General features: G+C 41.1%; 2 protein-coding genes across 3 annotated transcripts; one reads left to right on the forward strand and one right to left on the reverse strand.

Moving 5' to 3' along the window:
• The first annotated feature begins 6,413 nt into the window (after positions 1–6,413).
• ralgapa2 (Ral GTPase activating protein catalytic subunit alpha 2) lies at positions 6,414–107,098 on the forward strand. 2 transcript variants are annotated; one of them, XM_059352781.1, is made up of 41 exons: positions 6,414–6,593; positions 23,153–23,263; positions 23,621–23,670; positions 32,378–32,435; positions 35,043–35,086; positions 35,180–35,360; positions 35,539–35,654; positions 36,597–36,735; positions 37,607–37,815; positions 38,321–38,566; positions 38,804–38,986; positions 39,233–39,367; positions 40,705–40,853; positions 40,976–41,087; positions 41,362–41,599; positions 43,076–43,255; positions 46,363–46,509; positions 46,966–47,088; positions 48,052–48,137; positions 48,232–48,322; positions 48,536–48,709; positions 50,322–50,501; positions 51,226–51,419; positions 52,130–52,228; positions 52,826–52,981; positions 58,230–58,358; positions 59,701–59,829; positions 60,074–60,132; positions 60,295–60,403; positions 62,553–62,663; positions 62,918–62,986; positions 64,057–64,194; positions 66,494–66,671; positions 68,145–68,979; positions 70,162–70,233; positions 70,964–71,087; positions 71,199–71,354; positions 74,369–74,527; positions 76,580–76,707; positions 98,256–98,377; positions 104,312–107,098. In XM_059352781.1, exons 1-41 carry the CDS (start codon positions 6,488–6,490, stop codon positions 104,467–104,469), a joined length of 6,183 nt encoding a protein of 2,060 aa, XP_059208764.1. In that variant the 5' UTR covers positions 6,414–6,487; the 3' UTR covers positions 104,470–107,098. The 2 variants fall into 2 exon arrangements, with proteins under 2 accessions (XP_059208764.1, XP_059208765.1); XM_059352782.1 differs by lacking the exon at positions 46,363–46,509.
• Positions 107,099–108,952: 1,854 nt separating this feature from the next.
• On the reverse strand, positions 108,953–112,076 carry insm1b (insulinoma-associated 1b). Its single transcript, XM_059354095.1, has one exon. The coding sequence runs from the start codon at positions 111,582–111,584 to the stop codon at positions 110,136–110,138; it is 1,449 nt and encodes a 482-aa protein (XP_059210078.1). The 5' UTR covers positions 111,585–112,076; the 3' UTR covers positions 108,953–110,135.
• Between the last annotated feature and the right edge of the window lie 3,756 nt (positions 112,077–115,832).

The raw sequence follows: 115,832 nt of genomic DNA on the forward strand, positions 1-115,832 counted from the left end.
TTTATGCCAAAACGGTGCATCTGGAGCATAAATAAATGCATAATCTAGTTTTTCTAGAATTATGAAAGCAGGGGAAAGGCGGGAAACACAGCTTTGCCACACACACACACACACACACACACACACACACACACACACACACAGAAGTGTTATGTATAAATAATGGTTTCAGTATCATGCTGGACAGTGTGCCAGCCACCTGCTGATCCAACCACACACAGGTAGAGCCAGCCGGGGTGACACAAGGCTGTGGACATGGGCATTCAATCTGCCAGCAAACTAATCAGTGAAAGGGATGAACTCCAAGCTTATCAGAGGGGGTCATGGATGTAGGTGGAGGAGGCAGGGATGTTTTGCGCAGCCACAGCAGGGTGACATGGGTCCTAGAATAGGAAAATTCACAAATCTCAATGTAGGAGGTTGGAAGAGCACAACCCTTGAGGAGGTGAAGGAAGCTTTGCTGCCTACCACCCACACATTACCTGAACATGTCTGAGTCCAACACCTTCATCTTAACTATGATATCATGAATGCCTGGTTCACTTGCCTTGCAATGGATATCTGGCGGCCACTGTGTGATTGGCATTTCTGGCTCTAAATACAGTGCCGTGATAAAGAGCAGTGTATACCATGACTGTAAAATATTCAATGAAGAAATCAGAAAAAAGGTAGATACCTTGAGCTACTACCTTGATACTACACTAGTATGCTTAAGTATCGCATTGTCTCTCAAGCACTACCTTGTTAAAAACAACAATTCATTTCACTAGATAAATACTTGTCTTTGAAATGCGAGGATCCACAGTTTGCCTCTAAATTCAAGAATGTTCTTTTGCCTCGGCACGCTGAATGGAGGCATTATTTCAGCTCCTTAACTGATCACCGCTGGAAGCCATTCTGTATCAGCATTTAAAGGTACAAGACTGTAATTCAGGAGGTAATTTCACATCTTAACAGAATCCAATTAAAAGCACGGACATTTCAATTAAACGTCCCCCCGGCTTGTCACTACGGTGTCACACCACAAGTGAAATTGCAATCAGATTACGGCGAGAACCTGAAGAAGTATTTTTTCAGCACAATAAGGATCACGCATTTCTAGATAAAGACCCCTGTCATGCATACTGCAGAAAAAAAATAGCCTTTCTTTGCCAACATTAGTCATTTAATTCTCCCTCCTTATTAATTTCACAGCAGATTACCTGAGAAGATACAGAATGCTGTCAGCAAAGAGTTTTAATTAAGTATGGGTTATGTTGCTATGAGTGCCTTATGTGAAACTGCTGCCTTATAATGCTCTTGTTTTAATTACTTCAGAGTGCCCCCTCATTAACCTCTGTGGAGATGTGCTCCAAACTACAGTGTGCATTACAAACACTAGATTCGGAAATTGCTTATATCCATAGACAGAGCTTCATATTTGTAGTGTTTGAAAAATAATAAGTGGAGAATTCAATGCACGAGCACGGGATGTTTCATCATTTTATTGTTAAGAACATTCCCAGCATTTCAAAATAAAATAAAAGAGGATCTGCAATTATAATTCATGTACTTTGAACTTGTTAATTGTGAGATAACCTTGGCGGTTGAGGGCACCATGACGACCCCTGGTGGGAGCTGTAATCTCAAATTACGAGCTCTTGTTTGTGCCTTATTTGTAGACGCTGCTTTAAACAAATGGCAGCAAGGTTTCCAGTATAATATTATATTTAATACCATAATATAACAGCCAGAGTGAAATATATTAAATTAATTATATTTGGTGAATACATTTTCATCAATACATTATTTCTTAATCTAAGGGCTAGTAATAAATGGTTAAAAAAAGAAAAGAAAAAAAGGTTTTCCCGTTAGAAACTATATGTCTGTGGGCCTGGTTGAGTCAAACACAGATTGGTTTTGTTTCATCATTTTATTGCTCTGTAGCTCATCTGTGTCGGTCAGCTGTGGGTGGTCTCACAGCCAGAAAAATCAGCAGCCCTGTGGACATTTCCCTTTTGATCCTTTTCATCCTCAAGTTTCTGAATGGTCCGATATAGATTTCAAAAAATGCTCGGAGAGCCGGCTCCTATTCACAATATGCGGATGGATAACTGTGCCACTGTCCACCCCAACACCTTAATGTGGTTTAACAGGATACATTAGCTTTTAATGGCACTTAATTGTACAAAAAGGAAATCCATAACCACATAAGGAGAAAAGTCAAGTATTTCCAAGCTCTTTATAAGAACAATTTAGAGCAGACAAGTGCTTTTCAAACCTTGGATTGGAATCAGTCCGACAGCCTGGCCATGAGAAGACGGCTCTGCATTTGTAAGGCTACAGTGCCACCATTTGGTCATGATGAGGCCTTCATTTCCCTGCCAGGCCCTGGCAATTGGCTATTCTAGGCCTGTATGAAAAAGAATAAATTATGCTGGTTTAAACTCTGGAAAATCCCATTTTGAAATAAATGATGTCATTCAAAAATAATGTCATAGTTGGCACTGTAATTGTCTAATTCAGCACCGAACTGTCTTTGAGAAAGCAGTGTAGGGCTCTACAGCTATCTATAAAGTTGAATTGCATAAGCCTATAGTATATCATTTCAGAAAACGAGCTGAAAATACTTCCAGGTGCAGGATTAGAGAGGGAAGAAAACATGCAGTCCCATTGTTATTGTTGATAGATTATTGTAGGTCCATGCCATCTTAGATAATGAGCAATAACCTGCACTTCAAGAACAAGGGAGGTTTGCCAAGAAGGAATGGTGATTACAATCAATTAAGACTGGTGACAAAGCACCAACAATAACCCTGTGTGTGTGTATGTGTGTGTGTGTGTGTGTGTGTGTGTGTGTGTGTGTGTGTGTGTGTGTGTGTGTGTGTGTGTGTGTGTGTGTTTTATTCACGCATCCTTCCAAACTACCCTGTTTTGTGTAATCAACATCTGTTGTGACAGGCAACCTCCTCCTTTCTCAGAATGGCCCACTTCAGATAATGAGTGTCATACCAAACTGCAGGGCAAAGGCTGATTTTACTCCTCTTTTTTTACTCCTCCTCTCTGGCCTCCGCTCTCACTACCCTCTGTTCCCTCTCCTATCATTCAAGACATCCATTGTGCGGAACCTTGAAAAAGAGAGACAAACACTCTCACAACATTGTCAGCGCTCAATATATGGGGGTGGTAGATGAAATACAGTCTTGTCTTCTTTATTGAGAGTATAAGATCCTTCACAGTCGACTGCTAAACAATGAAATTCTTGCTTTTATTTTACTTTCACAGCTGAGTTATTGAAAAAAACCTACTTCTTTCTTATTGCCATATGAATCAATTTACTCATATTTTTATAATTATACTTCTATATTTGCAGGCCATGCGTATGCACTTTTTATTCATGAAAATAAAGAGGAACTCTGTGATATATATAGCTTGTATTGGTATGTTTGTTTGCCTCAAATCACCAATGGTTTAGGCGCCATCTCCTGGTAAATTTTGTCATCCAAATAACTAACGGCTCAAATTATTTTTGTCAGTACAAAAAACAGAAAATACATCTATTCTTTTACATTATAATACTTTATCTTATTATATCAAGTCTGAACAAAACCTACAGTATTGCATAAAATAGTGATATTTGATATGTTTATTTCTTTATATTTGCAGACTTTATGTAATACTCAGTCTGAAAAGATTTCTCAGTCACAACACTAGAGTCTAAGCTCTGTCTTCAATGAGATGTGTAAATAAAATCATTTTCCCAGCTTAGCCTCAAAATTAATTGCCTCCAAAATAAGACAGATAGGTTCAGACAAGCGAAAGTGTGAGATTGCACATAATGTCAGTATGTTGGGGTTGATTAACGGATGCATCCAATTTCTCCAAACTTAACATTCATCTCAGAATATAAACACTTTATTTATTTTTTTTCATTTCCAAGATGGAATTTGTTGTCTGCACAACCATGTAGAACAAATTATTTTGAAAATCCATTAAAGTCATGAGCACACTGAACTCTGTTCAATTTAGCATAACCCCTAAGTTTACTTTAACTGCAGGAGAGCTCTTCTATTTAAAAAATCCCTTGTATTCTTATATTAATTCATCAAAACCTCGAGTTTAAAGTGTCAAGTGGCAGCGGCTTGAATGAGAAGTGAAGCTGTTCTACCTTTTTTCTCTTTGTAAGTGTCAGTATAGCTGGGTGTGAATATCAAAAAATACAAGTCTCTTTCATCTGGAAGTTAGGTTCCTCGGTTCATTCATGACTGTATTGTAACAAATGGTGCATTTAGCTGTGGAAATTATTCACATGCAGTACTTTTATTACAGGGTTTTACAATAATATAACCAGGTTAACATACAGTCAATATGCATTTATACAGCACAAGAAACAGCATGGATAAGCATGACTATTTCAAACTTATACTAAATAATATTGTTTCAAATGAAAGACCAAGAATGAATAGGCCTCTTTTTCACTTTCACCCTGTTTATGCTTCTCTTAGCTGGAAAGTAACAGGTGTAACAAAGAACATGACTGTTCCCTTTAATGCCAACATGTACCAACATGAAAGTTGTCAAACCCCTTAAATGAAACACTTAAATGGAATGCAGCCATCCTTATTGTTAATAATTACACCTGTGCTTATCATGCTATAACAAGTCTAAATGTATGCTGTCTACATACAAATAAAAGTACACATATTTTATTTGTAATGGTACTTTTCTGCTCTTAAAGTGTGTTAAAACATGCATGATAATTTGAATGCACCTTTTCTTGAAGCCCTTAGAGAAGCTGAAAAGTTTAAATGATTAGTTTATTAATAGATTAGTAAATTGACACAAAATGAACTAATTTACATAATTTTTAAGTAAAAATGCCCTACAAATCACCCATTCCAGCTCTTCGAGTATAAAGCTTTGCTTCTTTTTCCCTATGATATCAAACTAAAGATGTTTGGTCAAAAAAATAAGATGGTTGGATATTCATTTATTTTTATTGAATCTTTATTTTTCCAAGTATTTTCTCAGCAAGATATTTAACAAAATACTGCTAGCCAAGGCAGCAGCATAAAAAGTTTCACGTAAAACTGTTGTTATTCAGTTATGTAAAGCACTTTGGTCAACCTCAGTTGTATATAAGGTGCTCTAGGAATAAACGTGACCTTGACCTTGATAAAAGCACCCATAACAGACTAACCATAACTCTGTTTTCATGATGTGATATGTATTAATTGATGACAACTTGGGGTATGAGAAATTCTGATTGGCATTTTTACATGTTTTCCTTATGTTTTACGCATGAAGAATAATCTAGAAAATTGCAGAGTTATTCCAAACATATGAATTATCTGATCTCATAATACATGTTGGCTGTTTCCATTAAAGACAGTCCACAACCAGAAGTGCAACAGCATATGTGGTTGTTCCCATTTAATTGTGATTACCTGTTTCAAACACCAGAGGGCGCATGGGAGCTATTATAACAACCAGACCCAGACCACATTTGATCAAACCTCTATTTGTATTATTCAAATCAAATAACAAAACAAATATCCAGTATACATGGAATTCTATAGACATAGAACAGTCACAGACAGAGAGCCAGGGGGTTTATGAGACAAAAACACTGAAAAGCATACATACACTGAGCATCTTAATAGTCTTCAGGAAACAACAAAATTAGGTTGTTTTTATTGCTAAATCGTTAAGTTTATTATGAGAATCAGAATCACCTTTATTGACCAGGTACGTGTGGACATACTAGTAATTTGACTCCGGTTTGCCTGCTCTCATACAAAAATAGAGAAATACTAATATTAAAAATAGGAAAAAAGACATTAGAAAATATATGTACAAGGTCAGATTGGTAGAAATGTGTACAGGTAGTGCAATGGTAGGAATAATAGATTATAAAAATGTCTTGTTACAGGCACAGTGGTGCTGAGGGTTACTGAAGGAATCATCAGAGCGACAGCCTGGGGAAAGATACTGCTCTTGAGTCTGGTGGTTTTGTATATATATATATATATATATACATATACACACACACACACACACACACACACACACACACATTTGTCTATTTTTCTTGGGGTTTTAAAGAAACCAAACACCACATTTCCCATAACAAATTAAAGTCTTTAAAGATATAATCAATGACAAATCTGCAAATTACTTGTCAGAATTTGAATATCACAGAAAGAGCAGTTTGTATTTATGTTTATTATTATTATTATTATTATTATTATTATTAACTTACTGCAAGTGCAAGGTAGAGCACTTATAAACAAGGAGGCGTATTCATATGATATGACCACTCCTATCTGTCAGGCTTTGCTTCCGTGTTTACACACCCACACAAAAAAAACAGGACACTAGCGGCCGTCGGATGAATGTTTACCGAGCAGCATAGAGTGGTGGTGAGGAAAGTGACAGTCACACTGGAGGCTTGGTGTATGGTGAAACACAGGTGAATTCAGCTTCCACGGTTGCATTTTACAGCGGAATGTTCACTCGAAGGGGGCATGGAGACGTCAAGAAATCTACACAGAAAGTTCTGGACCCAAAGAAGGATGTACTGACCCGGCTCAAACACCTCCGGTCACTGTTAGGTGAGTGAAATGTCACCGGGCTTTTGATGCTGCATCGCCGAGGCTTAGCTAGCCGAGCTAGCTAGCTAGCTTGATGGCACCAGCCGACAGCTAACGTCAAACAAGGCGTCAGGTTAGCTGGCTGGCTGTCACTGCGGTGACTAATGCAAGCTAGCTGACAGGTAAATGAAAATTCCCACTAAAAACCACCTTCACAATTTCAAGTGTTTGCCACTCTCATTTATTATTTTACGTATTAATATCAGACGCAGTCGCAATGTGATAAGGCATGGATGCTAGCTAATGGGAGCTAGCTCCCCTTGGTGCTAACTAGCCAGCCAATGCTAACTGATGCTGCCTTGTCAGGGCATCAGCCGCTGACAAACAGATGCTCACCACAACCATTGTTGTCGTTTAGTCCTATGTCACCCTGGTTGTTGATTTTTAGTTTAAAAGTGTAGAACTTGCTGCTCTCTGGCTCGTCAAATCACAAACATATGTCATCATTAATATATTTTAGGCTGAAGTGAGAATAGAGCTTTCCTCTAGGTGGTTGCCTGGTTATGCTGCTATCAAGTTACTCTGCCCTAGAGACATTTGGTTTGAAGAGTATGATAAATGTGGGGAAAGTAAGCTGGTGTGAAGCCCTTTGTTTCTTTCACTGGACAAGGAAGTGCAGTATATGATAGTCATAAAACTTTTGTGTGGCTGCCTTCCTCCACTATGATAATCAAAAGAGGCATGAATTTGCACTGTAGTAGCCTGACTTGTGCTGCACATCAGAGTTTTGGATTACACATAATGGAACCTATTACCAATCCACTTTCATGGTTTCGCTCATTGATCATGTTGCTCTAAAGAGTCCATATAGTGGATTACTTTGCCCCCATGACTCTTAATGCCACTTTGCAAAACGTATAAGTAGAAAGCAGATGACATGTAGTTTATGACCATTCTGCCTTGCTGAATTGAGACCAGACCACATGACTGAACAACAATCGAAACAATACAGATTGGCAATTCTTTGGTATAACTTCAGCTTTATTTTAGGTATGCAGGCATGCATTTTTCATTGCATCCCACCTGAGTAGACTCATTCTGTCACAACAAAGATGACCTTCATTGTGCTGGGGACTGTAGCTTATGTACGTACACACTTCAGCTATTCTTATTGTATTGCAGATAAAACAGGGTCAGTGGGTACTTTGGGAACATGTGGCAAGGAAGAAAGGTGTCAGGAGGGAATTGTGAGCTATGTAGGAAAACTGCTATGAATTCATTATAAGTGCAACATACTATATAATGTGCCTTCTCTCCATATTTTCAGTCAAAGTAGGTCACTTTTGCTCAGGTATGGCTCTGTAAGAGTTTATGTCTTGGAAGGATGGACATCTTTTTTCTATTGATATTCTGACAATTATTTCTGCTTTATCTCTATGATATTTTGACATTTACCAATATTTCGATAATAGCCAGGTTTAGTTGTATTACTTTGAAAGAACTATTCCCAAATCTTTAAGATGTGTTGTGACTGATTTGAGGCACCTTTTCAGCTGTTTAGTGGTTAACCCATTTGTTTTGACTGATACATGCTTGCATCAGACAGACAAGCATGCATGTTTTATTGATTTCTTGCACAGTGGCTGTGACAGCCAGTATCAGCTTTTTAGTTTTCAGTTCGCCCGAACAAAACTGTTGGTAGTTAACATGGCTAAATCTCTCAGTTGTCAAAGCGCACCTTCATTGTCAAGGCTTGTACAACCAAAGTAGAGGTCAATACTGAGCTCTGCATGTCATCTGTGTTTTTCTTTCCCTCATGTGCAGTTAAAGATAAGGCTGGTCTGTTTGTCCAGTAGCTGATAGAAGGGCCCCAAAAACCTCCCTGATTTCACTGTGCTTTCAGCTAAGGAAGGACTTCCTCCTGGTGCTGCTGTTTCCTGTGTGGACAGGAAGCAGTGATGAGAGATGGGGTGCTGTGGAGGACAGGACAGGGACTTGAGGGAACTTAGTTGGCCTCATTGAATTGCTGACAACGTTTTATTATTTTGCAAATCATACTATTTTTAATATTTGCAAGTGAAACATCTGGCTGAGATCTAAAGTAAGGCTGCCAGAATAATTCCTTTAAATGATGATTGCAAAATGTCAACAACTACAGTATAGCATATTTCAGTCATGTTAAACAAGACTGTCATAGCCTGTGATGGCAGAGAATTTGTATTATGTCAGCTGGAATTTCTAGTATAAGTGTCTCGCTAATATTTGCACAATACTTGAGTTATTGGCAGCTTGTTACCTTATTGTAGAGAACTCCAAATGTATATTTATTAGGCTGTACAAAATTGTAGTAAAATATTTTGTAAGTTGCATGTCATTGTCTTTTGAGCTTTGTCGTACCAGGACCAGAAATCTGTAAAACCAGCTTATTGTCACTAGTAGTAGTATTAGTGTTATTGGAGTTGAATGGACAATCAGTGGTCTGGGCTATTTTCAGAGTGGCCCTGTATTGGTTTTCTGCTCACTGAGCAGATCTGTGGGATAGAGTGTGAAAGCTGCTGCATGTTAATTTGCTGGTCATGCCTGGCTGGATTTGGCCGAGGTTGTTAATTACAGGAGCCCAGCAAACCACCTGATCATTCACTGCTTCTCTCAGTGGAGGCACAAACGACTCTTTCCTGCTATTAGTTATTCTTAAACTCACTCTGCATTTGTTGTTTCACACAACTACCCCTACATCTCTAAACACAAGTTCAAGTGGATCTTGAAAATCTCTCACTAATTTGAATGTACACAGGAGTGTTTGTCTCTGGGAATACCCATTGATTCCTGAAGATGAGATTTTTCACTTGCTGGCTCCACAGGGAGGTCAGAGTGCCAGGTCAGCTGCAGACCAGTCAGTGCTGCTGAAGCTAGTTGGGATTCAGGATGCTCTGCTGTCATGAGGATTTGAGCTTGGGTCCTATGGTTGTAGGACAAATAACTACATCATAACCAACTGAATAGAACAAGCCATATCCTAAAGGGGTATTGTTTTGTTCCTTTTGTTCTCTTCAGCTGCTGTAAACAAGCTCAGCTTAAACTTGTTAGTGAACTGCATGGGAACAACAGTGAATGTGTGCAAGTGTTGTTAGTGATAACAGTCAGGTGTGCTTGATCTTAAGTGTAGACTGTGAGTTTGTTGCCAAAGGTAATGCTTTTTTTTTTTCAAAAGGAAACTCTGTAGTCATCTTTAGAAGAAATGAAATATAGTGTCATTACACCTTACTTTTGTGTGTGTGTTCCAAGTGTTGCTGTGGTCAGGGTCAACTGAAAGCGCCGCTGTTAGAAGATGAAATCACAAGGTGAAGCACCAGAGGAAACAATGAGCACAACACTGGAAGGGCTCTCAACAGGGTCCTCTGTGTGGCGAAAGTAAAGGCTGAGATCACTCGACTTCTGATTCTCCCCTTTTGTAAAACACTCGGGTTAAACTTGTGAATAACTTCAGCCTCTTATCAGCTTCCATCCCACACTATGTAGGCATGGTGTCCACACTCAAGGGTGTTTTAACCACCAGACTAGGCAATCACAAGTGGGTTTTATTAAGTTTTTAGGGTCTTGAGCTTTTCTCTTGCAGGCTATCACACACTGAAGTTGAAGTTGCCATGTTCTGTTTCACGAGAAAATAAAGTACCTATAAATCATAGTTGATTAATGAAGCTGTTTCACCAAGATTAGTGCAAATAGACTATTGGATGGCAAAGTGAAAATACATCTGTACAAATTAATTTCAATTAAACAATGGGGAACATTATAAGACAACCTTTAATATTAGACAAGAATTCAGCAGTTGAAGCAATATGAGACTTATTTTAATAAGTCAAGGGCATAAAATAATTATTATTTTGCTATTGCAACTGTTAATAGCTTCTAGAGCAAGACTGTCCGCAGTTGAAGTTAGGCGACACTAGACAACCATTAACAGGTCTTTGTCTGGTGTTGCCTATTATGATAACAGCTTGTGTCATTATGGTCCCGGCTTTTAGCATCTTAGCTTTTGTCCTCAGCATGATGAGATCTGCAGAGCTGAACGAGAAGAAGATTTAATACAAGAATTAAGGAATGAGCCGCATAATCAGCTGTTCTAAACATTGAAATTGTAATGTTAGATTGCATGGTTTTAGCTTACTGTAGAAAGTTAGATAGAAATTGTAGAGAGTTTTTACACATGCTTAATTTGCTCTGGTTTAAAGCAGTTGTTTGTTTATCCCTTTGCTTTCTTTCACACTGAGAAATCACTACAAATCTGTCTTGGTAGGGCTGAGCGATATGGCCCTAAAAGAATATCACGATATTCCAGGCTATTTTTGCTATAACGATATTCTTGACGATATTATGAAATACTTAAAAAGATATAGAAAATATGATTTTTTTTGTCTGTATAAATAAATAAAAATCTAAAATGTAGTGTGAAGTCCAAATCTCAACAGTTGCCAAATACAAAAAAAAATTACTCTTGACTCTTGAGTATGAGCAAATAATAAAAATATCCATTTAGGGGTTCCGGGGGCATATTTTAATGACATTTTGTAAAGGAGAATAAAGGTTCTTGTTTGTTTTATTTAAGGCATCTTATTTTGACAGTCTTCTTGTAAATTCTGTGGTGGATTCTGTTAACACACTGTGCTCTTATTTTGAAAGCTGCATGTGTTTAGCGACAGAGAGTAAGTAGCTTTTTGTGATTAAAACAACTTTAATTGTTAGTTAATATTAACCTTACGCCACTACATCAAGAAGTAGGAATGTTTCCAATATCATGATATGCATTTATTTTAACCATAAAAAAAATATACCGATATTATCGTGAACGATACGATATGGCACACCTCTATGTCTTGGTCTAGTACATATATATGTTAGAGAAACATTGATGCAATTTATCATAGAGCAACAGTAGAGTAAGCATGTGCTCATCACATGGTATTGATCTGGGTAATATACCAGGCTAAACTATGCCGGCAGAATGCTAAACGAACTTTGAGGAAACATCTTGAAAATATTTCTTCTACTTCTCCAACTTGCTGCTACTTCTACTACTTGCGAGCGCTGCCACATCCTAGCATGCAAAGCATGCCTGGCTGCAAGAGCCACTTGGTCCAATCATGTCCCTACCACAAATTAACCACTCCAGGGTTTGTTTGTAACCAGACCAAGACAGTCCAATCTCAAGGGTCTTGCTGGTATCATGCGTGGCTAAACAAATAGCTCTAAGGGGTGAAACAAAACAGAGTCAGATTTACTTAAGAGTGCAGGTGTGAAAACACCTCATTTTAAAATAAATACATTTAGATTACTTTAGTTAATGTTTCAGTTTATTTAACTTTCCCTGACCATATTTGATACTTATTACCAAGCAGTTAACAGATAGTATCTGACTGCCTGGCATGAAGCAATCTGGGTCTGCCTGCACCTCAAATTCAAAGGCAGGCTGCCTAATTGTTTCTTGTTTTAGTTTAACAGCCTAAAATAAGTAGGAAGCGAAGAAAACACATTACATTAGCGGCAGTGCTGCTAAATCAAGGGCCTACGTTCTGTCCTCTGTCCTACCCAGCTTTAGTCAGATTAATCAACCTGTTTAGTGAAATGGTTAGGCATGATTTAAGAATAGAAGGGGAATATTAACTCTATTATTTATAAATTAAATTCCTCTCCTGTCATTTCTTATTCCTGCTGTAAGGTAGCTTATGTGAGGCTTCCTCTAAACTGGTGCCAGCGTCAAGATAAGCATTTGACAGTATAAATAAGTGCTGTGCTGCAATCCTGGCTCATTAGAATTGCAAACTATGCCATGATAAAAACAGAACACTACCTTATATTTATTAAGGTGTGCTGTGTCACCATACTTCATAATTTCCGGTAAGAGCTTACTGGTTTGGGTGGATGCTGCACTGTGTTTACACCACAATTATAGCTATTTGTCAAATTAGTAACAGGTCTTTTACAGTCAACAGACTTTCCAGTGAGCTTGAGTATTTGTTTTTTAAAGCACCAGAGGTCCATCTTAATGCTTTATTATCAGTCTCCCATCAAAATGGGATCATTTGTACTAATAGATTAAAAGTAATGGTTAAGTCTTTTTTCATGTTTTCCAACTAAATAACACTTTTTACAGAGTATTTTCTCTCTTTTTTTAGCCTCCGTGTCATAACACATGACTTCTAAAAACATTTTGTTAACCTTTAGGATGTTTTTATGTTTCTGAACTGCACAGAAAGCTTTTGAAAGGTTTCTGTTTTCAGTCTGTGCGATTACTGTTGAGTGTTTCAGAGCTTCCTTAAAACACGCTTTTCAGATATGATATAAATCACATGGTGTTGAATGAAAGGCCTTTTCTTTTAGTTACTGGCCTGCTGAAGAGCTAGAGATAGGAGAAGCTCTGTGTTCTGCGGTGGATGATATCTGAGTGATTTTGCACTGCACCCGAAAAACCAGTTTGTCTAGTTCCACTGTTTACCTGTCCTGCCTTTATAATAGCCAAACCTAGCCCAAGACCTGCAGTTTACTGTGACTCCACTTGTTATTAAGATTTTATCTCAAAGTAGATTTATATTGTATGTATGGACAGTCTTTCTGAGTGTCCAAGCTCAGACTAATCTGCTATGGGTTTAAAGCCAAAAGAAAATAAACACTTAGCTTTGGCTTACAGTATAAGCAGATTGCTACACAGAGTTGTTAAAAAGCAAATTTTAGGTTGGTAGCCCTAGAGAAATACTGTGTGATTAAAAAAGGATCTACATATGCGCCTGCCTCTTGTTTTTCATTTGACATGTAAAAAGAAAAAGTTAAACAGCCACTTTTTTGGTTATGATGGCAGGGTTGCTGTAACATTCAGTTTTAATTTCATGAAAAGATCGGCTTCCATGTTTGAAATGTTACTCCCCTGAGAGTGTCGAGTCAATAATGTTGGTAAAACATTGATTATTTTGTTTGTCTGAGAAATAAGAATTATTACCATTACATTTGTTGTTTTGTCTTCTGTCCCTTATTAAATGCATCAGGCCTCTCTTTCTTTTTGACTACCACCTGTTTTTATTTTAGCATTATAAATTAACAGACATCAAGCACAAGATTTAACTACATTTTAGAATTTAACATTTGGATTTGGCAATGTCTATCAAATTGACATATCACAATGTCCACAGTAAAACATTGCCATGGACGATGATATCCTTGTATTTAAAATTCTTTTATATGTCTATATGTTGGATTTTTTAGCACCTTTGAGCCCGTTGACAGCCTATCCTCACTTACTCACCTGGTCTTTCTCTCTGCTACTTTTCCTCCTTATTTTTCATGCGCGGGTCAGCGTTTTTTAATACACTCCCACCCAACCCGTTTTGAGAGCCAGTCTGCAAAAATATGCATTGATCAACCACCTGAACCAAACCACAAGCCAACTTTTATGCATTATAGTAGCACTATTGTCAGGACTGTTAGGACAAAGACAAGGGGTTTGGTGGTTGATGACTCAGCCATCGGCAGAGGACGATGGCTTCGTACATCGACTCAACCCAATTAAATAACAATTTGTCGGCAGAGTTTCTTGCATGCCTACCTCACATTGTGGTAACTTGTTGTGTTTATACCTTTACTGGAAGGGAACAAAAGAGATCTTACTTGCTTTGACTGTGTATACTGAAACTAAATTGTTTGGTGTCCATCTAATTTGGAATTTTTTTCTGTCTTGTCTGAGAAAGGCAATGTCCAGATGAACTCATTTTATAGGGAAACCAATATAACCCCTGTGTTGATAAAGATAAGATTTTAGTGCTACCTGAAGAGGAAGATTGAAAGTTGCCAGTTTAACAGCTCTTCAGTGTCGAGCTGCCGAGATAAGCCACCCTCTAATGTGTGAGCTCAGACTGGGATAAGGTCAGGCTTTGCCAGTTCTACCATGACTCTTTCACACTGTGCTCTGTGTATACCCATAGCCCCCAATCTGTTACACAGCTAGACAGACTGCAAGTTGAGAGGCATTCATGGAGTGTTTGGCACAGTGGCATCATAATGAAATTATATGCACCAGAAGTGTTGTGATTGGAGGAAATGCCCCTTTCATAATGATTACATTTCGTGGATTTGTTTTAATGCAGCTGCAGTTTGTGCTGATTCATAAACAATAAGACGACGCTCTGCTGAAGCATTTATCCTGAGCTTCCCATTACTTATTCAGAGACATTACAAGCCTGTTGACATTTTAAATAAGGTTTAGTTATTACAGACTGGCATACCTTATATGAATTGTAGCCCATGCTGTGCCTCTGTCACCTCAGAAAGAGCTGCATGCTTTGCTCCATTGCTTTAGCCTGGCAGTATATTAATCATTGTCTGTGGATACATTGCTCACAGTGGACGATGCATTGCTTGGCCAAGCCAGTTATTAATATTTTCTCATGACTAGCTATGACACCTCGATAGCGGCGAGTCCACTACAGGCTTACATGGCTGTTAATCAGAGTCCACAGTTGTCCAATGCTGCAAAGTGAGAGCTTCATAAGCTAAACTGATCCATGGAAGATGAGTCTCTTGTCAATACTGATAGAGAAAAGTAAGTGAATTGGCTCCAATCGACCCCCTGATAAGGAACATCAATTTGGCCCAGCAAGTGCTAAATTATGATTGACATCTCCAGACTGGCACAGCCTGGAGCACATTCAATGGCATAAGAAGCAGCTGTGTTGTATCAAGGCCTCAAATGAGGCTCATACAGTCTGCTACCTATTGTAACTAGTATCATGTGACAGACTTGCCCTCCTCAGCTGGTTTTCACAGATTTATGATTAAACTGCTTTTATTATGGTCAAACATCAACCTCCTCACCCAGCCATTGGACACAAAGTGCTATCCACAGCTTTTTTTCATTTAGTCTTCTCTGTGACCAAAGAAATGTAACTACAGAAAGCACATAAAATTCACTTAAAGGGCACTCGGTTAGCGCTGAGCTCTGCCAAGGCCTTTGTCTGTCTTGCTGTGTTAAGAAAAGCGAAAAATAATTTGTGTATCTACCCATACATCTTACATTCGCCCCAAAACTGTCCACCCTTCCATCAAGTTTTATAAGAATTGGGCCAGTATTTTTTCCATTGTTCTGCAGACGGACAACAAACAAACTAAACCAAAAACATAACCTCCTTAGTGGGGGTAAATATAGAATTTAAATGTCCAAAACATACATATAAGTATTGTATTTGATCTTTATTAAAAAAAATATTATAAATGTCACACCTTGGGAGGGGAAACAAAGTATTTGCTACAATGCAGTGGTAAGGGTTGCTGTGCAGCTTTCTGTAGGTCAAATAATCCTAAAAAATCCAGAGTCAATGTTTAATATATTACAAGCTTGATTCCAAAAAAGATGAGATGTTGTCTCAAATGCAAAACCCCCCAGAATGTAATCCTTCGATACCAGTTAGAGTTCTGTGCCTGTCAGTGTGTTTTTGGGGTCTTCCTCATGCATATCCCCAGATGACTGTCAAAAAAAAAGAGCAAAAGAAACACCTCTGTAGTGTTTGAAATGACCAATCTCGTGCGGTCTCTTTCAGCTGGTCCTTCTTTGTCTGTAGACAACCATTTAGGGAGAAAAGGGCAATCTATGGAGCATCCACCAGCGCCCACATTAGCTACCACCCCCGCATCTCTTCTACTATGCGTTGGCACCCTCCAGGCATCCCTCTGCTGGAGCTCTTAAAGAGTCCTCTGTGTCTGATTTGAACTCACTGCCAAAGCAACATATCAGTCTTTTCTCTCTCCTCATCTCCTTTCTGGCAAGTACATAGTGCACCTGCAGTGCTAGCTAACCCAGAGCTAATGCAAATGAGTGTATGTCTGATCAAAGGCCTGATTAGACTGCTTTTTGAGTATGACATGGCATATTAATGATTCTGCCTCAGGTGGTATAAATGGCATACATTGTAAGTTGCCCAGAGGGTTAAATATGGTTTGACACAACGTTTGAACATTAAATGTGAGTACTTATTATGTGTTGTGTGCAGATTAGGTTTGAACAGGGAGCTGTGGGCAGAGTAGCCAGTTTGGTTTTGGTTGTGTAAATATGCCATAGGCTTCAGCTGACTCGATGACCTTCACCCATTTGGCTAACAAGCCCTTTGTGTACACTGCTGTGTGCACTCCCTTAGTGCTCGCTGGGCAAACCCAGTTTAACCTCAGTTCATTAGAATAGCAAGCAACAGAAAGAGACACTAATTATTCAGATGAAGCTTAAAACTATGCTGCTTTGCTGACTAAATGGATAGTGTCCTTCTTTTCATAGTATCCTTTTGTGAAGTTATTAGATACTAATGGCATGCCTTAGGGTAACATAATACTGTGTTGGACTCAGCAGTTCAGTCCATCTTCTCACCTTTGGCCCCAGAAGTCACATTGAAACCTCTGGTGACGTGATGTAATCCGAAATATCATAACTTTAGTCAGTGGTTGTAAAATACTGTTATAATCTTTGCACTGACATTATCAGTATCGTTTTTTGGTTTAGTCAGCTTGCATTTTGAGTAGTTAAGATATGCAGTTATAGGTCAGTTTAATAATGAAAATGTGACCTTAAATAATAAAAGCTGTCAAGGTCTATGTTGTACATTCTTTGCAATAGCATTTTCCATCCAGTTCAAAGATGTCAGGATCTTTTGCCTTCCAAGATTTCACTTATTCCTTTTGTTTTTTTGTTAAGGTTTATGTAGTTATTTGTCAGTTGATTCAATTTAAATTTGTTTGTAATGTTGACAGGTTAGTCTACTTCACTTGACAGTCAAACAACTTAGTTTGCTTTGTCTTTGCCTCTAAAACGGATGCCTGTGCACATTTGCTTTCTGGTTCTAGCTGAAATAGCAATATTTAAATATCACTAATACATCTTACTAAAAATTGATTTATTAAGTGTGCACATTTTGCTGTCCCTATCTTGTATTTGTTAAAAACTGATGACAATCAAAGACCAAGAAATGGTTGCCAATTCCTCAAAATAGAGCTTCTGGGAGCCCTGCTGATGATGAAGATGCTGTGTTTTTTTGCCCTTCAAAATATTATGTTATGTTGGCCCTTTAGCTGAGGCTGCACATTATTATTTTCCAGCTGGTCCTCTCACACAGGGCTTGAACATCTGCACTTCCCTGACAGTTAACAGGAAACATATCACAATGGAGAACAGTGTCATCTGACCCAAACCTGCCACGGCTGCTCTGTTTGGCATGTGTTTATTAACTCCCCTAAAGAAGATTGCTGGTCTCTGCGCCATTAAGTGATCACTGTCAGCAGAATCTAGACCAGACCATTGTTCATACACTTTTTGGTTAGTTAACAATGAGGCTTAATGATCCCCTTGCAAAATCGTCCATTTACTGTAATTCAAGCAGTTGATGGGCAATAGCTGACTATTTAGCTTTAGTCAATAAGAAATAGAATTACTTGGATCATTTGAAGCAACAATTGACCCTTGGTTTGTTTTGTTTCTGAACTTGGCTGGGTTTTCTTAGCACCCCTCTATGCATTCTCTATTCCCTTTTATTAGTTGTTCGGCACTCTCCTTTCTACAAGAAGTGCTATTATGGGTGAATCACATCACTTAGTGTTGGCATTAGCTTTGCTTCCTCAAACAGAGGGGTTTTGAAAACAAGGCAGCCAAGCTATCAGCTCATTCAGCTGCAGTCACCAGTGTTAAGACACATGGTTTCCTCCCACCATAACAGCCCTGTGTGATCACAACTCTGCTCTTCATCCAGCACTCTTTTCCTGTCTTTGACATGGGAGTCTTGTGGATGAGGGGTGTGTCAATTGAAGGACACAGTTATCTTGTCGGGCTCAGAGGATACAGTGTCATCCCCTGCATTCCCAGGACCCAGAAAACAGGTTTTGTCTCTTTCTGTCCGCATGCTGTCACCTGAGAAGTCAGTGAAGCCCATTGAGCGCAGGGCCTCGCTGGATATTGCAGAACACGATGCTGACAACTCCTGTACGGCTTCATCTTTTCAGCCAAACATTTCCTTTAAGACTGATCCAGAGAGCAGAAAAAAAGGAGAATGTGTGCTCAACATTTAGATAATTACTGGAGCATGTCATCATAAACACACGGCTAAGAATTATTTAATTGAATAATTTGTTATAGTTCTCATTGATTTTACATACCTTTTAACTTGTATACCTTCCTCAGGTGAATCAGAGGTAATAATTAAAGGGACTTACTTATTCAGCCTAATGCAAGTGTAATTATATTATTTTGTGGTTGAACTTCATTTAATGAACAAATGGCTTTGTTGATGCGTGAAGATTATCTTTTTTACCTTTGACATACTTTATGCAGCCTGGACAGAAACCTGTTTGTACGGATACACCTTGAATTTCAGAGTTTCACTGTCTCTGTCTGTATTTCACTACTGGGAGGCTGATCAGTGTCTTGTCAGCCTTTACTCAGATGGTTACCATCCACCTGGCATTCTTGCTTGCTGTCAGAAGGCATGTAATATATATATTTTTTTACATTTTCTTTTCTGCCTTTAAGGCCTCTCCCTCTATGCGTCATGCTCCAGTGGCTGGTTAGTGGTATTTGAGCAGATGGGGAGCAGAGAGGCTGAAGGCTGGAGAGCACAAGATGATGGCCCTGTGACATACAGCATGAAATATGAAATTGACCCACCTCCCATCAACTCCTCATGCATGCAACAATATTCAAATTAGAGCTGCATAAATATCATACAGACTTCGTCTTTGTTTTTTCTCTATTGTTGTATTCGAAATGGTCTACTACATACTACAGAGAAATGTTGTATGTAACATGCACTACATACAATGTTTGTCAGTAGTATGCAGTATAAAACCATTAAATCTATTTATTTTTGCAGCATGCTAGATTAGGCTAAGCCAGTTTCTGGTTTTGGAAAGCACAAGAAAACAGTTGCAGGGTCGTTTCAGTGTTTTTGTCTTGTGGAACACTGTAGGCGATGTAGACTGTTCTGAGGCATACCGGAGATTATTTTCTGAATCAGTATGGCATGTGGGTATTTTTGGCATACTGCAGATTTTGCTTCTCTTTGCAGACTACATGCAGTGTCGGAAGTGTTGCTTTTAAAACATATTCCAATACAAATTGTTGAATACATACCCAAAATTGCAACGCATTTTATAACATTATTAAAACTAAGTAATGTATTCTAAATAATTTGGAATAATTCAAAATCATCTTGCTGAGCTTATTTGTCTGAGTCTTAGTATTTCCATGCCAGATGCACATTCCTGACAGTGTCCTGGCAGCACGTCTCCTCTACTATTGTTGTGTGACAGGCTCACTTCATGTGCACAACTTGTTGCACTATAGAAAGGTTTTATTGGAAGTTTGACTATTAATTTGAATGTCATGTATTCATACAGAACAATTATGGTATGTGAGTAATGATACGGTGCACGCAGTTGCATGCATAATAAAATGTATATAAACTGCTGCACGTAATGTGGAACTTAAATTCACAAGCACAAGTTGTGGCCTGTGAACTGATCAGACCTGTTTGGTATTAACAAATAATTTTTTTTATTGTGTATTTGGACATGTTCCAGTCTTGATTAATATAAGGCGTTACATTTTTTTCCCCATGGAAATGATCTTAAAGAGACAGACTTAATACTGATTTAATAATGGAGCACTGGTCAAAGTACCTCCGTGTCTGTTGTCTGAAGGATTTTGCTGAATGTGAAAGTATTAGGCAAGTCAGCTGTATTGTGGCTCATACCTGTTTTATCTGAACAGCCCCCGATCACAGACATGCATGATAAACATGTTCATGCTGTCTCAACAACAACACAGATACACTGACCCTTGCGCCCTCCAAATTTAGGATTGAGGATTTTCCCCTCCTCTCCTTTCCTCTCCTCCAATGTTTTCCAGAGCTTTCAGCATTCAGGAAACCCTCCCAACAGAATAACTAGTATAAAAAAACTGAACCATGCAATGGTCAAAGACTTGAACACTTTCAGAACCCAACCTTCTGGTTTTGACTTCGGTCACATTTCCAGCTTCATTGCAAAGTCCCATGTATGACTCAAAACATTTTTAGTTTTCCAACAGCTGTGAATTAATATGTAGAACATTTAAATGGTGAAAAAAAATGCTTCTAACCTTAGAGTGGCAGTCAGCTTTCTTCTTAGCCACATTTAACAATAAAGTAGTAGTTTCTTATGTCTTTGAGGGATGTTTCTGTGACTGTAGGCTTTAGTTCATTCTCTACAGTTAGCTGCACATCTCCAGTGTAACAGCCCTTTGGATTTTCAGGCAGGAGTGTTGTTTTAATTTTGCTACCTTTACTGAACACAAGCCAGCTAGGTTAGCGGATGATGCCAGCTCAGAGATAAACACTAGAAAACCAATGCTAACATCAGTGAGAAGAAACCAGTCAGTGTTTTTGTAACAAATCTCCATATGAATGGTGTATGCATTGCATATTTGTCAGGCAAGTACAAGTCAGACAAAATATTAGCCACAGCAGGCTTTAAGACTAAGTCTCTGCACGCAGCATCCACTATAAAAGTTTTCCTAAATGTTCAGAGTGTGTGAGAGGGTGTGCTACTGTGAATGCTTGTGTGTGTGTGCTTAAATGTAAATTGAACGTATGTAAATAACTTAATTCAAGCTGCAAGGTGCATCTATATTTGGGCTTTTTTGAGGTAGTTCGAGCATTGGATGTGTTCTTTCGTGTACAAGACACATATTATAAAATCATAATGATTGCTTTTATGCGCATCTGGAACCGATGCCTAGTTTCTGTACGAGACTACTTACATTTTAAAGAGCCAGTCGACCATTTGGAATCCTCAGAATGATGCTTTGCTGGTTTTTCATACGTCAAGGCTGTAAACTAATGGCAGGCATGCCTTTGAGTTGATCTTTCCATCATGCATCTTCATTATCTTTGCTTTAATCTCCGGGCAAAGATAAGTCATCTGAGTCTTTGTCACACGCTACAAAAATCCAGCACTCTCCATGAGCTAGACCGCTTCTGGGAGTCTTCCAGTTTGCCATGTGGCAGAGGGGGAATCGCAACAGAAGGTGAACCTTAATTGCTGTTACTGTGCCAAGACTCCTCCTGGCCTATATTTGATTATTCAGAACAGGCCTATCTCATTACCACAGATGTATAAACTATGACAAATGATAGGAGTTCATCACAAGCGGAATGTGGGATTTTGTCATGTGTACCGTCACTGGTTGTGACGGTACACATGTACTACCTATTTCCTATATTAAGTGTTGCAGCTTGAGCTTGTGTGGCCATCAGCGTATATTAGCCTGGGCTTGATCCAGACGATCTCCTCTACATAAAACCACACAACCACAACAAATAATCCCCAAACTCCTTCAAACTGAGATGAGAAACTAACATCCTAAATGGTGACTGAAAACAATACCATTGTTGTGAGTCTTCCTAAATGTGAGTCTACCTAAATGCTTATATTTCCTGAGTGTAAGTGTAAAAAACATATTGTGGAGCAGCGTTGCACATATGCGAGAGAGATGAACATAAGTTCAGTAGCACACTGATCAAATGTGTTAATATGCTTCTCTTTACACCATAGTATAAATTATACTGTCTTACTTCATCAACAGAAAAGGGATGTTTAAGAAATCTCTACTAGACTACACTCATTGTGAAATGATCAGTTTGGGAGGCAACATTGTTGCTCAACACCTCCAAAAAGCCTGTCTTCATTTCACTAATGATAACAGGTGTGAAGGGGTAGTGAAGTTACGCAGGATAAGGAAGTGAAGAAATTTGCCTTGATGTAAAACAGATGTAGTCTGCAAAATGGGAAACAAGTGGAAAGTCATCTGCACAGCAGTGATGTTAAACAGTGTCATTTTTAAATAAACAGACAGTCATGTAGTAGCTTTAAAAAGAAATACACTCACAGGACTGCTCAGAGGAATTCAGCTATCTCAAAATAGTTTAGTAAAATATTGGTCGTGGCAGTTTTGTTCACTTCCTATTCACTGAAGAACCTTGACACACACTCCTAACAAATCCTTGTACAGCTTGTACAGAAACATTGGCAGCTTTTATTTTAGACTATAAAACATTCAATGTGACAGAAATTGGTGATAGTAGTTGATGGTTGTTTGTTGCGAAGATGTACAGACATTTTAAGAAAACAATAGAAAATCATGAGCAAAGTTGATATTATCACCAAGCAAATAGCATCAGCTATCGACTTTGGATTATTGTATTATTAGCTGTAATGTTACCCTCAAAACCAGGAAAACATAAATGCAAGCTACACCACAATATTAGCATTAGTGAGTTATTACCCAGATCCAGATTTGTGTGTAGGATTTAGTCGCATCCTACTGGTAAGGTTGCAGTAAACCAATGATTCAGGTTATTATGCACTAATGAAAATATAATTCTGAATGTTATATTCCATTTCTGCAAATAGATCCCCCTAAATCCTACATATTGGTCCGTTAAGCTGTAACTCTCTAATGAAAAAAAAAATCTGCCTACATGAATATAAACATTGTTATTGACGGTGTTTCCCTCTTTTCACAGATATCATTGACAAGAGTGAACTGAAGGCGTTCTTCGAAAGCAACTGTTCTCAGATTTATTTTATCTTCTATGAAAATTTCATTACACTGGAAAGCAACTTAAAACAAAAAGGTGAGTACAAATGACCACCCTAGATGGTGGGTCAATAATTAACCCTTTCACTGCTCTCTATAGTATGCGACAAGGCCTTATTTCCCTCTGCCCCACATTTACAGAGCAATAAACCAGAGCCCACAGAGAAGCAGTTTCTTGTCATGTCCAGTTTAACTCACAGTTTGAGTCTGACTCCTGCACTATTGGGGGTTAGGTGGTTAATTCCCACAGGGAGTATGCTCTCATTGTAACACAAGTTCCTTTGAAAAAGTATTCGCAAAATGGCCTGTATCATTGTTACATTATTGATGAGGCTAATGCAGTCTAGCTCCCGGTTATGTGTTTAAAAACCTAAGTACTTTCCTTGTGTTTCAGGGAACAAATCTCAAAGGGAGGAGCTGGACTCTATCCTCTTTATTTTTGAAGTAAGTCATTTGTCTTTTCTGTGCTACTGTCTTCATCTCTGATTTCCACTGATAGCTGCTAGAGCCTCAACCTGTTTACTGCTGAGCTCTGAGGCGGGACCATAGTTTCCATGGTGCCATGCTGCATGCTACTCTGGCTACTTCCTGAATTTGCCTCAAATAGCCCTGAAATCATTTGGAGATTGCAGATTATAGTCATTGCAATCATTTTTTTCAGCCTTCAGTGGATTGGAGGATAGCTCTCAGTTCATTTCTTGCTTTTAAAACCTAGGTGTCAATGCAAATCAGAGGAGGTATGTCTCGTGTCTGTGTGTGCAACGCATTGTTGGTTCTGTGTCCCCTCCCTCTGTTTTTCTGAACACTCTTAAGTTGCACATGCAGGTTAAAGTCCCCTACCTTGTTTTCCCACCTGACTGTAAAAGGCAGCTCCAGTTTCCAATACAAACAGCCAGCTCTCCAGTTACATTTGCTCAGGGCAGGGTTGTAAGGATGGCAGCACATCAAAAAAAAATCAGTGGGGGCAGTCTGTGTGTCCCTCTCTGTACAATATGTCTTGTCCTAGTTTTCTCTGATCACCTGGTAGCTCTGTATGGGAGTATTCTTCACAGTATTTCTAATATAGAGTAAGTCATTCTACAGAAGAGAAGCTTTAACTTTGGATTCCGAGCATTCTGTTTGTTTGTTAAAGTAGTGTCACTCCAGACACTACTGTTTATCTGTCTTTAGCTATGGATTCCTAATTTGTTAGTCAGGCACATTAAGTACAACTTGGACTCTATTTTCATGTTGTCACGTTACATCTTTTTGCCTTTTGGTATGTCTGCAGATGTTAGACTTAAGAGGTTTGTAAGTTAAAGCCGTCTTAGCTTGCTGTTTTTAAAGATGAAGTTCATCCCCATATCATAAATACATATTTATTATACAATTATTATAGAAATAATCAAAATGACTATATATCTTACTAAGTTACTGATATCCATCCAGTATTCTCTGCTCACCAAGACTGCCTGTCCGCTTACATCCAGTCATCTAACCTGTAAATAAAGCTCAGATTCATTCCTCCTACATATTTATGGAGTCATCTTTAAAAATAAAAAAATTAATATTGAAAGCAGCTTAACCCTCATTTGTCCCCTTTTAGCCCCTGGCTGTGACGACGTGTGCTTTTACCCGTGCACTGAGAAGATAAGCTTGCCTTGAGTGGTGTGTACAGGACAGATACAGGGTCGCTTTGATCCTGAGCTCTGCTACAGTCTGCAGACTTTCTCTTTACGCCACATTAGATTAGGTATGTTGGATCTTATGTGGACGTGAATGTGATATCAAAGGATACATTTGTGCTCACAAACACGCGCGACTAATATGTATCGTGTTGTCCCAGAGGTTATATTATGTAACACAGGGACATGACAAATGCGGTAAAAGATTAACTAATGCAATATTTGAGGCAAGTGGATTGTGCAGGATAATCATTCTTCATCTCTTTTCTGCAATAAGCACAGTCATGTGTAAACCAAACTCTCAGGATAGCTACTTTTCTAAACCTGTATCATTTGTTTTAATCACAGAGGTCCACCAAGCAAAACATAGGCTCTAGCAGCCTTTGTCCAGAAGGCCTCAGAGCAGTGTGTAAAGCAGGCTGTGAATGGATAAAGGCTGAGACAAAAGTCAGTTTGCAGCTTTGTTCTTTGCAACACACTTTAGAGCGGTATGACATGGATCATTCAAACGGCGCCGCTCAATGTTTTTTCCCCTTTTTTGTGTAAGAATTTCCCTGGAAGACCACAGTTATACCCTCATCTCATAAGGCTTCTGGGAAATACAGCCCCCCTGCACTCCCCATCACCTGCCTCCCTTCTTGCATTCAAATCTGGCTGACCTATACAGTACATGTCTCCAGTGTGTGTTTGTCTTGAGCTGGTTATGCAGGGATTACTTTGCTGTCATGATGAGGTATGTGACCCCTTTTTTTTCCATGGGTTTCTGTGGGGGAGTATGATCCCCCATGCTGAGCCTGTTTGAGTAATGGATATCTAGAAGGGGTAATCTTTTGTCCCTCCCCCTAAACTCTGCTGTAACACCCCGCCCCCACCGCCACCAGCAGCCATCGCCATTCCCTCCAAGATCCCTTTGTGTCTGCTGCCACGAAGGCATCCCCCATCGTGGCAGTGATGCCGTATCAGAACTGACAGAGATGAGAAATCCGATCTTTTTGAGAATGCAACAGCATGGCTGAAGATGCTGAAAAGAAAAGTCCCTTCTAAGCATTCACACAATATTTCTGTACTGTAGGCTTTGGCTTTTTAACACTTAACCCTCTGAACTCCAAGCCGTTTCAGGGCATATTTTTTGCATGCTTTGGCCACTGTGGCCTCATATTTCACCGGAATATATAAGTCCTGCACCACTATGAAATCAGTACAGTCCAAACTAGAGTAGGAAAACATGAAAATGTTTTATGCACAGGATAATTTATTAAAAAAAAGAAGGAAAAGCAAGTTGAAATTGTTTGATTATTTATTTTGCAAAAAATTGGTTTGTTTTTGCTTTCTTGATGGAAGCGCATGTCACACATGATTTGATTTAAGAGCCATTGAAATTTGAAATCTTAGGATAATTTCTGTTTTTACAGTGTTTGGCTATGATAATTGGTGTAATTGTTGCATTTCTTTCTTTTTTTGTTAGAAAACATGTCTTTTAAACCTGCTGGCAGGTTGTGAGGTTAGAAACTGCAGTTGACCAACAAATTAATGTAGTGCTGTACTTTTAGTATTGTCACAAAAAAATAAGTTTGCTCCCATTGATCAAATATGAAAAAACTGAGAAGTAAAGGGGTGTAAAAAAGTATCAAGTACTACTTTACTATAACTCACCTAAACCATCATTGGTGCTTCTAATTGTTTTTCACAAGTTGAATTGTGAGTTCAGTGGAGACCTCTGTTTAATCAACTTGTGACAAGTGACATTAGATACACTTGTACATAGAACTGCTTGTTAGTCAGTTCCCTGGCAATAGCTGTCTCATGAAAACAAAGAGATATTCAAAGAAATTCAGCAACAGGGCCAGTGAAAAGACAATGAAAAACCTTTCAAGGTGCTGCATATCCCTCAGACAATGATAAGGTCAGTCAAAGGAACTGAGCCTCAGTGAGGGATGGGCAGTAGTAATAGGAGGGCACCAAGAGCAACAGGGCCTGGAAGGCTTGTGAAGATAGAAATGCCATATCTTAAGGAAAATTCAGATGTTCTGAAATGTCAAAGATGGCAAAGATCTGAGTTCAGAACTCAGTCCAATTGAAATGTGTGTCAGGACTTGAAAACTGCTGTTTGCTCATACTTTCCATGCAGCTTTTGTACAGTTTTAGCATTTTAAAGCATCAGTTTTAGACAGGTGACTGAGACATTGTCAATGTCAGTTGAATAATGTCTGTCTCCTTTTGGCAGCCATTTATATAGAAACTTTTGGAGTCAAGACGTTCTTTCTAGTTGCCTCTAATGTCAGCTCTTGCTGCTGTTCAGATAACAGGCTAGAAAATGTAAATGCTTAGCGAGAACGGGAACGAAGACGGCAGGTGTGCGTACGTGTAGTCTGACACTCTGGATGTAGAGTGTTGATAGAAGCCTGCAAGTGGCCAACTATTTCACACAGCATTCTGCCCCCCTCTGCTATCTATTTTTCAGGGGCACCATCGCTGCATCTTTGACTGCCCAAGACCATTGAAATTGGTTTAAAGAAATACCATCAAGCCAGAGCATTTTTCCCTTATTGTTATTGTTATTGTTACTTAAGATAATGGGTGCTGCCGGACAATTCTCCAGTGCTGACAGGTCTTGCTATGCAACACTAGTGAATGTGTAATTCCAGGAATGAAACCAGATGAGACTTTCTGTATTAGAAAACACTTATTCCTGTCACAAGACCAACTTGAGCTTCCCAGGACTTGAGTTTGTTTATGCTCCCGTATGACTGTTAATGACCTCTTGATGTCTGAAAGCAGTTCGATCCTGGTGCCACTGAGGTTGTGGGACAGGTTAAGGGACAGCTTTGGGACCAACACAACTCAGAGGGAAGTTTGTTCATATCCACTTTCTCTTCAGGATATGACCTCACCGTGACCCGACGTCTGTCATCCGGACCTGACTCAGCATTTTGAATTCCCCTTGCCATCCTCGTAAAAGCCGCTCGACTAGATTTGAGATTTGACTTACTGTGTTGCCTTATTTGGTTATTTCTGATTATATCTAGTTAACCTTTTTTTTATTAATAATTTTGAATTTAATTCAACGCGGAGGGTAATGGACAAGCTGTTGTTTAATAGAAAACTGCAGAAAATCTGTGGTTTTCAATGGAGTTACCTTTATTTTACCAAGATGGTCACTTGAGATTGAAATTGAAGTGGTGTCCTGGCCAAAATGACATCACTTTCTTTCTACTACCAGAAACCGGAACAGAACTGGCATACACACTAAGCAGTGGAATACATAACCAAAACCAAAAGAAAAGCTTTATGTTCCGAACAATTGCATTTGTCCAGTTAAGTCAGAAACTTATCATTCATAAATGAAGACTTATTATGGAGGAATGAGGCAGATTCCTTTCCACCTGTCATAGCTTATGGCAGACAGACAATTGATTGTGACTCATGTTCATTTAAATGCCACACAGAAATGCATAATTTAAGCCCTGTGTATGTAAATGTTCAGTAATTAATAAATAGGTAATTAATAACATAATGTCACTCTTTAGTCTTTGTCACCACATTAGCTCAGGTTCTTGAGCGGTTTGGTTCAGGATGTTTTGAACATTGGTGCTGTCTAGCAACTATCCCACATTTCCACCAGTGGAACCATTGTAATCAAGGCTGCTTCATCAATGGAGGGCGTTGCATAAGTCACAACTGAAGTAAACAGTAGCACCAAGATGGCGGATTGCATTGATTACCTGCAAGCTTTTGCTCGGTTATGACAGATATATATATATTTTAGTGGAGACCAACTATTAATGATAAGAAGATGTAGATAACTATTATGAGCAAGACTCTAGAATATGACCTGCTCACTGTTACGGTCACAGTTTGCACTGCAGGTCAAGGAAAACCTGCTATATTTTTGTTCCAGCTGGGAACCAACATTTTGTGTTCCAAAGTTAGGTGTGAAAAGCAGACAGGAAGGCTTTTTATGATGGTGGAAAAGGCCATCTCCATCATGAACACCCATCAACTATTTTTCTCCATCTGTTAATGGCATCATATCCCTCTCGATGCATATCTTGGGTTGAATCACTGACTCTCTTCTCCATGTTGGCTAACATGTTGCTGAAAAATTAACCCAGGGCCATTTAGCAAAGTGATTCATTTTACCTCCCTGTTTCCTCTTTATGCAGTCCTAGTTATGACTGACAGTTCACCAGCAGGGGGTTATTGGTTAATGCATAAATGCAAATTTACTAAGTGTAGCTCGGGTCTGCTCTCGGAGCAGGCTGACTAAATTAATCTTAATGTTTGAGGCTACGCTTTAACCTGTGTTTATGTTTACTCCTCAAACCTGAGCTGATTTAAAGATCTGCCGCACATTGTTCAAAACTATTCATGCCTAATCATGTAAACAATTTCATAATGGTCCTGGAGGAAGCTTGCTGCAGAGGAAAACCTGATAGCTGAGCTACCTGACAACCGGCTGCCCTAGAGGGAATCTGAGTGCACTCTGCTGCTGCCACCCACTGGCTGCAGAGGAGAACTTTTTTTCTTCTTGTACTTAATATTTATACTCAGCACTTAGCATTTATACACTGCCAACCACTTAATCGTGAGACACTGCAACAAAATTTCGTTGTCAAGTGCACCATTGTGTAATCTAGTGAATGACGATGAGAGGAAGTCTAAAAAATAAAACATGACAGTAAATGTGGTCATAGATCAGTGTAATTTGGTTAATAATTATAGAATAAAACTGCAAAAATGTGCTTTAGGCTTTAAACTTTATTCGGGTCATATGAGATGCAGCTTCCGTCTACCTAGACCTTTACCAAAAAAAAGAGGGGGAAGCTAAGAAATTTGGTTAGCATGTAAATAAGTAGTCTGTGTTTGGTCTACTGTGTTTGGACGAACCATGTAAAGTATTTTAAGCAAAGTAGATATGTAACTGACGTCTCTCTCACACTATTCATGAACCCTACAAGTGATATTAGCATCAAGGTCTCATTTCCTTTGTAGGGCAAATGTATTTCAAAAAGATGTGTTGCAAACTTTATTCTCTACACTATTTAATGTGTTTTGCACTCTTACATTGCCTTTGTTTTGTTATATGATCGACAATGTAATTTTCGGATTACTGCATGTACATCTTGTTTTTAGTGTCTATGTGAGTAGGCTAGTGCTTTGTGTCTCTCAGGAGATTTCATTGTCTTTAGATGGTATAACCGTAACTTGTAAATGAGTACATTTCTCTTGAGAGTACTGCATGTCTCTTTCTGCCTTCAAAAAGCCCTTGTGGACCACCTCTTGGAGAAGTGTATTCTGTGTCATGTTCAGGCCCTGCGACTGGAAACCTAAGTGCGGATCATGTAAATGCGTTAAAGCTGTAGTTGTACCACAGTAATGCCCCCATCTTTATGCTGGAGTATGGCTGCAGATTAGAGTAACTCCACCAACCTTCAGTCCGGCAGACTCTCCATTCGCCTCATATCAGCCAGTAAATTCCTCATTGTTGCAGCCACCATTCCAGCTCCGCAGGGAGTCTTTCTGAGCTAGCTTCTCCATCTCATTCCCACTCTCCCATCCTGGTGCTCTGTAAGGAGAGAGAAAGACGGTGTTATTGTGTCTGCTTGCGCACACACACAGGGAAAAGCTTAAGCAGGCTACCCTGCTGTGTTACCGCCTAGCATAATGCGTCCGCTGCCCCAAGGAGACAGAGTGAAGGAGGCCGGTACGAAGCCTGTACAGAGATGTAGTAATCCCACGTGGGATCAATAGCAAGGTGCAGCCCCACGCCTGTACACGCATACCATCACGTTTGTGGATCAGAGAGAAATTGAACAGCAGAGATAGTCATCTAGCAGCTCCTTTTAAGTAATGTATGTCTTTCAACATCTCCGCTGTCACTGATAATGACAGGGATTTAGTGTCAGAGGACAAGAAGGGAAAGTTAAAGATGGAGGATGACAAGGGAAGAAGGATGTTGTTGACGAACTGAGATACTCAAAACACAAGATGACTCCTGGACCACCACAGCTCTCAGCATCATGTGGTGTAGCACAAGGCAAAAAGAAGTCGTCATATGCCATCACAACAAAACATGATAATGTTTTTGTCTAAAGCAGCAGCACTATGTAAAAATAGCATATGAGATATTGTCAGGGACATTATTTGAAAATGACATGTATTTTTATATGCTACCTAACATTCACTCAGTTATCAACTTTGCTTTTATTAGTTAATTTAAAAAAATGTTTTTCTTAAAGCAACAAAGAAAAAAATCCTTGAGATTATAAAAGCCATCACTTGACATTTTCATTTATCTGCCATGCCATAAAAAGATGCTGTATAACCTCTTTACTTTTTTGTCTTCTTTATTCCTCACTCAGATGCTGCTGTAGCACTTTGTATCTGTGGCTGGAGAGGACTTAATCTTTCTAGCTCTTTCATGCACATTTTTTTTGTTATGCTCTGTATCCTTCTCTTGTCTGTGTTTCTCACTCCAGGGCAGATGAGCTTTTTATCATGCCGGCCAGAGTTGGTTGTCTGGCTGAGTGGGTCAGAGTCGCATACGTAAAGTAGTAAAGGACAGACTTGACCTCTACTTTGCAATCATGAAGTCTCGTTGGGTCAGTGATTAGGATTTGATGAGAATCGAGCCATTGGGGGCATCAGTTCCTCACAGTGCACCGACTATTAAGTAGCCAGGCGTGCACGCACACACACATCTGCCGCCCCCCTCCCTCCTACCCCCTCTCTCCAGAGGGACCCAGTTAACCTGTCGCTGCATTCAAGAATAATGATAGGCTGCTGAAAGGTTAGGGTGCTCTAATTGAGTTGTAAAGCGGCTCTTGCTGAGGTGATGACATTTCTCAGTGCTGTCCTGTGTCACAGGGATCCGCAGACATGCTAGGCCAAGTGGAGGTAAAGGGCAAGGACGCTGCATTCCTTAAGTGTATGCTGCTTTGGCAAAACAGTGCCACTTACCAAAACAAACTCAGCTGTTGTTTCCTCCTCCTTTGTTAAGAAAATAAGGCTGCAATAAACAATTGTTTCCATTATTGCTTAATCTATGGATTATTTCATTGTTTAATCGATTCATTGTTTGGTTCTCAGACGTCTCTCTTTGTTCAACCAACAGTCTAAAACCTAAAGATATTCAGTTTACTATCACATAAGACCAACAAAAACTAGAAAATATTCACATTTTAGAACCTGGTACCAGTGGATGTTTGGCATTTCTGTATGAAATAAATTATTATGATGTGTAGAACAGGTTATTAAGAGCTTGTTAGAGAATTGAATTCATGATGTCTAATTGATTTTTGATGTGTGTTTATGATTTCTTTCTGATGTTGAGACGAGGTCTGGTGTTAAAATCCTCTCCTGAAATATTTATAATTTTTTCATAATCTGGATTTTATGCAGCCATATGTGTATCCAAATAAAAAAGACTAAAATAAAAAAAGCGAATCTTCTATTGCTCGATCATATTTTCTCTCGTTTTCCATCAGAAAATTCTACAACATCTGCCTGAGAAAATCTACAACCGATGGCAGTTTCACAGTATAGGTATGTATTGATTTTTTTTTTTTAATTCACCATAAGAAATACTTGAATGCTAAGCTGTTTCTCTCTGTTCCGCCCGACAGGTAGTTATATACTGCGTCTGTGTCCTTATGTTTCTGTAACCTCTAAGATACACTTCAGGACAAAAATGGCCACCACAGCCAAGCCTAAGCCTTTCATAATGAAGAGAAAATAATTAGTCTTAGAAGGGGATGTAAATGGGAAATGCAAATGAGCACTTCATTTGAAATGCAAATAAGTAATTGAATTATGCTGCCATGATTTCAGTCCCACACAAAAAAGGAAAACCCCTTGCAAGAAGCGATAACCCCAATTATAACTGTTGTTTGTCAGCCGTTGGCAGCTAAACAGCCACGGTCTAGATCATTGTTGTAGATTGGCCTTCCCCTCCGGCTTGTAATTCCAAATATCAAGGCTCATCTGGAGTTGGATGCTTCAGACAAATTCACCATTTTCATCGGTCATTGGACAACAAACCATCACAGGCTTAAGGCAGCCTCTTGGCTTCTTCTTGAACTGCCATAGAATGTTCTTCATCAGTTCATGTGTCATTGCTCAGGATGCTTTCAGGATGCTTTCACAATGTACTCCTTTGAAGAATGTGTTGTGGTGGCTAGATAGCTTCTCACCATACCTGAGTTTAAATTGAATTGAGGGAGGTTGTTTTTTTTATCACATTCTACGTCTGGTTGCATGAAGCTGAAAGCATTTCATTGCCCCTGGACAAATTCCTTGTTGTCAGGAATGACACAAATGACTTGTGGTGGTTTTGTCCTTTTAAACTGAGGATCACAAGGTCACAGACATTTGACACAGATTATTAGAAGCTGAAGGGAATCTTAACACCTTGTTATCTTCCTTTGTCTGCTTACTTCTAATTCCTTCTGTCCCGAGCCCAGGATGTTTGAAGAAATCTCTTTCTGTTCCCAACAAAGAAATGTTATTGATTGAACCTGATGAGGACAGCATAAAAACACCAGACAAACACACTTATAAACACACTCACAAGGAAACACATCAGCTGTCCTATCCTTTAAAAAAAACCTCATCCACTTCTCCATGGCTTAAAGAGAATTGCAGTCAGCATCCTGTTGCTTGCACTTGCATCAGCCAAAACAGTAACGTGACAAACATGAGACTGAACATTATTTATTGGAATAATGTTGACTTCATGTTCATGCATCATCATGTTGATCTATGACACTGACTAACTTGTCTTTTGAAAATTACTTTTTCAGCTAACTTTAAAAATCAACCTATGGGAGATCCTTGCTGCCTAGCTGCCTAGCTGAGAGATATAGCTAGATGGATAACTAGCTTAGTTTAGATAAGTTGGCCACCCCTGTCTTGCATCACTCTTGGCTAGTGGAAAGCAACCGTTAGTTATACACCTTTGCTTTGTACCGTTGTACCTTTTTGTAACATAATTTATTATTGGCTGATATCAACACTGTTTGTCATAATGCATACGTTAGTATCAGCTAATTCACTAGCTAGCATGGTGAATTAATTCGGCTAGCTAGTGAATTAGCATATGTACTCGAATAGTATTTTGCTAGCAATAACTTTGTGAGCAACAGGTTAAGGGAATTAAGCCAGGCTTTTTTTCCAAAAGGAAAACTGCCCACTTTGGGTAAATTTTGATCACCAAAACTAAACAAAGGTGTTTGCACAATGTCAAACACAATGCTGACGCAATTTTTTGCCCGACATTGATTACAACACTGATTTCTAACAGGTTTCACTAGTTACTTTACTTTTTTTGTGCTTACATATTTGTGTTAGACTTTATGTTGTGGTGGGTACTATCAGGCTCTATTTCTAAGCTAACCTGCAGTTGTTGCTAAAGGGAGGAAGAGAAGAGAGGAGCACACACTTTGGATTTTCATGCTGCAACCATATTGAGTCATTGAAATAGAAATCACTCCACAGGCTGCATAGTCAACCATGAAAGTCAGGGATGGTCTTAGTTTTTAAGTTACATTACAATTCCAACATAGGCAACACAGAAGCAATCAATACATGTAAATTGCTTCACATAGTAGCTTTAAATATGCCTGGGTCATACACTCAGTTAAGGGCCTTCTTGATCAAGACTTAAAACACATCTCTGGAGTCTAACATAAACCTAACATAATCCCAATTTTATACTTAATCCTAAATTTAAAATCCCTATGAGAACTAGCCAAAATGTCTTAACAGGCTACAGGGACCTCATAAGAACAGTGTTGTCTGCAGGCTGTCAAGAGCATGTCCTACCTCACACACAGAGACCTCTTCTGCCTTAGGTATTTAGCAATCAGAGCAATGTCTTATTTGATTACAGCGGAACCAGTTTGCCTTCATGAATGCATGTCGCCGCCAACTGATGTTAATTTTCATCAAGGAAATGTGAAGCCTTGCCACTCTCAACACTAGGTTTTCAGGACAAGCCATCAAGGTCAATTTGCTTCTGTGGAGATGACAAGCAGTTCCTTCCCTGTCAGCTTTGTGCTGTTTGTCCTGTCTCTGCTTGTTGTGTAGCATACTTCCATTGAACATTTGGATTGCAAAAATCTTTGACAGCTCTAATTTTTTTCTTTCTCTCAGGTTCTATTCTGAAAAAGCTTTTACACACTGGAAATTCATTCAAGGTAATTAATTTCAGTGCCATTTTTCAGACACAAGATGCACTAAAACGTTCATTTTGTGTATCTCTTAATAAATCCCAATCTCCTGTTTTCTAGATCCGCTGTGAGGGGATCCGTCTCTTCCTGCTGTGGCTGCAGGCCCTGAGGGACAACTGTGCTGAGGAGCAGTTCCTTATCTTTGCCTGTCTGGTGCCAGGATTCCCTGCTGTGCCCTCCTCCAGAGGGCCCTGCACCCTTGACACCATCATTTACAACCCCTTCTCCAACCCCCCTGATGGTGAATATGAATGTTTCTACATGTGTGAATTCATAATGACAAATTCTAAATCATGAGAATGGTCAGTGTGGTCACCTACAACATACCAAAGTAAAATCTGATTGTGAAGGTTCCTTCATAGTGGGGAGCTCTCGCTTCCTTACACTTAACTCGGGTCTGTATGTGTCAATCTGAGCAGCCAAGGTGGTGCCTGAGGAGATAACCCCGCTGGTTCCAGCTGTGGTAGGAGAAAAGGTTGCTGATGACCAGACCTGTTACATCCTCGAAACCCTGCTGAAGTACATGGTCATCCAGGTAATAATTAATTATGCTTGGAAAAGGCTGAACAACCTTTTGCCAGATTATCCAATACTGTTTGAAGAGTAATTTCTCTTTCAAATGTTCCTGGAAAGACAGCACTTTAAAATAAAAACAGTCTCAACAATAGTGGTGGGAATCACAAGTTTCATCAAAATAAAACATTAAAACACAATATTTGCTGATTTCACAGAATCTGCCATATGCTTTTTATAATTTTTTTTGAGACTGTGATCAAAATGAGATGATATCATTCCCTTTTATAACCCCAATTCCCAAAAAGTGATGCTGTGTAAAATGTCAATAATAACAAAATACAAGAACATCAATTATGAATTCAGAGTTTATATTTACAAAAAACAAAAGCAGTTTTTGGAATTGGGGATGTAACAAAAAACACAAAAAAGCTCCAATCCGTTTTTTTAAATAAAAGTATATTAAAAGAAGAGCTAATGTTTTTTTTACCATATTGTAGGAATTTCAAAATAACGGCATGTCCTTAAGATGATCATATGAATTGATATTTTCAGTTTGCCTTGGCTGGATTTACTGAATCGTTTCAGATCTGTGTTTTGTTCCACACCTACTAAACAAACTATGCATTAACGATATATGGAACACATTCCTCCATGATGTTTGTTACACATTGTATGTGTTGTCAGGGACATGGTGTTGATGTTAGTACCTGGGCAGTGTGTAATCCCCATCTTGTACACCAGTAAGATGAAAGTACAATATCAGTTGCCAAGTGTGTAAAGTTTAAGACGGTTAATCTTATGTCCTCGAATCCCAAACAATTTTCCCTTTTGTGTACTGTTTGTGAGAGAAACCTTCAAAGTATTGTGTTGCAAACAATATACTGTTGCTTTCTGAGTGATGCTGGAACCATCTCCTCTCCCTGTAGCCTGACCTTGTCTGCCTTTGTGCTCTGTCTGCCAGGCATCCAGTTTAGAATGGAGGAACAAAGAGAACCAGGACACAGGCTTCAGGTTTCTCTTCAGCCTTTTCAAGAAGTACTACCTTCCACATCTATTCCCCTCCTTCACCAAGCTTACAAATCTCTACAAGCCTTTATTAGGTAAGCTGACATATGGTGTACGTACATTCTATTCTAAAGGTAAATATACTTACACTCAAGGGCTGCTGTTTGGGCAGCAACATCTTAGTGTGACACATGTTATATTTTGTATTCAGAAAACTAGCATACAGGTACTTGTATTCTCGTCAAGCATAATAGTACTTAAGGTCACACAGAAAGAAAATGACATGTGCATAGAAAATTTGCAGAGGAGGTTATAAGTTAATGGAGTAAACAAACTGAAGCACATGGACACAGTAAGCTTTTAATAAGAGATGAGTTTAGTGTGAAACAAACATTTTGATATTGGGGTAAAAATAATATTAACACAATTTTATATTTGTACCATTTACCACTTTTTTATTAGATCATTACATGCCGAAACAATATTTAAGTAACAATATTTTACAATATTCATAAATATATCTTAGGTTAGTTAGTTAATTAAGTTAGTGAATGGCTCTTCTCTGTAAAAAGGGGAGGGCAAAGTAAGGAAGCTGTATATCTAAAGGTAGAATCGTTCAATATAAGTTAACTTTTGATTTTTGAAACCAAAAGTTTAACCTTAAGTTACTTTGCTAGCCAGTTAGTAAAACTGCTGTTAATTTAATTTAATTTAAAAAAAATGCTGTGACTGTTTTAATTTAACTACACAAACAAGGTGAGCAATATGATAACATTAATATCATAATAAACGAGCTGCTTATTCAGATCCAAGATTATATTATTGAAATTATTTAATAATAGATATATAGATGACATTTAATGTCTCTTCTTTGTCTTTCTCTCGCACTCTTCTCCTTTTGTCCTTTCTTTAACCCTCCCCCTGTCACCATCCTTTACTCTCCATCCCACTATATTGCTCCATTAGACCTCCCCCACCACAGACCAAAACCCTTGTATGTGCCAGTGACGCGGAACAATGAGAGCACCTTCTGCACCAGGGACCAGTACCTGGCACCCCGTGTGGCCTTCATCACCTGGCTGGTCACCTTCTTCCTGGAGAAGAAGTACGTCAGCAGTGCTGCTGCAGCGCAGAGCGCCAAGAACGGCACCGAGGTCATCCCCAAACTCATCCAGGTGAGCCCGAGGGAACCATTCTATTGATTTCTCATAATGTTACTGAAGTAGGAGGGGATGGGCTGTTGAGAATGTTGCTGCAAAACCCCTGAGCACTAATATTCATACTAAAATATCAGTAATTGTTAAGAAAATATATATTCATAACACAATGTATAAATATATACATTATCAATTTCAGCATTTAAATGTCATAGAGAGGTTTATATACTGTACAGTGCTGTAGATTTCTTGCTTTAGGGGGTATTGGCCACTTTGTCCTACCTGACAGTAAATAAAGTTACAGTAATCATAAAAATAAATATCGTTATGATTGCATGGAGTTGGGAATCAATTTACAGTAATGACCAATTCAGTAGCTCATTCCCTACAGAAATGACCACAAAACACAGCTAATCGAATGAGGAATTTCCAGTCAATGAGACTCTGGCGTCCAATTATTTAACTGTGCAGAAGCAGCCCTGCAGCATACTAAGAGACTCTCATTTTTCTCCGTGGTGCCCAGACTGTCACTGCAGGCAGTAGCAGCCAGGAGAAGGAGAAGGATAAGACATCAGATGGGGATACGAACGGGCCAGCGGGGGAGCCTGAGAAGAGCCACTCCAACAGCAGCACGCTGTCAGATCGACGGCACAGCGACTCCAGTTTGTGTAGCATTGAGGAAGAGCACCGCTATGTCTATGACATGGTGCACGCCATCCTGCTGTCCACCAGAGACAATGTGAATTTTGTCAATGAGGTCTTCCACCAGGTAAAGGGTCAACAAGTAATATTTCATTATTTGATGTGATAAAAGTGAATTACATTGCAGGTATTTTCATTTTTCATTTTGAGGTCATGATTATGATGCAGACTGGATGGTGACACTGTGATAACCTGTACTGTGGTGCCCTCTGCTGGCCATTTGTTAATATAACCAGGAAACCTTTTAAAACTATCCATCATACTGTAATAGTTTAAATTAAAAGTCTCTTTTCTCCCCCCAAAGGCCTTCCTACTGCCGTCTTGTGAGGCATCAGCAACCAGGAAGGTGATTAAAGTGTACAGGAAGTGGATCTTGCAGGAGAAGCCCAGCTTCATGACAGAGCCTGAGACAACTACCCAGAGAGATGAAGTGGATGATCACTCTGAACAGATACTCAGCACAGAGACTAACAACATGCACGCACAGGTAAAACCTCCGAATGAGACTGCCATGTGTATACATTTTAGCAAAGTATATACAACCCTGATTCCGCAAAAAGGAAAAAACAAAACAGAATGCAATGTTTTGCAAATGATTTGCAACCCAGATTCAATTAAATACAGTACAAAGATATATAATGCTTAAACTGGGATTCTTTTTTTTTTTTTTTTAATATATACACTCATTCTGAATTTGATGCATTCTGTTTTTATTTTATTTTCCTTCTACCAGATGGTAGAGAGTCACGGCCACAGACGGTCGTCCAGCTGGGGGAGGACTTACTCGTTCAGCAGCGCCATCAGTCGTGGCTTTCTCACTGAGGAGCAGAACAGGGATGTCAAGGCTGGTATCCAGCCCACACTACAGGTCTGTTCAGTGTGTTTATGTCCATCAGATCACAGTATTTGGCTATTACAATCAGCAATACTAAATAGAGGTGTAACAGTTCACATACTCTTATTGAACCATCACAGTACAGGGGTCACAGTATGGTGCACACGTCTGCATGCAGACTACACGGTATGTAGGTTGATGCGTAATGTAATGTGAAACCAAAGTTCACAAGTGCAAGTTCCACCTGGGAAACTTTAAGCTTGACACTGTTAGCAACAATGCTTCAAGACCTGTCTGTGGGTTCCTGAACAGCTACAACAGCAACAGACAGAGACAATTTGTCAGCATTGCTCCAGTGTTATAGGGTATGTGAACAGAAACACATCCAACATGCTAATGCACATACAGCATCACCCAGATGTGCCAGTCATGTGATCATAGATAGATAGATAGATAGATAGATAGATAGATAGATAGATATACTTTATTTATCCCAAGCTGGGAAATTACAGCGTAGCAGCAGCATTACACACAGAGACAGTGACAACACAATTAAATAAAAAGAACAACCTAGGCATACTTCAAGCAATAAAATATAAAAATACAATAAAATACAATAAAAAATAAAGTGTCTAAAGAAAAAGTGTCTAAAGAAGGAGTATGTATAAGGAGTAGAATAGAATTCCAATGCAGAATAAATATGAATATACAGTATAAAAATGTTGGTGCTATGAAACAAATAAGGTGCAATGAACAGTGTGCATAAAAAACACATAAAGTGCATAGACAGTATGTAATGAACCAGATTATTATTTGTTATTGTACGGTGTGATGGCATGTGGCAGGAAAGATTTTTTATATCATGAACGCGGATCTAATTGAAACACATGCACAAATCTTATTTTTCATTCTTCTATATATTTTGGTATTTTCAGTTTCAAAGCATGAGTAATGCTTTTCAGTTTGATGGCCTGTTGTGACTTGTTGCCTTTTGGAAAGTGTTCAGTGTTCGTACAGCGTAACACCAAAGTGTTTAAAGTGTTCCTTATTTTTTTAGAATGAACACAGTTTACTAAAATTGCCAGTGGGTAAAATGTTTCCTCAGTCCCCAGAAAGACGATTCAGTCAGTCTTAGGCACATGAATTGTCTGTTCAATATAACTAAAAAAAAATTAATTCTTATCCATTTGGGTTTTTTCCCCAGCTGTACCTAAATGTGACTCTTAAACCAGGCTTCAAACAGATCCATGTATTTTGTGTACTGATACATCCCTAATACTTCTAGTATGCACTTTGTCATACTTACTTTGTTTCGTTGTCTTGCTGTTTGCTCAAGCTCACTGTATCTTTATGCATCCTCATGTGTGTAGGTTTTCCTGACCAACTCATCCAATGTGTTCCTGCTGGAGCCATGCCAAGATGTAGCTAAACTCCTGGATAACCAGGTGGAGGTGTGCAAGGGTGTTCTCAGCATCTACCGGCACATGATCATGGAGCACACGATGAATACACAGACATGGTCAGTGACTTATTCTAACACACGTGGAACAGTGTACAAATCTGATTTATCTGACAATTTTATTTGATGATTCCTCTTTGGGTTCATTTTTTTTGTGCTGATTTCCTCTCTGTGTTGTGCAGGGAGCAGATGCTGCAGGTACTACTGAGGATCACAGAGGCAGTGATGAAGAGGCCACAGGAAAACCAAAGAAAAGACAACTTTGCTGAAAGTTTGGCGTCAATACTTTTTAGGGTATGTTAACAGGTGCCAAATTTGACATGATAATGCACAATGTGTGTGTGTGTGTGTGTGTGTGTGTGTGTGTGTGTGTGTGTGTGTGTTTGTGTGTTTGTGTGTGTGTGTGTGTGTGTGTGTGTGTGTGTGTGGACAAATGCCAGAGAGACACTGTACCTAATTAGGTTAATAACTGTGAGAATTCTGCCGTCACATCCTATCAGAGGCTGGAATTCAGAGTTGCAATGCTGTCTGTCAATGCTAATTCATCTTTTCCTCGTCTTACATTCAGACCATCATTGTGGCATGGGTGCGAGCCAACCTGTGCGTGTTTATCTCCCGGGAGCTATGGGACGAGCTGCTGGCAGTGCTGTCCTCTCTTACCTGCTGGGAGGAGCTCGTGACAGAGTGGGCCAGCATCATGGACTCGCTGACGGCTGTGCTGGCACGCTCCGTTTATGGCCTGGACATGGCCAACCTGCCTCTGGACAAACTCAGCGAACAGAAGGAGAAGAAGCAGAGAGGACGTGGTGAGGGGGAGAAATGGGGGTGGGGGGGGACTGGGAATTGGGATGGCTAGAATTTGGGTGAAAAAATGTTTGAAAGTGACTTTTTGGAAGATAAAACTGGTTTCTTTACAGTTAAGCCTTAATTTTTCCCGTATTTAACTTTATGATGGTTGTTAGTTTCTTTCACTTAAAAAGTAAATTCGGTTGACTCCAAATGAGGAAGAATATTTTTTACATTATATTTATAAAGCTTTTATAAACACAGAGTATGTCATTTCTGCCACAAGATGATTCAGTCAAAATGATGACAAAAGATGGCTTTTGATAACATTGTGAAATAGCATGGTATCACAGGAGTTGTTGTCATCATTGTTAAACAACCATCACAGCTAATTAAATTCTGTCTGATGTAACTCCAGCAAGAATAACATGCACAGACAAGTTTTATTCAGTTACATATTGTCACGTTTATTCATGTTATATAATTTGATTCTAATGCATTTGATTCTAAAACAGCTTTGAGTAGCGTCATTTGCGAACTTACCGTTCGGTGAGCCGTCTACCCATACAGCAAACGTTATGTGGCAAAATGAAATTGTGTTGCAGCCCAGCTCTGTTATCTGTGGTCAAAACAATCAGTCAAAAATAACTTTATGACTTTGTTGTAAAGCTATAATGTACAGTAAGTATTAGCTTGGTGGCTGAGATGAGCCGCATGTTATAGTTGCACATTGTAGTAAACTTGATTGATACTGAAATATCTGCATTACTATGTTGCAAAATACCAGCAACATTCTATCATTTACAGTAACTCTCTATCATTTCATCTGATACATGACATTTGACATTACAGCAACTAGAGGGGGCAAGAGTTATATGACAACCACGTGAAAAAAAACTGATTTTTCTGGGTTTGAACATTGTTGGAAACATTTGGGATAATGTCAGGTCCAGTTGTCTTCAGACATACATTTAAAGATAAAATGTTTAACATTTACGCATTAAAATAACAGATTTGGCTCAGATTTTTGTGCAATTTCTGTATTGATGTTAATCAAATAATTTGGATGGATAATCACGACCCTTTGTTCGAATTGCCTTTTAAATACCTGTTAAGTGCTGACAATTAGAAGAAACAGAACATTCTCTTTATTTCAGTTTTTCAAATGAAGATATGTGCCTTTTTCGGCTCGTGTCATTGTACAATGAATACCATATATGACCTTACCTTATACCTTATATAGTTTTTTTGCCTGTTTGCTACAAAAAGCACCTGTGACATTTAAACTGCCCAACTTCCATCCATAACAGAGTCGGAGTGTGTATTTTTGATGCTACCACTGGTGGGCGCCAAAGCCCACTATCAGCCACTTCAGAGTGTGGAGTGTTATTATTCAAAGGACATGTTTTTAAGCTAAATTATCTGATTATTAATTAACGGATTATCAATAAAAATATACACTCTGTACTCAGCAAGTGTTGTTCTCTGAATGTCAGGTGTGATCCAGGATTCCCAAAAGGCAGCAGCAGTGGCGCGTTCCTTCTCACTGAGTTGGAGGAACCAAGGGGAGCAGAGTGGGCCAGGAGTTCAGGAGCCCATGAGGATTCGCTCTGCCACTACGTCAGGAGCTCCTGGTGTAGAGAAAGCCCGTAACAACGTCCGACAGAAGGCATCTGGTAAGTAATATTAGTGATAAAAATATTGTTGTATTTAACTGTATATGACTGTACCATCACAGCACAATTGAAATACAAAAGGTGCGGTTTTTATAAGAACTTCCATATGTATGAGTTGAGTATGAGTTATTCTATATCCATACTGAATTACTCCTCTGGCTTTGTGTGTGACCAACAACACAGCACTGATAAGCTTCCGGAGCACAGCGTCAGACCACAGGGTTTATCAGACGTATTGAAAGCCTGTAGACGGGTCCATGTGTACCCTAGCCCAGGTGTCGTTGAAAGGCCTAACACCAAAGACAAAGAGGCCAGCAGATGGCCCCTATTGTTCCCCTCACATGTCACTGGCCAATGTCAACATGTTTCCATGTCAGCTCGATTGAAGGCATACAGCACAATCCCCTCCCGACGGCATGTCAAAGGCCAGCTTTGGACACTCATTGTCATTACCTCAATTCAGACACCATAAACACCCCTTATCTGATGGCAATGTGGCAGGCTAATTATAAGTTGAGCTGGAAAGCAGTCGAGTAGTAACTAGCTGCAGTGCCTGTCTTGCTTGTCTTAATTTTGTCGAGACAGAATCTTAATGTGGAGGATAAAAGACAGACGATCCCTTTTCCTTTCCTGGCCTTCCGCCTCCCCAATTACCACCAACGTACTAAAATGATGAGCTAGGAGCTTGGAGCAGATGCGTTTGTGCCCGAAGGATGAAGTCTTAGAAGGGATGTGTTTGTGTTTGTGTGTGTTTGTGTGTTTGTGTGTGTGTGTGTGTGTGTGTGTGTGTGTGTGTGTGTGTGCAGACACATCTATTATGTGTCTCATGTGCATGTTTATGCACCTATTCTGTTGGTCTGTTTATTTGTATCTGCGTGCAGGCAAAGATGCACATTAAACACTACCGCTTCAAATTCCCTTCCCTTTCTTTGGCCTAATTGGATTTCTCCCACATTGATCTTCAAAGGCCCGGCAGCCCTCCTCCCTACTCCTCAAGAGAGGGCCCACACATCAATTGCACGGCAGTTTTTGATAGTTTCATTAAGAGTGTAATTAATGCTCATTAATATGCATAAATGGGAAGCAGTGGCGGGCTGTAGCAGAGACGATGTATCTCTCTTACTGAAAGGCGTAATTAAAGTGTGTTGAAAGCAGAGAATAGAACTGTCCTCTTTCATTGCTCTCTTTGAGATTAAGCCTGAAGTGCTATCCAGACACAATGGCCAATGCCTCAGCATTGACAACTGTCAAAACTTGGCTGCACTTCTGCATGCAAATACAAACTAATATTGTTTTGAGATCTTGTCTTGACAATGGAGAAAAAGGCTGGATATTTCATTATGGTACTCATTAACAACTACAGAGATCCAGTTGGAGCAGTTCTCGCTCCCCAGAATATTTTATATTTCCCCTCCATAAGTGCAGACCTAGGCCAATGCCCACATGTATGCACAAATGCCCTATCTCACAATTCTATTGGAAGCGAAAAGTATTTGCTTAGCCACCCCATGATTTGGATCCAAAGTTGAATAGGCTCTTCTTTGGCCGATGCTCGTATATAAGGCTAGTGTTTTTTTCTGTAATCCTGCTAACAGACAAACTGAACCAAAAACATAAACTCCTAGGTGAAATAAATAAAGGGTAGTAGGCTTGGTCTGTATACAGTTAATTATTCTTATACATAAGAACTGAATAAATTAGTCTAGGAAACCGAAGCAATACATTCAGTAAATGTAACTCGGGACAGGATTTTTGGATAATTACCCTAAAAGAATGTGATACTTTGAAGTTATGTCAGATTTGTCAGTTCAAATTTATATATTTTTTTAATATTTTAGCCTTTTATTAATTGGAGTTTTTTTAAATTTTTAATTAATTTATTTATTTTTTTACAGTTTTTACCTTGTCATGTTTTATTTGGGGCATTTTATTCTGTGTTACTTTCTCTCATTTTATCTGTTAAACTTTGGTGCAAATTTGTTGTCATTTTCTTCAGTGTGTAAAGCATTTTGTAACTTTTGTCTTAAGAGGTGCTATATAAATAAAGTTAATTTCTAATTCTCTAATATCAGTATCAGCGTCCAGTATTTGTCAGGTTTTAGGCTAGACAGATGTCAGTGTGATGCATCTTACACCAATACTCAGCAGATCTTTAAATGGTTGTGAATTCTTGAGTTAGATTTTCAAAATCTTATAAGTAAGCAAAGTTTGTTGGTATAGCACTTATCACAGATGTAAATTCACAGTGCTTAACATAAAAAAGAAAAACACAGTTAAACAGGAAAAGTTCATTTAAGGCCGTAATATGTCTTAGAAAGTCTTTTTTAAAGTATAGTGGGTCTTTAATTTTGAGGTGATGCTTAGTTGCATGAAAATTTCTTCAGACACGATTTACTTATTTAAATATGGTTTGGTCTTCGGTCACGGCTCAGCGCAGCTCTCTCTTTTTCTTGTATTGTTTCACTTGATTCTCTACAGGCCATGCTCTCAAAGCGGTATTAGGATTAAAGAGGTACACAAAACAGTGCAGATGATGCTAAGCTAAAGACAGTTGGCCAGACAAAAAGCCCTCTGTTATTTCTGATTGTTGCTAGAATCAAATTAATAATGTTTTAATGCGGAGCATTTTTATGATTTTAAACATAAAGCTCAGTCCTAATGTACATAATAGAGTAATATTTTTTGTGATAGGGCTTAAAACAGTAAAAACCATGTAATATGATTTCAGTATGTTTGCATCAACCCTGTATCGGTACATTCAACAAACTTTCAGATGTACTCTTAAGTTTTGGGGTATTTTTTTGGGGTTCTTATTACTTATTTATTTACTTATTTACCATTCTTTGTCAGAGCTATATTTGTAATTTTTTCAGGTATTTTGCTCTCATATTCATTTCAAAAAGCACTGCATTGACCGTATGAAGGTCAAGCTCTGGTGTGCTTTATTTACTCCGCTTTCTTGATCAGGAATGTTTTATTAACTGAAGCACTTACATGGAGCTGTGAACTTTGCTGTTATTGAATTCTGTCTTCTTCCCTTTACCTCTTCTTTTTTCCACTGTCCTTCTCTTATTGTTTTCCTTTTCTTTCTTTTTCCCTGATGGAAGCTAAGCGAAGCCAGTCCATCAGCAACTGTGTTCATCTATACGAGGCTTTGCCCGCTGCTAAAAGCGTTCCTATGCTGCTCCACACTGTGAGCTCTTTCTTGCCTGGTATCTCTTCTGGTAACTCTGCTTGCTCTCACAGACTCTCAGGTAAAGTGTGTTCTGAGAGCTGCATGTGTTTGTGTGATTGTGACCTCCGCCCTGCCTCTCCATCCGTCTTTCACTATCTGTTATCATGCTGTCAGTTTCTGTGTCTGTTGTGACAGTATCTGGATAAGAGAGGTTTATGTTTCAACAGCAACTTAAGACTGTGTTGTGCTTACTTATTGAGAAATTTACAAATCTCAAGAGCAGCCCCGCAATACGCAGGAGTACGGTCTATAACAAGAGTGTGTCTGCATTATCACTGCATGCATGCATGTCATAATTTCTCTCCAAGGTTCTAATCTGAATGTGTCAAATCTTCATCTATACTGATTCTTCAAATCCCTAAAGATAACAAATTACATATCCTAAAGTTAATGCATTTTAAGATTTGTTTTATGTTTTTTGTTTTGGTCTTTTGGCTCTGTCTAACTCTGTGTATCCTTTTCTCCTGTCTGTCAGATGTGGAGGAGTGTCAGCTGTCAGAATGTGGATTAGAGGAGGAGCTGGGAGGCGGGGATAGCCCTCTTCCACGTAGCAGCAGCACCTCTGACATCACCCAACAAATGTCTGACACTTTACCAGGTATATACAAACTTCCCTACATGTTGCTTCTCTGATCTAAACTGAAATTACCCCCTTGATCTGACATGGGATTTTATTAAGTCATCGGTTAAGGAGATAGGTTGGGTTATTTCAAGTGGGGTTGTATGAGGTACTTATTTATAATCAGTGTGTTGCGGGTAGTAGATGGTGGATGGCACGCCTCCAGTTTGGGGAAGCAGGCAGGAGTACTGGCAATATGGACAGGGCAGCAGCAAAACAAAATCAGAATTTGTCATACGCTATATTTAGAAATTTTCACTGCTTTACCTTGCCGTCAGACTGACCTGAAGCTGTTACATCCATCTATCGTCAGATTTCTTTGACACAAAGACTAAATTACCTTGCAGAACACAGGAGTTTTTATCAAAGGATTCTTGTGGTTCTGATGAGATCATACATACAGGTTTCAGTTCCCCTTGTATAAAATGAAACTGATATTGATAATTTTATGTGCCAAAAATATAAAAACATAAATTTGCTGCTGCCCCAATCCACAGCGGTACATTGCATAGCTTCTGCGCCATTACTCCTGTCTCCTTCTCTAAACTCTAAACATCTACTGTAGTAATACACCGACTATGGATAAGTACCTCATTATACCCATCTCTAAAAAACCTCTTCATCTTGATGAAAAGGAGTCCTTTGTGAGATTAGTTGATATAATCCAATAACATAAATCAGTATTTCTTAGGTAAAGTTGTTCTTGTATGGGTTTATTTGACAGGGACTATGCTCATTGATTCATATAACAAAAAAATTTGTAAGTGAGCCAGAGTTAGCCTTGAAACTAAATTTTATATTTTTTTACTTGTATTAAAAAGGCAATAATAATAATTTCTGCCTATCCAAGGAGATATTGTAGAAATAAAAACATTAAAACATTTTAATATGCCTCAATTTTGGTTTCCCTGCCTATTTATAATATCCCCTGTTGGACTTTAGCCCAGAAAAGAGAGTACTCCCCTACTTCCTGTGGCTCTGATAGCAGGACGTCTGAAGGGAGGAGAGAGAGCAGCGAGCCACCGGTGGTGAGATGAATCATCTTTTACCATATTATTATGTCAAAGTAATGAAATGACCACACAAGTATGACTTCTTTAATGTTTGTTTCTGTTTCCCTAGATCCTCATCCGGCGGAGCAGCAGTCCAGCTGAGACAGAGTGCAATGCTGAGGCACAGACGAACCACACGAGACCCAAGCTCAGAGAGAAAAGTTAGATTACATCAATAATTATTTTTTTAAACTGATAACTCTCATTTCTGTGTAGCTGTGTTTTAATTTCCTCATGAAAAATTGTACGTTTTTAAATTAAGAAATTAATCAATTAAATCAAACAAGGCCCACTCTTTGCTTTTGGATTTATAGTCTTCTTGCACAGCCAGTATGTTAACCTTCTAACACTTTTTATGTCCCCACCCAACCAAGGTGAGAGTATAAGCAGTGAGACATCCAACGGCTACCTCAATGAAGCTGAGGTTACCTGGCAGGCCTTTGATGAGGAAGCTGACACTCAGTCTACACAGTCAGCCCACATGGACGTGACAACCGACCCCCAGAGCCAGGGGAGTCTGCTGCTCAGCCATAATGAGGCTCTAGCAGGTACTGGGACTGATGGGAACTCACCCAAGACAGATTTTGAGCCTCCGTTTATACCAGATGTTAATGTATCTTACAACTACAATCTGTTTGGAAAAAAAATACAGGCAACCTTAAGGGGACATAGACTGCCCCTGTCCCTGCAGGTTTAATACAGGACTTACCATAGATTGCTTGAATTGAGCCCCGTCTTTATGAGCTCTGGCACAAGTTGGCCAAGGTAGGGTGGACAGACAAGAACCACCAACATATGAAGCGTTTTATGTTAAATCCAAAAAGATAGTTGACATGAAATATGTGAAGTAGAAGTGCTTGATTTAAGTTCTCATTACAGGCGTGTTTTGAGGATCTCGTGTTCATGGAATACTTCCTGCTATTTCAGATAACAGTATCTATGAAGATGGAAATGGCATTTTTGAAACGAAGCCTGTATATAAACTGTATCCTGCATTTTCCTACACAGATTTACTATTGTGAATTAAAACGAGTAACATTACATAAGTGGTTCAGTAGTACTGCAGCTTCTACTGAGGTGTGCCATATCAAACTGAGGTTCGGTGTTTCTCTCACTGGTTTAGTCACAGCCAGGTTGAGTGACCCAGTAAGGAAATTTGATCTGCTAGTTAGTATCTGATACAGTACCTCTCTGGTTAAGCCATTTAATCTTTTAAAGCTGCTGACAGAATGTGTGACTTGTGCTCTACAAAAAATGTAATACTTGTTTACGGCAGTTATTTTTACTTTCATACAAAAAATAATCAAGATCCCTCCGCTTTAAATGCACAATATATAATTTTTTGCCCATGCAGGGTCTCTTAGTCAAAACAATAACAAAAAACAGTCATTTTTTTTCAATATGGTCGAGTGGCTGGTAGCACCTGCAGTAAGTTTCTCCAAGTTAAAATACTGTGTTTCTCATTCATGGGGTTTTTACTGGGAGCAAAATTATCCCCAGAGCTCTCCTCCTCGCCAAAACAAACAGACCAGCCGGTAAAACATTGAATAAAGCAGTTCCATGTTAAAAATCAGTGTTTTATCGATTCTCTTCGGTGGACAGCTGCTGCTAACATTTGCTCAGCTTGTTTCACTGATGACTCCAGATATGCAATGTCTAAAATCCTTCATCCTGTTATAATATATAGTTAAAAACGACCAAGATCTAAAATGTGTATCTTAAAAATAGTGGCTTAAGCAACCTACAAGAATCTGTCAATTTATGACTGCTTCTGGGAGACGACCGCAACACTGACGCATGCACAAAGGGAATATGACACCACAACCAAATGAACATAAACAGACTGTTGATTTGATTAAAATGACGGATTTCTCTCTCCCACTAAGTTTTGGGTTAACAAGTACACAACTCAGCAAAAATATTTAACATTTTCAGATGTGGAAAGGTTACATAATATACCTTTAAAGACTTCAGTTTTCAGTTTACCTCCTCCTTTCCCCCATTCGTCATTTCTGATGGTGAGGTTGTTGTTGCCCCACTGCCCTTCCCACCCTGTCTGTGTTGTCCTACATTGTGATCATCATGAAGTTGCCACTCTTCCTTTGTCCCTGTGCTCCCTTCCTCAAACCCAATTTTATCCCTTCCCCTTGTCGTTTTTAGGTCCTGAGTCTGCCCTCCCTCCCCACTCTGCACCCCCGTCCTACCACCACCACAACCACTACCACTACCCCCAGAACCCGCCCGCCTCACCGGCCCTGCTGGTGCACACAGAGTGCCCGCGGGACTGCCCCCTGGACGACACCATGCATCAGTCTGTCTTACACATGCCACACCACTTGGGTACTGCTTCCCAGCTGTTACTCATCATATAGATCTCAGAGTCCTAATTCCCATTGACTTTCCATGCCCTATATTTTTCAGCCTTACCTTAACTTCCTCTCCCTACATGACACTAATCCATGTTGGTTTGCTTTGTTGCCGTTCAATCACTCGATTATCTACATTAAAATCTTTTGGATTCTAATGGAACAAAATGTGCATTCTTGTCTATTTAATTTAGATTCCGACAACATTTTGCTCCATGAGCTAAAATTATCTGTCATTTACTAATCACCTTCGATCTTCTACACACACTCTCCATATTTATGTATTTTCCTGGCCTTTACTCCCCTTCACTCCCCATCGTTCTTCCGCTGCCCACTAGGTGGCACTGTCCTTCCACAAATCAACCCTTCATTTGGATGATGCATGTGACTCGTGCCTGTTTCCCAAAAGTGTTTCAGTGCTTTGATCAGTTTCAAAGAAAGGCAAAGAACTGAGTGCTTGGATGCATTTGGGAAAATGGACAGAGAGGATTTGGTCAACAACTGCTCAAAAATGACAGGATGGCTTGAAATGCATTAGTTAAAGGTGTTCTACATTTGTTGACTGAATCCCATACCCTCTAAAAAAGTTACATTTGATTAACTTTGCATTAGGTACCAGCAGCTACGAAAATATGTGTTACCAAATAATGTATTCTCTAATCCAAACCACTCCAAACTTTCTCTCTCTGACCATGCAGACAGTAGTGAGTGTCTGGCTGATGATGTCAGCATAATTGCGGGTGGGACTCTGACTGGTTGGCATGCCGATTCAGCCTTCGTCCTGTGGAGGAGGATTTTGGGTATCCTGGGGGATGTCAACAGTATCCGCTGCCCAAAAATCCATGCCAAGGTCTTCTCTTGTCTTTATGAGCTCTGGCACAAGCTGGCCAAGGTAAGGTGGAGAGGCAGAAACCACCAACACATGAAGCCTTTTATGTTATAAGTACACAGCGACTTCCTATAAAATAGCATGTGCTGGATTTAAGTGCTCATTACATATAAAACAGGTGTGTTCTGATGGTCTCATGTTGATTAAATATTGCCTGTTTCAGATAACTACATCTATGTAAATAGATTTAGCATTTTTGAAACAAAGCCTTTATATAAACTGTATCCTGTATTTTTCTCCACAACAACAATACTACTACTAATAATAATACATATTTATTTGACATTAAGTGGCTATATATAGAGATAAAATTTCTTATTTTGAAGTGTTGAGTAACAGGGGATAGGCCTAGATAAGTATTTTATACTTCAGCCTACTCCCTTTTTTTATCGAACCAAAATGATATAAAGAAATGCGTAGTGAATATTAAGTTAACTGGTTCTTATTTCTATCTTATTACTTAGACGGGGCAGATGCATGTATATGGATAGGGCTATATATACTGTATGTGTGTAAATGTTTATATGTTTATGTACATCTGTTTAATGGTGTCTATGTGAGTATGTGTATGAATATGTATATGCATCTAGCCTACGCTGTTATAGTTTATGTTGTTTATTTTTTCGGTTCGAAAAGAAGAATTAATAAAATGAAAATGAAAAAATGAACATTATTGCTGTGTTTATTGACCAGAAGTGAACTTGTGCTTACAGATTCGGGACAATCTGGGGATCAGTGTGGACAACCAGTCTTCTCCTCCCCAGCCTGCCTTCATCCCTCCTCTTCGAATGCTGGCTTCCTGGCTCTTTAGGGTATCAACAACACAAAATTACAGCATGCAACAGTCAGAAAACAACAGTCATAATAATGAAACACTTTGAGGCATAAAAGCAAAACTGTGTTAACCAGTGTTACAGTTCATTGGATGATAATGATTTCTGTCAACATCTACAGAATGTTTTTAATATAACCAGGATCCTATAATCATAATCCAAAGCCTTTTCATTGAACTAGTTATTTTACTTTTTCCAACTTCATCAATATGTTAACATCAGCTGTTGTAAACAATATGTGATCGGTGTTTCGCTGGGAAAATCCTTTAATGCTCACATTGATTACATTTCCAGCAGCAACAGCAATTAACAGGACTGAATGGTTAGCTTTAGCGGCAACAGATGTTGTGACTAAACCATAATTATATTAGCAGTATCTAATTGTACTGTTTGATCAAAAACATAGAAACAATAATGTTTCATATTAAAGTCAGGCTCATTTGCCTCATTGATGAAGAACAGCAACTGTGGTCACACATAATTCAATTGGTTGCAACAAATTCCAGTGGTGACAGGTTTCAAAGTCCTCAGCTCGTCATTATGACACTGACCTCAGCACCTCTCCCCCCTCGACAGGCCACCATGCTGCCAGCTGAGTACAAGGCTGGCAAGCTGCAGGCCTACAAGCTGATCTGTGAGATGATGACCCGGCACCAGGATGTGCTCCCCAACAGTGATTTCTTGGTGCACCTCTACCACATCATGCACAAGGGCATCACCAGCGACGATCAGGTACAGCCAGCAGGTGGCACCTACAGTATGGCTGCCAGTTGTTCTTTTATTCACCACTAGATGGTGCACGAGTCAAACTCATGTCATGTACGTGCATTGGCCCTGTTTAAAAAATGGAAAATTATGGTTTGTAGTTCCAAATTTGCCATATACTTATTTCCTGTAGGATGTGACTCTTAGTGGTTCTTATTCACCTGTTCATTCCTGATGTAAATTATGTATACCTTTACTTTTCTTCTAATATGTGTCCAGTGCCAGTTACAGATATTTAGGATATCAACATGATGATTGTAACTGACAAGAATGAGGACAGAGGTCACAGAGGTGCACTGCGATTTAATTTTGTTGAGTCTTGGATTCAGTTGGTGATTTTGAACACAGAGTGCCCAACCAGTGGTGATGAAGGATTCTGCTTCTGTGTTTTGGCATCTTCCACAGCCACACCCTTCCTTGTATTTAAATCTGGTTGAGCTCCTTTCCTTCCAGATGAAGCTGAGTGGAGATGAATGGAGTCCCCCCAAAACAAAGGAGAGGGATAAAACTGTGTGTGGGTGGGGGGTGTTTTGGATGCAAGCGTGTGTGTGTGTATATATATGCCCTCCTGGCTTGGTCTCTATTGCGCCTTGGCAGTGCGACAAGCTTATTAGAATGTTTTCCATGTCGTTAAATAATGTTTTGAGCCCCTGCCGCGTATACGTGATTAATTAAGGATTGACGTCTGTCGCGCTCCGTTAGACTGACATGTCGGCCAGGGGCCCAGAGTGGGCTGGCCTGCCTGTCTGTGTGTATGCAAGTGTGTGAAGGAGCGGGAGGGGAGCCCAGGGAACGTAGTGTAGAGTAGAGCAATGAGGGGGGCACATTGAGGGACGAGGCAACATTCTCCAGCTTTTGTTGTGACTCTGTATAATGCGTCGGGGGGGCCAGAGCCCGGCTGGCCACCGAAGCATGCTCAAATTGGCCGGAGAAAAGAGTCCTCACGCCACACAATAGAGGACAGCCGCACGCCTGCTTAACATAAGAAAGTGGCTCTTACTCTCCCCCTCCTCCTTCCTTTCTGCCTTCACCCGCAACCCCCTACCCCACCCAAATAAAGGAAAAAACATATACTTTTACAAATCCATCATACATATCTCTACTACTATATGTCTGTTTTTCATGCACTCATTTTTCAATTTGCTTGATTAAAGTAACCATCAATACAAGCTGATGATCATCTAATATGATTGTGCAGTTATTTAAACAAATATTATGCGTTTAGTTTTTTTACATGCAGTATGTATGTACATTTTTTTTTTTTTTTAATTTACAGGTTGAGAATTTTCTTTCGACAACCTGTTTATCAGCTGATAAAATGTGACTTAAACAGCCACATTTTTATTTACACAAAAGGGGAGTCCAAGTGTAAATCCTCAACATTCAATTCGAATAAGCTTCGAGAAAAATAACCTTGAGGGATTGTCCTTCAATCTAACAGAGTGCTAAGGTCAGGGCTTTTGTCCTGGTTGTGATCCTCTGGTCACTGGTCTCACAAAGGCACGACCATAGCACAATAGCAGTAATCTGTCTAATAGGTCTACTGTCTGAACTGCACAAGTCATCAGTATATTTTGTGGAATATGGTGGCGCACATAAAATAAGCTTTTTTTATGTAGCTATTCATTTTGGCAAAGACAGAAAACTTATAAGTCATGCATATAAAATTAAACGTCTGGTGTGTAGGTTTTAGTGGAATCTAGTGGTGATTCATCTTCTCACCCCTCCCTTTCCAAGTGTGTCGGAGAACCTATAGTGACTTTCAGCTAACATAAAAATGCAAAAGCCCCTGTAGAGTGAGCGTTTGAATTGATCGTTCTGGGCTACTGGAGAAACATGGTGGTGCAACATGGTGATATCAAGGGCTTATTCTAAGTTACTGAAAACATAAGAATTAATTTCTTGAATTTCTGCCAATAGATCCTCCTAAATCCTAAGCACTGGACCTTTAAAACATCAGTTAACCATGCATAGAAAAGTGCATTTTCTCAGTTCATTTTCTGACTGCAAAAAAAGAGGTCTTGTGTAGTTTATATACTGCCAATTTAAAATGTGACAGTTGACCTCTCAGCCACAAACGTGGCTGTTGATTAATCCTCTCACCATGTAGTTATGCAGGTGGGTTCCTAACAGCCTGTAGGGGGAAAACCCCAGATATTCATAGTGATGATAGCGGTGTTGAATTGCAACAGGAAATCTGGCCCCTATACTAAACTGGAAACGTTGGAAATGTTTCGTAAATGAGACAAAAACTTTCCGATGGGCGATGTAATTGTGGGCTGAACCCTGTCACCCCGGGGGCCAGCAGGTGGACAGAGCGTGATTTCCTCAAGCCGAGGCCAAGTGAAAAGGCATGAGGTGGCTCTATTCAGAGTTACGTTAATGCACCTTTTGTTGATGCAGGGGCCATTCCTATTGCCAACACAGAGCCACATGTGGGGGCTCAATTCTCATTTCTACACACACCTCAATCCAGGTCTCCTCTACCTACACATACAAAGGAAAACACTTTGCATTCTACATTTGCGGCTTCCTCTAAAATGCTCATTTCAGGCAATCAAGCAACAGTTTGCTGCATGCTAATTACCACTGACTGCACTGCACATTATGCTTCAGAGGTCAATTACCAGCAAAATGAGGGTAAAATGGGCCCTCAATCCTAAAGCTTTTCCTTCCAATTTTCCACATGCAGTGCATCTTGTTGGATTGCCTCTGCGTGTTTATTCTATTCCTCTTTTGTTCACCTGCATTCCCTGTTTACCAAAGCTTCAGGTGATTAATGTCCCAGATAGAGGCTGGTACAGTGTGTGCGTATGTGTGTATGAGGCAGAGAGAAAGAAATTTTGTGCATGTGTGTTTGCTAAGGTGCCTTTCGGTTCAGCAAAAAACAGGCTGATGTTTGAACTGTCCGATTTACACAAGTTTATGGCCAAGACGGCAGGTGTTTGTAGCCTGGACCTTGCCTTTGTACACAAATATGCACGCGCATGTCTCAGATAAGAGAAAGAACAATCTTTTTGCCTTACGGTTTTAATGCATTCTCATACCAATATGTTTTTTGGTCTTGTTGTTGTTAAAATAAGAGTTTTTCTTCTCTTGGTGAAGAATAATAGAACCATTTACCTTCTAAATATAGCACGGAAAGCTGTAAAAAGCTTTCTGTGCTATTGTATAGAATGCTAGTGCACTGTACATACTTGAGCATTTTGTGCAAAACCCTCTCCAGTATAGCATATGTCAATGTTGAAAGAGCACCCATCTGCCACTGACCTGCCTGTACCTCGGCAAAACAATACCTTGTCTCTTGCTTTAATTACAGGTTTGCTTGTGTGTATATACAAGGGACTCTCGAAAGTTCAGGTCTTTTGTTCTTCATCTCCTCTGTGAACAATCCATCTGCTGCCCCCTCTCCCTCTCCCTCTCCCTCTCTCTCTCTCTCTCTCTCTCTCTCTCTCTCTCTCTCTCTCTCTCTCTCTCTCTCTCTCTCCCTCTCTCTCTCTCTCTCTCTCTCTCTCTCTCTCTCTCTCTCTCTCTCTCTCTCTCTCTCTCTCTCTGTGTGTCTGTGTCTGTCTCGGTCTGTCTCTCCTATTTCTTTCCTACTTTTTTTCTATGTCCTTTAGTGACATGTACTGTTGAGTGCCATACTCTCCTCAACACACTTAAAATGCTTAGCCTACCTGTTGGAGGAAAAAGCTTTCACCCTGCCAGGTCTCTCACATGGTGGTCCATTTAACAACTATTTCTTCTTGCCTCTAACAACACTAACAAGACCATGTGCTCATACCAAATGCAAAAATCTAATCTTACTGTAAGGAAATGCTAAGGTACTTGGTTTTGCTTCTGATGGAGGATAGCTGTATATTCCTGTATCAAGTCAAGCCGTTGTTGATGGCTGATTACATAGATATCAATATAGGAATTACAAGTTGCTTCCTATAGAGTCTTTCCCTAGGGTGCTTGTCTCCATGTTTACTTATTCAGCTGATGTCATTTACATACACTGCAAACAAGAAGTCTATAACTTTTCTGGACCAAATCACTGTGATAACAACAACAATAACTGATGGTTGATTTGAATTGTAGACATCGGCAAACTCGCTTATTTCTGTTTTCATTAACAGCTATAACCATAATGTTTAGAGATATACTTAAACACCTTTGTTCATCCAATCTGAAGTTTCTGCTGTGCTCATGTATGTACTGTAGCGACATCTCACTGCTAGTTTTGAGTAACACACACAACATGTATTTCAGATAAATGAAATGTATATTTTTCTCACCCCCTTTTGTTCAGTGCCAAAAAATTGTGCAGGATTTTTTGTAAAGAAGCATTGTGATTGTTTCATTAGTTTCCTTGCACTGCGACCAGGGAATTTTTAAAAGAAGGAATGGTCATTATTGCATTGTACGTCACTGGTGCCAAGCCAGTAATATTGCACGTGTTAAAATGTAATAGAGCATCTTTCTTATTAATAACCATCAAACTGTTAATAATATTCAGTTGTTTCCTGTTATTGTTAGGAGGTGATTCTACAACTCTGGATCTTTATTGCTTATCAGTACTTGTTATTGTTAGTCAGTGAACAAGGATGGTGTGATTGCTAGCTAATGTTAATGCTACCATTAGCTAATGTTAGTTAGCAATAATACCGTTGAGATGTCCTACTTTAATTAGTGTGTCCTACCTAAAAAACTTAGACTAAATTACTAGTACGAATGGTAATCACTGAGGCAAATTAATAACCTTAACTATTAAGGATATTTCCCAAACCCTGACAGGCCATGATGTTGACTCATTAATAGAGCTATTAATAAACTGATCTGGCTGATGTCTGGTCAGCAATAATAGGTCACAGCCACCTAGTTTGGTCATGTATCATGATGTAGCTATCTTCAAACAGCGATCTGTTTGTGGATCAATAAACAAAAAAAAATGTCTTTAAAAACCCTCAGACAACATCACTTTGTTGAAGAATTTTTCAGTCATAGGTGAAACTACTCAGGTAGGATGGGTTGTATTGGGACTTGCCATTAACACCAAAGGTACCAAAGTCTAGCACCAATGCAAAATTTGAATGTTGTCACAACAATGCCTTTCCTTTTTTTATGTATTTCTTGCACTGCAACTGGGACACATTTGGGATGTTTCCATTTAAAACTGTGAAATGGTCTGTTAACATGTGTCTGTGTCTGTGTGTCTGTGTATGTGCATCAGGATGTTTTGAGCACCATCATCCGTTCCTGCTCTCCTCGCTTCTTCTTCCTCGGCCTTCCGGGCTTCACCATGCTCATCGGAGATTTCATCACAGCCACCGCGTGCGTTCTCAGCTCCGACTCCCCGGAGGTACGCACACACTTCCAACATTCAGATTTATCATGTGAATCAAACTGGAATCTAAAAATGTTTTTTCAATAACCAGAAAAAAATTGTTAGATAATACACATATTTTGAAATCTTCAGGAATGTCACTAAAAACCTTTCAGAGTTTTTAAAGATGCAAAGTGCTTGTTGTAAGAACGCAAAAAAAAACCCAACAGAATTCCTCCTCACACCTGTTGATCTTCATCCATTCACTCAATGTATAACAACATACTCTGTAATTAATGTCTGGAATGTTTTTTCAGATATAGTAGTTATAAGAGACAAGTTGAGGGACAAAATAACACAAATGTTTGAAACTTATTTGGATTGTTTGGCTTGCAAGAAAATCAAAGATGCAATCTTTTCCTGTGAAACAAATGACCCTGCCCTGCTAGCTTTATTCCACTTTTATATGGGACTTTGCAACTATGACTGAAATAAGTACCACAATAAAAGCCGTAGAATTATTCATCTTTGGGAAGTAAATATGTTTATTGCATTTTTACACAGTAAGCATTGTCACCTCTGCCATAAAACAAATGCAAACAGGTGATCGTTAAAACTTCTCCACACAGTCTTTTGGAATTGTGTGCTGATGTCCCTTAACTGTGTTGACAGATCAATAAGATAACCAGGTTGCCAACTTGCACAGATTTAAACATGGGCATGTTAGTGTTGACTGTCTCTTACTCCTCTGAACTCTGTGAACTGTGTGATATGTCCGTTGACAGTTAACAAGAACAATCTGCTTTATCAATCGCACATTTAATCAGCTGCACGGTGGTGTAGAGGTTAGCACTGACCCTCACAGCAAGAAGGTCGCTGGTTCGACTCCAGCCTACGGCTCTTCTGTGTGGAGTTTGCATGTTCTGCCCGTGTCAGCATGGGTTCTCACCGGGTTCTCCGGCTTCCTCCTACAGCCTGCACTTAGGGTTAATTGGTTACTCTATATTTCCCGTAGGTGTGAATGAGATAATGATTGTCCGTCTCTATATGTCAGCCCTGGCAACCTGTCCAGGGTGTACCCCGCCTCTCGCCCAATGACAGCTGGGATCGGCTCCAGCCCCACGCGACCCGAGTGCGGATAAGCGGTTAGAGATAATGAATGATTGAACATTTAATCAGTCATTTTGTTGTCCAACACCTACCATGTGTCAAGAGAATCTGTCGAGCAGCAGCGGAATCATAAATATACACAATTAATTCTGCTGGATCCCTCCAATCCTTTTTCCCCAGATAGCAACCTTCCTGCTTCCTGGAAGTGTGTTGTTTTCATGTATCTTTAGGGAATGAATGATAACCTTTTCTTTCTTATCTTCCTCAGGCTCCAAGGATGGAGGCTCAGACACTCCTGGGCTCTCTTGTGTGTTTCCCCAACCTTTACCTTCAGATTCCTGTGCTGCAGCGTGTTCCAGGCTCTGATGAAATTGTTATGAACCATGAGGATATCAAGGTAAAATGGTCAACATGTGCCTAATTGGATATATCCAGTAAAGATGTTTCAAGACAAAACTGCTCCATGTATATTTTAAGTGTGTAAGTTACCTACAGTTGAGAGAGTTTTATATATTTCTCCTAATATGTGAACATTAGTATTATTAGAATGATTTAATTTTATTACACCGTTAAAATTGATGGTGTCAGATCTTCACAGATATTAAAAGTGGATTTAATCTTGTTTTTCTTTCGCTGTTCAGGATTATCTGATCAACATCCTGCTGGAGACGGCAACTAAGGAATACTGTGAAGGGGCCAGGTAATGTAATACACTGACTATGTATAAGTACCTTATATAACCCCATTTAAAAAAATCCATTATGTTTAGTTGTGGAATAGTTATATGAATACATTTTTCACAATACAAATTATGAATTACTCTTAAATTTGCATTCATCTTAACTCTGCTTCTGTCTTTCAGGTGCATTGCTGTATGCAGTCTGGGTCTGTGGGTGTGTGAGGAGCTGATGCAGAAGAATATCCACCACCAGGTTAAAGATGCCATCAATGTTCTGGGAGTAACGCTAAAGGTCAGTGAAACCTCTTCAGCTTCATCATATTGCACATGCATTTACAGTTGTATGTCTGCTGTGTGTAATATTATTTATAGAGTACCACTGCACTTTCAGTAAATACTTGCATCATGTATAGATTGGACCATTGTAACTGTAAAAATCTGAATAGAATACATCACTGTTGGTTGCAGGGTCTTTAAACAAATTGATGCTGGATTTCATCACAGTCTTTTTTTGTTTTACCACACAAGCCCTATAGTGTTTAGCCCTCACAGAAATGATAGTTGATTACATAAAAGGACTGCAGGCCAATTTCAACATAGTGAGTGGACAAAAAGTGTGAGAATAAAACATGTTCAGTGATGTGACTCATGGGCATATTTTGGAAGAGCCCTCTTTTCTCCCTGAGTGAAGAGATGCAGAGAACCAGTGGTGGCTGTTTTTTGTGTTGTGTTTTTTTTTTTTCATGGAAAAGGGGTTTGGGGCGGTGGCGTAATTTCCAGGCTGCTCGCTCTCAGTAGATGTGGGCCAATTTAAGCAGCTACATCTCCCAGCTTCCTGCTCGAGCAACCCCCCCTTCTCTAATGGAGCAGTAATCACTCCCCTGTACAACTTGACACACAGACTCAGCCAGCCCCAAAATAGAGGGTATAGGCTGGGTGGGGGATCTAGGGGGAAGAGTGGCACTGAGAGTCTCTTTTCTAAAAGCAGGTGCTGAACTCTCAGGGCCCCTTTTTGTGTTTGGCCATTTCTGCACTCCCCACATTGTCTGCCCTTGTTACATGTTGAGAGGCATTCAGCTGGAAGAAATGGGAAATTCTATTTCTCCAAAGAATTTCAAATCACTAAAGAAATCCACATTTGAAAGAAAATTGTCAACAGCTCAATTCTTTTCTGCAATGAGTCTGGAGAAAATGAGCCATGGTTTGAAGTGGGAATGAAATTATGCTGATTATATGCACAGTAAGGGCAAAACTACATTGAAGGAAAATTACTCCGAATTTTGTCAGCATCCGCCTAAACTTTTTTCCCCCATCTTCGTCCAGTAATGGCGACACAAATCCAACAAGGGGGTCATGTAATAAACAAAATTATTATAAGTGTTACTCTCAGGGAAGTCTGAAAGATATATTTTGGAACATTGAAGTCTGGGAAATGTAAGAATGGACTGTGACCACTGAATTGCGCATCCTTTGTAACTGCTATCTGCCCAATCTACAAAAAGATTTTGCAAGATATTAAATTTGGCATGAAATGTATGCATACTACTAAATATGCGCACAGGAGCACCCCTAAGACAAAAAATGTTGTAATAATAATATAAACACCACACATTGTCTAGAGTAGAGTTTGGTCTTTTATGTGTGTTATTGCAGTAGCTCATGTGGCAAAATATTAATCTGTCCTTCACACGGTAGGCAGAACATTAGATTTTTCATAGTTTTTATCCGTTCAGACGATGCTATTGGGTATTATTAAACTCGATATATGATTTCATCGCAATATAGTTCCACTCAAAGTTGATAAGTTATCATTCTGAATTATAGCCTATCCTAATAGAAAGCTGCAAATTTGCCGCAACATATATGCTTATTACAAAATACATGCAAATAGCACTGGAGCATTGAGATGCTATTTGCTTGGCATTTCACCCTTTGTAGGTACTTTTAATAACTTCTTCATGTCTTAGTTGTGCATAAAAGCCGCAAAATCTCTTTTTTAAATTTGCCTGTAATTTTTAAAACCCTATTTTGTTAAAACACTTTAATCATCATTTAAATGTTTATGTTTTGTGAGTGCCTATTTTCACATTGCTGAGATTGAAAGTAGGTGGCCAGTTCGGCTGCATGGTGAAAAAAACAGAACAGATCCTTTTGTCTTCATTTGGAGGAAGAACTGCTGACTTTTTTAGTTCAACAAGCACACAAGTAAATCTGATGAAAGCCAGTGACTGGAAAGCTAAGGATGTCTTCACTCAGCCAGCAAGCACGACTCCCAGTGAATGGTTGTTATACTCACAGAGTGAACGTGCAAAGTGTCACAGCAGCAATGTACTGGCAGTCAAAATAAAAGCATTCTTCTGCCCCCAAGAATGAACATGTATAACAGGAAAATACTGTTCTGACAGTTATTGTCTTGTCCACCGATTTGTTTATTTGTCCAGTTTGGGAACAAAGCAGTGGCTCAAGTGGCCTGTGACGTGTTTCAGCTGCTCATCTCGCACTGGGAGCATCTCCAGAGGTTGGAGCCCAGTCTGCCTAAGAAAATCATCGAGGTAACACACACATACATACACATGGTAAACTGCCAGTGGCCATTAGAGGCCTGGGAGAACATATTATGAGAGAGAAATTGAGTCAGAAATTCCTGTCAAGCTTTTAAATGTAAGTCTTACATGAGTCATTACTCATGGTTATGCATAGGCTCCATCCTGTGGCATCACATCCATTTTAGCACACAGCCCTGACTTAGCTGATGAATAGGAGTGTGTCATCCAATTATCTTTCTCCTTGTTTTGTCCCAACACAGATCTTTGTGGCCACAATAGCCTTTTTGTTGCCGAGCGCAGAGCACTCAACAGTGGAAGCAGACAAAAAGGTACATGTTGGAAAGGAGGGGACAAGACTGAGATCTAAAGGCCCTTGATCTATCATGTTGGAATGGTGCATTTGCAGAGGAATGTGATTTGTTCTTTTCTCTTTTCCTTTATGCCTCTTTGTCTCTCTATTTTCTGTATTCGCAGTTCTGTTGTTTCTCAGGAACTGTGCAGCTATTTTTGTACTCTTAAAGGAGCAGTGTGCAGGATTAAGGAGGATATTTTGGTAGAAACGGAATATAATCATTATTAGTGTATAATCACCTGAAACTTAAAAGTGTTGTGTTTATGTTGGCTTAGATTGAGCTGTTCATAGCTACATAGGGAACAAGTCTTCTTCCATGGAGTCCACCAGATTTTTTCCACCATAGCCCAGAACAGTCACTCACTCTCAATCACTGGCACTAGAGAGGGCCTTATGCCTTTTTACATTACCCTCCACCTTATCTTCTCTCTCTCCAACATGCATGCACACACTCTGTCTATCTCTGTCCTCCTCAGTCCTGACAATTGTGCTATTTAAAGCATTCATTCGGCAGTTTGTGGGTCGGGTTCGGGTGGTTAAATATAACATATTCTATATCATTTTGCATGTTGGGCAGCTCTCAAACTTCAAAATGTAATTCTTAATTCAACCTTTGTTTTTCGTCAAATAATGATAAAATACAAATCTCATGTAAAATTTAAACTGTTTTAGAAATTACTGGTTTTAGCTAGACTAGATTAATTGAAATGGATGAGATTGACTAGGGGATAACACTTAAATATGATAAAAAACTAACAAGGACATTAGACACAGAACTAAGACACAATTACAATGACAGTAATCACAAAATGAAAAAAATTGCCCATGTGTAATGACAGAAATGGTCAGATAAAATGAGATTAAAACTTTTAAGTACTTTCGTCTAAAAACCAGCACTAAGGATAAATCTAAAATAGTTGCTAAAGTAAGCTGGATGCAACCTTATCAATAGATGCCACTAAATCCTACACAATGTTCCTTTAATATAATTTTTCTGGTTTGTTTGTCTTGATGTTTCATGACCAAACGTCTGTCTCACTTACTCAGTTGATGGTGTCACTGCTGCTCTGCCTGTTGGACTGGTGCATGGCTGTTCCCCTGAGTCTGCTGCTGGAACCAATCACCATGCCTTCACTGGAGGACCGCACATCCCACAAGCCCCCGCTGCTGGACTACATCTACAGGGTGGGTAGCTTCACTGGCAGCTCGGAGGTGGGAAACGCTGAAAGTTGCAACAAACAAACCTGAAGAATGGGCGCTCTTTATTACTGACTGCTTTCTAATATCTACTGCAACATACATAGTATTCGCCCACAGACACAATAACTCCAGCTTTGACACCTCCACCCCCACCCCTAACCCTCCAAAGGGGCTTGCCACTTTAATTAGACTCACCTCCACCATGACCTCATGTCTATGCCTCATTTAACATTATAGTGGCACAACAGCATGGAAGCACCAGCCATAGCTGACGCATGTAGTTGGCATTTATCATATGCAGCAAGCCCTTATAACTTTCTTTGTGGTTGCATATTTGTTTAAAATATGCAGTTTTCAATCTAGTTTTCCGTATTTGTCCCTCTTACTCTATATTTTACGGTCTGACCCTGAGGATGAGGGCCAGGCTTCAGGCACAAATGAATGAGGTATTATTCATTCCCTCCTGTCTGGGCAGATGCGGTCAACGGCAGATCTTTGTAAGGATGTCACCCCTGATAAGAAATGGTCCAATTATTCAAACAGGACCTTTTGTCCAGTTGATAAGCTCAGGCTATAAACGCTTGTCCTGGAGATTTGAATGGAATATGTCTTAATATGAGAGCGACTGCAGCTGCTATGAAAGCAAAGACAATTAGGCGTGATTGGTTGTCTATCAGCACACAAAAGGCATGGCCCCTCTGGGTTTCATTGGAAATAATATATTAAGCAAGGCATCACTAGGTGTGACATAATTAATGCAATATCAAGACTGAAATGTATACATTTCCACAGATACCTTGACTGTTAATTATTCTCGATAGCAAGCAGAGAATAGCCGCTCCAATAGAAAAACTCTCCTTTTTATTCAATCACTGCCAAGTGTCACTGACTGAAGGTAGCATGGAGTATCCATCTATTGTTCATGCTTCACCTTAATTTAATTGCAGTTTCATGTTTTAAATAAAAACCTTATTATACCAAGCCTTTAGACACACAATACATGTGCAACGCTAATGAAAAGGTTTTCATGCTTTTCGTGATGAGATGAAGCAAAAAAAAGCGAAAAGTGGGGAAAGTTTTTTTGGTGACTAATAGCATGCAGATCGATGTAAAAAGCAACATTGCATTAGACCTCATTGGTTCATTGGAGTTCGGCTCAAGCTTCTCCATCTGCTCGCTCAGCCTGCCTCGACAGCCAGCTGCACCATCCCTGTGTGTGTGTGTGTGTGTGTGTGTGTGTGTGTGTGTGTGCACAACTGCATGTTTGCGTTTTTATTATTTGACTGATGTGTGTGCTTAGTCTTATTCATGTATCCATACAATATGTCGCCCTCTAACTACAGTATGCACTGTGCTACCTTCCAGGAACTGTTGCTATGCGAAGTGCAGTCACTTAGTTGTCAAGCACAGCTGTGGGTTACACCCCCCCCCCCCCTTTCTGTCTCTCCACCTCTCCACAGAGGAAGCTCTTTGGGGCTTTGGTGTAGCAGCTGTTTGGTTCAGGTCTTTTCAGCTTCAAGCCTCCAATCCCTCCCCCATGCACCCAGAGGTCTGCTCAGTAGAATCATCCACATACTGTCTACATTGCCCCACACAATACTGTTTCAGATGGCAGGGCCCAGCCTGCCTCTCAGAGCGTCTCTCAGCCAAGTTTGAGCGTATGTGTGTACTGAATGGGATTAGCCTTTGCATGGCTTTACCCAAGTTGCTCTCCTCTGAATGAGAGGCCCCCCTCATTTACATACATTAGGCATATGTTTCACCCACTCATATGCAGCACCTTAGCTCCGCTCAGATTATGCAGTATACAGGTGTGTTTGTGTGTGTAGCTGAGTGTGCATGTTTGTGGTTGGAGCTGAGGATAAAGTCTTAATTAAATCAAACAGTGTAAACCTGTCCAATGGCTGTAATCAACTGCCCCAGTGCGCCTTATCTAGCCCTGCCAACGGATGCTCTGCCATCTGTTATGTAGATCGATACACTCACACATCACAGGAGAAATGGATTAGTGGCAATAAAGACCCTCTTTTCTCTCCTTCTCTCCCTCCCTCCCTCCATCGCCTTATGATGTAAATGGACCATATATTCCGCTTTCATATGCTCCTGGATCATGTCAATCCAGAGCAGGCCAGCAGGAGTGTCACTGTGCATCGTCTCACCAGACACCACCATAACTAACAAGACAATGTCTTTACACATCAAAGTGCCCATCACTGTCATGCTGTAGAAAACTACCCAGACACACTTCATCTGAATTGCAACCCTCTTTCCTCCTGTTCCTCAGGTGCTGCACTGCTGCGTGTCCGGCTCCAACCTGCACACCCAACAGAGCCACTACCTCCTCAGCCTGTCAGACTTGTCCACTGACTACGACCTCATGTTGGGTCAGGTTAAGAGCTTTGAGCCACCACCTTCCCAGACAAACACCACAGACTTCAGCAACCTGCTCACCGTAGCCGAGGGTAAGGGCACGGAGCCTCCCCAATGACACTTTTTACTACCCAGTGTGTGGAAGATTGCACTGGGCTGGCAGATAAAATAGCGACCATTATTTATTGGGTGCATAGTATGTGTGCATGGATGTGTGACAGTTATCAGTTAGTGGTGGCTGTCAGCTGTCACATCATAGCTTATCCCCAGATGGCTATCTCTGGACACTTTTTTGACACATTACTTCATTTCAGCTCATACTGTGCTTCTGAAAGACCAAAAAAAGGATTACAGGGAAAAGCAAACTCTGAGTAGCCCTTCCATTTGGAGCCTCTCCATTAAATGTCAATATCTTATTAAAAGTATGAAAAGGAAATCAACCATCACAGGGAATGGAATGTTCGCATTAGTACTCAGCCCTAGAGAGGAGACCCATTATGGGGTTTAGATAAAAAAAGTGATTTTTTTCCCTTCTTTTTTGTGACCTTGTGATTCCATTAGGCAATGTATTTCTCTCTCTCTCTCTCTCTCTCTCTCTCTCTCTCTCTCTCTCTCTCTCTCTCTCTCTCTCTCTCTCTCTCTCTCTCTCTCTCTCTCTCTCTCTCTCTCTCTCCCTCCCCCTGTCGTGTCCTCAACTTCTGAAAAGTCCTCAGAGCCCAAATACAAAGTTCAGTCTACTGAAACAATGTAAGAATTTTGAACAGTAGCCTTCACCCGGAAAATTTCACCACACCTCTGCTTTCTGGTGCACAGCTGCACAGATTCTTAGTAGAAATAACAAAACACTATCAAAAGGGCAAACCAAAGAGTGCCGGCCTAGTTATATTCATGTCCCCACCTCATATTGATCAAGTCACATCAAAGGGCTTATGCATCTCTAATGCAGCTTGGCCTGCTTTCTGAAGAGCTTTCTCCACTTTGATGGGGGATGATGGTATTGATAGCACTGTCACAATGCAAGAGTGCATCTTCTTGTTTTTTCCCACATCACTGGAGAATAAAGCACGGCATGCCTTTCACTTTGGAGTAAAAACCTGTGCATTTACATAAATGCAATTCTCTAAGTAGAGTCCTATTAAGCAGCCTGTAAAGATGGTGGTTCTCATTAGCACTCAGCCAGTCTCAACGCTTGTCCATTGTAAGAAGACTCAATAGGCTTTTCAGATTTGTCTCTCGTGATTAGATGCTACCTACTTTGAGGTGTGTTGGCCAAGCTATTGTGAGAAATGAATAAAGTAGCCCTATTAGTAATCATAAATTAGATCTGGCTTTGTATGAAAAAAAGAGCTAACAGAGATGATAGCATGTCTACACACAAATGCGGGGCTTTTGAAAAATAGTTAGCAAAGTGCATATTGGACATATTATTAAAGATAGACCCATGTGTGGCTTTATTCTACTAAACCCATCAGTAACTTTAACCATTGACCATGTTTTACACTATCATGTTTTTCTTCAGAGACGGTCTCAGTATTTCTATCTCCATGCCCTCATTCTCCCACCAGAAAAGCGGCGTCGGAACATGGAGCTGATTCCGCTGACAGCACGGATGGTCATGACACACCTGGTGAACCATCTGGGCCATCATCCCCTAAGCGGTGGCCCAGCCCTTCTCCATAGCCTCGTGAGCGAGAACCACGACAACCCCTACGTTGAGTCGTCGGAGCTGTCCTCCGAAGTCTTCAAAAGCCCCAACCTGCAGCTGTTTGTCTTCAATGACAGCACGCTGGTGTCTTACCTGCAGATCCCTGCCGAGACTCCGACTGTTGGACAGCCCCCTCAACCTTCCTCCCAAGTGCGCGTCATCGTCCGGGACATCTCGGGGAAATACTCGTGGGACGGCGCAATACTCTACTGTACCACCCAGGAAGACTCCTTCGATGCAGGAGTTTTTAGTGCAGTTGATCGCCCTCTGTCTTCGACCACTACTGTCGCTCACAACAGAAACCAGCCCAGCTCTCCGACAAAGGGGCCGTACAAAAATCATTGTTCTGTCTCGGACTCCCTCTCTGACTGCTGTGAGGAGGAGGAGGTAGATATTCTGGATACACTTTTAGAGGAGCTGGGCCACAGCAGCCCAGAATGCCTTCCCCAGCCACAACTTAGGCTCAACCAGCCTGCCCCTTCACCCCACGGCATGAACCTAGAGCAAGAGAGCTCCATCCTGGAGGCCATTCTGCGTCAGACTCAGCAGGAGGAAGAGCAAGTGAGGAGGTGGGATGCTGATGTAAGCTTTCGGGCCGCCTGCCAGAGGGAACCCTCCCACCAGGAACCAAAAGCTCCTTTCTACTTCTGCCGGCTGCTGCTTAATGACCTTGGCATGAACTCTTGGGACCGCAGGTACCGACTGAAATTAGCTTCAATCACTGGTCTGCTTTCCACTGAAATAGAAGTTTGGAAAAATGTATTCAGGGGTCATAACTTTAGTTATAAAGCATCTTCCATTTAAACATGCAGCCCACCAAATGTCTTCACAGAGCAAAAAAAACAAAAATATTTAAATTAAAATTAAATTTCACATGACAAAAAATGACAAGAGTAAGACAATAAAATGTTAATAACTAATAAACCTAAGGCTATAACATTACTCCAGATATTCAAAAAACTGATTAAAAAGGTACTGAGAGCTTTTCATAGCCAGTGGCAGGAATAAGAATATAAGAATATTTCGGGGCATAAAAACAGAAGGCACACATAAGGAACATTTAAAAGAAACTTGCAGACATATGAACAAGCTGTAGTTTTTTATAGACTTTTCAGGTACTTCAGTTAAAAGAATTGCAGTAGTCTTTCTCATTTTGCTGCTCATTCACTGGTACTTTTGTGCACCTCTGAGCTTTTCCGTTACTGTTTTGCTCTGCTGTTTATAAAAACCTGCAAAATAAAATATTTGACCATTTTTTTTAAAAAGGTCTGACTATGGCAATATTCCTAAAATATAAAAAGGACTTTTTTTATTACCTTGTTGAAATGACAATTTATGGCGTTTTAAATCAATCCCAAGTGAGAGGTGGTCAATTGTGATCAGCTCACAAAGGGTGCATTTTAATGGCATGTATGGACAGCCTCCAAATTACTTCTTCATCCTTAAAGTAACTCAGCTGTTCGCCCGTTACTCAAAGAGAGGAAGTTAAAAGCACTGTGGAGTCTAGAGTGTCTTAATCTCCTCTCCACAGGGGAAAAGTGCCCAGCTGTTTTCACTAAGGTCTACCTTGCAGAGCCACATCTTTGCCGTGCATCCTTGTAAATTAAAAGCTTACACCTCTTAATGGTGATGGTGCATCGTGCACACAGCTAGTAAGAGATTTCTGTTTGCACCTGTGACTTGTTTTTGACCTTTGTTAATCTTGTCTGAAAAACAAAACTTTGGCTGAAAACAGGTTTCCTTCGACAATTTTCTTGTAGATTAAACCACTTTTTCAAATGGCCTTTCATTGTTGCCACCATGGCAGTTTCCTGAATTTTGTTTTATGTGCAGAATTGAAAATATCACATTTAATCAAGACTGTTTTTGTCAAACAGGAAAAGTTTCCATTTGTTGAAGAAGAACTCCAAACTCCTAAGGGAACTGAAGAACCTGGATTCCAGGCAGTGGTAATACCTCTTTAGATTAAATGTGGAATTTTATATCATGTGTCTATCAAACCTGTTTCCACATAAGTGAAATTAACGCAGGTTATAAATCATACAGTTGCTCCAGGCAGATTATATTGCCCCCTCCCTCCCTTCCTTCCCAATGATCTTTCTTTTTGCACCATCTCCTGTTGATCACAGCCCTGGAAGTCTCCCACTATCACTCTTGCTGCCCTTCTCTTACTGTGTCTCTTTTAGTCCAATCAATAAGTACACCACGCATTGCTAATGCCAGGAGCTTATTAAAGATTTCCCTCTGGACTGGACTTGATTCTCCCAGATGGCCAGCCTTGTTGGGCAATAACAACCTGTGCACAAGCATGCGAAGTGCCCTAAATCTACTCCAGCATGATGTACTGCCATGGCAACAGGGAAAGTAGACGGAGGCCTTTGCTGCCATCTTTTTTTTAAATCATGTTAGAGCTGGAGAGATAGTGGAAAAAATTTGCAGACACGTTCACATTCTGCTGTCCTGATTTTTTTTCCCAACAACTCAATTACACTTACACACACAATTTACCTCCATAATCATGGTGTAGCATTTTGAGTCATTGAATTCACATTTCAAAGCATTGTGATGAGAAGTGGGTAGAGTAGTGTGAGTTTCAAGTTCTGTTGTGCCTGTAAAATTGGCTGCTGCGTGGTTGCTGTTCCTCTTTTAATATCAGCTACTGTATGTTTTGTTCTATAGTCGAGAGACACACAAAATTGCTGTGTTCTACATTGGAGAGGGCCAAGAGGACAAGTGCTCCATCCTGTCTAACAGCGCAGGCAGCCAGGCCTATGAAGACTTTGTGTCCGGACTGGGATGGGAGGTGCCGACAACACACCCTCAAATACACTCTCCCTTTGTATCTGCAGATGCAGCTTAGATATTCACACACTCATAATCAATAAGCTAAATTGTGATTAAATGTATCCCTCAGGTGGACCTGGCCACACACTGCGGCTTTATGGGTGGCCTCCAGAGGAACGGCAGCACGGGTCTAACTGCCCCTTACTATGCTACCTCCACCGTGGAAGCCATCTTCCACGTCTCCACTCGTATGCCGTCTGATTCTGACGACTCCCTCACCAAAAAGGTTTAAAATGTATTTATTTTTTAAAGAAGTGTTTAAAGCATATTTCAGTGTCTCTGGTATGGAGATGTACTGCTTTTCGCCGTTATATATGGTACTAAATTGAATATATTTGGGTTTTGGACAAAACAAGACCTTTAAAGACATTACCTTTTACTTTGAGCAACTGGGATGGACATTTTTTACTATTTTCCAACATCTTATAGACCAAATGATTAATTTATCAATCTAGAAAGTAATTGGCAGATTGATCCATAATAAAAAAGAATTGTTAGTTGCAGCCCTATTTGTGTTTGCTGTATGATCTGTTTTTAACCTCTGATGATAAATCCTGTCTGTCCGTGGTATTTAGATTAACCTCATATGTATTGTATTAATTGCACTTATCAAGTCCAGAAAATGTCAGGAATAAGAGGGAAAATACTGCTTTGCCCGTTTGATGCAGTGACATGGCTACACAGCCCGGCCTGCCTCTGTGTTAAGCTGTGATCAGGAGGTGTGACTCCAGAGTGCGGGCATTGATTAGTGACCCTGGCCAGGCAGGCCTGAGGAGTAGAGAGTCGCAGGCGCGTGAGTGAAGAGAGGGCATGTGCCGCTGCGGTAATGACTATGATTCTGCTAGCCCCTGCCCCCCTCCCTGTGTGCTGTGACCAGGGCCTGGATTCAGCCATTAGCTCTCCCTGCTAGGGCAGGCGCCGGCCGGATGCCGGCAGGATCCTTTTATCCAATTCCTGCTGCCGCCACAGGAGCGATCGATTGGGTTCTGCAGTGGGATTCTGAGCTGTAGTGCACCAGTAGCAGTTAGCACGAAGAAATGAGCCGCAAGGCCCCTGCCCGCGCTGCCAATCTTCTCATACAGTATCCTGCTGGGAAGGGAAATTCATCAGGCTCTCCTCATATCCAACCCCCCTCCAGTCTTCCACAGACCTTCCCCCTCAACGTTTCACAAATAACCCCCTGCTCATTCCAAACCCATCCTGAACCTGTGCTTAGTGATGGCAAAAATGAGTTACATTTTGACTTTGGTTGGCCAGAGTGAGGCGCTGGAGGGGTGGCCATGCCCAGAGTGGAGTGTGCTGCCACTCTTCTTCCATCCATTTCGTGATGAACTTCTGTAATTGCTCATGCTCACCTTGCAAAGATCTCCACACCAGCCACAGGCTGTTCAGAAATTGGCAGGCTAGCTGCATGCATGGATGCGTCGAAAAAAAGATGGCAGGGCAGAGAGAAGAGAAAGTGGTATGAAGAATTGGATTGAGAAACAGGCTTTGTCTGTGTCCAAGTAGGATGTTTCCCTGTCAATTTAAAAATAACACTTTTAGTCCAGCAGTCACCCACTTTACTGCCTGTAACCATAGAGGCATACTGTGGGGGAACGACGAATGGGGGAGCTCTCTCTGGGCAGATTGCCTGTTTGAAGAAGATGGAGAGAGAAAAAAACAGCCAAACCAAAAAGAAAAGAGAAAAAGCCATGAATTCCTCAATCCAATTGTGGGTTTTAGGGTAGTGCAGGCTGCAGCAGTAGCAGCTGGCTTCAGTAATGTGGTTATAGAAGCGACCTGCAGGGTTGGGGTCAGGCCATGTAGACCGCTTGTGTGTATATATGTGTGTGTGTGTGTGTGTGTGTGTGTGTGTGTGTGTGTGTGTGTGTGTCTGTGAAAGAGAGGGAAATAGACGGGTGCCTTAGCTATCACATTCACCCCCAGGCACCGCAGCTTAACTGGGCTGCTGCAGGTTGTTTTTATAAGGAGCCTCTTGTGTTCTGCGGTCCTCTGCTCTGCTGTCTCCATGTGTGTGAAGCCCATTGGTTGGGTGGGAGGTCAAAGAGGGCTAATTGGACAAGAGCCTTTGACTTGAATCACATTTTATAAAAGAAGTCTCAAACATTTGGATGTGATTAACAAGGGAGTAAATAGATTGGTGCAGAAGATGATTGACTAGAGCATAAGCATCCTCATTAAACTTGTGATTAAGCTCATCCAAATGCTAATATCTTAACCCAAATTAACATCCCAGTGTTGATTGTCTACCGCAAATGCATATTCAACATTTTCTCTGAAATTGTCCCAGTGACTGACCCGGTTGGTACCTGCTGATCCTTGGACAGACAGACTGAACTGGCAAGCTCCAGTAATCAGCATGCCGTGGATTTGTTTAAGATTACCGTATTACCATAATTAAGGGCTTATAATAGAATGTGCTAATTGCATTTTTGGTGGCGAGGGCATGTTTCCTAATGGCTCATTAGGCCCACAGTACATTGGCAGATGTTTTCTTCCGAGTAGAGGCTCACTTTTCAGTGTCCATGATACCCCAGAAAACATCATAGGGCGACCAGTTAATAAGTGATCTACACTTGTCAGAGAATACAATGTGGCTGTGTCCCTCTATTTTACTTTGCGAAGCTGTTTACCTATTTCAAATGAGCATCAGGCAATTTCCTGTCATTTAAGTCTACCTTCTTGTCCTGTCCACTTTCATTTGAGTTTGTGAATAGAGTGGAAATGGGAAGCAATTTAATCTGTGATGGGGAAAGTCAATTGGATTTGAATTATTTGGTTTTGAAATGCTCAGTTTTGTTCATTTTGTGTTGGCAATTTGAATTTGTAATGAAAAAGCTATAAAAAGAGTCAAAACCAGAGCCCAGGCCTCTATTTAAACCATTGTTTTCAAACAAAGTTTGTGATTGTAAGCAGTCACTTTCCTCTCACACCTGCTGCAATTATGCGGATGCAACAACAGTACTTGTAAAAAATTAAATAAGATATACCTATATGCAGTGATAAAGCCAGTGACGGCACTTTACAGTAAATAATGTGTTATTATCCCCTTGTACACCTCTTACACCTCAGTTCACTCCTGAGCCTTTTAGAGGTGAAGGATGAAGTACTGTCTAGATATAACCAGTGACCTGCCCTAATCTAACTGAACATGTGTTCTTGTCATCATTACCGTACTGATGAAAATCACCTGCACTTGCCAGGCACTTGATTAGACTGATTTTGTTTGTCTGGCAGCTGCGTCACCTGGGAAATGACGAGGTCCACATAGTGTGGTCAGAGCACACACGGGATTACCGACGTGGCATCATCCCAACCGACTTTGGAGACGTGCTGATTATCATCTACCCGATGAAGAACCACGTCTATTTCATCCAGATCATGAAGAAACCACAGGTAAACCAGTGGAGTTTGTAAAGACTATTGTCAACTATACACATGTGAGCAAACATTTCGCAAATTAACTATTTTCATTCTGTACTAACCTAACAAAGTGTCTTAAGTTCCTGGCACAATAAGCAACCACTCAGGCTATTTTCAGCACTGCACCAGTTTCCAGCCTCTGCTCACAAGTTAAAGCAGTCATTTCTCTTTGCTTCCTATTCAGACTTTGCCAGAGTTGTTTAGGTCCTTTGTCCTGTTGTGGTTTCTGTCTGAAGGCTCTCAGTTTCCACTACTCCAGCTGTGCATTATTACCCACACTGTGGGTATGTTCTCTCAGAGATGGTTACTTTCCTTTCCTGGCTAGCTTTCATCTTGGCTACTCTGTGGTACTGCACTCGATGTGTGGTCTTCCAGAGGATGGCAAAATGTCCTTGTCTGATAGGGGCTGCCTTCAGATGTCCATATACAGCCATGATATTTTGATTATTTGAATTTTAAAAATCTAATCTGTATTGTATTCCTCACTGTTAAGGCATTGATTACTTTTATTTTTTGTTTTCCACTTTTTTTTAGAGATGAGAGAAATGCAAAATATAAAACAAGAAACAATACAATCCCACTTTAGCTTTATTAGGCCAGTGTAAGATATAAAACAGCCCCAGAGCTAGAGGAGCCCCAGAGGAACTTTACATGTACATAATCTATGGCTGATTATAAAGCATGGAAAGCATAATAGGACCATTAAAATTATTGTTCAACCACCTGTATTAATGCTACACAAAAAATTGAAAGTTTAATTCTCAGCTGTGTTGTCATAGACCAGCTCTGTGGAGAATTTTCTGTAATGTATTACTATAGTGGGGTGCATGTGTTTCATATGGCCTTAATGACCTCTGTCAAGGAGGTCATGTTTTTGGGTTGTTGTTTTTTTTTCACTTTTGTTATAATTGTGAGATTGGGTATTTGTGCTGCATTCATATGGTGTTGAAATAATTGTTTCTGAAAAATGTGTTCCTTATTGGCAAATGTCTGTGCTTTCCGTGTGCCCCTCTAGATATATTACTACATTTTTTTGTCACATATTTTATTAGTTTGTTTCTTAATCTTTATTACCAAGTAATATGGTATTTTAATCTCATTGGGGATCAAAATGATCTGCATTCATGAAGACCCTGCGGGAGACTGGATTGTTTGTGTTTGACAATTAAATTTAACAAGTACATTTGCCTTTTACTTCAGCATTCCCTTCAGATAACAGCTTACCTAAACATACACAAAGACAAAAGGTACATCAAGTTTAAATTCTTCAAATTTTAACCCCCACCCACCCCCCAACTCCACCCCAAGCAGACCGGCAAATCTTTCCAAAGTACTACAACATTATTGGCCTCCACCTCCAAGAACCAGTAAAGCTATACACTCAGGTTTACAGGTTTAGATACTAGTCTACACAATGTCACACCCCAGTTTTCTTTTGTGTGATTTAAGTTAATTGGTCTGTGTCATTTCTCAAATCCATTTATTGTATAATTTGACTGGTTATTATATGGGCTGAACTGCCAAGTTGAAGACAGCAGGACCTTTTGGAGACTTTGACATTCACGTCAACTTCCAGGTCAACGACCATTGAGCTTCAGTGATTAAGGGCCCCCTTCCAATATGCATGAACAGACGCGTGTACCCACACACACTCACACGCTGCCGCTAAAATGCATATTGCCCCTTTGTATTTGTTCGGTAGCTCAATATGAGGGTATTGTTTAGTATTGATTGTCATTTTAATTTCATTTGCCTTACATTGATTCACATTAGATATGTGTGGTTGTGATGCAAAGTTAGGTAAAAATCCAATTTCAACTTGAACCCTTGCCCTAAACAGATGGCGAAACGGTTTTTTAAAAAAAGAAGAGGAACAAAAAGATTTTTAATCAACCCTTTCTAATTTTGGGGCACTTATATATACAATGAAAGGACACTGACCAAATTAACTTTGGATCAATGTGGAAGTTTTGATGCCTCATGTTATTATTCTTTTGATTTATTTTTCTCTCTTCACTTCCCCAGGTTCCTTTCTTCGGGCCTCTGTTTAATGGCGCCATCATCACTGGGACGCTGCTGCCAAGCTTGGTGCGGGCCACCTGTATCAATGCCAGCAGAGCTGTCAAGTCCCGGCTGACTCTCTACCAGAGCTTGTATCCTTTACTCCTCATGCCGTCTGCTTCATTTACTGTTCACTATCCCATACGGGCATGGCTCATCAGAGGAATGCAACAATTTCTGAAAGTCAACCGTCGATTACACATACAGCTGAAACCATTAAGGTTATGAGCATACATTAGCTATGTTCTTACGATGATTTCATTAGATGCATAATGCCACTGAGCCTAAATTTTCAGCAACACCAGTGGCCCATTTGGGTAAAATCATTGAGACATGTGGCGTGCTTGTCACGTAAGCCAACGTACACAGCTGAGTGCTGACACTGATCTTTATGGGCTGGCTGATTTACATACAGCTATTAGGCCGGGGCTGTTTCACAGCCTGGAGCAGCATTGGAGGTTATGTGGGGCTGTTTTGGGCAGGAGCACAGATAATGTGTCATCATCTATCACTACTGTTTTATGGAGCGCAAAGAGAGCCAAAATAAGAGCACCCTCAACAAATGCATACAAGTGCACACGCACGCACATACTCGCTCTCATCTCTCCACCCATCCATCCAACAGCGTGCCGTTAAGAGCCTGACTCCAGCTGTAGTTGTCAGTTGGTTTAAAGGGAGTGTAATCACCAATGGAGATGAATTAGCATGTGAATGCCAGCAGCACAAAGTTGGGGGGTGAGATGGGGGGCAGAGTCGGGATGGCCCCTGGAGGGGGAAACCTGATCTCCCTCAACGCCCCGCTCCTCCTCGGACAGCATGTACGGCACCGCCTCACCAGAACCACGCTGCCCCTCTGGTGGTTGCTATAGAAACCTCCCCCGAGGAGGTTTCGTTTGGGTGGAAGAGTAGGTTCTATTGTTTTTCAGACATTGACATATTTTTAAAAAGTTGTTGTTGTTTTTCTAATAATTACGAAGTCCTTGTATCATAGTCATTTACCAAAAAAAAGGCTTTTGCTCTTTAATTATCCTGTAACACACCCTGTGTACGTTGTTTACAGTTGGGTGTGTGTAAGTATGTGTCTGCCTGTGTTCGTTTTCACAGTGCATCACATCCCCTGGCCCCCTACCCCTATATCAGGCCTTGTCTGTGTGTCCCCGGGGGAATCCTGAGTGACAGATGTCTGTTACCCGACGCCAAGTGAATTAGCCCAGTGTGACTCTCAGTGCCAGAGGGGGGCCAGCCACAGGCCTGCCTGCCTCTGCGAGCCTCAGGGGGTGAGGGGGGGGTAGGTGGGTGGGACAGTACCGGGCCTGTGCTCGGGCCACAAAAGCCTTACCTGGCATTCCTTAGCAGAGGAGCAGACAGCACAAAGGCATGATCTATGAGTGGAGATAAGCGCTGCCTCTGGAGTTCTGGCACTGATAGGCTGCCAGGCCTCACGCACTCCAAGAGAGGAGATGAATGAATGTGCCAGGCAAAGCCCACTGCCAGCATGAGTATCTGCATGTCTGTTTTTTCTGCTGTTTGTCTGCCTAGCTTGAGAGCTTGTGAGGGCAGAGGCAATGTTTAAACTAATGAATAGCCAGCATGTTACATGTGGTGTATGCCATGTGATAACCATGGTTTTGTTCTGACTGGCATGAACCACAAAGAAAAGTCTTGAATGGCAGGTGAAGTTCCTCTTTTTTATGCCTCAATCATTGGATTTGCCGTTGCATTATACCAGCCTTTTGCACTTCTCTCTTTCCAGTCATCATTCTTCCATCTTCTCAGGTTATGTGGCTCTTTACCTTTCACAGTTTGGGACAATGACCTGTTTTTTTTCCAGGGATGTGTGTTTTTTTGTGCAAGATGGAAAAATCCTCTTCCTTAGTTTACCCCTTCACAATGCCTTAACAATCCTCAGTCTGCTCTCTGCCTGTGAGGCCACTCTCCAAGGTAATTAGTTGAATATTTCTTCAAAGAGAAGCTATATGACCCCTGTGTGTCCAGATAAAAGGCCAGTATGGCGCTGCGGCCCCCTCTTTTGCTCTGTCACAAGGCTCGAGAGGACTCCAGCAGTCTGCCGCAACGCTCACAGAATCTCTCAGGCTAATAGGATTTGATATTGAAAAATGACCACCAGCAACATTTTCAGAAAATACACAGAAAGGCTATAAGTGTGTTTTGCAGATAGATCCCCCCCTCCTTGCTGTCTTTCTCTCTTTCTCTTCATCACATCCTCTTTCTCCTCTCTCCTTTTCCTTCATCTCTGAACTGTGAGGATCTGTGAAATCTGTGTAGTTGTTTTCTTGTACAGGGTCCAGCTCTTGTTGTCGGTTAGAATTTGTGTCAATTTCTTCTGTCAAGACCCAGCCATGGCCTCGTAGACATCATATCACAAGCCTCTCACAGACAACTCCTAATGTATCATCTATTATTTATATGCCTGATGGAAAATGCAGCTGGTCTGGCTTTGTGTGTACTAAGTGTATTGTCTGCAACTAGTCCGCACTTCACAGTGGTGTTTTGAATAATTGAGACCACAAAATGTTCAATCTAAAACAATTTAAGTTTTTATAAAAAAAAACACCATTCTTTTTTTTTTGATTCATAAGCAACAGAGTAGAATAAATAAGTCTTCCTCTATGAATGGCACTTGCATGCACACAGTGTGTGACATATGGGCTTGAAAGACACAATGAATTTGTTTGCGTCACCTGAACCCAGTCTGTCACTGAATGGCTTTGCTGTCTGCTGCCATTTACTGTATGATGAAGATCCTTCATACTGTCACTGTAGAATTATGTCTTCATCCAGACACTGGGATTCATTTCTCTCTTCAACAAGCACTTGAGTTTGATGTGCCGTCCATCACTCTTTGTGATGGGGGTATTGTTAAGGGTAAAAACTGTCGGTGTGTATGTGTGTGTGTCGGGGAGACGGCAAGTTTCTAATAGGTGAGACAGTGCGGAACTGACCTTGATTCAGAGACATAGCCTCCCTACTGGACGGAATCAATAGTTTTTGCACACTGCCCTTAGTCCCCATCCTCTGCTCTGACACACACGTAAACACACGCACGCACACACACAGATCCATCTCCAGGCAGCGATCAATAACCATAATCTGTTTCTGCCCATCGCCAGTCATGCGAGCCAGGCTTTTAGGTTGTGTGTGTGTGTGTGTGTGTGTGTGTGTGTGTGTGTGTGTGTGTGTGTGTGTGTGAGTGTGTGAGTGTGTGAGTGTGTGAGTGTGTGAGTGTGTGTGAGTGTGTGAGTGCAGTAGCAGAAAGAAGAGAGAGAGGCTTGATCCTTTCAGTGGAACCCAGAAAAGCTGCTGAAGTCTGTCATGTTCCCTCATAGGCTCATGTGAGCATATCTACAGTTCCCTAGCTCCCCTGAATGCCAAAACAACATGTTCGTAATTTCACTGGATGTATACTGAAAACATAATGGATATGATATCCTGTATGCACTCCTTTGTGTGCTATTGCCGTCACCCCCCCTCCTTCCCAGACGCCATCATAATTATTACAGTCACTGCATTGGCAATGACATATTCTCACACCCCTTCTGAGCAAGTTATTGTCCCACTCTCGCTGTGTCTTTGTTCAACAGCGATTCATTCTTTTGTATACTGTAAGATTCCTCACCTAGCGGAGATGAAAGTGCGCCTGTATGCATGATAGGATGTCATGAATAGGATCTGCCATGTTAGTGTTGTCTCACATGAATTATTTAGCATCGCTGATAGGTCTAATTTGCCAGCTGTTGTGCCATAACTGTCGGCAGTCTCATAGATAATACTCAGCAGTCTATATCACTGTGGAACACAGTGCTTGACTGGGCACAGTGAGACGCCAAGCTAGTCATTATATGTTGGTTTCATGTAATGGTCTGAGCTGATATGAGTATAACTAGCCAACTTCCTGTTTATGGAAAACAGGGCTTACCAACTGAAATGATTCAAAGGCTCCACGTAATTTGAATTTACAGTAAAATTCTTAAAGGGACACTAAAGAAAGGACCTTGACTTGTCATGCTATGTATTTTAACTATCTAGAGATCTGTATTACTGGATTCAGGCCTTTTAGTTGGAGGCAGTTTGCAGTTTTTCGGGTGGGTAGGTGGTTGGGGGTGGGGTTAGGGTCCATTTCTGGGTTGAAGTGTCCCTGCTTGGAGTTGGCCAGGGCGTTTTGGGCGGAGGCTGGCATTGGCTTTGATAGAGCAGTTGAGAGTTTACGCAGTATTTTGGGGGCTACACAGAGAGGAGGGGTCTCTCCCCCACTGAATGTTTTAACCTAATCCCATTATCAGTGTAGCGCACTGCCTCCCATCTCTTTCCCCCTCCTTATCCCTACCCCCTCCCACCCTTCTCTCCAGCTGACCAGCTGTTCCTGCCGGGACTCACGACAATGTCCGATGTGTTCAGATCACTGAGTACCCCCCCCTCCTTCTCATCCAACACACACACACAAATACACAGAGCACAGTCCATGCACAACCAAAGCAATTGCCTAGCCCATTGCTGGAGCCTAGGAAGACCTACAGGGAGGAGGGTGTTAGTGAGGGGAGAAGGGGGTAGCTTTGGGGGTGAGGAGGGGGCAAGCACAGGCCTGTCAAACCAAGAGCCCTGACTCAGGAGGCAGCCCAGCTCGGATGGCATATGGCGTCTAGCTTCATACAACATGCAAAAGTATTCTCTCCCTTCGCCTCCCCCCTCATCCACTCCCCCCTCTCCCTGTCTCCCTCCCCTGCTGCTAATGCAGAATGACTCATAGCATTACTCATTTTTTTTCCTCTGTCCCCCCCATGCCCCCCCCTCACATTAGTTCCTCCTCCTCTTGCCACCCAGCCTGTAACAAAAGGCGTCCGCTGCATGGCACCCACACCCTGAAAGCCCTGGGGGCCCAGCCCAGCCCTGCCTGCACTCTGAGGTCTGAGCTTCATGGGGGCCGCCCCTTTTAAACACAGGTAGAGCAGGCGTGGAACCAGACGGCCAACAGCAGGGACCCAGAGCCCCGCCTGGGGTAGCGTACACACACTGCTGGTGTCAAACTGTTGTGCCTGTTAGTGCGTTTGTGTTTGTATGTATATGGAGGCTGCCTTTATTTTGTTGTGCCTGTGGTATTACTAAAACATTATGCTTTGTGTGCTCGGGTGTGTTTATGCATTTGTGTTCACAATGTGTCCTGGTCGTGTCTAACTGCAACCTTTTTGACAAATAAGAATTCTTTTATTTTCCAAATAACAGAAGTGCTCCCTTCAAGTGCAATTTGAGTCTAGCTGGGTTAATTCAGCGCTTTCCACATTTTGATTTATTTTCCTTCACTTGATTACTTGTACTATTAATGAACAATTTTGTGGTGTCAGGGGGCTTTCAGCTGCCAAAATAACATACAAAATCTTTTTTTCACAGAACATGAAATAATTTAAAAAATACAAATTTTCAACTATCTCTAATAGAAACCGCATAGCCTAGTGTAACCCCAAACATTTCATGCTCTGTGTATTTTTAAACTTGAACCCGCACCCTCATGCCCCTCCCCTTCTCTCTCCGTCTGTTAGGTATTCATGTCTGACATCTGTGTGTTTGTGAGCGGCAAAGTGAAAGCCAGCAAGACTGCCAGTTTTTTGTGGGTTTGTCTTCTCTGTCCCATCCCCAACTCAGCCTTTGGGTATCAGGTGGAATAACATTGACAAGACCATAACAGTTATGCAAATTATTTTAATGTATGTTTTGATAACTGTACATCAGTTTTACGGAATACCAATTTGTTTTTTGTTTTTTACTTATTTCAGTATGTAACTTGTTACCACGCCTTTGTGTGGATTCTTGAAAATTTTTCTCTAAAATCAAATTGACCTGACAGCACAGATCTGATTTGCCTCATTGTTTACATGTAAACAAAATAATACATTCTCAAAGTGCAAAGAAATTTCAAGTGTAGTAGTTTTTGTTTTAATTTCTGCTAAGAATTAAAATTATAAATGAAAAACGTGTTGTCAGTTTACAAGAAGTATTTTTCTACTGATACAAACTTACAGTATATTTCAAGTATAGAAGTACTATACTAAATACACATAATTGGGTATTCATTAAAAATCTCATATATTTAATAACTAATGGATAGCTGTCATACATTTTTTTTAATGACAATTGCAACGTTATGACAACCATTTTCATACTGCTGCCGATGAAGAAAAGATCCTATTTCCACTAAGTTAAGGCTCAATAAAGTAAATTCCCACAGATTGAACAGGCAAAGAGGATAGCATGACTTTCATCACATTTATTATATTTTGCATACACTTGAGCATGTAGACCTAACAGTAAGTAATCATCCCAAATTGGCTACTAATATGTAAAGGAATGACTGGCTGTGTTGGTTGGATGTTAACATTCATCAAGATTAGACCCTTGGAAAGAAAGTCCAAGTGCCCTCGCTAAATATCAGTAACAATAAAATTGTTACAGTGATTCTGTTGCTAACAGGTCAGTGGTCTCTGTCCATCAGCCAGAATGCCCTGACCGCAGTGTCACGACTGGACTAGTACCGACTACATTGCCGTTAGGAAGACGTGTTCATAGTGATTGATGTGTGGTGGTGCTGCTTCAGCACGGGTGTAAAAACCTGTCTGTCTGCTTTAAGTGATAAGCATCCAGCTAGCCATTCCATCTGTTCCCCCTAGCCCTGTTTAATTAATGAACTTTCTTTCTCCGCCCCGTTGCCAACCAGCGCAACACTAAAGCAAAAGCTGTTAGCCCTCTCAGGTTATCCAAATGGATGCGTGTTCTTGTCCCCCCTCCTCAATGGGTGCGTTCTCATTGATTAGTTATGTTTTGTTTTCCCCTCTTTTGTCTCAGGGTTCTTGAAGGGAGGGTTAATGAGCTTTCCTGGCAAGCTGTAGCGCTTGGAATCCGGGGATAAATGGGAATAATTTTGTTGTTTTTTTGTTTTGTTTTTTTGTGATGGGCTTGGCAGAGATGTGAAGCCTCGTGCCACCGTGCGTGTTTGTGTGCAAGTGTGTACATGAATGATAATGTGTGTTTGTTTGGATGTGTATGAATGGCTTTGAGGCGGGGTATATTGCATTTCATCCCTGCTGGTCCATTATTCCTCTTCAGAAGCAGGGGATCTGGAACACTCTTTAACAGTTGGGTCTGTCACTATTCATCTTTCAGCCATCTCAGCACAACTCTTGTCCTTTCCTCCTTTTACCACCAAGTACTCTCTCCCTTCCTTTATGTCCCCTCTTCCTTCCGTGTCTCTTGTTACAAGGCAGTGGACAGCCCTTTGTCTAGCTAAAGCTGCCCTCTTTTGTTTGTGCGGCCTTTTTTTATCCTTGTGCTAATCGCCATGGTCGTGTGCCTGAGTTAGACCCCATATTTCTCGCTCAGCTCTCCTTTGTTTGACACACCGCCCCTGATAAGAATCCCAATTCTAGGGCCTCTCTGATATTGAAATCCAACAGCGGCGTAGAAAGAGCCTTCAATCATCCATTATCTGTGCTCCAGTGATTACCATTCAATCTCCCAGGGTCCAGGCTCCTCATCACCGGCCCCAGAGCTGAGGCGTCCCCTGAAAGAACCTGCATCCCTCAACGCCTGTGTCACACGCAAGCATATCCATAGATATTTCTGACGCCGTCTTGAGACAGCCCTGCATTGAATGCTGCTGGGAAATGTCACTGAAATGTCACTCATCGTTCTCCGCTGGAATCTCCTGGTCTCTGATGTGGCCCTGGGTTTTTAGGGACTCCTGTGAGGACACCTTGTGACATTATTGGGTTTCTTTGTCCCTGAATGGCCATTACATTTTCAATTCTCTTTTTTTTGTTCACAGCCTTGGACTGCTCTTTTTCTTTTTACATGAGCCCACATTGCTTTTAATGTCACAGACTTAATTGGCTGTTTTTAAGAAGGAATTAGTTGATTATTTATAAGTTGCACATTAATGCCTCTTTAAACGGTTCAAAGGCAATGTCTGCTCCTCTGCTGGCCTGTGGCCATTGTTCTCTTTTAGAGGATGTCCTTGTGCCTCGCAGCATTTGCATTTTTGCACTAAATGGAATTTTCTGCATTGACAGACAAGGCACAGCAAACAAAGCAATAACAAAAACAAAACATTTAAGTATGCATCGCTGTGCATTGTCTGCCTCTTCTTACGGAAAGCAGCCTTTGATGTGTTAATACTGATAGTCTGTGTTTCATTGTCAAGTGGTGGATGTGGCTGAAAGAGAAACACTGAGAAATATTGGCCAGATCTTCCTGTGTCTCTCCACTGCAACAGGCTGTAGTAATATTGAGTTTGATACCAAACAAGGAGTATTGTTGGTTGCAGAAGCAGACACAACATTTCTAATAGTGGGACCCCTTATCTTAACAACTACATGAATCTTTGTAATACAGTACAAAATAAGAAATATGATTGATACCACACATGATTTTAGTGGTAATGAAATGTTAGAAAAGCTTTGTGCTGTAGACATCCACTTATCAAACAGTCTATGTTTGGATGCACAACAGCTCTTAGTACCTTTGTTTAATGTAGTGTACACATCTTCATTAGTTATGTATAGCCTCTAATTACTATTGATGAGACTCTAGCTGATTCGGGTACAAATCTATAGCTTTTGTTATTCTAATGAGTGTTATTTACCCTCAGATCTCCAAGCCGGGGGGCTTTGGAATGGGGCTTTGTGCAGGCAGATATAGCCGGGCCGCTCTAGCTACACCCACTTGTTTTTGTATCTGCCGACTTTGACGAAATCCAGTTTCCCTCCCCCCACATCATCACCCGTCTGCATGGATGTATAGCACTTCCCACTCCTCCATCTGTTTTTGTCCACCCATGAAAAGGTCCATTATAATCTGCAGGATGCACAGTTGACGTGCCGCGAGCTCCGCTTGAGCCAATCAAGGCAGTGCACCGAACTTGGGCCACAAATCCAAGAGGCCCTAACCCCTCCCCCTAGTTCATTTTGATTATATGGGCTCTCCGAGATCTTTAGTTGAACAAGTTTTTATAACAACATTGTCTCCATCATCCCTTTACCCCAATAAAAGCTTCCATTCGGAATGGGGCTCTATGCATGCCCACTGGATGATGGCAGGCTCCTGATTAACCCTGGAGTGACTAGCTAATGTCATTGAAGGAGGGCCACCTGGCTGTGAGACTGTACAGTCAGCTGCCACTGAAGGGCCAGAATAGTAGACGACCAGGTGTTGGGCTCCAGCCCCCCTAATTGTTGCCATGTAATAGCCTGCTTGACTGCACAATATAGCCCAGGGGCGAGGATTAGGAAAAAGCTGTTGCCAACACAGAAGTCCATTTTCTTTTTTTGCCTAAGGTTTTGTGTGTGGGTTTCTTTCTGTGTGCATGCTTATGTGTGAATACATATATACACCTCTCTTTGCATTTTCCCCCATCCATTACAATTATAGCAGGTAGAACGCTGGGCCTCTTATCCAGGCTTTCACACAACCCCTTACCCACCCAGCACATTAATTACAAATGGACACCACTACAAGCTTTCTTTATTGGTAAGGATGTTAGACCTACAAATATGTACAGCTTTTCGTCTAACATAAAAAATAATGGACATAGTCACCATGACATTACCTGTTGGTTTGTGCAATCTGGTTTAAAGGCTGGGGCACAGCATTGGTTTATGGATGTTACAATGTTTATTTCTGTTGATGTGCTTGTGAAGAATGGATCGGGAGCTGGAATTATGCTGTAAACAAGCTAATGCTATTGCTAGTTAGCTCGCTTGGTTAACAAGGGGCCATTGTTTTTCCAAAAGAGCAGCCGACTCCTTCCAGTGTCTTTTAGTCCAATCAAACACTAAACATTTTCAAGCAACAAAAATGTTTGTTAACTTTGATTAAATGAAAACCCTGTGTAAGGGTCAAAGTTCTGAGGTGAAGACGCAAAGTGCACTGTGGTAGGGAGCTGTCAATCATCTCTTTTACTCTCAACATAACCATCATTTTAAAAAATGAACGTCATGCTGTACTGAAGAAGCCTTAAAACTAATAATTGAGACTATATACTCATGAGGAGGATGTTTACTGGGGTAATAAATCAAGTCAAAAGTAAGGTCATTTTCCTATTGACTTGACAAATTTCTTTTTGCATCAGTAGAGTTGCCCCCTGCTGTCCATTAGAATTAATGCCAGTTTTAGGCACTTCTGCTTTGCTTTACTTTTCAGGCCCAGGAGGTTGCAGCTTGGACAGTAACTATTGGGTTCAGCCAAAGTCTTTGTAGTGTTAAACAGCTGTATAAACCCTGTAACTTCTACAGACTTTTTTTGACTGTGTGGAAGAATTTCACAAAAGGTAATTTCCCTGCAACAAAAATATTTGCATCACATCTTCGCTCCTCAACAAGAGCAAACTAATCCATTTGTTGGCCATTTGTTTGTATCATTTTGTCAACATTATGTTGACAAAACTATAAAAACAACTTGGCCTGACCGGCTTGGATTTTCATATGATTTTTTTTTTTTAGATAAGAGTTCATACCTCGTTGCAGTCATAATAGAACTGATTCAAAATATGTCCAAAATGCAAATATGTGGGCGAATGAACTGCTCTTGCCCCCAGTAACCAACCCTCTCTGCACTGTGCATTCACCACAGCTGTGATCATATGTAACCCAGCGCTAATCATTATCATTCCCGCTAAATGCCTGGCATTTTGCATAAGGCCAAGCAGCCTAATTGGCCCGATGAACCTTTCATAGAGGGGGCAATAGAGGAACAAGAGACTTCATGTGCAGCACGTCTTGGCGAGGGGAAGCAGACAGAGGTGCTTGGCGTTAAGGCATCACAGTTATTCTGCTGCACATGCCACAAGCATCATTAAAATTGCAAAAGCCTGTGTTCATTTTGTTTTAATATTTCATCAGTGCTTGTCTGAAGAGTGTAATCGTAGGGTTAAAATCAGAGCCATTTGGCATGACCCAGAGTTGGCACAATCCTCATGCAATTTAAGTGTTGCACTGGTTTTCTAGATGTGTGAAAGATTATAGAACATCAGGGTGCTTTGGTTGCTGCCATGCTTTGAGGTGGGTACAGGTGGGAGTTTGTGTCTATAGCCTGATGATGATTGTCAATTTAAATTATGTCATGAATGTTCGAAGAAAGAAGAAGTGAAATGCCTCCTAAGTAATCAGATGGATTTCAATCAGTGTCTCGGTCCAGGGTGCCCTTCCCTGTTTCATCTTTGACTTTTTATTAAAAGTTCAAATTGAGATCAGATAGATGCTGTTGTCCTCTGTCTCGATTCTGAACAATTCAAATATCAGGAGCTGAAGACAAAAAATATGACGCATATTCACCTCAGATAACTCATAAGATGCACACCTTTGTCCTGACCTAATAATGTTTCCAGAAGGCATTCATGTCACTCTGGCCATCGTCACTGACAAAGGAGACCTTCAGAGAGAACTCTCACCCAGCCAGTCACAGAACTGTATCTGTTAATCTTCATCCCTATGAGCCTTTGCTCATCTTATTATGACTTTCTGTTAATGCACGGTGGAGGCCTGTGTGACTGTCTGGCTATAATGGGTCTGTGTTTGATTAATCATGTCGATCCATTGTGTTTCACATCTAAGGCTGCTGTGTTAGGACTCATCAATGGAGACCAGAGTCCTTTGAAAAGGAGATTGGTTACAGACTCAGCTCATCTGAATACACAAGCCCAGTGGGCTTTGATGGCAGTCATGTTGTGTTGAACAAACCACGCTACAACAAATTATGATGTCACCAGGTATCTTGTGGCCATCCTGTTTCTCTGGTGCGAGGATGACTTGTTGCTTTATCATTTCTGTGAGCCCCCAACAATCTGTCCTAACATAGTTTAGGGGTCAACATTGACTTTGGTGTAGGTACTGGTCTTATGATTTGTTATGGAGCAGAAATCGATTTTTAGTGTCCCCCAGAGGAATGGTGGGCTGCCAGAGACTTGAGAAAATGGGTGACTACTTCCTCCAGTCAGCTCATAAATAACCTGCTCATGCCAGCTAGCAGACATCAGATTTTGTCTGCAGCTGTGGCAAACCTGTGTGAAATCACTGATGGGCAGTGATGATGTCACAGGTTAGCAGTGATGTCACAGCTATAACTTCCCATCCTGCTGTCTAAAAGCCAGATGGACGGTAGAGAGGTGTGGAGGTTGGAGCTTCGAAAGCTCTTGCTGTGGGAAACTCACCCCTCAGGAGGTGTCATTAACCTGGGCTTACTGTTTGACCCGACTCATTTGGGGGCTCCAGTTTCCTGGACCCGCTCCTAATTAGGCTACTTGTTAAAACTCTCTGAAACCAGCTATTCCTCTCGACCGTCTGATCTTGTGTATGTCTACACACAGGACACACAAACACCTCCACTCATCATAATGCATCTGTGACACATTCAGACGTTTTCTGTCCTGGTGCTGTGTCTACAGCAAAAAGCTGTTTAATGAGACACCAAGGTTTGAGTAGCTGCCATATAAAATGGGATTGGGACACACACACATACACACTATACAATCACCCTACTGGCTAGTTTCTGTCATACATGCTCTCACTTTATCCATCTCAATCTGTTGTTCCTTCCCACTCTGCCATTATTCCAGCAGCCAGCTTTATTGCCACATTCACTCTCTCTGTCCCTATCTTTCTTTCTCTCCATGTCTCTCCGTCTAAATGTCTCTGTCTTCCTCCCCGTTTTCCCATAATCACCTCACACCTCTGAGGGCCTCTGCTGAGACGAGCTTCACACCTCAGCCCTCGCTGTGACAACAGGTACCGCTGGCACTCACCGCCTGGCCTCTCTTCAATCAACACCTGCTCGCCTTTATCCCTTTTTCTCTTTTCCATCTTCCTCCGTCTCCCTCTTCTCCATCTCCACCTTCTTTCTCCATACTTCTATCCCTTGTTTTAGTATCTCCGCCAATCCTGTTCCTTTGTTTATCCCTTCTTTACATTTCCCAGCTTCTCTGTCATTTTTTCACCTCTTATCTCCTTTTCAATAATGAGTTCATCATGCAGTCTAATCCATTTCTCCTCCAGGATATGACACTGTGATCCCCTGTTGAGTTAAAGGAGACATGCTTTTACTTATTTACCCTCATATATGTAATGTTACAGTGTCAGAAGTTCATATTAAACGGCCAAATGTTCAAATAATGCGGTTAACATTTGTAAACATAATCTGTGAGCAAAAACTTCAGGTGTCCAATTATTCTCAATGGTCCATTTCCAACCGTTTTTTTCTCCTCTTGGCACAAACTGATGGCAGTTTGTGTCAGGTTTCTATGTAATGCTCCAGGCGCTTTACGGCAGTGTTAAGATTACATGCAGCTACCTGCTAATGTCAGGGAAACCTTTAATTTTACTGTGAATGTCAATTTCTCCCGAATTTCAGATTACATTGCTGCTGTAACATGTTCAGTTGTGTTGTTTTTGGAAGAGCACAGTTGCAAAAAAGACCTGAAATGCTGACCAATCAGAGCAAGTTCCCCTTTGAACATGTTCTTGTGACACTTGTCTGCTTTCATTACCTCCTGTGGTAGCCAGTGTAATGATTGGTAACAACAGTCTGCACGCCAGTCATTTAAAAGTGTGTCTCGCCCGTCTATGACACTGATCATTTTTCAAATCTGGCACTTTTCTCCCTTTTTAGTTCACGACCTAAGCAGGAGGCTTAACCTCTAAATGGATTCATATTGTCGGAGGGTATTTGTGTGCATGTGGTATGAGGATGTGAGGCACTATGCCTTTCAACGAAAAAATAATGACCACATCTGCTTTTTTACCCTGCTTGCACTGGCACCCCGGCACAACCAAGCACCCCCCACCATCCCTTCCTCTTAACAGGCCAATTATGTGACTGCTGGGAGTCAATGGCGCTGTGAGCTACTCCTGAGCTCCTCTCCTCACCAAGGTCAAGCTGATTGGCCCAGGTTAATGGGCAGATGTGGGGCAAAGAGAGGAGGGGGTCAAGCACCTAGAGGCACCCTCCACCTCATCTCTAAACTGTCCCTCTTCACTACAAGAGCCCCTTTTACCAACAGCGCTTCTACAAACAGGATTAACCTTGCCTGCTGCTGTGGAGGCCTGACAAGTGTAGAGTGTTTGCTCCCCATGCATGGCAAAGAGTTGTTTTTTTTATTTTAGCCTGATGAAAGTCTTTGGTCACCAGTCCTTTGTAGACAACTAACTGCACTTGATGGGCGATTGCCTGTTGTCCTGGCTCCTTTCACTGCAGCAACAGGCTTGGTTTAAAAATTGTACTGAAACACAGCCCTTAATAATCCCCAGGATTCAGTTACACCTCTTTCTCCCAAAATAACAGTCAAATATGTGAACAGCTTAGTTTACTGTAGAATCACTTGCTTTTAAGGCCTGCAGGGGATTGAAACGATGGAGTATATACAAATGGAGTAAATCAAAACTGAAAAGTTTTCTTCCTCCCATGGAACAAATGTATGTTGGATTATAGGCATGCTCTGTCCTCTGCTAACGTAGCATATTTCTCTCACTTAATCAGTAACAATAAATACAATCCTGGAGGTCTTTTTAATCAAACTTAAGCAACCGTCTGTTAGCGGCCTATCTGTTACGTGATCATAATGTAATATCTATTATTTTCTGCAGAAAAAAATAGATAACATACAAAATGAGTTCTTCATCTCCAGCTCTCAAGTCTCTGTTCTTACAAATCTAACACACTACCACTCTGTCACCTTCCTACCTTTCTGATCTCCTTAAACCTTTTTTTCCATCCTGTGCTCTCTGCTCTCAGAATACAGGGCTCCTGTTTGTCACCAGATTTATAAAGTCAGCAGGCTGCAGTGCCTTTTCCTATCATGCCCCATCTGGAATAACCTCCCTGCTGACATCGGACAGTCTGACTCCATTAAGGCTTTTAAATCCAAAACTAATAAAAAAAAATATTTCACAATAAATTTTAGTGAGTTGCTTATTCTTTGATTACTCCAGTCCTTGTCCTTACCCAAATCAAAGGTCTGGGGATAAAGGGTGTCATATGCGGTACAGGTAAATAAATATAAATATAATGAACTTGACTTCACAATGAAAACTTCCTCAATAATCAGAGAGATTTCAGCCTTAGGCGCTCAACAAAATAAAGGCATCTCTGACAAAAGGGGAGGGGGCAGGCACCCTGCAACCATCATCTGACTTCTGTGACTTAGAAGTGGATAGAGATGGAGCTTAAGTAGTGAAATGTCGGTATGGGGCGTCTTAAAACCCCTCCTAATGCTCCTTGGCTAATCTGGACTTTCACCCCCTGCCCTGTTTTATCAACAGATTAACTGTGTGTGTGAGTCTCTGTCTTTCTTTCTCTTTCATTCTCTGGAATAACTGCAAAATGAGAGTCAAGACTATAAACAAAAATCCCTTCACACTATATATATTTTATTGTTTTGTGCAAAAAAAGGATCCAGTGTGGGATTTTGGCAGACACTTGGCCTAGACACACTCTAGTCTTGCCCAGTCTCCCAGTCACTGCTGCTGACAGCTATCCCTACAGCATGACGCTGCAACCAATGCAATTCACTGTGGGGATGGTATTCCTTATCTTGTCTTCACCAGACATTGCACTTGTGTTCACTTGGCATTCAGAGAAAATATTTTTTTGTTCCATCATGCTCTCAGAATAACTCAACTTCACGATGTTGCTCAGTGGTCATTGGATCCGTCATCTCCTGACCAAGCCTTCTTAGACATTTACTGAGTTTGGCCACATGGAGATCTCTAGAAAGAATCTTGATGGTTCAAGACATATTGATGGGCTGCACTTGGCTCTTGAGAAACTGACTGCAAAAACAGCATTGCTCCATGCTTTGTTATTGTTTTGATTAGAGCCCGGCAGATATATCAGTTGATGGCCGATATTGGCCTAGCAAAGGCATATCGGTATCAGTGTATATGCTGTCCGACATGTGCCGTTGTGGAAACGTTTTACACAATGCAGAAAATGTAGCTTGGCATGATTTAGAAATGGTGTTACTGTATAGGCAATCGTATCGGTTATTGATTAATTTTCCCAATCTAAAATCAGTATCGGCCTCTGTCTCAAAAATCCCATATCGGTCGGGCTCTGGTTTTGACTGACAGGCCCCATAGAGGCGGAAAATTACTTATTGCACGTTTAACTGGACATAGGTAGACTCGGTGATGGTGACAGGAATCCTGATGTAGTCCTATAGAAAACATGGGTAAATGACATATTCCTTCAAAACTAAATTGCCATTAAAACTGTTGCAATGCTCTAGTAAAATGCAAGGAAGAAGAGTGCAAGCACTTTGGAAATTAACAATCCAGGTTTAAATAATAGTATTTTTTGGCTAACCAAATACATTCACATATTTGTTTGGCCTATGCACAATGTGGTAGTGGTGAGGAATAGTGATAAAACCCTGAATATAAATTGTTCAAATTCAGAGTACATTTAATTAAAGGCAGGTTTTCTGAAGCCATTAAAGTTCCTGCTGGCTGTATGTGTTTAAAAGATGTCGAGTGTGTGTCAGAGGCCAATGGTGGCGTGAGGCCTTTTGTCAGCAGGGGGACTGAGGAACACAAAGACAGAGGCTTGGATGGTCAGGATGCTGCTCTCCAGAGAGACACCAGTTCAGAGGTCAACATAGGCTCTTTTGGGGAACAGTGTATGTGTGGGTGGAGGGAGTTTGTGTGTGTTGTCCCTACTTATGCGCAAACGCCCTATGTGTGAGCATGTGTACGTGTCCGCATGCGCTGGGTGGGGTTACACACGGCACAAAATGGATCCCAGTGGACAGGCATTTTCAGGACAGGTCCCTGTGGACGGAGAGAGGGATGCTGATGAGGGTTGGTGGCGGTTGGCCGATGGGGTCCAGCAGGGATGGAGCAGCCTGCTAATGAAGAGCCATCTGAGGCCTCCATTCACCTTGAACATGGGCCACTGCAGCTGCCCTGACCTTGGCTTTGATCCACAAAGATGCTTGACCCCCACCATTCCCCCAAGAGCAACCCCCCTGCCATCTGGACAGCACGCATGCATATGTATACATACGTGCACACACCCACAGATACATATGCATGTACACGTAAAGGCTGACTCGTATGCACGTACGCGTTCACAGGTTTCATGTTGTTGGAGTCTGTCTGTGGCATGTAAGCTGCATTTTGTGTGTTTGTGCATAATTGACCTGTGCGTTTGTGTACTAGTGTTTTGGATACACACCTACATTCAGACACTACACGCCAACAATAGATGACTGCCTTTGTTACTAAGGAAGAGAGCAGTTTATGGCGTAGTTAAGGACTGTTATCTGCTAAAACACATCCTAAATGTGTAAAGGTTGCAGTTCTATTTATACCCAATACTCCCTCTCCATCCTTATAACCACCTAAAGACAGCCTTCATGTCAAGACGTCAATCCACTAACTAAAGTTGTTTCACATTAACTCAGACCTGGAAGATTTTTTTCTTGTTACTATCCCAATGACTGCCACGCTCCATAGGCATTACATTGGTTTCCCGCTCTTCTCCCTAATAGGAATGCAGCGGCTTGGAACGTAGGGGTTCCTTGGAAATTCCCAAAGTGGCGCAACACACTCTCCTCCCACACACTGGCTTGTCTTGCTTGTCCGCCCAGTTCAGCTGTAAATGACAGTTATGTCACGGGTGACTTGTGTTGCAGTCCATCTGTGGAAATGTAGACCTGTCTGCATTTTCCTTTTTAAACATTTCATCCCCAGCTTTATGAGAGTTTTTATAGCACAAAATAAAGTGGAGCTTTATGTGATACAGTAATGCAGTTCATCATAGCATTTTCATAAAGTGTAATATTTTATATTTTGTGATCCATCTTTCCAGAGAGGTATGTCACTCTAGCAAGACCAATATACATCTGTTGGTGATATTGGCCTATCATAGACATATCAGTATCCTTTGATAACGGCTTATATTTTCAGATATAAAAACTTTTTTACGGGACATATAATGCAGAAAATAAAGCTTGAGGTGATTTAGATTTGATGCCATCAGCACATAGTTTTTCAGCAGAGATGGACAAATGAAATGTTCTTTCCCCATCACCTAAAAATAGCTGAAAAGCAATAGCAAATGGGCAGTAATGTGTGGCGCTACTTCTTATAGCAATATGATATATTGTATGTACAATATATAATAAAAAAATATATTTGCTTAAGAAATCAACCTTCCAGAGTCCTTTGCATGTCGGTGCAGAATTTACATAGTCTGTTTTCACTCCTTTTTAAAAAATCACCCACCGTCCTCTAAAATTGGTTTCTGTATCGGCCTCAAAAATCCCATATCAGTCGGGCTTTATAAGTCACAAACATGAAGCTTAGCCATGCACTTATCAGCATTAGCTGCAGCTTATGTTTTTTCCCCAAAAATAGGTCAGTGTCAGCGGGTTTGGTGTCCATGACATGGACATAGTCCTTTGCGTCACTGTTCTGGACATGTCCCTTGATTAAGTTACTGCATGGAGCCAGCCACATCTGTGCATATGCAGGGGAACAAGCTGTGCCCATGGCTTAGTAATTAGAGACAAGCAGAAAGGTGAGGGAGTGCGAGAGAGAGAGAAGGCAAGATTACCCCTCACCGCGCATCAGGTCTGATTTCTGTGCAGCAATTTTTTTACCCACAGATAGCATCGTACATTTACCTAAGTGAGCTGATTATGGCTCTCGCTTTCACTCATCTCTAAAATACCTTTTATTAGTCTCCCTCCCTCGCTCGCCTGTCTTTTTCCCTGGCAGCCTGTCATATATTTTCTCTCGTCTCTTGATAATTCTACACTATCTCCCTTCATTTTATTCTTTGAAGTTTTTTTTCTCACCCACTATAATCCATTTGTCTAACTTGGATAGAGGGCAGCGGAAGGAAGTAGTGGAGGAGAGGCGTGTGTCAGAGTCAGAGAGAACGTCTGCTCCAGCTGGAGTCAATATTTGCTTTAGGAATCTCAATAACAGGCCTCCAGTCATCTGCATCTCTGATAATGGACAGCCATATGGCTCTGTTGACCCACGCTGTGCCGAGGTTCTCTTTCTCTCTCCTCATCCTCCCTTGTCTTTCATTTCTCGGCTCCCTTCTAACTTCTCTCATTTCTTTTCATTAAGTCTTTCCCTCTACTAAATTTTGTCTTCCACTTATCACCTATCTTTGCACATTTTGTTCTTTTTACAAACACCCTTTCTCTGTTTCTGTCATCTGTAAAAGCCTGGATATGACCCACCACACAGAGCTGTGACCCAAGTTACCATGGCAGCAGAGACTGGGATGCCCACTCTTTGTCCAATGCTGTTTCCAGCAAGTGACAGAAAACAGTGACGTTGCACTTCTGGCTATGACTGGAAGACGGATATAGAGCTCACGGGGGAAGTGCTTTTACATGCTTGAAGTCATGCTGCTCTGCATCTCCTAAATGGAGACCCTGGCCCTAACTTTCCATTCCTCTTTTCCTACTTAAGGTAGGAAGTATGTGCTTTTATTTTAATGGATTTCTTGGTGTTCTGTCCCGACAAGCATCCGAATTATGTCTGTTTATTCAGGAGTCTCAATTTGCAACAAAATGGATCAAAAATGAGCAGAGAAGTCACTTTCAATTTTTTTACATAGGAGGTCAAGTATTTCTGTTAATTTTTTTTTCAGTTTGCTTTTAATGTGCAATATGTAATTTTCTGCTGCTTGAGGTCTCTCAATCAAAAGAATAACAAAAGCCAGAGCAATACAGCCATTGCAGTCAGTTTCTCCAAATTAGGATTTTCTTCAATATTTATTTTTCCTCAGGTTTTTACCAGGAGTCAAACTAGTCAAGGAGTTCTACTTCTCTCTAAAACAAACTGATTAAAACTGGTAAAAACACAGAATAGGACAGTTTCACCTAAAAACCTTAAATAGTGTTTCTCATGCTGGCAGAGGGGCTGCTTGCCAAGACTAAAATCCTCCTGGTATGAATATATAGTTAAAAACAACCAATATCTAAAAAGAATACCAAAAAAATGCTGCTTGAAACTGGATAAAAACTATGACAACCATTGAGACAATGATGCTCATGTGACAGCATGTCCTTAAATAAATAACAGATTTCTATGGGTTGCATATTGTTGGAAACATTTTTGATAAAGTACACAACTCAACAAATGTTGTGTCAATGTATTTCATAGGTCCAGGTCATTTTTAGATAGTTCAATACATAAATGTTACATATTATACTTTTGATCTATAGTATCCGTCTTATTTGTTTAATTGGATATGTGGACATGAACAACTTTACCATTTACAGAAGTAAACATATCCATCCTGCTCCCTATCTTTCTCTGATACCCTATCCTTTGTCTCAGTCTGCCCTCTGTCCATCTCTGCCTGTCCCTGTGAGCAGCTTGGCCATGGTACCCTCTGGTGCCTCCCGGCTCAGGTGCCCGTCACCCACGCTTTGCCACGCTTCCCTCAAAGCCATTGGTCATGGCTGCCTTGGCCCCTGCTGTGGCGGCATGTGCCCACAGCAGGCCCCTTGCCCAGTCACTGTCTCGTCCTATCTATCTAACCCAGACCAGAGCCTCTCGGCCCAGTCCAGCCTATCTCAGCTCAGCCTGGTTCAGCCTTGGCGTCAGCAACAGCCCAGTGCCACTCCAGCCTGGCAGTCGTAACGAGACGAGGGGGAGGGGGCGTCGGTGTTGAGCGGCTAGAGTTGTTTGTGTGAGTGAGAATGCATGTGTTTGTCAAGCAATTTGTTAGGTGTCGTCTATCAAGGAAACATGGTCACAACAGACAGCCATGAGTATAATCAGACTCATTGTCAAACATGCGCACACACTGTTAAATCTCAAAAGTGCTTCCTATCATTATGCCATCAGATGGACCTTTTCGCTCCAATAGTTCCCTGCAACATATTTCATCCGGCACTTGCCTCCATTCCACAACAGACTTAGCACGATATATCTATGATAATGATATGATAATGGCCATCAGAATGTTTTCCACCCTCACCCGGCAGCCATTTTGCAGGCTTATTTATTTATTTATTAATTTGAGCTTTCCCATTTCAAATCCGGCCATCCATCCTGCATGCTGGCTGCCCAGGCTCCAGTCACTGCTTGTCACTCTGAATTTCAAATGGCTCCAATTTTCCCCCTGATGGCACGGAGAAGTGGCAGGCAGCACATCGGGGAGGGTGGTCCTAGACATGCTGCCTGCAGCAGGGGTTCTATTAGAGAGAAGAGAGGGACGAGAGGAGGGAGAGGAGAGGTTTGGAGCATCACGCCAGTAGTGATGTATTCTTTCTTTCTTTTTTTTTATGATTATTTTGGAGACTGCTTTCTCATTTGGGGCTGTGTGGCATGGCTGATTGTTCCATCTTTGCTTCTGGCTGGGTTTGCTGATGGTGGAGCCACCCTGCCCTGCCTCTCACACTACATGTATATGCAGTGCGACACTGAAAAAATTTGCGCCTGTGAGGCTATGATGTGTTCCTAACTGACAAGTTGTGTTATGTACAAATGATTTGATGACATCCTGACATGCTGTTAGTGTTAGATGTGAAAACAAAAGCTGACTACACCTTGTTTCCCTTTCCTTTTCTCCAACATACACCATCATGTATTGTTCCTTAACGAGAGCTAACCAGCTATGAGGAGCGGGCGCTCTACCTGGAGGCCATTGTCCAGAACCACAGAGAAGTCATGACCTTTGAAGACTTTGCCTCACAGGTCTTCTCCCCTTCCCCTGGCTATCCAATGAGTGGGACAGGTGAGCTATGAACTACACTGCACCTCTGTCCTCCTTTATGTATTTTTTACGTTTCATCTCTTTACCCCCTTTCCATCCGTCTCGCCGTCAAACTGTGCTTTCCTCTCGTGCCTTCTTTCTCCCTTCTTCATCATGTCTTTTCCTCTCTCCTCCTCCTCCACAACACACCTGTTTGCCCCTGTCGGCTCCTCCACCCCCCTCATTCTCTCCACTCTTCTTCCACGCCTACGCTCACTGATGAATATCAAACGACGGGACCCGGCTCTTCACGCCATCCGACTGACTTCAAACACTCTGCTTTCTCCTCTTCCTCGAGCCGCACTCACGCTACTTTGCTCATCTCTTCTTGTTTCAAACTGCATCTCTCCGTGCAATTACTTTCCTATGAATATAAGCAGCCTTGTTAAATGGTGGTTGCAGTGTGTGTGTGTGTGTGTGTGTGTGTGTGTGTTTGTGTGTGTGTGTGTGTTTGTGTGTGTGTTTGTGTGTGTGTGTGTGTGTGTGTGTTCATGAGCTCATTCACCAACACTCAGGAGAGCCAACTGACAAACAGCGCCTCGCGGATGTCAGCACAGCACTCTTATCAGTCCATGATGAATAGAATGGAAAACGTGTCTTATCTTGTTCCTCCTACTTGTACCAGCTCTGATCGATCTGCAACAGCACTGAAATCAATACGGGATTGCACTTTTCCACTCTATTGGATCCCGACACACGTTCTGTTTTGACAAGGAAAGCACTCCACAATACCACACCGTAGACGTCTTGTCATTTTCAAATCTGTCAGAGCGTATAGGTTGTAGGGCTGGTTTAATGTGTACGCAGTATTTTTATCCTGTATCCTGGCATGTGCAAATTAAATGTCTGTATTTTCTAGACTGCGTGCCTGTCTGTCTGTGTGTAGGACTTCACATTCTCAGACGGAGGTGTGATATTTAGTCAGAAGCCAGAGAAGAGGTAGCCAGCCACATTACCATACTGTCTGCTCTTCCTTCCTGCAGAGGTGTAAAATCTCCCCAGACTGACCTCTCGTCACCTCCTCTCATCCCGAGCACCAAACCAGCTTAAAGACAAGAACTGAGAATAAAAATAGATACAGAGGAATATAGAGGAGGGGGAGCTGATAAAGGCAAAGTAAATGTAGCTGACGTTGTGGACTATTTCAACCATTTGTTCCTACAGAGAGAGGTTAGAGAGTTTAGCCAGGCTTGAGAATAATGTTTCACTGTATGAGACGTATGTTGTGGCTAATGTGAGAGGCCATAACATAATGAAGTCTACATGGCTGTTGTGTCACCCTCTCTCCTGCGGAAACTCGTTCTGAGCAGCAATTTGTATTTCTCCGTAATCCAAGTGTGTAAATAGATTATTAGCTTAATGCGACGGTGTGTACATTACCTACCGGGTGTCTATCCATTCATATTTTATTCAGGACTCGCTTGCTCCTGACAGTACTGTAACACAGTCCCTTTCTTTTACATTAACCATTGTCCTGAACAGTTTTGTTGAGTAATTTCATTGTTCATGTTTGACCTCTTCAATACTACCACATTCATCAGTAAATCCATCTTAATGAAATGTTGATGAGAATTGTAAATTCAAAATAGATCTAGAACAGTGATTCTTAACTTGAACCCCAGAGGGAAGTATTGCGGTGGCTTAACTAAATTTGAAAAAAGTAGGAATGATATAAATAATATCATTATTATTAAATGGTTTAAAAAGTTAAAACTAATGCATAAATCATTGAAAGAGCTAACTAAAAGAACAGACTTAACAGTTCAACCTATTATTTAAATGTAATTGATAAACGGTTAAAATAGTAACGTTAATTAGATAAAAGTTATGGATAAATGGCTGAAACATTAAGTTTTATGCCATTCCATTTAGTTGCTGTAGTAGTACAATTGCTTACAAAACCAACCTTAATATTGAAAGTTCAGTTGTATGAAATAATGAACTATATCTACTTGTATATAATAAAATGGTGTTATACATTTGGAAGTGGTACATGAGTACCTGAGTACTCTGAGTGCCTCAGACCAAAAAGGTTTGGAATGAGTCATTAAGAATATATCTATTTTGTTGTATTTATGATGCAGCCATGGAAATGGGGCATTTCAATTTTACTATAAGCATCATAAAGCTTCACTGAAGTGTGAATGTTCTCTCTAAATTAAAAGAAACGTAACAAAATTTAACCAAAAAAACAGGTGCGACCACAGCTATATATTTATATGTATATTTATTTTCATTATTGATTAATCTGATTTAAATCCAAAGGCATTCAGTTTACGATCGTAGAACACTATGAAAACCAGCAAATTTCCTTTTGATGAGCTAAGATAAGTGATTATTTGGTATTTTTCCTTTTTTTTTTAATGACAAACAATTATTCACTTGTCCAATTGTGGCAGATGAATCAACAACTTGTTGTTTAATTGTCCCAAACAATTACCACATATATAATGCATCTTAGTATTCTTTTCTAGTTGTAGTCAATCATCTTGATCCTGTGTGTCCCATCAAACATGTAGCTTCAATGTAGCAGTGATGGCTGGCTGACACTGCTCGTCATTCTCACCATCCTAAAATGTGCTGTACTGCCCTCCCATGCTTTGTGTGTGTGTGCGAGTGTGTGTGTGTGTGTGTGTGTGTTTGTGTGTGTTTGTGTGTGTGTGTGTGTGTGTGTGTGTGTGTTTGTGTGTGTGTGTGTGTGTGTTTGTGTGTGTGAGTTTGTCCATCCATCCATCTGTCTGTCCTGCTCTGGCTCCCATTGCTGCCACTAACATGTCATCCATGCTCCATGACAGCGTGCAGGCGTTGGCCGGGGATGGTTTGGGACATGGAGTACCCCTGGGCCAAACTGGACTGTAAGACTCTGCCTGCTTCCTCCACACTAGGCATGACGCCCAGCCACAGCCCACTAACATCCATTCATTCATTCATTTAGGTCACTGTGAACCCAGCCGTCATCAAATAACTCAGGGGTTGCGCTTGATTTAGCTTTGTTTGTGGAAGCAATGTAGGGCTCGAATTCAAGTACAGATTCTGCATGCTAATTGCTAAATGAAGCGCTCCTGCAGTGTTTCACCACTTCGCTGTAAGGCATTTAACCTTAGCGCTCTCCTGTCATCTCCTTTTCTTTTGTGGCTTGTCAGCATCCTCCATGATCCCGAATGAAGCCTCACCCTGCAACTTCAGACCAACATCATGGCTCCTGCATGAGCTCGTCCACCTGCCGTGCAAACTCCATCCACAGTGCTCTTGTTCATGTTGTGTTCCACCTGCACTGCTTTGCTCAATTTTTATTGTTTTGTTATGTTGTGTGTTTTCATCCTGTGCTGCACATGAGAAAGCAATAGTTCTCTCTAGTGGATAAAACAACTTAAAAGCTCCCATGACCCTCTTTGATGCCCCAGCATCTTTTTCCTCTTTCACCCTAACCCTCTAAAAGTAACACTGGTGGTAAATGTTTCTGTTGTTGCCATGTGAACTGCCCGCCATTCATGCTCTGGATTTCAAAATTGTCCTGATTTTGAAATCTTTGAAGTGGACGGATTTCAGACATTATGGCCTTCAAGGTGTCTTCAGAGAAATGGCACTTGTTGATTAACTCATCACCTAAATCAGTTAACCTTGTCTGACTTTTCCAGTGACGACTAACCTCGACGCCACACAAGCTGTCTGAAACAGCGACTTGTGTTGTGTTCGGCTGCAGTGTGGTATGGTGTGTGTCCACTACTCTCTCACATAATGCTCTACTCTGTTTTTCCCCTTTTAGATTAAAAATATCTTAAAGGTCCAAATACTGTATATGGTGAAGGTAAGCCCCGAGTCAGACCGGAAGCTTGTTTCCGTCCAGCGGCCTACCTACCCCTTTGCTCGATCACTCATCCTGGCTGTTTTTCCCCTTCTACCCCTCCTTTTTTTCATTCAGCACTAACCAAGCTTTATTTACTGAGTGCTCTGACAAAGGGAAGGGGACAGAGAAACCAGGCTGTTTATTTGGGGGGTGTCCTAATGTTTAGGCCAGGCTGGTAATTGAAAGTGATGCACGGTGGGGACAATTAGCACCTGACTAAGTAGCAGCATGAACAATACGGCTACACTTCTGGCCCTCGCTTCTGCATGTGGCGCGCCTTTATCTCTTCCCCCAGCAAACACTTTTCTCTTTTCTTTCTTTCCTTTTTTTCCCCCTCTCAATCCCTCCACCCCCCTCATTTCCTCCTGTTGGAGTGTGCCTGTTTGCCTGGGGCAGACTCTGAGACTAACACCTGCCGCACTGGAAGACGTCTTTGTCATCTAAAGCCTTGTTTGAACTGCTGCAGAGGGGACCAATGGGATAGCACGGCCATTTAAAGACCCTCTTTGTTTTCTTTCTCTCTCCCGTCTTCTTTCCATCTGAAATTAACCTCACCGTAAGGGAGATTGGGCGGAAATGCAGGGCTATGATGACGATATTAATGATACATTAGCGTCTTCTGCATCTGGGTTATTTTTTCACTCAGCAACTTACTATGAAAAAGAATTCTTGTGTAAATCCATACAGGGAACCAACGCCATTTAGAAACTGATGCAACCACAGTCATTAAGTGCCACAGTGGGAGTGATGACTGTTTAGTGCAGCATGTTTTAATGGCCGCTAAACGAAAAGGGAAGTCTGTTGAGTGGGTGGTGAACTGTACCTCACTATTGTCTGTGGATATTAGCTGTAATAGGTGGTTGCCTCCCTCCTGTCCATCATGGGTCTTTGCAGCACATGCAGTTGGAGTTTAGTTTATAAAACAAAGTAGTATTCCTATGTTTACTGTAGGAATGAGTAGAAGAATACGGGAATGCAGGATTTGTTCCGTCCATCAGGCCAGCCCACATTTTTAGCCAAGCCCCTCCCTTTTTTTATATTCATATGCAGATTTGAGAATTCATGTTCGGACCCCCTCACCTCCCCTCTAGCCCTTCACAATGCACACGCACACACCCAATGTTTCATCCATAGCCCAGCCCTCCTCTCCCAGTGAGCCGCGGCCCTGGATGCTGCCGGTGTCCACTGTGCTGCTGAGTGTCTGTTACTCCAGCCATCTGCCACTCCTTTTAGCCGCTGCAACTTGAGATGCCTCCGAAAAATGGCAGGAAATAAAAGGATAGGAAAGAAAATAGGCAACCAGATGCCATCTCGACAAAGCAGAAAAGTTGTTTAAACTCGAGGCATGGGGCCGAGGCGGGTGGGCAGGTGCTGGGGGGGGCTGGGGGGGTTTTGCGGTCTGGGTTTGGTCAGGGGTACACTGAGGAAGTCAGGGCGACGTTCACAATACTTGATTGTCCCCACCAGCGTTCCATGCCCACCTCCCGGCTTATTACTGTTTGCCATCCCCTAATCATGGATGTGAAGTTTTCTGAAAAAGGACAATAGTTGACAATGGGAAGGCTCCACATGTTCACAACAAGAGCATAATGTGCAATTTTATTTTCATTCAAAGCATTCTGCTGTCACACTGCGAACTGAATACTTTTTTTTTTCTTTACCCGTAGCTACAAAGGTTATCTCTCATTTTTTATGTCATATAAGCATCTGGAAAAACTGTATGGGGAAGAAAGGCAGTTTCACATTTAACAAGCTTTGCTTTTCCAAAGCATGTGAAAAAGGCATGTAATTTGCTTTCTCACGTCTTTATTCTAATGAATTAAGTGGCCGAAGAAATCTTAACACTTTTTTTTCACAGTTGGCATTGTAAATTTTGTGAATGTCGGTGAAAATCCTATGAACTGGGTAATCTTGGTTGTGGGAGCAGCCACATGCATGACAAAGCATGCTGGGATAAACGGCAATCATTCAAACAAAGACCAATGAACCACACCTGCCGTGTCTAACCGCCTCTATCTCTGCCATCATTTTCTTTCTGTCCACAAACTCTCCCTCCATCTATCTCCCAGGCTCCTTCACCGGCAGCGCGAGCACCGAAGCCGGGAACACCACAGGAACGATGGACTCTGTCGACCAGGTTTCTCCCACAATGCCCCGTGCCACAAAGAACAGAGTTTCCGGAAAACTCCGCCGATCAGCCAGCGCTATAAGCAAATCCTCCAACTGAGCTCTTCAACCCTACATCTTTCCCCCCCCCCTGAATGCAGCCTTTAATCTTTTCTTGAAGAACCTCACACACCCAGCCGTGACTGCAAGACTTTTTTTTTTTTTTTTTTTGCATCTATTGTTTTTCTTTATTTCGTGTCATATAAACATGTAACTGGAGCATATTGCAATTTTTAATTTAAGTGGCAATCATTGTTTTTGTTGATACATTTCCATTTGTTGTGGTGTTTAACTGCTTAATCGAGATGGACGTGACTAAGCTATTTATGTTCACCCTGGTGGTTTCAGCTTACGAATCAGCAGCATAGGACGACTTTGACTGAGAAGTCTTAAAGCAACCTGCGATAAAAATGTAATTTTTATTCTCATTTTCAAGCGCGGTCTCGATGCACTAGAGAAAAAGTTCTTACTATAGTAAGGGAATGGGAGACTGCTTCACTCTGTTTCTATATCTCATCTATCTCAACACTTAATGTGACAAAGCACTGAATGACACAGCTGTAAATGGCATCATGCTAAAGCTGCACAAGAGATTGGTATCCGTTTATAAACGTGTCTGCCTTTTTACCTCCTCCTGCACCTGCCACAACCTTTCTGTGTCAAAGATAACCACTTCAGTTGGTGACAGGATGATGTTGTCATCCTGCTCGTTGGCACCAGTTTGGACCATGTTCGTGGACCATCTCCCTACACTGAATAGACTGATGCATGGGGAATACCTCCCCAGAATGATTTGTACTCACTGCACTACTACACAGACTTCCTGGGCACGGAGTCCCTGCAGTACGTGCAGCCAGAGGCTTTTAATTGTTTTGAACCCAGAGTGGACAATCAATGACGTCTTTCTAACTTGAGCTGAGTAGAAATTTGTTTGGGTTTTTTTTATCACTCTAATTTTCCTTTTTAAATGAATTCCGATGGATTGTGTCATGATTTGATTTATGCAACTCTGCTGGAATGAGAAAAGACTGCGTTTGTAATTGTTTTCTGATGTCGTTAACATAGGCTCATGTCCGGTAATTGAATAAGTTCCTCCTGTCTCTTTCCTCTGCTATCAGTTTCCCCTGTCCTGTGAAGCTAAGGCATCGACATTCCAACGTTCCCGACCAACATTTTTTTTTTTGCACTCGCTGTCATTGATTTAACTAGCATTGAATGTTTCTCTTTGTTCTTGGATGTAAATTGCTTTAAATTTTATTTGTCTGTTTGCTAGATGTATATAGAAATGACTGTTTGATTAATTATTTTTTTGCTGTTGTTGTTTTATGTATTCATGTATGTGCTGTTTAGAGGGAAAAATACCACCAGAGCCTCAGGTGAATCTTAACTCCATGCACTGGTGTGTGTGAGTGTGTGTGTGTGTGTGTGTGTGTGTGTGTGTGTGTGTGTGTGTGTGTGTGTATGTGCATGTATAAGTGTGTGAGTTTCAGAGGGAGCTTCTCACAGTGCCTGTGTAATGTCTGTCCTCTAAGATGCTGTCCAACACCACCTCTAGTCCCCATAATCAGATTTTAGTTCCTCTTCTTCATAGTCTGACACAAACCATGGACACCCTGCATCCCGTCCCCTCGTTAGCCGTCTAAACAAAGTGTTTTCCTCCCGTGTGTCTCTAAAGGTCAGAGTCTTGTGCTTCCCACAACAAACACAACAACAGATGGATTTGGAAAATGTGGAGTTCTCTGGTTTGGTCTTTATTACAGGTGGTGTGTGTGGTACCTCCTCTTTCCCATGATCCTCTCCCCCTCCTGAGGCCACAGAAGAGGCGGAGGCTGGTTGTGGGTTTTGTTTTTTTAACATAGGTGGCATGCCAGAGCTGAACTCTAACAGCCCTCCTAGCAACAGCCAGGCCGCAGCTCTCACTTCTCCAACCTGCACCGCTGTCATGGTAGCCAGGTGTTCCCCACACACGCACACTATACTCTCACACCCTCTGAGGGCTCCACCCAAGCTGCAACACTATCCCCATCTGTTGCACTACTATGCCTTACTTTCCCCCCCATGCTCTCCTGTCGTTTTTCTTCCTCTCCCTCGCATGTCGCCTCCTTTTGTTTGCTCATTCCCGAGCAGAAAACGGGGAATCCAAACAGCAGGAGAATTGACGGATTTGTTCAGTTTTTTTTGAAGAATGTATAAATATATAGGCCTGGATCACATCTACGGTTTTTATTCCCCCCCCCCCCCCCCCCCCCCCCCCAGCCACTTGAAGGAACCGCCCAGGATGCTGATCTTAAAGATTGTAGGCTATAGATGATGTCTGTTGAAAGGGGTCTGTGCTCCCCCTTTGGTGGCTTAGTTGCTGGAGATGTTAGTTTGGACCAAGATAAGGATTGTGTGTCTTATATACGTGAAGAAAACAAGCTAGTGTTAGCCCTAGTACGTTTCTTTTCTTTTTTCTTCTCGTTTTAAAAATCCTTGTACATTGTGTCAAATTTGAGGGCTTGAGTGCCCTCTGAATATAAATATATTAATGCCTGTAATATAATCTTTGTATAAGAGAAAGAGGGAAAAAAAGCTTGAAGATTTCATCCTTACTTGTCAACATATCAAACTGTTTTTAACGACCGAAGTCCTGCTATCTTTATTAGAAATGTGAAAATTGAAACATTTCATTAAATCAATTTGAAATTCTATTAATCTTTGTCCTTTTTCCTCCTGTATTCTTCGATTTTAGATTGGTGTGTGTGTGTCTGTGTGTGTTGACATGATGGTGCTGTTTCCATGGGCTTTTGACCCTGGTGCAAGCAGCAGCAGGAGTAACCTGACCCTCCTCCCATCTGTCTCCCCTGCTGCTCAGCCCCGCTTAGGGGAAGCCAGCATAATGGAACCTTCACCAAAAGGTACAGGTGCACTGGCTGCAGCACCTACGGGTGCCCTGCCTCGCCTGGGTCACAAGAAAAGCACTTGACCGTAATTGGAGCCCTTAAACTGTGTGTGAGTGAAAGGGTGAGAAAGAAGCCTATAATGCTACCTCATTTTCACCTGGCTCAGCGTTGTTTGCCTCAATCATTGACTCTGAGATAGTGTACAACAGAACAGGCAGGGTCTGGGTGTCCCAGCCCCTCAGAGGCTGCCATTCTCACTGATTACTACCTGATTGTATTATTTCATGTGTTACACTGGTGCCTGTAGACTATTTTCACACTTCAAATGTCTCTCTTTCTTGGTGTATTGTCACTGATGCATTAGAGGAGAGTGATACTTGTTTAAAAAAGTTTGCATTGTTCTTTTTTTTGGCTTTGGGCAGGTGTAGAGTATTAACGAGCAGGAGAACAGGAGAGTATCAGGAGGTAATGTCAGTGTAAAGAGCCTATTTAAAATACTGATTAAACAGGTTTTACCATTAGTGATAATGCTCTGAGGTGAACTCCATGCTGACAGCATATAGGCCTGAAGTGACACTTGTTTAAAATAAACAATCATGCTCTTTTTTTGGCCTTGAGCAATGAGCAGTTTAAAATGGGAGCATAAGGACACACAGGCAGTGTAAAGGGGATTTTTTAAAAATAATCCAGATTAAACAAGGTTTACCATCAGTTATAATGCTCTGGGGTGAACTCCATGTTGACAGTATATAGGCCTGAAGTGACACTGTCTACTAAATTACAAGTGACTTAATGCTTCACAGGTTCTGGAGGTCAGATATGAAGCCAACTGAGCCCTGATGTGTCCTAAATCACCCCAAATCGAGCTGCATGAGTCTCCCAAAGCAGACAGATGTTTTACTGCTCCAGAGGTGAGTTTGATCCACCACCTCTTTGTCCTCCTGTCATGTCCTGACATGGTATTAAGGAGGGAATTTATGATTAGGCCCTAAGTGCTTCTCTGTGGCAGCGAAACGGCGTCTATTGAGCCACTGCAGCTATGATTTACTGCGAATCAGTCTGATAAACGGGGAATCGGAGGCAAAGGTTTGGGCCAAGGGGGCTCCTGAGGTTTTCTTTTTCCTGTTAAGGACGACTAAATAGATTCGCACCATTTAGGAGTGTGACCCGGTGTGGGAGAGACGGTGCAGAGGAGTCAAAGGCGTTTGAATGCTGACATTGTTAAAACTTTTAGGGTGTTAAATTATACTATTATGTATTTTGGTTGGTAACCTCGGGAGGCTCCGGGACTCCACTTTGGGAGTTAAACCACCTGATAGGCCATAAAACCAGGATTATAATTGCACTTCACATCCAAAGGAAAATCTGTGTGGTATAGAAAGAAATAAAACTAGATATTTTTTATGAAATATGTTTCTAAATCCATGCAAAAAAGTCGTAAATTAAGTGTAAAGATTTGGTTTAGTATAAAGGTTTTTTTTTTTATCTTTTACGCATAGTTTTACGCACATGGTAATTGTTTAAATGAGATGAAAATAAAATCGGAGGCCTTTTTCCAACATTCAAAGTTTATAATTAAGTCTTTTCTACATGTGTTCATTTCCATTCCCATGTCATGATTAAATGTAGGCTATTTTATCAGCTAAACAGTCAAAAAGCGTATTATTTGAAAACTAAACTCATTCATGTCACTAACACAAAACTTCCTTTAGAAATGTGGTGATTTTCGCTGAAAAATGAAATTCATTAGTACTTTTTTCACTCTATAAGAAAAAGTTAAACCACTTGGAGACACGTGTCCTTTTGAAAATATTTTATTTCGATAGACAACAACGATATACACATACAATCAAAGCGCTATAAAAGCCAACATTTAAGAAAAATAACTTGTCCTTAAAAAAGATTGCATCTAAGGTAAGAGCTTTACGTTTTGTTTTTTTAAATCTTTTTACAAGAGCTGTGGAGATTGAAGATTAAAACCCGACCCACGACATTTATCACAACTCATGAATTTGACACAAAAAAAAGAAAAACAAAACAAAAACATTTTGGCTATACGACATGTAAACTGCCAGAACGATTCACAGAGGAAATCACAACAAACACAACAATAAGTTACATAAAATAATTCGAATAAATAAATAAATAAACATGATGAAAAATATTGCAACAATCTTCAATAATAATAATAATAATAATAAAATATGTGCCAGCATTCAAAATTAAAACAGTCTATGTTGACTTTTTTTAAGGCAGTTATACAGCGGGATTTGGGTGTGTATGTAGGCTATGTCGGACTAGGCTTATCTGTATACTAAAGGCATTTGTGGTTCTACTAAACAGGGAATGCTTCAGTCACTCTTTTTTCCCACCAATACAAAGTTCTGTCGTTCACAAACTAGCGTAAAGCTACAGTGATAGAGCAATCACGGTCGGTGAATCCAAAAAGGCTTTGATGGGGAAAAGGACTTTCTGAGAATTTTAAGACATTTCTTAGGTCTAGAAGCTATCATTGAACACATGTGCTGTCCTAGAAAAATACCCTTTAACAATCAAACTAACGCTTTGTATTTTTTTTATTCTTGATAAACTAATTTGAGAAAGAAAATCTCAAAATAGGCCTATATGTAATTCAAATATAGAGAGAAGCATTCAACAATCACTGATTGGCATGGAAAAGACACCACTTAAACATCAAACCGCCCTGTCTGTCATTGGCCTAAAGTTATGGCAGTGAGCATCACAAACTCTTTTTTTTTTTAACCCCAAAGCCACTTTTTTGTTTCACTTTTTTTTCTTTTTTTAAATTTCCCCTCTCCTCAAAGGCACGAGTTTAGTGTTGTCTTTAGCAGGCGGGGCGCACCGGCATTTGGAGCAGGATCACCTGCCTGTTCTCCGAGGGGTGGCACTTGTTTATGTGCCTGGTGAGCCCCGGCGAGCTGTAGAGAGTGGCGGGGCAGTATTTGCACGGGTAAATCTGGGAGGAGTGCATGAGGCGCAGGTGTCTCTCCTGGCCGGCCCTGCTGGTGAAACTCTCCCCGCACACCGGGCACAGCAGGCAGTCCACCGGGCTCAGATTGAGAGGGCTTTGGTTTGAGGCTTCCTCTGAGGATGATGATGCTGAAGAGGAGGAGGAGGAGGGGGGTAAGACCGGAGCCTGCTCTGCCGGGCGGTCGCCGGTTTGAAACCCGTGCTCCTCCAGCACTTTCTTTTGCAAGGCCTGGTGTGCCATGATGTGTTTTCTTAGGTATGCCTGTCGCTTAAACCTCTTCCCGCAGTACTGGCAGTCATATGAGCCATCTTCAGAGCCCGACTCGGACAGACCTGGACTCGGGGTGTCTCTGTCACTCATGTCTTTGGCTTCGTCGGAGACTGACTTGACACCTAGCGGTGGCATTTTGGCCATTTCAGGTTTGATGCCCTGTCCCTGTGGCAGCGCCGGTGCGCCGGTGGTCCGGGGTTTGTGCCAGCGGCGATGAGAGGCGAGGTTTGCCGGGCAGCTGAACATCTTATCGCACTCGGGACACCGGTACTCGACCCTGACGATACGGGAGCACTTGTGCTGAGCCAGTGAGAAGGGATCCGCGTACGCCTCCTTGCACAGCTGACACACAAACTCCCCCAGAGGCTTGTTTCCTCCGGAGGACTGCGCCCTCGGCTTCATCTCCACCGGCCCCTCTTTGATTTTGAGACCAAGCACGGGAGAAGTCGTCATCTCGTCTTCAAAGTTGAGTTTTCTAATGGCTTTGGGTTTCTTGGAGGCGGGTTTAGATTTGCGCTCTGTACCGTCAGCTGCGGGTCTCTTGGTGCCGACCCGGTTGCTCGGCGCCGGGAGGCTGCTGGTGCTGGTGCCGCTACGGCTGCTGTTGCTGGTGCCGATTTTCAGGTCGACCGGGGCGTACAGGAGGTGGTCCAGGCCGGAGAGGGAGGCAGGTGTCGGGAATGACTCGGCAGAAATAGGCGAGCCCAGATTGAAACTTCGCTCAAAATATCCCCTCTCGTGCTCCTTGCTGATGGGCCGGGTGGGGCTGTAAAGCGCTTGGCACACCGCCTCTGGGTTGCCGAACTGCACCGGCTTCTCCAGTCTTTGCACCGGCGCCTCAGCTGCTGTGAAATCCGGCGATGCTGCGGCGCGGTCTGGACTGGACGCCACGGACATCGGCGGGGAGGGGTCCACATAACTCGGCAAGGCAGCTGGGGTGGGAGGCTCCTGGAGGTCATCTTCGTCTGTCCGAGTCCTGTAGGAAACATGTGCAGATTTCTTGTTTCTTTTTACCAGGAATCCTTTGGGCATCTTGGCGAGTTACAGCAGAAAGGCACTTCGGGGAGGTGGGTGAAGTCTCGAGTATCCAGGTTTGTTAAAAATATGGCAACACTAGAAGCTTGTGGGACTTTATCTCCCCAGTATATCGATTCTTCTGTTGCTGAAATGTTTTCGTCTCCAAGGCATAGCTCCACTCTTTTTATGCCGGAATGATGCTATTGTTCTCGCCCCCCCTGTTGCAGCATCCCCGACCAATCGGATGAAACCTAGATCCCAGTGGATTTGATTGTGGGAGGGCTCAGAGCCTGGGTTTGGTGGATTTCGTTGGAGGATGTGCAGATAGCTTAGCAGATGTACTGGCGGTTTATTACATTAATGTGTGCGCTTAGCCCCTCCCCGACAGAGGCACACGCCGGGACCCTCCTCTTTTTACGGTCTGATGGGCCCCTATACAAATGCACACGTGCCACGGCTTTGTGGCTCTCCTCTGGGGGCCCCGGAGCTGCCAAAAGGAAATGTCCATCACTGCCACAATCATCACAATTTAGAATTAAGACGGGGATGAGACAAGGTTGGTTAAATACAAACCAAAAGCTGTGTTTCTTTCAGTTTCTGCTGTGATGTTGTTCAGAGAGGCAATTCACCTAATAGACACAACAGATTCTCTAAATGAGGTGTTGCAGGTTGTTTTTACCTCCACACGCCTTACAGATGTTTATTTCTCCTCTTTTACGCACGACCTTTGCGCACAGGCCTACCAACAAACCAAACAAGCCCGATTTTATAGACCTTTATTTTATTATGTCTTAAATAAACACTGTAGAGGGAGTGTTTCTTTATTTTAGGGCACGTGTCTGTCTCGGTAGTTTAACTCAACATATAAATCAGACATCTCGCTGCATACATAAGTAATAAGAAGGCCCTCTGGTCTTTGTGCACAATGGCCACGTCTGCCCGTGCTTGGATATCCCTGTTTTTTTTTCGTTTGAAAGGCAAATTGACCTCTTAACTGTGAAACGGGACTCACGGCCAATCTGGCCCACAGCTAGACGCGTGCTGGGCGGAATCAGTGCTCCAGACAAAGAAGGCCGCAGCCGAGGCTGGTGTTGCAAAATGCTGCACAGATATCCAAAATGAAGCTGCTGCTGTTGTTGGATGCAGTGTGGAAATGTTGTTTGTACAGATACGTGCTGTTTCCAAGATGTCGATTGGCGGCCCATTCTGTTATAAAAAGCTTAAAAATTAAAGTTTACATTGAATCAAATAATTTAATTTAATTATAAAGTTAATATGGTTGTTTTACTTTTAAAAAAAATCTTTAAACGAACCCCAGTTTCATTCAATTCTGCAGCCGCCTGTCTGCCTAACAAAGGCAACTTTTCCCCACAAATATATGTGCTTCATTTTCTGTGGCAGCCCCCCTGTGGTTTCTGTGCATACCTCATATATTGTGTATTTGTCTTTTTTTCTCGTTAAAATTGCTAAATGTAGGCTGCAGTGCGCCACTTGGCAGAGAGTGCATTCTTTTTCCTTTCAGTCGGCAGACCAGGGAGGAATTAATCTCCATCGTCGTACATTGTTCCCCTCATTTGCATAAAGCTGCAGTATGACCAAGTCAAATAATTACACAATCGGAGCTGAGCCGCAGGCCTGCGCCTTCATTTCAATAGGCCTCTGTGTGCTGGTGCCTTCTCACCTGCCTGAAAGCACACCGTTACTCTGCTTGGATTGGGTTAAATGACACATTTGGTGAAAAAAGTTAGAAATCGCTATAAAGCTAGAGAGACAACTTTTAAATGTTTTATTTCAAGTTTGAACATATTTTTTGTAGTATTTATCAAAAATCTTTTTTATTGTAAACTTTTATACGTCACCTATTTGTTACGTTTTTTTAAATGTCTAGTTCCTCCATGCTTCACTGACTCGCCTCTAAAACCTGGAGTTTATGTCATTGAGGCTGGTGTTTGCTGCTCTGCTCTGTTACTTGTTGTTCTTTCTCTCTGCACATCTATTAGTCGTGGTTTGTTTGGGACTACAAGCTTTGATGGCATTTTAACGAGTTCCTCTTTCCCCCGTGATAATTTCTGTGCTTCTCTTGGCTGTGGAGACGCATGCGCGTGTTTGATCAGTGGCGCGTGCTGCCTGGCGGACGGGAAGCATAGGCGCCTAATTAGCATACAGCTGCAGCAGCTTTAATGCAGGCTCAACTTCAGCCTCCTGAACCTTATGGCATGGCATTCTATAGGATTTTAAATGGTGCTCTCATTTTACTACATGCTGTCAATCTAATTGTTTATATAATAAAAGTTAAAAATATGAATAAATATTAATTTTTAAATGCTTTTATGTGATGTAATATTCTGTGTTTTCACAGCAGACCTACATTTATCCAACTTTCTGGTTGGAAAAAGTAACTTTAAAAAAGATGTGATTATATTCATTCAAGACTCACACTTAATTGCATCAGACATTCACATATTAACCAAAAGATATCCTGACCAGTTATTTCACGATCCCTTCACTAGTCATGCTAGGGGGGTTGTTACTTTAATTCATAAATCCATACCATTTAAAAAATCAAAACTCATCATAGATGTACATGTACATTATTGTACAAAGAACTATTCTGTCACAAAAAAATTAACCATATAAATATATATGGTCCCAATGAAGATTCACCATCCTTTTTTGAAAATTATTTTTAACAGTCTCTTCTTTAGAGGGCCGGTATATTAGAGGAGGGGACTTTAACTGCACCATGGACCCAGCTCTAGATAGATCTTCTCAAAAAGATAACACTAATGTCAAGACAACGAAGCTACACAACAACTATACAAGATCTTAGATTAAAGGACATTTGGAGGGCCACAAATCCTGCTAATAGACAGTATTCATGTTTCTCAAGTACTCATAAAAGTAATTTGTGCATTGATTTTTTCTTAATATCCACGGAGCTACAATCATATGTAGAAGAATTTTGGTACAACAGTATTGTGATAAGTGACCATGCACCGGTCTCTATGAAAATAAAATTAGGTATAGGTGAACAGTACCCAAAAAGATGGAGATTGCAAACGTATTTGCTTAAGGATAAAGTATTTATTCAATTTGTGAGAAAATGTATAGATGATTATTTTGAATAACAATAAGGAAGAAACCTCAGCCAGTGTAAGGTGGGAAGCTTTTAAAGCTTATATAAGTGGAGAGATAATTAGCTACACAAGTCCAAAAAAAAAAAAATACAACCAACTTTAAAAAGATGCTTAAACAGATGTACTATAGGCCTGATAGTTTATGGATTAAGTGTATAATAACCAGAAGTTTTAGCATAAGACTGATGAGTTTCTGATGAGGCCTCAGAGCCAGTTCTTACTTCATTGCACCACCTACAGGATGAAGGATTAATGCTGAGAACAGACACAGAAAAGTTTACCTCCAGTATCCAAAGCTTTGCATTCAGATCCTTTTCCAGGAATGTCACCATTCTTTTTCTGTCAATCATTAACCACTTACCCAGGGAGCAGTGGAGCAGTTTGCTTATTCCACAAAGATTAGATTACCCTTATTCTCGCCATGCATGTACAGAAACCTCCTGTACTTCCCACATGAATGATTGGCTCCATGTGCTCTGCCAACCAGAGCCAATTTGAAAGTGCAATAGGACATGACTGTAATTGGTGCTCACTACATGGCCACCTTCAATGCATTGTCAATCAATTATTGTAATGGATTAGCTGAGGTCCTATTCTGGCTGCTTGTAATCTGATAGAGGGCTCTTTCAGCACCATGGAGAGAGCCAGCGAGGGACCCAGATTTAATCAGGCTGGCCGTGGATGCAGCACAGCCTCGGCTCTAGCCTTTGTCCCTGAAACTGAGAGCAGGCAGGCACCAACAAGAGAACAATGACCCAGTAGAACAAAAGTGCCGGAGTTTAATGAAGTGATTGGTTTTTAAATATAGTTCAATATGGGCTTGTCCAAAAACATGTTTAAACTATTTCTACAGAGAGATTATGGCTTAGCTCTCCTCTCCTCTGCTATATTCTGTACTTTTTAGTTGCTCTCTTGCAGTTTTTGTTAATTAATTTACTTGTTTGTTAGTGTGAATTCATGTACTATATAATATATTGGTTTCTTTCGGCTGTTTTGAGAGAAAAAACTCACTGCTTGACCTTTTCATTTCCAGTCGTTTCCAAAGATTAGAAAAGTTTATGGAATTTGAGTCAAAATACTACTGAGTCAGGACATTTTCTGCTTTATATAGATTTCTTTGCCTATT

The sequence above is a fragment of the Centropristis striata genome, chromosome 16 (genome assembly GCF_030273125.1).
Source record: "Centropristis striata isolate RG_2023a ecotype Rhode Island chromosome 16, C.striata_1.0, whole genome shotgun sequence".
NCBI classification, from domain to species: Eukaryota; Metazoa; Chordata; class Actinopteri; order Perciformes; family Serranidae; genus Centropristis; species Centropristis striata.

What these genes read in the sequence shown, in the direction of transcription:
- ralgapa2 (XM_059352781.1), top strand. Translation starts at nt 6,488, where the DNA reads ATGTTCACTCGAAGGGGGCATGGAGACGTCAAGAAATCTACACAGAAA. An exon ending in CCATAATGAGGCTCTAGCAG is followed by an intron (nt 48,710 to 50,321) that starts GTACTGGGACTG and finishes TGTCGTTTTTAG; the next exon opens with GTCCTGAGTCTGCCCTCCCT. An exon ending in AGATCATGAAGAAACCACAG is followed by an intron (nt 74,528 to 76,579) that starts GTAAACCAGTGG and finishes TCACTTCCCCAG; the next exon opens with GTTCCTTTCTTCGGGCCTCT.
- insm1b (XM_059354095.1), bottom strand. Translation starts at nt 111,584, where the DNA reads ATGCCCAAAGGATTCCTGGTAAAAAGAAACAAGAAATCTGCACATGTT.